Genomic DNA, 144179 nt, shown 5'->3' with positions numbered 1-144179 from the left:
ATTTATTGTGAAAATGTACTGACATGTAAGATGTAAGAGTCCCAGCGAGACTCTTATACATAGTAGATCTTCTCAACCAGTTGAGAGAAGCTGAGCCAGCATCTGACAAGCAGGACTGATGGACACGAACTTCAGTTACTTAGCATTTCAGTCAGCATAGGTTAGATTACTCTGTGTTACAAATAACTCTATATTTTCAGTGACTTAAATTTGAAGATTTATTTCTTATTCACCCTACGCTCTATCATAGTAGGCCAGAAGCTCTATTCCATACCACTGTCATCTTCATTCCAGGCCCCGGGCCAACAAAGCAGGCACCAGCAGGAACATCGCTGGTTGCCATGACAGGAAAAAAGATAAGATGGCAAAGCATCCTGTATTTCAAAGCTTCCACTCGCATCATTGCCCAAAGCAAGTCACATGGTGATTCCTTCAAGTGGGTGGAAAAGTACAACCCACCATTTGTCAGGAAGGAAAGAGAAGAAGAATATTTGTGAACAGCCCTAATGACTACCATAGTTAGAGAGCAAAAACTTCAGAAAGATTTAATTATTTCTTTTCCCAAAGAAAGACTTGCCACGAATTAGCTTGTTGAAAATTGGCACGTTACCGAAGATACGGTTTTCTTTTCTTGATGAAAATAAATTACTAGCAAATAGTCTCGCCCAGCTGTTGCACTCTTTACAAAATTTTCTGTTGCTATGCCCAATGCTGAATTTAACCACCCTAAGTTAATAGCTGTAGTCTTCTTTATTGTAGTCAAGAAGATTGCCTTTTCTTCACCCATGCATCTCTAACCTCTCCCATGTAATGAATGTTTACCTACTTTATATTCTTCTTAATCATGTTTTGAAACCCAAATTTCTGATGGCACCAAAAACATGGAACACTCTATCAGAAACCATGGGTTTGAAACGGCCAATGTTCGTAGGTGCCTTTCCCGCTAAGAGTTCGTTCTCATTTCTTGTGACCCAGAAGTGCAGGAAAACATTGCTTCCTTTCCAATTTTTAATATGCAGGTGTTTCTCGGATCTTTATTCTGTAGGGAGCCTTCCTAAAACTCAGGGAGTGTATCAGTTATCTACTGCTGCATAACAAATTACCCCAACACTTAGTGATGTCAGAGAACAATAACATTCATATTTTTGCAATTTCTTGAGTCCGAAATTCTGGAGCAGCTTAGTTGGCAGTTTGGGCTCTAAGTCTTTCACGAGGCTGCAGTCATCTGAAGACTTGACAGAGGTTGGCAGGTCTGCTTCCAAGACAGCACCAAAGACTCACTTCCAAGTTACTTCCACGACTCTCTCATATGGCTGGAAAGTTGGTGCTGGCTATTAAAAGGAGGCCCCAATTCCTCCCTACATATGGTCTCTCCACAAGGCTCCTCTGAGTAAGTGATCCAAGGGAGGTGAAGAGAGAGGCTGCAATGTTTTTTGTGACTGAAAATCAAAGTCACACACTACCACTTCCACAGTATTCTGTTGCACATACAGGACAGCAGAGAGGATGTTAATACACAGTTGTGCATACCAGGAGGCTAGGATCACTGGAGGCTGTCTTGGAGGCTGGCTACCACAGGAAGTAAGGCAAGCATTCTCTCAATTCACTTGAAGTCCACCCCAAATATAAAAATAAAATTACAAGATAAATGCTGCGAAGGTAAGGATTTTTTTTTTCTGTTTGCTGTGCTTACTCCTTTGGATATTACCTAACACAATATTTTCTCAATAAATGTTTGTGTAATGAACAGATAATAAAAAGTCAGGAAAACGTCTTTTTTAAAAAATGTCTCGGTAAAACACTACAAGCACTATATTTTTTCAGTTTCAAGTAAAGCAGACAAATGCCTTGCATATGTGATCTACAGTGCCTTATCACAATGTCGATACCAAACACTGAGAAAAGAAGACCCATCAAGTCTACTCCAAACGGACTCAAACGCATCAGCTTTTAGAAGCATGATTTCATCAGAGAAGCAATGTAGCCCAGTGAATAGACTCTGGGTCAAAATCAGAAGAGCTCAGATGTTGTCTAGGTTCTGTCACTAATTAGCTTGGTGAACTTGGGCAAATCATTCCACATCTCTGGGCCTCAACCTCCCTACTTATAAGAGCAGAGGTTTGGACTAAATGATATCAAAGGCACTTCTAGCATGAACATTCTGACACTATTTGACCTCAACTTGAATTTCACCATAAACTTAAAACTAGGCCTTTAAGAAGCTATTTCTGATCAAATTTATTGATTAGATAGTTCTTCTATATGCACTAGGTTGGAGGCTAAAATGTGTACATAGGTCTGGGTTGGTTTAAGGTCTGTAGGATGAGTTAAGTATATTTGTATAAAGATTTCAGAAGCCACCTGGGAAAGAATTTACTCTAGTGGAAGTGAGAGTTTGGTTCAAAAACAATGTCTTAAGAATTGGAAGGGAAAGGCAATTTAAAAACAGCCTCACATCTACCTATCAAATTATTTGATTTCCCAGTTCCTGTTTGCTCATGTCCGAGTACCCAAGAGATGGAGCTCGAAATAAAATGGATGCCTTGAAATCCGCAGCAGCTTGACACAGGGAGTTTTTTCATGTGGCACCTAGAACTGAACACAGGACTCCAAGAGCAGTCTAATCACAAAGGAAGTGAATGTAAACATTCCTTTATTTGGGGCACTATGAAGTTAGAATTTTATTATGGGGGGTGCATTATGTCAACTCCTGATTCACAGTGAGTTGGCAATAATCACAACTTCACATTGTGTTGTAGTAACCACATCTTCACCTGGACTTTATATTAAACATCCACTTGTTAGAATCATTCCACTGTTCTTCTCAGCCCAGGTCCGGTTACATCCTGCATTATGTTGCTTATGCATTGGTGGTATTTCAGTTAGATTCCCCAAACTCCTCACTCCTCCTTCCCCTTGGTCTCCTGCTGCAGCTCCCCATGGCCAGAACCAACCATAAGTCACAGGAGTCCACTGGCAGAGTTCACACAAATCAGCCTCTACCGAGAGCAGGGTGGAGGGTGGAGAGTGAATCTGGAGAAACAAGTGCAAGATATCCAGCACAAGTGGTCTTTTTCTGGGTCATCCAAGAAAAGTAGACCATCCAAGGACCATGAATTTCCATTTTGCACAGCCACTAGAAATTTCTCATTTGATATCGATCTGTTAGTCTGAAACAGGCAGTCCATATGATATATCTTAACCAGGAAAGTGCTTAACATACTGTTTTTTCTTAAGTTTGATAGAGATACAATTCACACATCATACAATCCACCCATCTACAGTGTATAAATCAACGGATTTTGACATATTCACAGAATTATGCAACCATCACAACAATCGACTTTAGAACATTTCCATCACCCCAAAGGAAACTCCATATTCATTATCATTCACTCTTCACACCCCCTCAAACATCTCCATCCCCTGGAAACCACTAATCTATGTTCTGTCTCTATGGATTTGCCTATTCTGGGTATTTCATAAAAATAGAATTATACAAAATTTTTTAATGTTTTGCTTCTTTCACCAAGTGTAATATTTTCAAGACTCATCCACGTTGAGCATATATCAGTGCTTCATTTCTTTTTATTGCCAAATGATATTTCACTGTGTGGATAGACCACGTTCTCTTTATCCACTCATCAGTTGATGGACATTTGGGATGTTTGGGACTTTTTGTATAACGCAGCTATGAACATCCATGCACAGTTGTTTTTTTTTTTTTTGTGGACATATATTTTCATTTCTCTTGGTTATATACAAAGAAGTATAATTACTGGGTCATATGGTAACTCTAAACTTTTCAGGAACTGCCAGACTGTTTTCCAAAGTGGCCACACCAGTATTCCTATAAGCAGTATGTGTTTCAATTTCTACACATCTTCACCGACACTTGTTATTTGTCATTTTCATTATAGCCATCCTAGTGTGTGTGAAGTGGTATCTCATTGTAATTTTGAGTTGCATTTCCCTGATTGCTAAAGATGTTGAGTATCTTTCATGTGTTTATTTGTCATTGGTATATCCTCTTTGGCAAAATGTCCATTCAAGTCCTTTGACCATTTAAAAAATTAGGTTATATGTCATTTTATTATTGAATTATAAAAATTCTTTCTATTGTTTAGATGTAAGTCTCTTATTAGATATATATGGTTTGCAAAATTCCTCTCCCATTCTGTGGGTTGTATTTTCCCTTTCTTGATCATGTCTTTTAAAACATAAAGTTTTAAATTTTGATTAGCTCCCATTTACCTATTTTTTTCTTTTGCTGCTTGTGCTTCTGGAGTTACATTCTAGTGCAGTTTTGAAAGCTATTTTTTCCTAGCTTCCTGTTCATGTTTAGAAAAAATCATGTTCTGATTTCCCTTTTCTGCCCCGAATTACTTAGAATAGCAGAAGCTAATATTTGCTAAGCACTTACTATGTGCCAGGCTTTTGCTAAGAGCTCAGACAGCTTGGGTAACCAGCCCAGGGCCTCAGGGCTAATAGAGAGCAACCCAGCCAATCTGGCTGGGGAGTCCGTAACTCTCAACCACTTCACTGTCCTACTGAACGTATCTTCCTCACCTTAATATTTGTTTCATTTTTCCAAGGGAAAAGTGATGTATCTGCTGTTGGTGTTGGACAAGTAACTCAGCCCCTGTTCTTTATTCCTTTCCCTTCCCAGAGGTGAGCTCCCAGCACCACCCTTTCTAGGACTTCCAGAATCTGCAAACTCTCCAACACACACAAATAGTCATCCAAAAAGGCAAAACAACACCCTCGTTCATGACACAGAATACTTAAGGCCCTGATGCCACAACTTCAGTGGCTCCCTGACCCCTATCACACCCTAACTATGCAGAGTCTTCTCTTTGGTTTTGATAGTCTAGGGTTTGACAGCCCCCTTTCCCACCGTCTCCAGTTGCCTATCAAATCTACCTGAAACTTCAGAAACATCTCTCAGACTCAGCTTCCCTCTCCTATTTCATCCTTCTTGCCATTGCTTCTGTTTAGATTCTTATCAACTCTTAGGTGAACTAACTGAACTGTCTTCACAGTGTTTTCTTCAACCTAATTGAACTGAAATGAATTATTTCTTCAGGGGTGTCTTCCCAGTAGATTACGAGATCACTAAAGTCAGAGACCAAAAAGAATTGATTTGCCCAGAACCTAGATTAGAGTCTGCCATCTAAAGGGATTAAATTAGCATTTGTGGAAGGAATACTCAGTGCCGTACTATGCCCAGCATCTACAAATGCTTTCGGGGGAAAAAAGAGCCTTTGTAATAATAAGGATTAAGTGTTACATGACCCAGATATTCCAGGAGCCCTTCCTGTCCTGCTATGTGCATGAACATGGCTAGCACTTGAGGGGTGATCAAGGCAAAGTAGGCATGTTGTCTCTCATTTTAGGGAGTCACCTGCTGGCCTGTAAACATCTCTTCATCTTAATCATGAGAGAGAGTCTGGCCTGTGTCCCTCTTAGACCTGTCTCCACCAGGGCCCACTAAGTGATCAGGAAGTTGCTGTCTTTCTCAAACCCACCCATACCTGTTTCCCTGAGTCCCCCTGAACACTGATGAAGGAGTAATTGAGACAGGGTGGAACCTGGGACCTGGGACCCTTTGCTGCAGTGATTGCACCGGGACAAATGTCTCTCTGAGCAACAAAATACAAAGAAACTACAAGGGACTAAAAATAACTGCATGCACGCCAGTTGGAGCAAACTATGATCAAGATACAAAAAGACCAAAATCCCAGCCGCCACTTCTGAGGAGCCGGGAGCAAAAACAGGGTGTCGGGAACAAAAGCAGGGTACTGTGCATGCCCCCTGCACACAGCATCACCAAAGGGGTGGGGCAAACCCCCTAAGCCACCCTTCTGGCCCGACCCCTGGACACACCCCTACCCTCACCCCATAGAAGGGACCAGCTGCCCCCCACCTTGTGGAGCAGAAAGGAAACTTGTTACTTGTTTTCGCTCCCTCCTGCTATAGCAGGAGCCCTAATAAAGCCTTGCCTGAATTTCTTGTCTGGCCTCATCAATTTCTATTGATTAAGGAGGCCAAGAACCCAGGTCAGAAACATAACCAAAAAAGTTAGGTAAGTATTGCAAAGTCATTCCTAGTAGGAGGACTAGTAGTTATAACCCTACCTGAGCAAGCTGCTCTTTACTAGCATCTGGGGAAAGGTGGAGACGAGCAAACAGGACAAGGACTCACGATTTAGGCCTTGAGGAGCTATCCCAAACGGCTGGTACCTTGCTTTCTAATTTCCTCTCCTCGGGTCTCTGCCGTCCTCCTCTTATATTCTCCCACTAGGTTTCCTAGGTAACAGCCCCATCCTTTTGCCACAGAATGGGGCAGTTTTCTGCCCTATTCTCCACAAGCGGAAGTGGTCCCAAGTGGCTGCCTTCTCTTGTTAAGTGCAAAAATGATTGCCTTGGGCTTCAGCTGGATGCTAATGGAAGATTCCTGTGCCCAGCCTGCAGCTCGCTCTTAAGTGGGAGGAACGTGGGCTGGTTTTGTAGCGGAACACACAGTGTACCTTAAGGGCATTTCACTCTCAGGCAGTGAAGGCTGCCAGGCAGGACAAGTTTCTTCCTAAATTATCTAAAGACAAGTGTCTCCCCATGGTCAGAATTACTCTTCTTCCAAAGACAATGCAGGTCAGTAACAGAGGAGCAAATTATTTTTCAGTGTATTAACATGTTTTTCGCCTGACCGTATTACTAAAATTCTGGCATTGGTGGGATAGTTTTTTTTTTTTTTTTAACATCTTTATTGGAGTATAATTGCTTTACAATGTTGTGTTAGTTTCTGCTGTATAACAAAGTGAAACAGCTATATGTATACATATATCCCCATATCCCCTCCCTCTTGCGTCTCCCTCCCACCCTCCCTATCCCACCCCTCTAGGTGGTCATAAAGCACCGAGCTGACCTCCCTGTGCTATGCAGCGGCTTCCCACTAGCTATCTGTTTCACATTTGGTAGTATATATAAGTCCATGTCACTCTCTCACTTCGTCCCAGCTTACCCTTCCCCCTCCCCGAATCCTCAAGTCCATTCTCTAGTCTATGTCTTTATTCCTGTCCTGCCCCTAGGTTCTTCAGAACCACTGATAAAGTAGTTTTTGTTTCCTTCCTGAATCTATTTCATTAGAAAGGTCCTTCCTTAGTGGAGAATGTTTGTTTGCTTCCTAGGATAGAATTTGTTGATCCCCAAAGCTCTCCCCAGTTGCAGTGGGGGTGGGAAGGATCTCTGCTTATCCTGCCACAGCAGTAAATAGAAACTTAGAAGTTCACGTGTAGAATCAACAAGATAATTGCAAACGGAATGTTTATGGATTCAGGGCCTTGCTCTGTAAAGTGTCCTTGAGAAACTGAAGGCTTCAATTTCAAAGGAAATAGTGAGGTTCTTAACCAACATGTGTCTTTTTGCCTAGGAGCTGGACTCTTAACTCCACCCCCTCCACTTCCAACTCACTATCTGCGAGAGGAAAGAAACCGATCTAAGATTTCTAAAAGAGACTTGGAAATCCGAATGTAATTCAATTAACATCTACTGAATGTCTGCATCTGCACCTGCTCTGTGCAGTACTTGGTGGTGAAGATGCAATTTTGTATCATCCAGGGAGAAATTCCCATGGTTTCTAAAATCTTGCTTTGAGAAATCATGCTAGAACAAAGGTTGACACAAAGAGTATTATTTCTTTTGCAATGTCAACCCAACGGCAAAGGAAGAAAACATTTCCCCAAAATGATTTATCTTAAAAACCCTGAGCCCTACTGGGAATTCTCATAGGCTAGGTCATTGGGGTTCAGAGTTTATGGAAAAGAATTCCAAATTCCTTCTGTTCTTTTCTTCAGTACTGACTTCACTTAACCTTGAGAGTGACAAAGAAACGAATTCAAGGAAAGACAATTTTGAAAGGAAAAAAAGGATTTGAACAATAATTCAATCCTAACCATCCTTTCAACTGGAAATATGAACATATTAGTGGTACCAGAAAAATGTGTTAGAGGCTCAACTGGAAAAAAATGTAACTTTTTCTTAAACTCTTTCAAATGACAGAAATCATTCATGGAAATCCAAAAGGGAGCAATCTTGAGGGTGAAACGCTACTATTTTACTAGTGGGTCTTCAGAAATACCCTAAATTTCCATCCATTCCTGTTCTAAGAAATCATCTCCTTCCATTGGAAAATTCCAGGCTTGGGCAAAAGAGTCTATTTAACTTGCATCATAATGCAAAACACTGTTACACTGTTTGCCAGAGAACTTCCATCACTTACCACACTTATCAGGGTAGCTTTTTTTTTTTTAATGATAATTTCCAAATGATTCTAAATCCTCAGATGCATTTGCCCTTCTACCTTCATTCTAATGTCACCTTCTAAATGAAATTGCATCAGCACACATACAAACAGATGCTTTAGAAGTAAGAGTCATTCTTGATAATTTTCTCTTTTCCATTTACCAAAAATACAAGTTTGGTGGGGGGGAGGGGTTGTTTTTGTTTTGTTGTTGTTGTCATTTTTGGTTTTATATCTCAGGAAAATGGTGTCACCTGCTGCTTATTGATCAAAACATACATCTAGTTGACATCCTTGATTCTCTTTCCCATCTCTGCTATATCCAATCCATCCATTTGTCCCATTGGCTCTGCCATTAAATCATAGTCAAAGTCTTCTCCTCTCTATCTCCATTGGTCCAAGCCACTGATGTCTTGCACAAAGAGTAAGACTCTGGTCTCCTAAAACCTCTTCTCCTTCCACTCTTGTTCCTCTAACATGTTCTCATAGTTGTCAGTTTGATCTTCAAGATCTTAAATTTGATCACGTTACTCCTGAAATCTTCCAATGTCTTCCATCGCACTGAAATAAGTGCCCCACATGATTTGACCTGCTTCCTTGCTCTTATCGTAAACCTTCATCCCTTGCTCACTACTCCCAGCCTCTATAAAATGGTGTGTCTAACCCAAATGTCAAATTTTTTCTCACCTCAGCACCTAGTAACCTGGTTTTCCTGGAACTCTCTTCTCTAGATTCTTTTCATTATTCTTTCTATCCAACAAGTGCTCCATGGACGAGCAACATAAGTATCACTTGAGACCTTATAAAAATGCAGAATTGGGCTTCCCTGGTGGCGCAGTGGTTGAGAGTCTGCCTGCCGATGCAGGGACACGGGTTCGTGCCCCGGGCCGGGAAGATCCCACATGCCGTGGAGCGGCTGGGCCCAGTGAGCCATGGCCGCTGAGCCTGCGCGTCCGGAGCCTGTGCTCCGCAACGGGAGAGGCCACAACAGTGAGAGGCCCGCGTACCGCTAAGGAAAAAAAAAAAAAAATGCAGAATTTCAGGTGCAATACCTCATGACAAAATCATAATCTGAATTTAAACAAGATCCCCAGGTAATTCATATGCAAGTTATAATTTGAGAAGGTCTAGCTTAGATCTCAATTCAATGCCACCTCCTTAGAAAGGTCTTAGACGACCCTCAGTCTAAATGAGCTCCCCAAATCACTCTGTATTACACCATGTATTTGATTTTTCTTGTGGCAATTAACTTTAGATGAAAAATACCTTATTTCTTAACTAATTTCTTTATGTTTTTTCCCCACTAGAGTGTAAGCTCTATGAAGGTGGGGAGTGATACCGTGCTGCACTTTCCTTTACCACAACCCAGTGTCAGTAGATTGGCTTTACTGCACACAGGTGAATGGACCCAAATTTGGTTCCATATCAGGACCATGTTTATATTGTCCACTTCTGTTTACCACCTAGCTTATTTCAAATAGGTATTTGATAGATGAATGAATATTAAAATACATATTTAACCTTAGTGATCAAAGAGATGGTGGAATAGAACAAGGTTTGGATTTCTGTTTATCTGGCTTTTCTGACCTAACTACCAGCCAGAAAAATTATGAGTCAATCAGCTGTTTTGGCATAAATTACTTGCGATACTCTAACTGAATTTAAGGAAGGAAGGAAGGAAGGAAAGAAAGAGAGAAGGCTGGCCTTGAAAGATGACATGGTAATGAATGAAATGGCATTGCAAAGGAACGCATAGGATAGGCTTGCAGAGGTAAGGGAAAGAAGATCACATCTGGCTCCCCAACATGGTATAAATTATGCTAGTTTCTCACTTTCCAGAGCTTGTAAAAGTCTGAGGATTGAAGCTCTATATTTCTTTCTTTCTTTTTTGAATACTTTCTTTTTAATTTTTTTTTTTTTTTTTTTTTTTTTTGCGGTATGTGGGCCTCTCACTTTTGTGGCCTCTCCCGTTGCGGAGCACAGGCTCTGGACGCGCAGGCTCAGCGGCCATGGCTCATGGGCCCAGCCACTCCATGGCATGTGGAATCCTCCCGGACCAGGGCACGAAACCATGTCCCCTACATCGGCAGGTGGACTCTCAACCACTGCGCCACCAGAGAAGCCTAAATTTTTATTTTATATTGGAGCATAGTTGATTTACAATGTTATGTTAGTTTCAGGTGTATAGCAAAGTGATTCAGTTACACATATATAAGTATCTATTCTTTTTCAAATTCTTTTCCCATTTAGGTTATTACAGAATATTGTGAAGCTCTATATTTCTTACTGTTCTGCCTAGAATACGTTACCAATTAGTAGCCATTAAGAAAGGAAAAGTATTTTAACAGCATCTGTGTACTGAAAAACCTCAGTCCTGGTTTCTTCTATACTCCACACTACTGCCATACTCACAACACTTCTGATACCAGACGTGTGAGGTTTGTTTGTTGGCTTTTCCCATACCAATAATTCTGTGACACCAGCTGGGTATCCTACATTTTAACTCAATTCTGACACTATCACCTAGAGATCATATCAGATTCCACAGGTTAAGGGCTCAGTCCCATGAGACCCTACTTCAAATACCAATTGCAAGTTGTAGGTTCCCAGGTTACCCACAACTTCTCTCTGACTTGGCTACAAGTTGGAGGTTCCCATGACCTCCTCCCCCTTGGATTCAATTATTTGCTAGAATAGCCCACAGAACTCAGGGAAATACTTAGTATGTTTACCAGTTATTAAAGATATGATAAAGGATACAGATGAACAGCCAGATGAAGAGATACATAGGACGAGGTCTGGGAGGGTCCTGAGGCATTACCCTCCCTGTAGGTGGCTCCCCGTAGGTGGATGTATTAATCAACCTGGAAGCTCCCCAAACCCCATGCTATTGGGATTTTATGGAGGCTTCCTGAAGCAGATATGGTCAATTAACAACTCCATTTCCACCCCCTATCTATTCACTGGAGAATTGGGGGTGGGGCTGAAAATTCCAAACTTCTAACCATGGCTTGGTCTTTTTGGTGATCAGCCCCCATCCAGGAGCCCACCCAGAGTCATTAGATCAAAAGATGCTCCTAGGGGCTTCCCTGGTGGCGCAGTGGTTGAGAGTCCGCCTGCCGATGCCGGGGACGCGGGTTTGTGCCGCGGTCCGGGAGGATCCCACATGCTGCGGAGCGGCCGGGCCCGTGCGCCATGCCGCTGAGGCCTGCGCGTCCGGAGCCTGTGCTCCGCAGCGGGAGAGGCCACAACAGTGAGAGGGCCCGCGTACCGCAAAAAAAAACAAAAAAGCAAAAAAACCAGATGCTCCTAGTGCTCTTATCACTTAAGAATTGACAAGAGATTTAGGAGACCTGAGCCAGGGACCAGAGGCAGGGACAAATATATATCTTTTCTATTATCTCACAACATCCAATGAAGAAAAATAATCACATGGCAATTTAATGCAATGCCTGATTCTGGATTGGATCCTGGGTCAAAAGAATAAAGAACATTTTGGGGACATTTGGGGAAAGTTTGATTACAAATTGTATATTCATTATTGCTGTTTAACAAATCATTCCGAAATGTGGTGGCTTAAAAGAACAATAATCATTTAGTTTCCCACAGTTTCTTTGCTTAGGAATTTGGGAGTGGCTAGGTTGGGCAGATCTGGCTCAGGGTCTATTATGAGGTCGTACTGAGAGGTTGGCTGGGATTGCCGCCATCTGAGGGTTTAACTTGGGCTTCACGATTCACTTGCAAGGTGATTCACTCAAATGGCTGTTAAGTTAGTGCTGGCAAATTGGCTCCTCTTCATGTGGCTGCTTGGGTATCCCCACTACATGGCAGCTGACATCCCCCAGAGTAAGTAATCCAAGAGACCAAGGTGGAAATTGTAATGCCCCTAGGTTTAGAAATCACAAACCATCACCTCCATCCTGTTGCACTCGATTTGTTACAAGAACCAGCCCTGACTCGAAGTGGGAGGGAACTGCATAAAGGTGTGAATACCTTTATGAGGTGAAGATTGGGTGCCATCTTGGAGGCTGGCTGGTACAGATTTTATATTAGATGACACATTATATTAATTTAAATTTCCTGAATGTGATCCCTGTAATGTCCTTGTTCTTAAGAGAAATGTGCTAAGGTATTTAGGGTGAAATGTCAAAGTGTCAGCAATTCACACTCAAATGGTTGAGCAAAAATAATCACAAACAAAACAACTTAAAACACCATAGATATTTTTTATATTGGTTAACACACATATATTATTATTATTATTATATATTATTAAACTGTTGGTAGCTAGAAATCAGCCAGAGTGGGAGCATTTACATACCACAGAACATAGCAAATACTACAGTCTAGGACTCCTCCTCCCCACATTGCCCAAGAGCCAGTTGTTAAACTTTTATCAGCACATTACTGTGTGTATGTGTATATATATACACACACACACATATTTACACAGCTACACATATATATATATACATATACAGAGACAGAGACAAAGAGAGGGAGGAAGCAAATGAGGCAAACGTTAAAAATTGTGCAGCCTAGATGAAGAATACATGGGTATTCTTATAGTATTCTTGCAACTTTTCTATAGATATGAAATTTTTCCAAATAAAAAGTTGGGGAAAAATTAAAATATAAGCAGGGAAAATATGTAGAGGTGTATCATAGATGAAAAAACACCGGTCATTAGTTGATTTAGTTAAGTTGGATGAGGTGCTTTTAGGGTTTATTATAGTATTCTTTCTACTTTGGCATATCCTTAAAATTTTTCATAACAAAAAAGCACACACAAAACAAATTAATATACAAAGGCAGTTAACCAGAAAGAAACATATTGCTGATATATTGACAAATGTTAAGGACAAAAATGTTCGTTGAAATTTCTTAATTATGCTCAGGTCAAGTGCTACCTGGCATACCTTAGAGACAAGACATATTCAAAGGACAAGTATTTGCAAGGATATCTGAACTTTCAATAACCATACTAGGGATAGGTTGCCTCTAATTTTATAAGGCCTGAACCTTAACACCTAATTCTATTGATTTTCACTGAGAGTCAAACTGAACAAATAAACATCAGGAATTTGTACATAGTAGGCAATTGATACCCGTGCATTGAATGAATTAAGAGAAGAATGGTTCCCTGTCCTGCTCTCTTTTGGGATAGGTAACTCCGTAAACAAATACTAACACTCTCCTGGCCTAAGATAGAACAATGGAGAGCCCAGTTGGAAGGATGTGTATTACAGCTCTTGAAGCAAACTCTCCTTCCCCTGGGGTATGGAGCAAGGAGCAAGGCCTGCTTTATCACGAGACTTGTATAGTCACACCACACTTGATTTAATGCTTTGCTGTTGCCATTCTGAAATTTTTAATCATTTTCTCTTTGAACTTGGATTTTACAAGTCACACTGATGGGACAAGGGAACATGTGTGTGAGCAGAGGAGATAGGTATAATATAAGTGTCTACACTCTCTCTTGCTGTTCCATTTGCATATAACATTCTGGATGCCCCATGAGCACAGAAGTCCCAGAGATTCTGTGATGCAAGGCAAGAACAAGGTAAGGGAGTTCTATCTACTGGAGGGGAGGGAGGGGCAGGGCACTCACAGCCTTGAGAGGCCCTGCTTTGTGAACCAGAACTTGATTTGAATGCGGAAAGAAAGTAATGGTGTTCTAAATCAGGGGTCCTCAACCCCTGGTCCGTGAACTGGTCTGTGGCCTGTTAGGAACCGGGCCGCACAGCAGGAGGTGAGCAGTGGGCGAGCGAAGCTTCATCTGTATTTACAGCTGCTCCCCATCGCTCGCATTACCGCCTGAGCTCTGCCTCCTGTCAGCATTATGGTGAGTTGTATAATTATTTCATTATATATTACAATGTAATAATAATAGAGATAAAGTGCACATTAAATGTAAGGCGCTTGAATCATCCCGAAACCATCCCCCCTCCCTTACCCCCACCCCTGGTCCATGGAAAAATGGTCTTCCATGAAACCAGTCCCTGCTGCCAAAAAGGTTGGGGACTACTTCTCTAAATGTAAATGTTATTTAAACACTGACTGAAGAACCCTAATAGATCCTTTCTTATTCATGTTACTTCCCTGAATTAGCCAACCACTAACACTGAAAATGATGACATAGAAGGAAAAGGCAAGATGGCGACCCACAGTTTCTTTTCCTTTCACGTGTTTGCTTACTCATCAGTAAACCAAACGTATAGAGTGTTGGGAGAATGTGTGTGTATCAACACATGAAGTAAAAACAGTTGAGTTAGTTTTGTCCAGCATTTCCACTGTTTTGGTAAGAACAAAATCTGCATACATGTTTGAGCTATGAAATACAAATTGTATAATTTCACTGTTCTCCATACACATTTAAAGCTCTCATATTTGCATTTAAAATGGACATTGCGCAATATAAAGATGAGTGGTAAAATTTATACTAATAATCTAAAACTTTCATTTTTCTTCACTTAGAATGATACTAAATGGCGAATTAAAAACACCATGAGAAGTTGAAAGAAAGAATGAGGCAGAAAGCATAAACCTTCCTATTTTAAAAATGACTTCTTTTACCTCTAACTTGCTTCTAGCTCCAGTCAGCAAGAGGCCTCTCTAGGGGCTTTTCTGAAAGGGGACAAGTCTTCCTTACCACCCCCAGAAGCATCACAACACATTTTGAATGTACAGGGCTGTGTACTTGCTCCATCTGGTATCATTTCCCTGTGATGTTAAGATTTGCTTATTAACCAAACCTTCTCTGAGTGGAACAGCCACCCAGTGCTTGAGAGGAGATTGTGTTTTGCTTCCTACAGGCTCAAACCAAGGCTTATCCAGACCAGAACAGCCTGGCAACCACGGGTTGGACATGCGGCTTTAAAGTTTAACTTCACACAAACAGTGCGTGCAGTCCAGGGCAAGGTCCAAAAAGATAGGTTCTGACACCCTTCCCTTTTAGTGTCTTGATGGCTTGGGATCATCAAGACCTTTAAGTTTTGGTTTCTGTGGGAGAAGTTTCAGAGGGATAGTGCAGCTCCTCTTGGCCCCATGGCCTGTAGCCAGTTGAGTAAACCAAAATTATCTATTCTAACGGAGCTCTCCAAGCATGAAGCCCTGGGGAGGGAAATACAAGAGGCGGAAGGTACATTTCACATGGAAGGTTCCATGATGGCTGGTGGAGAGCCCTGGGACATGATGTCAGAAGCTCTCTTCTTTTAACTGTGTGACCCTGGGCAAGGCTCTCCTCCGGTCTAGGTCTCAGTTCCCTCATCTTTAAAGTGGGAGAAATGACACTTATCCTGCCTGCTTCATGAGGTTGTTGTGAACAGTAAAATGGGATGATTTTATAGGAAAAGGCTTCTTAACAGTAAAAACATGACCAGAGTTATAAAAGTATTAAAGGTGAAGCGTTCCAGAAAACAGCTTCAAATTAATGTTTTCGGTTACTTAACAAATACTTATTAAGCACCCACCATTCTGGGTTCCATTCTAGGAGATGGAGATACATCAGTGAGCAAACACTTTCCGTGTAGAATTTGTAGTTTTTTATCCAAGGATAATAACTATCTGAGTTGCAATTTTAAATAGGATCATGTGGGCAGATTCTTACAATTATGACCCCTGACGAATCATGCTGTTCCAGGTCCACATCCCCTTGCGATGGACTCTGCTGTTCCCGACTTTCTCATAGGGACCCCAAGCCCTGAGGAGCCTTGAAGCTTCCACTCTTGGCTTTTTTTTTTTTTTTTTGCAGTACGCGGGCCTCTCACTGTTGTGGCCTCTCCCGTTGCAGAGCACAGGCTCCGGACACGCAGGCTCAGCGGCCATGGCTCACGGGCCCAGCCGCTCCGCGGCATGTGGGATCTTCCCGGACCGGGACACGAAACCCGCGTCCCCTGCATCGGCAGGCGACTCTCAACCACTGCGCCACCAGGGAAGCCCCACTCTTGGCTTTTTGAAAACGTTCATGCTATTGTGTGAGGAAGCCTGGACTAGACTGTAAACGACTAAGATACCCCATGAAGAGAGAGACCCTGCCTCCGCAGCACGGAGGCCCGGCCGTGGGGGTGAGGCAATGTACATGCTCTGGTCCCAGTCGAGCTGCCAGATGACTGCAGCTCAGGATGAGCCTAGTGAACCCAGCTGGCCCACAGAATCGAGAGAAATAATAAATCAGTGTTTTTAAGAGGTGGCCAGAGAACACCTCTCTGAGAAGGTGATATGTAAATAAGAAGAGAAGAAGGAAGAAGCTGTTAGGGCCTGAATGTTTGTGTCCTCCCCAAATTCATATGTTGAAGCCCTAGCCCCCATGTGGCTGTATTAGAAGATGGGGCCTCTAAGGAAGTAACTGAGGTTAAAGGAGGTCGTGAGGTTGCACTGAGGAAAGGCCATGTGAGGACATAGCAAGAAGATGGTTGTCTGCAAGCCAGGAAGAGAGTTCTCACCAGAAACCGAATTGGCTAGAACCTTGATGTGCACATCTATCCTCCAGAACCGTGAGAAAATAAATGTCTGTTGTTTAAAGCGACCCAGTCTGTGGTATTTTGTTATGGCAGTCTGAGCTAAGATAGAAGCCATGCAGCTATCTGGGGGAGAGCACGGCTACAGAAGGAACAGCTGGTTCAAAGTCCCTGACGTGCGGGTCCGCTGGAGTGTTGATGCTGGAACACAGGAAATAGGGGCAGAATTGGAGGACACAAGATCAGAGAGGGAAGGCATGCAAATCAGTGGACCGTTTAGAAGTTTTGCCTTTTACTCTAGGTTAAAATGGAAAGTCTGTGCAGTTTTCAGGGGTGGAGTGATATGTTTCCAAAGGACATGCATTTCTGTAATATTTGACTTTTATGTAACGATGAACAGGTTTCACTTTTGTAATCAGAAAAAAAGACATCAGAAGACTTAGAAGACTAAGTGGAAGACTAGAAGACTAACATAATAAGCAACAAGTACAGGCTGTGTCCTTTAATGCCAACATACAGGTACAGAGGAAAGAGGGGAGGGAGAGTGAGGAATAAACGGGTAGGGGGCAGAGATTGCAGCTGATTAAAAGTGCACGTCTTGCTCTGCCACTGCCCTTGGATTCTCTGAGGACCTGTCATGTTCTGTAACTGTCCTCCCACTGTTAATTGTACCCCTGTGGCATTGGTGCCTGGCAAGAGATGGAGGCAAGGACAGAGGATGGGCAAGAAGAGAAAACAAAGCCTGGAGTGAATTTTTCTTGAGAGGAATCAAGGACATCAGATTATCCCAGCACTTAGCATATTGCCCAGCTTATATGGGGTAGAAGCTAGATTGTTTCTTGAAGAAATGAATGAACAGGCCTGAGCAGTCACCCTAAATTATTCTGTACCCCACTCTTCCCATTCTCCCCCTCCCTTCTTTGTTGGTACAACTGAATTCTAAAGGGGATCTTTAAAACAAAGAGTGCGTGTAGTGGGGGGTTGATCTTTGACACACTAAAACAGTATTTAAGTCCTATATACCTCATGACTGTTTCTAGTTTTAAAAATGTAATAAATTGAGCTGAACCTTCACGTGAGGTTGAGATCTCATGGGTTCTCAGATAACCCTTTACATCAAATCGTTTATATCTACGTGTGGATTGGGACTGGCAGCGTTAAAAGTGCAGTGGAATTACCGAATATGAAACAGATAGCTAGTGGGAAGCAGCCACACAGCACAGGGAGATCAGCTCGGTGCTTTGTGACCACCTAGAAGGGTGGGATAGGGAGGGTGGGAGTGAGATGCAAGAAGAAGGGGATATGGGGATATATGTATACATATAGCTGATTCACTTTGTTATACAGCAGAAACTAACACAACGTTGTAAAGCAATTATACTCCAATAAAGATGTTAAAAAATAAAATCTAAAAAATAGATTGGAAAGGTTGTATGAGTTCTGTTATCTTCCAAAAGCTCTACTAACTTTTTTTCTTCTTTGGTTGGCAAAGCAATAGATTGAATAACCAAAAATGCTCAGTGCAAGCCTGGATGGCGAGTCCTTTTTAAATGAGTGTTCTGTTTAAAGTGTAAGTGTGCTTTGCTATAACCAGCAGATGCATTTCCTAAACATTGTGTATAACCCTCTTTTTTCTGAGTTCCAGAGGAGCTAACCCTGATGAACAAAAGGAAAGATTCTTTGTGTTTTTCGAGTGACCACCCCCTTAGCCATCAGGTACTAAAAATCGGGTATACACATATATATTGAAATGAGTTCTTTAAAGGAAGCAATGACCAACTATTTGTGATCAGAGAGATGACTTTCACCCTCTTGAATATATTAGAAAAGGCTGAATACTTTCAGCCCAGTCTTAGGTACAAGTTTTAAGTTAACCATAAAGAATTACAAAATACTGATCAGCTCAGTGAAGGGTAGCAGAATATGCCGTCCCCAAATATGCCACTTTGGCCTAAGGATTATTTTGAGTTAAAGGAAGTTGAGAAGAAGCAGGTACAAGAAAGCTCTCTGCCCATCCCTATTTGCCTAAAAGCAAGACATACACCTGCAAAGGTTTCCTGTCTCTCCTCTCTACCAGCAAAGACAGAAGTTAATCACTGGAGACAACTCTAGACCCTTACCAGCTCAGAGATGGCACCAGAAGATCTACACAACAAACTTGGCTAAAACTAGCCCTTATTTACCATTAGTTTTCCCCATAGATTTGCCTTCCCACAATTTGCCACCCGTAGAAGCTCAAAGTCTTTTTCCTTTGTCTGTCACCTCTCTAAAAATTTACTGTTCTTTTGTTAAAATGCTATATAAGCCCAGGTTCTAACCAGTCCTTTGAGTTACTCATCTCTGGGTGTATGCACGATGCACTTATTAATAAACTTCTGTTTGATTTTTCTCTTGTTAATATCTTTTCTCAGTCTGATTTACAGGGCCCGGCCAATGAACCTAAGATAAGTAGAGGGAAAATAACTTTTTTTCCTTCCCTGTACCAGCAACCAATTCCATATTCCCTGTACAACTAAAATAGTCAACATGCCTTATGAGGACCCAATAAATTAGCCCAAGACAGAGTTCCTTGCGGCTGTTTTTTTTGAAATCTGTCTTCAGGCGTTTGGCCAGATGGGTCATCGGGTATGACCCAAGTTTAGAGAACTACTTAGGAACATTCATAACGGACAAAAGAGGGTTCTTAATAATACGAAGTCTGGTTCCTCTGATTTGCTAAGCAAAACAAACAGATTAATAAATGTATGAAAAGCTGCTTGTGAGATGGTAAGCCCCCAGTGACTTGTCTTTGTTGGCTTTTGAAAGGAGGGAAAGGCACGATTAGTTCCTACTTGGGCAGTATCCATTTCCTGAGCTCTAGAATAATATTACATTAGAAAAGTTTTATTTTCCAGATTTTTTTTTGCTTGTGGACAGATACTCCAAATATTTTAGAAACATTATCAATGAAAACCACTAAACCATGTTAAGTATTCACATGCTTCATGTGTGTTAACTCATTGATTCCACACAAAAAACTAGGCTATGAGGTAAATACTATCATTAACCCCATCTCACAGATAAGGAAGCAAAAGCACACCCATGTTAAGTAACTTGCCTGTGAGACAGTTCCAGTAGATTGAACCCTGGCCACCAGGCTGCAGCTTCTCCGTTCTGGTGACAAAAAGAAGGTACTCGAACTGTTGGCACGAGGCTCTGTTTATACACAGGAAATTAAGCCTGAGGCCAAGAAAATTAATTTAAATTCACACAATTATGAAATTTTAGCAACTAAGAACGCGGTATGAGTATGGTTAACTTACTCCGTAAGCTTCCCCAAAGCAACCGCAACAGCTCTGATTCACTGCAGTTGAGCACGCGTGTTATTTACTATGTCTTTAGCTCTGGCTGGTGGAAGAACTGAGGCTATACTTAGAATGTGTCATTGCGCTAATTTTATTCTGTAAATAATAGAATAACTTTTTACAATATTTTAAAACATCTCCACCTTTTCCCAGGCCCACAGACTTACTGCTCCAGCCGCAGACTTTCTTGGTCACTACTGACTCGAAATTTAGTCCTGGTGCATGACGAGATTCTTTTGCTTGTGTTGGTTGTCTGAGTTGTGTTAGCTCGAAAAAGCTCTACTCACTTTTTACACGGGATCAAAGATATAAAACACACATAAGTGTTTTTCAAATGGCAGGTCATGTTTTGGTGAAAATTTCCTCTGCCAAGCTGAGCTCACTTTAGGTAATATATCAGAACAAATTTAAATGGATAAGGAAGGAAGGAAGGCAAAAAAAAAAAAAAAAAAAAAAATCAAAACACAAATTTGGTGGTGTGTGTGTGTGTGGATTCAGGGGTACCAGCAGTGGGGCGGGGGGGTGTTATTAGTTCCTTAACTATCTTCACTTTTTCTTTCTTCTAATCAGCTTCTTCCACGTAAAACTGGGTTCTTTCTCTCCACAGACCACAAAAATCTGATTCTTGTCCTAGCCCAGATGGTGGAGTACAGTGACCATCAACAGAAGAAGAGATCCAGTAAAAATAAAGGTCAGGATGATGCAGGCCCTAGGTGCCACCTGGGTAGGTAACGGCTTGAGAATCTGTGTCTGAAATGCCAGGCTGGAAAGTCACATCTGCCCAGAGGATCCGGCAACTGTTACCGTGTTTTGGTGTGCCCACCTCTCTGAACCTGCTGAATGTCACTCTCTACCACATTTACTATGCATCACATAGCTGAGACAGCGCTTTCTCATTTCTGAGTAAATGACCATGAGTAAAGACGGTCATGCCTTGAAAATAGTGATGGGAAATAATTCCATTACCTTGGGCGGACTGCCCTTTCACGACTGTCAGGCAACCGAACAGAGGAAACAAGTCGTAACGCTAAGGGCAGACGCTGAGACACATCAAAAACTTTTCCCTAATACTAAAGAGTGGAGGAGAATCCTAGCTTGGGGGAGATTTATGTAACTGAATGTCAACACAGATTTCAAAACCTCTTTTGGAATTGCTGACAGATCTCCGGACATCTGCTGTGTAGTTTGGTGGAAGAACAGAGCTCTGGTTTTAGGCCTGCCTGAGTTTTGTGACTAGTTTCTGCTACTTATGAGGTGGAACCAGAGACAAGTTAGCCTGACTCAGTTTCTTGATCTCTTAAATGGGGATAATGCCTTTCTCTCAGCAGTCTTGTGAGGATTAAATGAGATCATATATGCACATTGTCTGACTTAACAGTGTTCCTGTCACCTGCTAGCTAGGTGATCTTGGGAAGGCTGCCTAACTTCACAGCTTCTTCATCTCTAAAATGGGGATAATTCATACCTCCCAGGTCTGCTGTGACAAGTAAGTCAGGGTAAGTCGTGTTCATCTAGCATTGAATCCAGTCCACTTCCTAATGTCTTCCTCCACCTTCAGAAATGGAAACTTGAAACACATCATCTCCTAAAGAACAGCAGTTACTTAGAATTGGTATGAGGAAGGTGTAGGCCTGACTATGCCTCTGCTACTTCTTAGGCAGAGATGAAAATGCTGTCTTCAACTTTTCCTGCCGACCGTGATGATAAATTAATAGCAAACTGTGTTTAGGCACCGTTCATCTCTAGGGAGCTCTAGGCACGGTGGTGACATAATCTTCACAGCACCCTGAGGAAGAGGAGATGAGTGATTTAATCACCATCTTCAAGAAGACGGAGGGTTATCATCTGGCTGGTGACCAGTTGATTCCACCACAACCAAAGCCAGATAAAGAGTCAGCAGGCCCAAGTTGCAGGGAAGATCTGAGTTAACCCTTCGAGATATGTCTTAAGGAGATTCCTATTCAGGCAGTATTTCATTTCAAAGTACTGAATTATGTGGCTACTATTTATAGCTTTCCAGTGGCAAGTGAAAAGTATCTTTCTTTACAGTATCTACACAGTTTGGCTTAACACCTGGGTGATTCCTTTGGGCAGGTCTTCCCTGGAACTACTCTAGCCAATTTTCAGGGTGGGCTACTTGGCAGTTCCCCAGGGACATTCGGAAAAGGCTCTGAGCAGGTTATCCCATGGTTGAGTGAGCTTCAAGCAGCTAACCCAGACCCAGCCTGAAGGTTAAAAAATGCAACGGGTTTGATTAGCTACCTGAGCTTGTGAAGGGTGTCCATGGGCTGAGCACGAGTGCCTATGTCATTAGAGTAGCTGTAGGACTTTCAAAACCTCAGGACCCCTCGGGGAATGATATATAATTAATTACAATCAGAAGCAGTAGGACTATCACCCTTCTTTCCTGTGGTTGCTATGGTGAACAAATGGTATGGTTGCCAGCAAGAGCGACTGGGGGCATGGAAGCTGCTATAAACCAGAAGCACCAGCAAAACCTCAACCCCTCCCCAACTAGGGTCCAGCAAGAGGCTGATAGGAGAGGCAGAATCCAACGGTGGTAGAAACATTGGTCACCGGCGCTATCCTCTTCCCAGCCCCTGATGATGGCCAGCTGACTCGTTCTCGATAGGTGTGTTATTTTGGATAACGCTTCTCAAATTTTTACACGCCTGTAAATCACCTGGATATCATCTTGTTAACATACAGATTTTGATTCAGTAGGTCTCTAGGTCTGCATGCGTCAGAGCCCTCTATCCACAGAGGCTTAGACAAGACAGATTTTTTTCCTTCTTTATGTAGCCCTGCTCCTTGAAGTTGCAGGGCCCAGGCTTCTTCTGCCCTTTTGCTAGGCCACGCCGGGTTTGTTGTCCTGGTCTGTACAGTCTTCATTGCACCCGTTTCTATATCTGCAGTTTAACCAGCAGGCTTGGGGAAGGGAAGGGCATGCCCATCTCCTTGAGGGCCTGATCGAGAAACTGCACGTTCCTTGTTCCACTTTTTTGGCTAGAATTTAGTCACTTGGCCACATCTAGCTTCAAGTACGGTTGGGAAATATTTTATTTTATACACATTTTATTCTATGCTTGCAGGTGTCCACTGAAAATTCCATGACCACGGAAGGAGAGAATGCATGTTAGGGAAGGCTAACAGTCTCCATCACAGTTGGGGATAAAACTAACGACAGCAGAATGTTACTGAGTACTTACTCTCTGCCAGGCACAGTCCCTTAAATCATTCAATCTTCACAAAAAATGCCATTGGTAGGCATTATTATTATTCCCGTTTACAGATAAAGAAACTGAGGCTTAGAGAGGTTAAGTCGCTTGCTATGGTCGTACAGCTGAGGCCGAGGCAGGATTCGAATCCAGACACTCACTCCAGAGCCTGAAATCTTGGGAGCAAATAAAGAGCTGATTATAGAGACAGCAAGCAGGACAGGGGCAGTTTCTAGCAAAGGGGTCCTGCAGCAGTGGGAGGGTGCTGGGTCACGAGTCAGAGTTCCAAGTAAAAACATCTTACTCATTTCCACGAGCAAGTTGTGGCTTACTTGGGGCAATTTATACATTGTATTTCCAGAGGCAGAAGGATGAAGACAGCACAGCGATTCTTCTTTGGAGTTGGAAGACTTGTGAGTTAAGGGGCTTATTCCCTGATGTGGTGGCATGGGCATGACCGTCTCGAGGGCTTGTGGCCTGCTGGTCTTCTGCCTCCTCCCCTGCAGCAGACACCACTCTGAATAGCTGGTGCACTTGTCCCAGAAGAGCGACAGCTGGCCAGGGCTAGATGGGGCCACTGCTTTGTGTCACAGTCACAAGTTAGAGGACATTTGAAAACTGTTTTTCCAGGCTTTTTTTTCCCCTTCTTTTCATGAAAGGGGCTTTTTGTTAGTACTGCCTTTGTTTAGGGATGATAAAGGGACCATTTATTGGAATGAATTACTGACTCGAGTGCTGCCAGAGGTCTTAGCGAGAGGATAGCCCTCTGGCTTCACTTCAGCAGGTGAATGGAAACAACCAATGGGCGTTGGTCTCAAGGGCATTTTGGAGTTTGCTCCATCAGCAACTTTGAGTATAGTTGCTGGCCGAAGTCGAGTCCAGGGTAGGCAGTCAGAGACAGTACTAGCAATAATATTAATAAAACATAACACCTTTTCCTTTGCATATGAAAAATGTCAAACGATCAGGAGGTCTGTTGTCCAGGACTTACAGAGAATGATCTATTTCTACCCACTACTAAATTTCTAAATCTCCACTACTAAAATAGGGTCCCAGTAACAATCTCAGCTCATCTTTCTGAACCTCTGAAAAAGCCAATCCTCTCTGCAGAGCCAACTGAATGTTGGTGGAAAAAAAGTCAAACAGCTGAAAACAAGCCAGATTCTCTAAGACTCTGTGGAATTCACATAGACATGAAACATTTAAAGATACTTTAAAATAATTTTCTTCAAATGGTGCTCCAGGGACTTTAGAAAAAGATATGAAAATACTAGTAAGCCAAACTTGTACATTTTAACTTGTGTTTCCCCCATGTCTAGAGCGTGCGGTGCCAACATAAATTTGTGAAGACATATGGGTTGACGGTATATTTGGGCCCATAATCTCATCTGCTGTTTTATTGAGACTCCAAGACCCAGTATATTTAACGTCTGCTAGATGAATCAGCATTTCTTAGGAAGCCTCTTTTAAAATATGGCTATTTGCAAACAGTGGCAAGGAATGCGGCATTTAAATCAACTGACCGTGAACTCTTCAGAGTTTAAGGAAATCATTAAGGGCTAATAAAATCAATAGAAGTTTGGGTAAGAGCAAAGATACCGCTTGATATCGTCTGAAGGCATGTTAACACCAATCAGCTAGCTCTAAGTGACTGGACCCCAGGTACTGATAAGGAAACAGGTGCCTAACGGCAGGTGCCAGTGGTCAGGCTGTGGGAAGGTCAGACCGGCTCCTACAGGCCTCTCCTCTGACAAGCAAGGTGAGTTGTGGGTAGGCTGCCACTTGTGCCCTTCAAAAACAACAGGCACTTGTCTTAAGAGAGGAACGCAAGTTTCCCAGTCCATAAAGCAAGGATCGTAAGGTCTGGCCTGTTTATCTTACAAGCAAGACAGTGTGGCATCCTTCTAAAGACACTGTACCAATTTCTGCTGGTGGCATTACTACGCAGGGAGAACAGTGCCCTATGTGGCTGGTGGTAAGGAAATGTCCAGGAGTGTTTACAGGCAGAGTTTCTAAGTGCAAAGCTTCACCGAAGCTCCTCTTTAACCAAATGTGCCCCCTCCCAGCCGTTATTCATGCACAGATTCTGTACACCTTCTGTATTACAACTGTGATCAATCATTTGTATTATTTGCCTAATTGATATGATCTCCCACGCTTTGTTATAAACCTCCATGTAGCCAGGGGCTGTGACTTATTCCAACAGTTAATCCCCAGTTCCTTGAACTTGCAAGGCACAAAGTAGGTACATAATCAATACCAGCGAAATCAATCAGTGAATGCTGAGAGAAATGGAGGATGTGTACCTGGGAGAGAATGTGCTTACACCAAAAATCCGCCTCTGCCCTCCGATTTTCTAAACTTGGGCTTTTATAAGCTAGTCTTCTTTCTACCTCAAGTCTTTTAGGAGGAGAGGGAGTAGCCAGGATGCTGGGGCTGGGGTCAGCTGCTAACTCAGCCACAGTGGCTGCAGCCTTTCCTATTAGCGATACTACTTCTCGAGGTATTTAGAAGCTCTATGGCAAGCAAAGATCACCACCGCTTCCAACAGGCCAGTAGCCCGAGATCAATTTTGGGGAGGAAAAGCAAGAATGTTGAGTCCATCTTTTCACATTCTCTGCAAAATCCTTCAAGCCACGCTAAGGTGTGACAAGAGACTATCCACTGTTTCACTAAATGAGTCCAGTCTTATATGGAGAGGACACTACTTTGTTACCTAGAGTGCCAGACAGTTCTCTTCTCTTGAAACAACACTCCTGTAGAATGGCCTATGAAATACCTGTCAACCAATACCCACACAGGTGGCATGGAATATTTTGATTTTCTGAGATGGGTTTAGCCACTTTGTAAGTTAGATAAAGAAGGAAAAACTATCATCCAAAAAGTATATTCTGCCAGCATTTCCCCGGACATGACCCCTCCTAGCTGCAGACAAACACAGGAAGTACAGCCTGTCACTAAAATGAATAGAGATATAGTCAGTTTTCCAACTCAACAAACTACAAATCCTATTTTTTCCCCCACAACAGTGGAAAGGGCAAGTAATTTAATGATACTTGCTCTGAATTTGTGTTATCTTCCAAATGGTGATATACTGGAAGGATGTCAGTCATCAAGCCATTAAATTTTTATTTTGCCTGTAATTAAATTTATTTAAAAATAACATTTTCTATTTATTGGCAGCTCTATAGTAGTGATAGAAAAATGTATCATATAACCAGAACTCCAGACTATGGAAAAACAGCTATGAGTAAGGAGAGCATTCTTTTATTTTTTCTTGTTATTTATTCTTAGAAAACAAACAAACAAACAAACAAACAAAACTCCCTCGACGCCCTACACACTTTTACTGCATTCCAGGCCTTTCAGAGTGTAAAATCTATAAAATGGGATTCTCAGAAGCGGTAGCACCAGTTAAATATTATAAGAAGTGCTTATTTGAGGTGCTTGAAATTAAAACAAAAAAGAAATCAGTATTTCAGCGAATCTGAATTTACAAGATCGGACCTGATACGCCTTCAGAGGTCTGAGCTAAAGGACTATTGCACCAATTCAGCAAAGTAAATCAAGACACCTCAAAAAAAGGTGGTATAGTAAGAAAATGTCAATTTAATCATTTACTTTAGCAGGCAAGCAATTTGTAAACATTCAGTAGCGGCAGCATCCAAGTTACAAACAATTTAAAAAGAAACCAAGATTAGTGATTATAATTTTTCCTTCCCTTTCCCCAAAAGAAAAAAGAAAAAGATTTGGAAGTGAATGACTTAACACACTATAAACGTTGAACATTCAGTTATGTCTTCTATCAGCCTTCTATGCATCCTCTCTGTTGTATTTTTAAAGGTGTATCTACTCCTAAAATGCATTATCTTGCAATAACTGGTACATGAGCACTTGCCATCTAGGAAGTTGTTCCTGCACACGGATGTGCACATCTGATCTCAGTTTAAATCCCATTTGCAAAGGGAATATTTATGTCTTGATTCAATGCTTCTTTGACTTCGAGTGGCAGGGTGTCAAAAAGGTGATCTTCCACAACAAGCCCGCTCTTCTTGAGCAGGCGACACTGGCCCAGCTGGGCTGGCAGGCGGTCCAAGCAGTTCCCTTTCAGCTCCAGCTGGGTGAGCTGGGAGAGCTGACCGATCTTCTCTGGGAGGGAAGTGATGCAGTTCTGCCCCAGATTCAAAGTCCTCAACTTAATGCATTTAAACAACTGTTTTGGCAGAACGTCCACTTTGTTCCCCGTGATATGCAAATGCTGCAGGTTCTGAAGTAATCCTATTTCTATTGGGATCATGGAAATGTTGTTGTAGCTTACATCTAAGCATCTGAGTTTCTGTAAACTAAACACTGCCACAGGTAGGGATTCGAGCTTGTTGTTAGAGAAATAAAGTGACTCCAAGTTTTTGACGTGGGTGATGGAGGGTGGAATGGTAACGATTTTATTATGCCACAGTTTTAAACAAGTCAGTCGCTTTAAATGCTGGAAACTGATGATTTCTTCAATTGTGCGTATGTTATTTGACTTTAAATCTAGTTCCTGCAAGTTAGAGAGGCTGAAAATAGCATGTGGAATTCTCTCTAGCTCACAGTTCTGGAGCTCGAGCTCGGCGACATTCATCATCTTCTTAAGGCTGTTCAGTACCAGGAGTTTAGTGCCGTCATTATGAACGACTAACCTTGTGAGATGCGGAGCCACATCTGTAATGTTGGAGGGGACTTTGGTCAGATTGCTCTTCACGTGGAGAATCTTAAGGTGCCGCAACTCTCGGAGGGATTCAAGTCCTATCATCTTATTGTTTTCAGAGTTCAAGTTGCCTATCAAGTACAGCTCGCGAAGGTTTTTGAGCAGATACACCCAGGCGGGAATTTCTGCCACGTCGGTGAACTTCACGTGAAGGCATCTCAAGTGATCACGGAGGAAGCTAAAAGCAGTCTGTTCCACTTTTGCAGGGCAGTGGCAGAGGTGAAGCTCTTGGAGGTTAGTCATCTGAGAAATCTTAGCAGGAATTTTAGCTTCTGGGATCAGCTCGAGTTTTAGCACATCCAGGTCTGTGAGGTCGAAGACAGCATCGGGCACACCTGAGAGCATAAACAGATGGAGCTCCTGCTTGTCCTGGGCGTTGCGTGACACGTGCTGCCTCAGTTTTTCAAATGTCCACTCGTGGTTCAAACTGATTTCCCTCAGTTTATTTTCACTGACTTCCGACAAGAACACCCCGAAACGCTTGGAATACAGCTGGTCATACTGGTCTACCATGTGTAGAAGGAACGCAAAATCATTTTTGACATCTGGAATGTCACTGAAACTGCTCTCTTCTCTGACTTTTTCAAAAGAATATTCCTTCAAAGGTATCCTGAATAACCAGAAGAGAGTGTAGAGGCAGATAAAACCATAAACGCAAATAATGGATATGTAACTGATGAGCAGTTTTTTCAGCATGTATGCCATGTTGTGGGTGCACTCAAACACCTCGTAACCCGTCAGGTGCTCAACTTTGGGCTTGCAGACGTGTTCAAAGCTGATCGCATTGACGAAGTTTGCAGTGTAGCAGAGGATAAAGATGAACTTGGCTGTTTTGATAACTGTTTGGACCACGTAGAGTTTATAGATCAAGTCACTGTCTTCCACGTGAGCACGGAACTTCCTCACTTTCTCAAACAGGGCTTTGGCCTGTTCCCCGTCCTTTTTGTCCAGGATGGTCATGCTGGGGACTTCAATCACGGGCTTTTCAGCTGAAAATTTGAAGCCAGTTTTGCTGATCATTGGGGTGCTGGCGCTGGGGCTCCCTTCATCACTGCTGGTAGATACGTGCTTTGGTAGAGTCTGGGCACCTGTTATTCTCTGCTTGTTTTCCTCCGAGTCTTCGCATGCTGTCTCAGACAACGCTTTAGTAGTCCAAGGAGATTCAAAGCACTTTCCTAATATTGAAACGAAATGTTCTACTTTTGAGCATGTTTTGGGATATTTGAACCAAAAGTTGCTACTGACCATGAGAATAATAGTATGTATAAGAGCAAGGTACGGAAAGTACTTAGAATACCACGGAAGGGCCAGGTGGTAACACATCTGATTAATAAATACATATTGCTGAAAATCCAAGTTTGTTTTTCGGCCTGCTGGGTCTTTCTTTGCCTCCTGATTTGGAACCGTGGAATCTGTGTGAGGATATGTGGCTCTGAGAGGTATGTCAGGTGTCACAGCAGATGCGCCAAAGGAAATCTCATTTGTCATCCGCCCATCTTGGTCTTGGTCTGTGGCTGACTCCACCTTCGGGATGTTGGTGGTAACGTCGGCACTTCCTGGTGGTGTGTGTGCCTTTGAATTTACAGGAGATGGCAATACTGGCAAGCAGACCACCTGATCTTTGGTAAGTTGCATGGTTCCTGCAAAGATGGCTACCATCAACATAACGACAGCCAGGTAATCCATAAACACGTCCCACCATGGTTTCAGGATTCGGTAAGTTGGTTGAATGTCATTAAGTGAAGCAACTTCCGCAAGGGTAAACATTCCTAGAAAACAGGCGAACAAAAGACATTATGACACAGATGCAAGTGAAAACATTAAATGAGAAAATGCTTTCTTTTTCTAGTTTCTTCTTCCATTTTCTCCAACCAACCATTCTCCCTTGCATCGTGCTCCTCCTATGCATCGTTTACTCTACCTGGAATACTTCCTCCTCATTCCTTCATGAGGCTATCAGGTTTCTGTTGCCTTTCCCAGGAAGCCCTCCCTGATCCCTAGTCTGGGTGAGGTGTTTCTCTGATGTGCTCCCACAGGACTCTGTACCTCTATCCATCACAGCCCTCATCACACTGGCAGAACCAACTGTTCACTTGTCTGATCCCCCATAAGATAATAAGTTTCATGGGGACAGGGATCATGTCCGTTTTCCTTACTGCTATACAGTCAATGCCTGAAACACAGCTGATGCTCAACCAGTGAAACACTGTACAGGTTCTTGATCATCACCTTTATCACCATCATCATCATCAACATCAAAATTCCTCAAGAACATTTATTCACGGTCTATATATTGTATTAGGCAGACGAGCATTTTATTAAACTTAATTGCCATTACAAGCAACCTGGACCCAAGTAAGAATAAAAACTCGGGGGCTTCCCTGGTGGCGCAGTGGTTGAGAGTCCGCCTGCCGATGCAGGGGACACGGGTTCGTGCCCTGGTCCGGGAGGATCCCACATGCCGCGGAGCGGCTGGGCCCGTGAGCCATGGCCGCTGAGCCTGTGCTCCGCAACGGGAGAGGCCACAACAGTGAGAGGCCCGCGTACCGCAAAAAAAAAAAAAAAGAATAAAAACTCTAAGCCACTCCTCAACATAAAAAGTTAAAGGACCACACAGCAAAGAAACTGTGGGATTCTTGTAACCAGGGACATCTTACAGCTGTCATAGTGTCAACGGTAGTTTTCAAGCACATTGTACTTGGGACAGGTTTTTTTTTTTTTTCGGTACGCGGGCCTCTCACTGTTGTGGTCCCTCCCGTTGCGGAGCACAGGCTCCAGACGCACAGGCTCAGCGTCCATGGCTCACGGGCCCAGCCGCTCCACAGCATGTGGGATCTTCCCGGACCGGGGCACGAACTCGTGTCCCCTGCATTGGCAGGTGGACTCTCAACCACTGCGCCACCAGGGAAGCCCTGGGACAGGTTTTGATTCCAGGAGAGAGAAGAGGAGGCTGATTACTTTCCTAGAGGAGGAAGAAAAGGTAAAAAAGGTGGGAGGCAGAGAACACGGCAGTAGAGTACCATAATGTCACATTGACCCTGAATGGTCACCAGCTCGGCCCAGCACATCCCTTCAAGGGCGATAACACCTGAACAACCAACACCAGCATGCTACGACTCCAGCCTCAGATGGCTTTTCTCTTCCAGCACGCAGTCCACGCTGCCACTCCCCAACAAGCGTTTTGGGGCCCTGCCGTTTCCTCCATCCCATTTCCTTTTTTTTCTTTCTGTTGAACTCTGATGTATTCTTCAAGTCCCAGCTCAAGCACTACCTCTTTCTCAAGCTCCTATCATACTGTCTAAAAATAATCTATTTCCAGTGTTAGTCTCTTCAACTAGCTCTTGAGCTCCTCCTGGGTAGAGACTATGTCTTATTCACCTTTGTATCTACCGTGCCCTATTCTCTCCCCTTAGGAACAGAGAAGGCATTGAGTAATGATGATGATGATGATGATAGCAGCTATCATTTGTCATCTTCCCTCCATATACCAAGCACCGTATCAGGAGCTTTGCATCTGATACAATCCCCTGCTTTTGTACACAGTACATTCCTGAAAATGAATGTATTAAAGTTGAGGTTTGGGGGCTGAGGGAAGGCTTCTATTTCTAAAATGCTACACAATCTTATAATATCCACCAGAACTCCTAAAATCAAAAAGACAGGTAATACCAAGGATGTGAGGATGTGGAGCAGTTAGAACACTTAAACACTGCTGCTGGGAGTGTGAATTCATATAACTGTGTTGGCAAGTTTTTGCTTTAATATCTACCAAAGCTGAATATATGCAAACTCTATTGCCCAGCAATCCCATTGCTAACTATATACCCATGAGAAATACACATACTCATCAAAAGACACGAACAAGAACATTTCCAGCAGCGCTCTTTGAAACAGCCCTAAAATGGAAGCTATCCAAATGCCCATTAGCGCTAGAACGGGAAAATGAAATGTGGTATATTTACAAAGTGGAACATCAGACAGCAACAAGAATGAATGGTCTGGTTACAAGGGCATATTCGGTTCATAAAACGTGATCTGTACACTTGAGGCTATGTGCCTTTTTCGTATGCATGCTTCAACTTCAATATGGAGTTTCAAAAAGAAATGGTAAAAGAAGCTGTAGCAGAAACAGCTGCCCTAGGAATGTGCTGGGACACGAGACTGAGGCTTTGCCTCACCCCTGTCCCAAGGCACCCCCAGGCTGGCTGGGGTCAAAGGCCATGTGAACCCGTAACCTTCTCCGGCAGCCTCCCCTTGCTTGAGAGAAAGGGCCTGCTCTCCCTGGGGTACAATCTGCCACAGAAAAGAGGGTGCAGGGGTATGAATGTACAATGTACAAAAGCTCTGGCTGGTAACAGTTTAACGTATACAGACAGAACACAAGTGGAACACTGCCTGAATTCCATCTAACCTTCACAACATTCCTCTAAGTTGCCAAAGTGTTATTACCTCCCCTTGACAAGTAAAGAAATAGGCTCATAGGAGTTAAGTTGTGGAAGTCAAATAATTAGTGGTGGAGTCTGGATTTAAAACCTCATTTAAGGCCAAACCACCTGTTCTTTCTACCAAATTCTATCATCTCTTTTCTTTACTTCTCATGTTTGGAGTGCTTTACAGTTTGCAAGCTACTTTGCCATAAAATATCTCAATTGATTCTCACAATAACCCAGTGAACTAGGCATTACTATTGCCCAAGGATATGAGGAAACCTGAGGCACAAACATCTTAAATGACCTTCCCGAGCCAATTAAGTGACAGAGCTAACAGAATCTTTCATCTTCAGACCTCTTTCTCTATCACGCTGTCATCCAATGACTGAGCTGTTGGCTAAGGCTTGGCCGTTGAAGGAAAGACCTTCTCACTGTTGTCCTTGGCTTTGAAGAGACAGAGGAGTGAAATTATGTAATCATCACCTTCCCTAAAACAACCTTTTATGACACTGACTCACAATTCAAGAAAACCGCAAGTCAGGCACCATGGAGAAGATAGAAATGGCCCGTCAAGGAGCTCCCAGTCTAATGGGGGATGACAAGCAATAAGTGTGCTATTAATACATGGTAAGAAAATTGCTGACCTGGTTAATGCAAGGTATAGGAGAGGCACAGGACAGGGAAAACTCACATTTGCATTTGGTTAGTGGGAGGATTTCACAAAGATCTGGTTTTTCAGATGAGACTGGAAGGATGGGGACTGCCACGGGGTGGTGGGAATATAATTTTGGCAGAAGAAGTAGCAAGTCAATGACATAGACACATGGGAGAAATTATGTTATAGAAACTACAAATAACTCTAATGTCATTCTATTATTAGTCTAGTATGCCCCTCAATAGGTATCACATTTAATGGGTAAGCCAAGAGATGGAAACCAAGGCATAGATGGTTTAAATGCAGTTATAAGGAAGTGCCTGGGCCATAAGGCAGGAAACCAGTACTTTCCTGCAATGTCAGCCACCGACTAGCTCTTATCTCGAACATAGGACTTCAACTAATGCGTCTGTTCTCCTATTTCACCTATCAAAAACTGGGTGCAGTACTGGGAGTGCTTCAACCACTAACTGAATTAGAGATGCAGTGGCACTTTGAAAATAAAAGTTGCTTTTCATACATTGTGTATGTGTGTGTGTACAAAGGACGTTAAATACACATTCATATAATATAGTGTATTAAGTCTATTATGATCCTCAGGTGACTTTCTAATCTAAAAGTCAAGTCAATGAGAGAGGAGATCGTACCTAGTTATCTTGAGGCTTGATCTCTTTAGTGAGTCAGGACTCAGAATGGTTATAAATGGTTATTAGGGGATTTTTTTTTTAACCTGAGGAAGGCACATTAATAAGTACTAATTGCGTACATGCTCTGGGCTCTCCTTTATATGTCTGTTGCAAAGAACTTAAAGAATTACATTATAAGGAAGTGGATTTCACATTCCAAGACTTCTCCATGGCACATATGAAAATCAGCTTAATATTCCTGTAAGCAAACATTTCTCATGGAAGTTGAGGAAGCTTTTTGTACTAGAACTGAAAGGGGAATGTTATTGGACTTTGGCTGGACAAAGATGAATCAGAAAATAAAAGAATGGAGCTATATTAGTTTATGATATGTGATTCTGTTTCTTATCTTACGGCCAATAATAATGGAATAAACCAATAACCAATTGGTTCAGAACAACCCTGAACCTGTGAATATACTATAAAACACTGAATCGTACACCTCAAATGGGTGAATTGTATGGTATATGAACTATATCCCGGTAAAACTATTAAAATTTAGGAGCTAGACCTCAATCTTTGTTAATTTTATTGTCTAAACAGACTCTCAACTGAAATAGGAAACTGAAAGTAGATAGGATTATAGCCTAATTGTAGATACTCATGCTAGACTATGTATATTCTAAGTTCAAACATGTTTTTAGATGGCTGCTATGTTATGATTGAACTGAACTGGTTCTGGAGAAAAATATTTAGCATTTTACTTATCCTCTCTAAGCATCCATGCCTCACCTATAAAATCTTGATATCAACACCTCTCAGGGTCATGTGGGTCATGTATTGGAAATACCAGTTCAGGGTCTGACACAAAGTTAAGCCCCCAAAGATGTTTGCTGAATCTGAATGCAGAAAAAGCATCATTAAGGTGAAAGCAAGCCCATCTTAATCAGTCTTTAACTGAAAATGGCTGGGCCAATTTCTTGAATTTTGAACTAGCATGTAACACTATGTTCACAGAATTCATTCTGTAATAAATGATTGACAAAACTTTGCATTCAATTTCATTTATTCAAAAACATTTCAATTAAAATTTCTTATATTAGGAGGTGGCATATTATACTAGAAAGAGCACAACTTTGATGCCAAAGAGACCAGGACTCAAATCTTGCCCTTTCTTTCCTGTTTATTAGCAGTATAAACGTGGTAGTGTTTGCTGGAAAACTTACACTAATGAGATTATTATTAGCACACAGAGAAAGTCTAGCATTAAAACAGAAAAATATGATCACCATTAAAACTTAAAAATCTCGTCCCATCTGCACTAGGTCTTCGTACCCCTATTAAAAGGAAGAAAGTCAAATGGCTTTGAAACGTCATTTAATGAAAAGGGTTTAACGTAAGAAGCAGCAAATAGCTTGACTAATCAGTCTAATACATACACTTCCCACCTAGGTACGAGTTCCCTACCCGATCAAATACCAACTTTCATTTTCTTTTTACAGTGTTCTGTGAAAAGACAATCGGCCTTCTTGGTCAAACTGGGAAAATGGGAGAATACCCAAGAGACTGGTGAGGATCAAGTTCTCAAATCTTACACAGAAATAAGTAAAAGGAAAACAAATTAAAGTTCATAAAGAGGTAATAAGCTACACACTCACTACGAATAACCCTTCCTCAACACCCAGCATACACGAGCGCATGGATACACACACACCATACCCAATTCAGGTACCTAAAATTCATATGGTTAAAGAAAATGAATGCTTCACATATAGAATGAGAAGGAATGATTCAGTCTTTTTCCAACAGAGCTCTGTATTACTGGTATTATATAAGTGTTAACAGTTATGGATTACAATTATACAAGATACTCTATAGTTGATATAATTCTGTATACAAATGAAACAATTAGTGTTACTCCCTCTTAAAGATTATGATAAGAAATTATACTTTTAAAAGTAGTTTTCTTCTAACACTACTTTGGTTTAGATACCTCAAAAATAACTGAAAAAGATATTTAAAGAAAAAAATTCCAGAGTTTTCAGGAAACTTCTTATATAAACTCTATCAAAATCAGATTCCACACTGGGCAAAACCCATCCATTTAATGCCTGAAAGTAGAGGACTATAAAAATTTCAGAACTTGTTAACTATAAAAAGAACTTTATACAAAGTATACTTTAGTACCTATTGGAGGTTTTTCTCTAGAGTACTGCTATTCACAGAGAAAATTTACTTCAAAGCTCAAAGCTGAGAAATGTAACTCTAAATACACTTTAGTAGACCTAAGGCAAACTATCTTAGGAAATATAACAAATGAGTTAACACACTGTTGTGAACTTTTTTGCTTTTTCTTGTAGCTTTTGATTTTAAAAGTCAAGTCCCATGTTTGAGAGCTAGAAATGAGATATTATTCAAGGAACAATACGGAAAAGCCTCTAAATCAATGGCTTCCACATTTTGTTCCACACAACATCAGAGTCTCTTCTACAAATTATCACTAGCGTTCCCCTTAACCACAAACTCTGGCCAACAGAATTTCAGAAATGCTTCAGGACCTACAGGACTCTCTTAATATACCCTCTACTAGAAACTTCATTTTATTCAACAAATATTTATGGAGTATACTCTGTGTGCTGGATACAGATCCTAGAGATAAAAAGGGGAATAATAATAATAAAGTAGCTGTCCTGACTGAGAAAGCAGCCTGGAGTAAATACAAACAGAAAAAAGAGATAATAGGCAAATGGTTGACTAGCCCCTAAAAAGAGAGCCAGCAGCTAACGGATCTTAATAAGGGATCCAGAAAAAGCCATCCCAAGATCAGAACTAAGTGTCTGGTCAAACCTTTATAATCATAATTTCACCCAGTTTACTAGGCAGCCAGTGGGATTTCTAAGGGGAGCTTTATTTGCATTTCTGCTGCTTCTTTCCATCTATAAGATAGAAACTTAGACCCAAAATGACCATTTTCCTTTTAAGGTCACTCACCTTCAATCTTGCTTCTCTAGAGTATGTCCGGCACGTGCCTGAAACTGGGCTAAGGGAAGTGAACTAGGATGGAGCTCCCTGAAACCCTAGCAGCTTTCCATGGTTCTGGGAAGTCTGCCACATTCTCTTCCAGCTGTCTTTGGGACAGAATGCCCCTCTGATGACAAACCCATGGATATCTGCTCTGGATATGGACAGCTGGGAGCCCAGCGTTCCTTATTCCTGGTTTGGTAAAGACTGCTAGAAAGCATGTGGGTACCTTGACCCAGTGCTCTACTTACTAACTCTCAAAACACTTCTTGAAGTTAGGAAAAGATACTCAGACATTGATACAGTGTACCTTGGATAGGTAGCTTATTTAGTTAAAAAAAGCTACTTCGCAGTTTATTAGGGACCTTAGCCATCAGTACGAAAAACGTATGCAGAGTTAGACAATGGTTGCTCATGACCCTTCTGAACTGGGAGCTCCATCAGTCTGGCTAGTTCCCTTTCTCCCTCCACCTGGGTTTGAATCCCTAACCTAAAGGGAGGAGAGTTTCTTCCATCTGCATGTCCCCAGGGCATGGCACAGGACAGGCACTTAATAAAGGTCTGTAACTGAATGAATCACGCAGCCCTGTAACAGCATTCTAGGAGAGGGCTCAGAAGGCACTGAACCTGGGAGCCAAATGCTGCCACTATTAATTACAGCGACATGTAAGGTCACTATTAATTATGCCAAAGTCAAAATGACCAGTTCTGACAGGCGTTCTTCAATGTCCAGATGGGCGGTAGTACACAATTCTTTGGAACAGGTTATTCTGAAGGTAACTCATTCATAGACCATCTGCATGCAGTTTGGCTCATAATTAAACATTTTACAGGAAAACAAAAAGACACAGGTAAATTTGTCTTTAAAACCTTCAAAACCTTGACCAGGACAGAAGACTGAGATCTGATTTCTGATGGACAGCAGGTGACAAGCCAGTGTGAACTCTAGGGCAGAGGCAAATGAGCACCAATTAAACACACAGCCAGGTGATGCAGAAGGCCAGAGAGGAAGGAGCGCCAGAGAGGCAAACTCTTCATTATATGAGATAATGAAGCTGCCAGAGCCTCAGGCCTTCCTTCTCCTTGTCCGCCGGGGAGTTTGCTGCCCTTCCCCCTGGGCAATGGATGCGGAAGTTCTGATTGTATCTAACTGTGCACACACACAGTTTACTAGAGTCGATAAACACTTAAATCAGAAAACCGTGTCAAAGTGTTGAGCAAGTGCCCAGAACGGTAAGTGCTTAATAAGATTAGCCACTGTTATTATTCACTGTGTTCAGTAAGCTGTTTTATAGAAAGAACCCTATACAAATACATCTTTACTACTAGCTGTGAAAAGAAGTTTGTCTTTCATGATTACTGATATGAAGAGCCGTGGAATCCAGATGTTCTCCACTTAGCTTTGGCTTTCAAGAAATCTGGCTAAATTTTATATATGTATTATAAACATTAACTCTTAGCCTGAGTCTTCTTTTTTTTTTTTTTTTTTTTTTTTTGCGGTATGTGGGCCTCTCACTGTTGTGGTCTCTCCCGTTGCAGAGTACAGGCTCTGGACGCGCAGGCTCAGCGGCCATGGCTCACGGGCCCAGCCGCTACGCGGCATGTGGGATCTTCCCGGACTGGGGCGTGAACCCGTGTCCCCTGCATCGGCAGACAGACTCTCAACCACTGCGCCACCAGGGAAGCCCTTGAGTCTTCATTTAATTATTCACTTACTCATCCCTTCACCCATGAAATATATACTGTATACTGAAGTACTAACATGAGGCACATTCCTGGAGAAAACTTGGTGAGCAAATTCAGGCGTATTTCCTTTCTCACAGAGAGAAATGTTCCTGTAACTGGATATAGAAAATGGTCAACTGAGAAGAGCTACCAAGAAGAGGAACAGGCAGAGGCAGATTTGCTGTGCAGTGAAAACTCAAGCTTCAGGACACCTTCCTTCCACAGGCCCCTTTCAAGGCCCTGCACCTACTTTTATGTCTCTAACTTGGTGTTCTTTTTCTTAAAGAGGGCTCTTCCCCCAATTTCAGATTCCAGAAAAGCCAGACCTTCCCTGCTTGCCTGGGATTATGAAGGCGGATAACACGGGACTTTCCGCCAGTAAGACTGAGGAGGAAATCAGGACTGACGTGAGGGGTGAAGAAAGAGTGCACGATGGGCTGGACCAGAACGTCCAAAGGCCGTGTGGAGAGAGAGGGAGAGCAGACAATACTGAGGAACTGAAAGAAGGTCAGTGGCCTGGAGCTTGGGGAGTGAGAAGAACGGGTGGTAGGAGATGAGGCCGTGTGAGCGTTTCTGATGGCATCAACCTAAGGGCAGTGGGAAGCCACTGATGTGTTTTTAGTGGAGGGAGGAGGTGGGTTAAGTCAGATTTGTGTCTCTGAAAAGATTACTGCAGGCCTCGTGTACAGGTCAGTGAGGGAAGATGTGAGATGAAGAAGGCAGCTACTGCACTGCTCTGGGCAAAGGACGGAGGGAAAGACTAGGCTGTGACTGATGGAGAACTAAGTGAGTAAGACGGGTGGATTTGTGAGCTAACAGGCCAAAGAAATAACAGCAGGACTCAACAGATTGGATGGGGAGGATGAAGGAGAGAAAGGTGTCAAGGTTGACTCCCAGATGTCTTTTAATTCTCTACTTACTGTTCCATACCCTTCTTCTTTTACATCCATTTACATGGTTTTATTGTAACTGAATCTTTTCTCATAAGCCCTTCAAATCCTTTTTTTCCCCTCATACATCTTCCAGAATCCTTTATTATTTTCTTTTTCTTCAAGTCCTTTTAAAAAGTAGGTAGGTTATATATAATAAATGAAAAGAAATATAAGCCCTCACATACTTGGCCATGAAATCTATAAGCTTAGATAGTTTGAAAAACATTACTTTAGTGTTATCAACATACAGATGATTGACAGCTATCTTTTTGTAATACTTCTGGGGTGAAGCACAATTTTAAAACCCCAAATAGTCTGCATTCATCTATATTTGGAGAACACATACATATGATGTATTTCACTGAACATTATGTGCCACATAATCAAAAGGGAGCCAGCATATAATACCGTAAGAATCCTACCTGTGATCAAAGCCTGTGATTATTCATGCTGATAAAATCTGGTTTCTGGGATAAACTACACAGAACAGTTAAAAAAAACAAAAATAAAAACCCTTTATTATATCTTTTAAGGGAGACGGGAAGGCAGCATAGTTTCATTCTTCACTGTGCTTTCTTTAGGTCAATATTAAGATGAGTTTACATTTTATAAGTAAACAATAGCCAAACAGTAGGGTAGCAATAAAGGTGGAGCAAAGGTATAAGGGGTAATAGTATGAGAACAAAACTAAATATTTTAAACGTGTACAAAGATAATCAGGAAATGGTGTAATTTATGCGCAAATAATCTAGAGTCTTTTTCTGAGCTAGTAATTTAAAACGGAATTCAATTCTTAACAAGTTGGTAGCATAATGGATAAGAACGTGGCTTAAGGAGACAGCCTGCCTGAGATTTCATCCCATCTCCACCTCTTACCAATTCAACTGTAAAACAGGAACACAATGTCTCACATCACTTGCTGTGTAAACTTGGGCCTTTGTTTTCCTTATCAGTGAAGTGGGGATAAAATACCACTGTGACCAGATACCAAATCACCCAGTATAACGTTAAGCACATAGTAGGATGCTCCCACACTAAATACTTGCCAAAATTGGCCCTAGATGTCCAAAAAATTGGGGAAGGTGGGAGACCTTGAGGAAAACCCAGGATTGAAATGTGGTGGCAACAGGGAGGAAAAAGGACCATGAAGGCTTTGAGGGTGAAAAAAAAATAATGAAGAAAAGAGAGAAAAGAAAATCAAGAAAACTAAGATAAGGAGGAGCTGACTTCAAGAGAATAAAGGTGTAAATCAAATACCGCAGAGATAAAGGACAATCAAAACTCTTAAAAATCATGAATGACCTTTGATAACATAATCTCTATTATAGTGTAATTCATTATCAACATTAGAAACCATCTTAGAGTTGACTAAAAATGACCCCAAAGGGTTAGCCTTTTAGAGGAATGCAAACAAGGCCTTATTTTAGAATTAGTCATGATAAATTGGTAAACTTGGTGGAATATCACTTTTGTTCTATTTCAAAGGAGTGTTTATTCATATTCAATTTGCTTAATCTTGTTTCTAAGGACTTAGCATCTATATGTGAAAATTACAAATGATCTTTAGAAAAGCAGGTCTGATAGGACGCTTAACCGGAAGACTTTCACTAGCTAAGATGTGCATGGAATTCATGCTCTTCTCCTTTCCCCCAAATTATAACAAACTAACGGAGCTGTAACAGAGAGCCACGGTCATGTGTTATAATTTATAACATTTGCCCCATTTATAAATAATCAGTGACACTATAAAATGGAATCACAATTGAGCAGTCCAGAGTTTGTAAAAAATCCCTAAACCTTTTGAATTGGGAAGGTACATAATTTCTTTACATAATCACTTTAATTATAAAAATACATAATTTCTAACTTAGTATGCTGTAAGTTATCTCAGATGAGTTGCTTCTTTGAAGATTACATGAAGATCTTTGACTCTGGAGATTTGGGGATATTTACTTTCTGCTAAAGCATGGCATCTATTTAACTCTGAAAAAACGGCCCAAGGTAACATTTCTGAAAAACTGTGTTACACGCTTGAGTGCCAATGGTGCCAATGTATTTATTTAAGTATCTACTATTCTAATTGTAGAGATCATTAATGGCACTTCCCAGCCCAGTTCATGTCGTGGCCCACAGAGAAAAGGACATTTTCACATGCTTTTGGGTAAACTTAACAGGGTGAACACAGTCAGGCCCAAGGCTTTCAGCTGATGAATGAACTAATATTTCAGCCATCTGGTACTCATTCCTAGAACACTCACTGGGAATTCCAGACTAAAGTATCAGATATTGGATGTAAACTAAGGTCTAAATCTTCTAAGTGACAGAATTTATCCTTCTGAGGTATGATCATTTTTGGAGCAATTAAATCTCATCTTCCTTTCTTTCTCATGAGAGCCAAAACAGTAAAAACAAATCATTATAACCAAGAAACAACTGGCTCATTTGTGTAAATTTTACATGCAACACACGAGAACTATAAACATACTGCCTCCTGTCTTGATGGACCAGTCTCACTAGGTAGAGGCTGCCAATGTTAAGACTGAGAGTGGCTGTTCAATCATTCATCGATTCATTCTCAAACACTATACATTGTGTTAGGTATTAGGGATTTGTAGTTGAAGATAACTTATCTTGCCCATCAGAGACTTCAGAAAACCTTTGTTGTCATGAAGCCATCAAGTTCATACCATTTACAGTTTCAACAAATATTTGCTTTAGGTGATGTGATAGTTGTTGAGAATATACATAATGTAACAAGATAGATACAGTCCTTGTGTTCCCACATCTTAAAGATCTGCCCATGCCTACCTTAGGTATTCTTGAAAAGATGAAGCATGAACCACTACACCATCCTGCCCAGAATTATTTAGGGTAAACAGCCCTAAAAACGACATCAAAGTATCTGACTGTCAAGAAAACTGTGATAGCTGAGACCAGGTATATGCAACATGAGTAGACATATAATTCACCTTCTGAACTGGAAAACTCTTGATAGTGACAAATGCTAAACAAGGTGAGATGCCAGGCTATGGTATAACTGGGACTCTCCCAGGAAAACCAGGAGTTGTTGTCACCCTAAGTATGGGCCACATGGGCTGGAAATATCTGATGCCGTTATGTAAGGCATGTATGAACAAGTCTAGATCTTTTTTAGACAAATAATCTGTAGATACATCCTAACGTTGCTATTTGACACTATAGTCAATTCAAAGTAGTTGATGTCTCATGTCTATACTACTTTACGAATGGAGACTGACCTTTTATCACGGTAGCATGTTACATATCACAACTACTTTCTAGTAAGAAATGTAGAATTGAAAAAAAAAGGAAAAGAAATAGACACAAACCATCTAAACAGAATTTCTTACACTTTTCCCCAATAGGATATTGTAGAAAATGATAATATTTGTACTGTACAAAGTGGAAAAGTGCTGAAGCTGCTCCCAGATGGAGTGCTCTGCACTGGGGGCTAAGAGGATTTGTATTTCAGCAAACAGGTACTTACGCTGTTACCTGTGTGCCAAGCCACACCAGCTGAGAAACTGATCCAATATGCAACACACTGATAGGTGACGTTTGCTTACACATCTGAGAGTGAAGAATACAAGGTGGCAGGATGAATGCTAACACCACTGAGAAAGAATCTGTCAACATTACCTTTCAGAAAATGTTCTGAAGACGGTGATAAAATGCTACCAAAAGTTGTACTAAATGAGAAAATATAAATGGCGAGTGCAGAGGGAAATTCCACGCTATGAGCATTATTCTGTATATATGCTCATGTTTCAGGTGCCACCAATTTTTACCACAGATGCATTAGTTGAGGATAAGAGCTACAAACTGCCCTTTTTGTTCATATATTCTTTTTTTTTTTTTTTTTTTTTTTTTTATGCGTTACGCGGGCCTCTCACCGCTGTGGCCTCTCCCGTTGCGGAGGACAGGCTCCGGACGCGCAGGCTCAGCGGCCATGGCTCACGGGCCCAGCCGCTCCGCGGCATGTGGGATCCTCCCAGACCGGGGCACGAACCCGCGTCCCCTGCATCGGCAGGCGGACTCTCAACCACTGCGCCACCAGGGAAGCCCCTGTTCATATATTCTTAACCTTGAAAAACATTTTTTTTTTTTTTGGAAGGGGAAGGAAAAACAGTAGAAGGTGTTGAATGAATCCTGTAACTTACATATTGCGACTGCCGAAACCTTCCAGAGAAGGTCCAGATGAGTTTTTCAAAAAGATCACTCATTTTCTGCCAGTTTGACTTCTTAATCAACATAGTTCTTGCTTTCTGTGATAAAGACAACTAAGTATCTTCCAGAAACCATTCTCCCTTTCTACTTTTCAGTAACAGACACTCAGTTTAGCTGGGTGCACTGCGGCCAACTAGAGATAACGTTTCGGAGCCTCGTTTGCAACCAGCGATGGCCATGTGATGAAGCTGGACAAACAGGCTGTGAGAAGAAGTGACTGTTCACTTCCTGGTAACCTCCACATAGACAAGGCTACTGGACTTGGCCTTCCTTTTCCCCTTTTCCTGCTGGCTTGACAATATAGAGAAGCAGGCGCAAGCTCAGAGACCATGTGCTCATGGCAGAGCTGTCCTGCCAGCCCTTGACTGCTCACACCTGGGCTGTTATATGAGAAGGAAATATCTATCTTATTTAAGCCATTCTACTAGAGGTCTCTGACAGAGCGATTTAGCAGGTGCCACAATTAATACATTTCAAATTACTAAAAAATGCCTCTCAAACAAAAGCATCTAGAAATAGAAAGGTTTGGATAGACTCACTCGTGAGTACTCCTTTGTGGTTTCCCAGAACGCAAAAGGGTGGGGGATTCTGCAGGAGTAGGACTCAGGGAATGTGCAACCTTCTCAGATCCAAATCAGAAAGAGACAATAAGGAACCCCTGAAGGGTCTGAACAAAGCGAGTAATGAAATCAGCATTCCAGTTTAGAAAGAATTCTATCCAGAGTATGCAAGGGGGACCAGAGGGAGGAAAGACTGGAGGAAGGGAAATGAAAAAGTTTTACTAGTCAAGATGATTTCCAGGTAAATGCAATTTTTCACCATCAAGAACTAGAATTGGTATAATAAGTTTAAGTAGAGATGTCTAGTAGTCAGCAGACCCGCATCTCAGGACTACTGAGAAGGACCTGGGATGGAATTACATTTTATGACTGATCAGTATATGGAGGGTGAGACCACCCTAGGAGAGTCCATATAGAGAAAAGGTCAAAGAACCCTGGAGATGACTAACATTTAGGGCACAGGTAGAAGAAAAGGATTCAGCAAAGATGAGGGAGAAGAAAGGGTCAGAGAAGGAAGAAGAGAACTCTGTCCCGGAAACCAAAGGAGGCAAACACTTCAAGAAGAGACTGGAAGGCAGTAGCACTTATCACAAGCTAGTCAAGGAAGTTAAGGAGTAAAGAAAGTGACTGCTGGGTCTGGCAGCTGAGAGTCCCCTGAGAATTTGGCCCAAGCTCTCTCCGGGAAGAAGTCAGGCCCACCGTGGGCAAGCAGTAAGTGGGAAAGGGAACATTCGCTTCTCTTGGCTGGGGAGGAAAACAAAAGGCTGGGAAAACAGCTAGAAGAGGAGGCAGGTTTGATGGAAGGGTCTATTTTTTAGGATGAAAAGGAGCAGGGAGTTAGAAGTTAAAAATAACAGAGTGAGAAAGTACAGAGATGTTTTCATATGTCTGTTTCTCATTTCGAGCATAAAGTTAAACCATACACGGTAAACACATTTCTACTGGGAGCTCTCACCCAAGTAGGTATGCTGTTATGACTACATAAAGGTATCAGGATTAAAGGATTCGTAATTCTATGGAAATTCTTAAACAGAGTTTGGATATATATTGTTTGCTTTTCCCTTCAGCGAGCCGGTAAACATTAACCTTGCTAACCACCATATTATTTAGCCGGTCGTAATACTTTAAAAGGTCCTTTTCAGGGAAAGTCTAAAGGAAAAAAAAAAAGTGCCTTACAAAAATCATTCCAAAACTCATGTAACTTTGAAAAGAAAACACAGCCCATGGACATATGACTGAGTAGCTCTGTATACGTTCAAGGATTCCAAACAGTGTCAGGCTTTCTCACCCACTGAAACTCCCTTTGAAGGTCAAGCATTGAAAGAACTCAAGTCAGATTACACTGAAAGGAAGAAGGTGGGAAAAGAAATATTTACTATTCCCTAAGGAGAGTGTCAGTGACCTAAAGCAGCTTCATTTTCTCCTCCTTTCCCTGGCCGCAGTATGCGGGGGGAAAAGACGAGGTGGGGAGACCATCTTTGGGTGGCAGCCTCAGGCTGCATCTCACCATGCAACACTGAGACTTCTGCAAACATACAGGAGGAGACAAGAACACCATCCCTACTGAGTGACCAAACACTCATACACTCAAGCTCATTAAATTGTCACATCCTCCCTGAGCAGTAGTATTACTGTTCTAATTTTACTGAGAGAAAAACTGAGGTTTAGAAAGTTTGAGTTTGACCAAGAACATGCTGCTAAAATACTGTCAACCAGGATTCAAACCCAGATCTGATTGCCCCTACCAAGCCCATAACTGCCCCCTTCAGCTTATTTTAAATTCGAGATTAGCTCAAATTAAATTAAATCCCACCCCCCACCAATTCACAAGTTATTAGAAGGAACTCTTAAGCGAAGGAGACAAAACCGTGGTGTTCAAAGGCTGCCTCACGACACAAGGAGCAAAGTCTGAAATGTGAAATTACAATTTACAGCCCGAGTGCCACTTAATAAGAGTATTACCTAATGTCTTTATCATCACCTCAGTTTTTAAAAGCACTTGCATGGATTCCAACTAATCTGATCCTTACAAACTACTGAGAGACAAAGAAATAGTGTCAACTTCATTTTTTTGGCCAAAAAAACCATTGCAACAAGGAAACGGCATAGCTGAGATTAGAACTGGAGATTTCCACAGCACCAAGTATACTAGAATGGGCCTCTAATAAGTGTTAGAGTCTCACAATTTTACTTATCTTCAGGAGATGTTAACAAAGTCAGACCAAATATCCAGTGTAAGCTTGTCTTTAAGTCATGAAGATTTCCTTTTTATTCTGAATTCATTTAACATAAACTGTAACAGTAATTATAAAAGTGTAAAGAAGTCATTTGGCCAGCCAGTTCCTAAATGCAACATGTACTAATTACCCATTGTGAACAGAGTACTGCCATAGCTATGATTTCAGGACTGTTAAAGGAGGGGGCCAAGGGCTTAAATTAGAGGTAATATTCTTACTCAGTAAGGGGACTGGCTATATTTCCTACATTCTTAAAATTCTACTTTGCTGAATAAATTTCCTTTAGTGCTTCTGAAATGATGTCCCACTGGCACTCCTATACACATTCTCTTTCTCTTAAATTAGGCAATAAAAAAATTGACATTAGAGAAAATATTTCTACCTATTACTTTTAGTTATGGAGTCATTGGTTACACAATCAAATCCACCAAGTTTCAGCCTGGTAACCTATACCTAATGGCGACTTTCCATGAACTATGGCATGCGAGGAGGTAGTGTGTTTCTCAAATGACTCAGGTCTTTATTCACTAATAATATAACAACAAGCAGAAGAAAAACCAGACCTGAATTGCACAAGCATGATAGTAATACCACTGATATAAATTACAGGCCTCCTCTAAATGACTGTCACCAATCTCGCACAGAGGCTCCTGCCCAGTAAAATCTGCGTTAATTGGTTTTCTTTCTGTTGTTGAAAAACAGACAGTGAGCCAGCTCAGGCAGCATCATGGGAATTTCAGGCGCGCGCGCGCGCACACACACACACACACACACACACACACACACACACACACACACACACCCCCTTTAAAGCCCAAGTGAGTACATCTAGTTTTTAAGGAAATACTAACAAGGAACAGGTTGAGGGTATTTTCCACTGGTTTAAAAATAAAGCATCCTACCCGTTAAAAACAATAAATCTCAGAATTATAGAAACAGGAAGCAGCAGCTGGATTTATCATCCTTCATTTCCTGAGAGTGGTAGTAAGGAACTCCCCCTTGAGACTAAAGCAATGGCGGGGTTAGCCTCCTTCTGCTGGACCCACACGGTCCCCATGCTGCGGCTGCTTGCTCCAGGGCTGGCTGGCCACTTCAAAATCGCCTTGCTCACTGTATCTTATAAAGCTTTCTGTGCCCAGGCCCTACATTTTGAGAAGACAAAAAATGTGACTGGAACGTAAACACACATAGATAACTACCCTGATCCTAGAAGAGCCTAGCTCTCATCTCTCCTAGGCTCGCTCCCGGAGGCTTTGGGGGGACGCCACCACACTCTGAGTGGCTCTGAGCCTTGGGCCAGGGGCTATGTTGGAAAGAGCAACACAGTGGCTGGGTTCGGGCTTCCTCCAGCCACTTGTGATTGTAGCTGAAAGGACTTAGTCTCTCTCAGCCTCATTCTCTCATGTGTGAAATGGCAATGAGACTCCACCCACTTCACAGGGGTGGGATGAACAGTAAAGGAGACTATGAGTGTGAAAATACTTTGTAAATCACACAATAACAGACTAGAGGAACAGCGATATACATCCTTGCAGGAGGGGTTCTACCAGTTCGAAAGCTTTCACAAATATTATGGTTTCGTTTCATCCTCAAAATGATACATGGAGATAAAGGCGGCAGTGGAAGCGTCCTCATCAACACTATCATTGTTGTTTTAAAAATGAGCTAGTCTAGGGAAACACAATACGAAAACTGTGTCCTAGCTCCGTAAGCGAGCATCCAAATCATCTGAAAACATTTCTGGCAGCACATGAGTGGTAAGTACTAGACGAGGAGTCACGAAAGCCGTTCACACATTTCAGGTCGGCTACTCTGGGCAAGTCCCTTAACCTCTCCAGGCAACATGATTCATCCATTTGTCACCAGACTAGTGGGAGACAAAAACAAATTAGACCTGGTTCCAGCAATTGAAGAACCCACTTGGAGGCAAGGGTGGGGGATGGAAAGAAGTGACATATAAACAGATTAACTACAAAACAGTATTTACTTAAAATATAGAGTATGAACAAAGTGCCTCGGGAATCAAAAAGCAGGAAATGACTAACTTTGTCTGGGGGACTCATGGAAGAATTCCTCTCATTTGTAAACTGGGAAAAGAAGGAAATCAGACGACATATTTATCAATGTCCCTCTTGTGGCTAAAACTCTGAGAAAACTAGGCTTAGAGAGATTGTAAGTAACATTAATACACAGCACAACTCCTCTTATACATCCGCTCAGAGCCCACACATCAGTGAAAATAATTTAGGTGGCTTAAGTGCTCAATAACTGTATTCTAGAAAATCCTGAAAAATAAGATTTTTCAGAATATTACCCAAACACAAATCATACTTATAAGTCTGTGGAAGCTTCTGGGAGCTGCGTCTATAGTTAGCCCTATGTGTAGTAATTAGGAAACTAGATCCTAGAGCCAGACTGCCTGGGTTAAACTCTTGACTTTACTAGTTATTAGCTGTGCTACTGGGTAAGTTACTTGATTTCAGTTTGCTTCAGTTTTCTCATTGATGAAATGGAAGTGGTGGTAGGAGCAGCATGCTGGGAGGAGAAGGAAAAGGGAGAATAAAAATAATGATGATGGTGATGATGATGGTAATGGTGATGGTGATGATGGTGATGATGATGGTGGTGAGATGGTGATGATGATGGTGATGGGTGGTGATGGTGATGGTGGTGATGATGATGGTGGTGATGATGATGGTGATGACATTGATGATGGCAATGAAAACAGTGATGATGTCACCAGCCTCCTCACTGTTGTGAAGATTATATGAGCTAATACACACAAGTACTTAGAACAGTACTTGGCACAAAATAAGGGCTACTTGAGTTAGCTGCTATTGTGATTTGCCAAAGTGTATTAATTAGCATTTTTGAATTGCTCCTCTAAAAATACTCTCTTAAGCCTGAAAGTTTCCAATTTGATTTCAATCCACAATTTTCATATTTTTAGAACTGTATGGAAAATTCAATGAATCAATGATGAAATGTAGGTTGTCTGCTTCAGAAACACACTTAAGCAGAATTCTGGAGAATGCAACATACTAAGTATGATTCTGAATGATATTTTGGAAATTACAGAAAAGCAGAAATAAAGGAGGAGGGAAGCCCATATTTCTACAAAATTTCCTGGTGGCGCAGTGGTTGAGAGTCCGCCTGCTGATGCAGGGGACACGGGTTCGTGCCCCAGTCCGGGAAGATCCCACATGCCGCGGAGCGGCTGGGCCCGTGAGCCATGGCCCCTGAGCCTGCGTGTCTGGAGCCTGTGTTCCGCAACGGGAGAGGCCACAACAGTGAGAGGCCCGCGTACCGCAAAAAAAAAAAAAAAAAAAAAAAAAATCTCAGCAATCAAGGTAATATTAAGGATGCAACCTTAGCCACACACTGAAAAATATAAGCATTTAAATAACAAAGTTATTTTTTTCTCATTGAATTCCCGTAGAATTTTAGGAAATTATTTGGGTTGTTAACAGCATTTTAGAATTATTATATAGTAACTGTCAGGTGAAATGGATTTTATCCAGGTAAAATTAAACTTCTGTAAATCAAACTGGATGTTTTCACTGGCAGCATCAGCAACACTCACCAAACCAAAAGATTCTGCCTTTAATATTTAATATATTAAACATCATTCACCCATTGGCTCTCAACCAACATCAATACTTACTGACTCTTGAGGCTTGTGGTTTTTATCTTAGTCAATAATGCTTGGGTTCAGGCCTTAAAATTAATCATTAAAACTGGCTGCTGCAAAAAATGTTCACCAGAACCCCAAAAGAATAAAGGGAGGCAGTATATTTATCATGTCCTTACGATGTTCTGAAAAGCATAGGATAGTTTTTCTCTATACAAAACAGGTTTGCTCTGTTATAACATATTCGCAGGACACGAAGCAAAGTAATCCAAACTATACTTTACTGAGATTTAAGTATGTGTCACGCACACTGGGGGAGGGGTTGTACAAAAACTATTTCATTTAATTAATACAACTCCTTGAGGCAAATTATTTCCCTAATTTTACAGGTTAAAAAAAAAGCTGAGAAATGTTAGGTAACATCATCCTCATAAAGTTCATGAAGCCACAGAGTTAAAAACTGACAGACCAGGAGGCAAAACTAAACACAAACACACTGTTTCGCAGGTTGTCCAGGTAATCATTTTAGAGAAATATAAGGAAGGAAGGCATTCAAATGATTCCAGATGAGGGTATTAGATTAGTCTATTTAATTCTACTAATCAGGAATGCAAGTGATATGAAAAATAAACTTATAAGTGCTTTCTGGACATATGGTCAAAAATTTAGAAATAAAACTTTACAGAAACAGAAATTTTAGGCACCCCAAAAGTCAAAAGGCCACCCTCTCTCATCTAACGAATCCTTATAATCCTAGAATTAATTAAAAACAAAAAGTATAGGGCTTCCCTGGTGGCACAGTGGTTGAGAATCCGCCTGCCGATGCAGGGGACATGAGTTCGTGCCCCGGTCCGGGAAGATCCTACATGCCGCGGAGTGGCTAGGCCATTGAGCCATGGCCACTAAGCCTGCGCATCCACAGGCAACGCAACGGGAGAGGCCACAACAGTGAGAGGCCCGTGTACCGCAAAAAACCCCGAAAAAACAAAAAAAAAAAACCCCAAAAAGTATAGTGATATTTTAATAATTTTATAGAAGTGGTTATTTTTAAGATAGGATTCAACATTCAAATAATTTGTGCCATTTATTAAGTTTCTGGTATATCTGGCGCAATGATTTATAGCTCCAAGATTACCTGGGGGCCATGAACTATTCCAATTAGCAAGTTTCCAGACTGCCCTTTTACTGTTTTTGTAATAAAGTATTAAAACAATGCAGCTAGTCCATGTACCAGGAGAGCTGTTACTTTAGTCTCATACAGTTAATCAACCCTTTTAAGACAGCTTTACAATGAATGTGACTAAAAACAACAGGTTGTTCCAGGAGAAATTATACTCAAAGTCGATCCCATTTTCCCCAAACAGCTATTTCTTTGGGTACCTCAAATTCTATTTCTAGAAGAAATAGTAAAGTTCCAGTGGAACTCTTGTCTGACATTGACTAGCTATTGTATCCTAGCAATGGCAATTAAAATCTCTAGGTCTCCAGGTCCTTATCGGTAAAATGAAAGACTGCGTTATATTGTCCTTATTCTAAGATTCAGTTCACACTTAAAATCCAAACTCAATTACATCCTTCAACGAAAGCCATTTGCCTCCCACCCAATACGCCAAGGCTGAGTAAGCTACTCAGAGTAGCTGAGTCCCCATGCTACCTTATTTGCTGTCGTTTGGGTAGTCATTAGGATATCATTATTTGTTTACCCAACAGACTGCAAGTTATTCCAGAGGAGAGACTGTGTCTTATTGATCTTTCTATATCGGTCATTTAACAGTTAGATCCTAATTGCCTGGTATACAAAAGATATGTAGCAAATGTTCTTAAAATAAATTCTTTGAACCACCCTATCAAGTTGTCATTGGGTACTTTGTTTACACCTAGACCACATCCTGAAGATAGACCAAAGTTCCCTCCCGTAAAGCATCTGCAGTTTAGAAACAGGGCAATCGCGTGTGATGATGAATAATAATACTAGTGCATTTTAAGTCATAAGTTTGAGCTCTACAGGAAAAAACATTCTCTTGAAGTTTAAGATGTCTAAGATCTTTGATGCTTTAACATTTTGTGACCGTTTTGCAGGGCTTTGCCATTTTTCCTCTTCCATGTTAGGGGTATGAATCTGTATTATGCTTAATGATTCAACTCTTTGGGGGAAAAAGGAATCTCAAAAGGGGAAAGACTGGGCTTTCCTGGTGGCGCAGTGGTTGAGAGTCCGCCTGCCGATGCAGGGGACACGGGTTCGTGCCCCGGTCCGGGAAGATCCCACATGCTATGGAGCGGCTGGGCCCCTGAGCCATGGCCGCTGAGCCTGCGCGTCCGGAGCCTGCGCTCCGCAGTGGGAGAGACCACAACAGTGAGAGGCCCGGGTACCGCAAAAGAAAAAAAAGGGGGGGGGGGGAAGACTGATTCAGAGGTGGAAAAGCCTAAAATACTTGAAGATAAGCAAAAGAAAAAAGTTTAGGAGAGGTTAATAAAATTTTTTTCACGGGGTGGTGTAAGTTAAGAGTGAGGCTACATCAGGCCAGGGCAGGGAAAAGAAAAGAAGTAAAGATAATGTATTTTTTGGCTTGAGAGTGTTTAGCTTCCAAGTTCCCAGACAAAATTTCACGTAGTACTTGTCTGTTCTTTGGTATTTATTTTTCTTGTTCATGCACATCCTGGACGATTAGGACAAATGGGAGTGAAGGCTGCTGGCACTTGTGCATAAAGGCTCAGTGGAAGACAGGAAGTCCAGCACCTGAATGGTGGCCAAGAAGCCCCTCGGGACCCTTTGTGTTCTGAATGTGACCAATCACAGTAGCCTCTCTGCATGAGTAAATGCTGACAGGTTTATACGGAGGGGCTGGAGTTACCTATTCTTTTGTGTTTCTTCTAAAGCAACACCTGAATCAAGATGAGCTGGAGCGCATATTATAAATTCAGATTCCTTCTGCTCCACCTGGACCTACCCTTTCTACAGGAGCCCCCACTGATCTGCAAAAGAGTCCTTGGCAGGCTGGAATGCAATGAGCAGTAAAGCCAACCAGTGAAGCTGCGGAGCCCTTGCCAGCCAGGCTGAGCCGAGATGACTCAGCAGGTTACAGCCGTGACCCTTGCTTTCTGGAGTCATTATTCTGGTTCTTATCCAGTGGCTACTACAAATGCGCACGCATGGATTGGTCTTACTCCAGAGCCCATCTGAGAACATCACGGAGTGGCTACCACAGCTGGGTGCAATCCACGGGCAGGTTTTTCCGCAGAAAGCCAGCCCCAGGTCCTGGTTGACAGCGGGGTTTGGCTGAGGACACCAACAAAAAAATCCTGGTCTACCTTAAATTCTGTAAAACTCTGTTCTTTAAAAAGGGCACAGGGGCTTCCCTGGTGGCGCAGTGGTTGAGAGTCTGCCTGCCGATGCAGGAGACACGGGTTCGTGCCCCGGTCCGGGAAGATCCCACATGCTGCGGAGCGGCTGGGCCCGTGAGCCATGCCTGCTGAGCCTGCGCCCGCGTACCACCAAAAAAAAAAAAAAAAAAAAAAAGGGCACAGAAGTTGGGGAAAGCAGAAAAGAACAGCTGGGTGTGATTGTGGGGTTCTGTTCAATTCAGTACTTCAATTTCAAAACTAGGACATTAATCATGGTAATGATAATTAATAATAATAATGAATTCCCTTCAGTGATGATAGTGACTTCTTTTTTCTGCCCTTCAGCAGCTGCAATGCACTTGCTTCTGTTTGAGCCCAGTGTCACCATGCAATATATACTCTGCATCCTGCTTCTATTTAGGGTAAAATTCACCTTTGGGTTAAGTTATATACACCACCAGATGTTTGGAAGGCAGTACTGTTTGTCACTTTATGAAGAGGAACTGCTCCTCTCATCATTTTTTAGTCAAATAAGGATTAATTTTTTTAAAGCCTCAAGTGGCACTTGAAAGAAGTCTCAGATGTTGGAAGGGGGCCAGTTAAAACGCCAGGGAAAAGTGTGGCAGCCACATAAAAGGTGCTCCTAAGGCTTCCCTGGTGGCGCAGTGGTTGAGAGTCCGCCTGCCGATGCAGGGGACACGGGTTCGTGCCCCGGTCTGGGAAGATCCCACATGCCGCGGAGCGGCTGGGCCCGTGAGCCATGGCCGCTGAGCCTGCGCGTCCGGAGCCTGTGCTCCGCAACGGGAGAGGCCACAGCAGTGAGAGGCCCGCGTACCGCAAAAAAAGAAAAATTGTGCTCCAACTCCACATTTAAAGCTTTAGCAAGAGCAGTGAAGAAAGGCAAAGCAGAGCGATCTCGGGTTCAGTCACAGCTGGACAGATGCCCTACCTCCCTTTCTTACTGAGTGTCCCTGGAGAGAGGGGCCAGGCCCAATCTACCTTTGAATACCCCACTGCAGGTGTTATGAGAAGACTTTTATTTACTTTTCTCCACCTATCACCTGCAGAGAATTTCCCTCGATAACAGACCTGGCCTCTCTCTCCACCTCCTTCCTCTCTTTGGGATCTGCCTGCCTGCAAAAATGGTGAATGCTGGACTTTTCTCCTACTGGGGAGTAGGAGGTTTTCCCTGCTGGTTGCCAACTTCTGTTGTCCTGCCGTGCCAGGGAAAGAGTGGGTAAATCTAATTCAAGGATGAAATTTCAGAAGGCCTGCTTGGCTGCAGACCCAAAGCCACATTCTCCCAAAAGCATTTTCAGTAATAAAGATGGTATTTTGCTGTCCATCCGCCTGACTCCTTTATCTCTCTCAACTGCTTTTGAATTCAAGCTTGGAGGAGGGGTTATCTATGGGCCTCCTCAAATCTCAAGAGTGGGTGGATCTCCTTGTCTTGTATATCTTACAGTTCTTAGCAACTATTTATTGAAGCTATACGCGCAAAAAAATGCGGTAAGAAGGAAACTAAATAATCTGTTTGGTCTTGTTTGTTCGTGGTCTTATTTGTTCGTGGGTCTTATCTGTTCGGGGTACGTGACCATACCCCATCCTACCAAATGCTGGGGAGGGTAGTCTAAAACATGATATCCAATTTCTGTGTGAATTCTTAGAGGGAAACAATTCATCTAAAATACATTCAAAAGGGAAACAATCACACCCAAAATATTACTGATGGCTTAGCACATGGAAATAGGTTTCTGACCTATGAGAAGCGTTAACCACCTGGAAAGTTTTTTCCAAATGTTTTGCAAGCCAAATGACACAGGTGAAAACTTAACCCTTAGGATGATTTCTTTGCATATGCTGCAACAAACCTGAAGGGCACCGTGAAACGTCTTCACAAGTTCTTCCCCATTTTTACAGCCAGATTATTTCACATTATCAATCTTTTATAAAAGGTTATTTAAAACCTCCAAAATGAAGTGTTTCCATGTAAAAGTTCATGTAGCTAGCATTTGCCTGCATTTGAAAAAGCCAGCCATGGGTAGGAAACATTAACAGCAAGGATACTGAACAGCTAACAGACTTTAACATGTGTCATCATTTTAATTCATCCTGAGGCTACCCTGTGAATAAGTGTTATTATCAACCTCAAATAGGGGAAAACCGTTCAAGAGGTTCAACTCCTTGCCCAAGATTACTCGGCCAATTAACAGTGGTGGCACTAGGACTCAAACCTAGGTCTTGTGATGAAACAATGTAAGTGCTTTCCACGCAGTCTTGATTAGAACTGGGATGGGGGCGCTGCAGGAGTGGTAAACTGAGATCCAGGTAGAGCTCGCCAGCAAAAACACAAAAGTAACCTGGAGCAGACAGAAGAGCAAGCTACCTTACCAAGTTCAGATTCCCCTTTTGTATCCCTGCAGAGTCCTTTTAAGGAAGAAAAGTGAGTGAATTCATTTCTTTTTATTTCCTTCCTTCCTTCCTTCCCCTGGGCCGAACCCACAAAGACACAGTCCAGGAACCAGCCCCGGGGGCAGCTGACATCTCTAAAAACAGTTTCACATCTGGTAAACTATACTGCTCCATTAACTCCAAAGAGAAGCTGAAGGTCCAACTTTCCTGAATTTCCAAGTGGTCAGATGGTCCTTTATAGCCACAATGCACAGCTGAGGCTGGGGACCCCTGAAGGAGCCCAGCTAAGGGTGAAAGGCCTTTGGCTTTCATGGGAGTATGGGGGTACAAGGTAGAGAGATCTTTCCAAAGTGCTCAGAAAGATACCTCTACTACCAAGTTTTCATCCCACCTCCTCACTTTAATTCTTTAGACTCTGCCTTCTCTGGTTTGTCCCTGGAGTAACAGCAAGTCTTGAGTCCTGAGGAGGGGGAAGTTGGGTGGTCTCAGGCTAAATTGGGAATTCCATAATGATCATTTTTCTTAGGGGTGAAAACAATGAATAATCGGATGCCCCAAACCACTAGAACCATTAAATAAAGTGACAAGTGGGTGTTAGATACCAGAATTATCAGGAGTATCTTAAAAGTACACGTACTTACGTTTTGGAAGAAATCAATTCAAAGCTAAATATAAAGTTTCTGGGCTCAACTCAAGGCATCAAATTAGTCTTAAGAACTCCATTCAAGGGAAGTAAAATAAACGACACCTTTTCATGAAGCACAGGTATAACCACACTTAGGAACATCAGCAAACACTCCCCAAAATCAATGTGATAAAGAAGCAGAGGAAATAATGTTTAACTTTCCGAAGAAAACCCTCCTTCTGAAAACAAACCAATGAGCAATGCCAGAATCCTGAAAAGACACATCTCAATGTACGTAACTGTGCTTGCTTGTTCAGTGAGAGAGGTAAGACACCTAACACCACCCTTTTTGGCTAACGATGCCATTTCTCTCACCGGTGAGAACAGTGTCACCCAAGTGGAAATTACGCTTGGCAATGTGATACTGTGTACCTCACTGAAAAGGCGTCCATATCAAACGACTGTTATTTTGATCAATTACTGAGTGAAAAAAAAAGCGATGAGGAGAACCAAAAAGACGGATAAAAGATATCATCTAATATATTTAAGAGGAAGCGCTTTCTGGCATTTCCCCTTGTTTAACAATTCAAACAACTTGCCCCTTGATGGAAAGAAACTCAGAATGAGTTCTTCCTACTCTGTCCGCCCTGTCCCAAGCCCAGCACACCGCCCAGTTCCTCTTCCTCTGAACACAGTACAATGTAATGGTTTAGAGCAGGGGCTCGGGAATCACACTGCTAGAGTAAGAATCCTGGCCCTGCCATCAGCTATATGGCCCTTCAGGTGCGTTACTTAACATCCCTTCCTTTCCACATCAGTAAGACAGAAAAGAATAGCACTCATCTCAGAGGCTGTGATGAGGATTTAATGAATCCACACATGTGCTGCGTTGAGCACAGTGCCTGGCACACAATCACTCAATACATTTAACTCGATAATGACAGTAACGATGACATGGGCCTTAACCAGACTGTGGTGAAAATGAGGGACTGGGGACCACTCAGGGCCTATGCAAAAGCCAAATGTTCCCCTAAGCAACCACACAGAGTCTACCAGGAAAAAGACCTATCATTCTGTGGGCCCAGGGGACTCAGCTTGGCTATTCTTCTCAGTGGCTATAGCAGTTTATCTGAAGGGACAGGTCCAAAGGACCAAAGCCAGGGCAGAAGAGATATGGAGGGACAGAGACAGAGAGCCTGAGTCTGGGAGAAACTAGTTTGGGGCAGTTCTGAGAATGGGTAGCAACCAACAGTCCACAATCACGGGATTCAGAATTTAGAAATAAAGTTAACAGGCCATTCAGATGGGCATATTCTGTTATTATGAAAACTCTCCACCACTTTTCCTTCAAGGACCCTCTGGCAGGGAGTACCTTCCAAAAACTGCTCTGCCTCTGAATTTCTGTAGCACTCCTTCAAATATTTATGTGCACTTGTGGCATTTAATTATTCTGGAGAATAACTTAACGTCTCGATTTGATGGAAAACTTTGGAGGAGGGCATGAGTCTGTCTTATAGTTAGATGTCTCTTCTCCTGGCCTATCTCTGTCCCAGAGCCTAACACCCACCATGGAAATGTTTAACAAGAAAGTACATAACAAAATGGAAGACTCTGAGTAAGCCAGGGCTATAGAAATACATGCCACTGTACTAAAATAAGCACATGTGGCTAGTATAGAGAAGAGGGCACAGAGCAAAGGAACGCGCTTGCCCCTACCTTTATGAGGCTTTAGTGAAAAGGCTGAGTCCAAGAAGTTTAGAGGTAGAAGATGAAGCCTTCAGCAATCCTAAGTACTGAATAGATTTAATTTAATTTAATTTAATTTTATTATTATTATTATTTTTTGCGGTACGCGGGCCTCTCACTGCTGTGGCCTCTCCCGTCACGGAGCACAGGCTCCAGACGGAGCAGGCCCAGCGGCCATGGCCCATGGGCCCAGCCGCTCCGCGGCACGTGGGATCCCCCCGGACGGGAGCACGAACCCGCGTCCCCCGCATCGGCAGGCTGACTCTCAATCACTGCACCACCAGGGAAGCCCTGAATAGATTTTAGTGTTTCTCTAAACAGAAATTAAATTAAAATAACAAACCGTAAAATAAGACTAAGGAAGTCCAGCAAAAGTCTGTGGGGTTTTTTTTTCACGATTGTTTTGATATTTTTTAAAGCAGTGAATATCAAATTCTCTTGAAACCATTTTCTCATGGTGACTTTGCATTGCAGGTGCCCTAAACACACGCTTAGTCTATCTGGAAATCTAGTCCTACTTGGGCACCGAAGGATTCCCTCTAGGTACGGAGAGGCTGGCATGAAAGAATGGAGCCAGGCAGGGGCAGGTAGGTGGAGAGGGGAGACTGAAGGAGGCAAAGGCGAGGAGCAAAGATGGGGCGAGCTGGAGACCAGGCAGTGACAGAGTAAGGTTAGGGTCTTTGATTCCTGCCAGCTTAAACCTAGAGAGAACTTCAGAGATGATCTAAACCCAGCCTTCTCCTTTTACAGGGGAGAAACTATAACCCATGGATGGTGACTCACTCAAGGCCACAACTGCTGGTTTGAGGCCAGGACTGAAATCTGGGTCTTGTGGTACCTGCGGAGAGCTCTTTCTACTCAGCACACCTCTGCTTTACACTCCCAGGGCATGGGGGATCAGGGCTCAGACAAACAGCTCAGAACTCAGGCAGCCATGAAAAAGCCCTTGCAGTCTCTCCTACCTCAGCACCATGTGTTGACAGAGTCAACAGAAGAGGCAGGAGAGATTAGGCCCCTGGTTACCACATGGCTTTTGATGAAGCCATTTGGCCTTCTAATAGGATTCACCGGACTAGAAATGTAGGGGGACAGTCTGTTTCTCAGCCAGAAGGAAGTCTGGCTGGATCAGGCTCAGGCTTGACAATTCATGGCATGAAAGCCTACAGCACAAGAAGTATGCACCCCTTACATTCCCTGCCCCCCTCCTGCCTCCATGGGCTGTGGTACATAAAAGGAAATCACCACTGGGCAGCTGGCTTTCTTGATTTCTTGACTCTGAAGAGAGCACAATTGTGGAGAATATACAGGGTGAGGATAAGACACATAACTAACTGTGACAACTACTTTAAGGACAGTCTTGAAGGGACGCCGCTGCAGTTTTGCTGACAGTAATATCAGGGCGGACACAGGAAATTACCGTGAGGCTCAAGAGAAGCTCCTGCGCAGTGTTCTGCGTGGTTCGCGGACCATCTCTGGTCCCCAATTCAGACCTCGTGAGCTATAAAGGCTTTCTTTATAAAAGAAAGTCCTCTGCGGGAGACTTTCTGTAAATACCACTATGCTTCAATGCCTACCTTGAGCGTTAAACATATACTACACCTGACCTGGACAAAGTGTGTTCTTTTTTTTTTTTTTTTTTTTTTTGCGGTAGGCGGGCCTCTCACTGTTGTGGCCCCTCCCGTTGCGGAGCACAGGCTCAGGACGCGCAGGCCCAGCGGCCATGGCTCACGGGCCCAGCAGCTCCGCGGCATGTGGGATCCTCCCAGACTGGGGCACGAACCCACGTCCCCTGCATCGGCAGGCGAACTCTCAACCACTGCGCCACCAGGGAAGCCCCAAAGTGTTCTTTTTAATCATGGGGTTTTGGTGATGTACATAAATCACTCAACCTCATTCCTGTTCCATACCCTAAATGCCTACACAAAATCAGGCAAATGAAGAGGAAAACAGGTGATGACCATTTTAACCTGTATCTCTTGCCTTTCTTCCTTTGAATCCTCTCCAATGCACCCTACTCAATAACAAGTCACTTCTCCCAAGGGAAAGGAAGCCAGCACTGAATGAAACACCTATCAACATTAGCATCACAACTTCCCTTTTCTGTGTTCTCACCTACAAGCCTTTGCTCACTCTGTTCCCTTTCTCCAATTCACCTTGTTAACCTCCACTCTGTCCTCCGTTAGCACCTGTGGGAGGCCTTTCCTGAAATCCCTATATCAATAACCCAGTCCTTCTAACCCTTCCTTGATACTCCTAGAGTATCCTGTGCATTTCTGCCCCTCCACACTCAAATTTAACTGTCACCTGGTTTTAAGCCTATCTCCTTCACTAAGTTAGAAGGTTTCTCCGGGGCAGGAATCAAAACTTACTCACATCGGTTTCCCCAGGGACTAGTACAGCACCTGGCACACAGCAGGAGTGCAACAAATAATAAGTTGTAAGGCATGATCACACACATTTTTTTTTTTTTTTTTTTTTGCGGTACGCGGGCCTCTCACTGTTGTGGCCTCTCCCGTTGCGCAGCACAGGCTCCGGATGCACAGGTTCAGCGGCCATGGCTCACGGGCCCAGCCGCTCCACGGCATGTGGGATCCTCCCGGACCGGGGCACGAACCCGTGTCCCCTGCATCGGCAGGCGGACTCTCAACCACTGCGCCACCAGGGAAGCCCCACACACATTTTTTAAGTGGATTCTTAAAGGGACATTTAGGCAGGAACTATCACTCTCATTTTACAGACAATGAGGCTCAGAGAGGTTTTAAGCCTCCCCAAGGCCACTCGTTTTTGATACCGTCTGCCTCCCAGGCTAGATTTTCACTTGACCACATTATAATCAGTTAACAAGCTCCATATAGGAGATAAAACAGAAAGCACTGATGTTCTGATGTGGGCATATACGTAGTGACCTGCACGATAGGTCACAAAAAGTTTCAAATATGGGTAAAATCACTGTTCTGAAAGCAGGACCCCCAATCAGATTTGGAGATAGAGTTTACGTTAATTCTTTTCTCAAGGGCCTTTCCATACTAAAGCTCTGCAGAAATGTCTGGTGGACGCGACATTAGATACAAACAAAGGTTCCGCTGGTTAAAAGGTCATGAAACAAACTGTCTCTGGTTGAACTGCCAACACTGCCTTGGATGTCTTGAAAGAGCTAGACGTGGGACAGCGGCAGCTGTGGCCAAACTAGAAGCGACTGGGATGTGGCTGATTCACCGTTAGGGCGCAGAGAAGCAACAACAGGCAGGATGGGCTTGGTTTGGGTCTTTGACCCTTCACGACCCTCTCAGCTCTTGAGGAAAGAGCTCTCCACTGAGGAAAGCAGCTTTCGGCACTGCTGCCTCTAATAGGTATCTGATGCTGGGCCCTACCCCAGAGGTGCTGACTTAGCTGGCCCTAGGGTGTGGCCCTCATATCTGCATCTGGAGTGTTTAAACCTCCCTTGCAATTCTAGCATGCAGCCAAAGTTACGGTGACAGGCACAAGTGGAGCATCTTCTGGGTCCTTCCATTGCCATGTATCCATCACTTAAAACACTTAAGTGAACAGCTGCTCAGTACTCTGGGGGTAGTGAAACCACTTTTAAGTTACTTAAAATGAACTTTTCTAGAGATGGAAGCAGGACTTTCCTCTTACTATATCCTTGACTGAAAGATTTTCTAGCCTCTTCTACTCAGGCAGTTCCAATGACAGGAGGAAACTTGCTACCTTTAAAGGCAGTTTGGAATTGTATACTAGAATATGTGAACGTTATAGTTTATATAACTATAAACTATATCTCAGTAAAGCTGTTTTGCGTGTGTGTGTGTGTTTAGGGCACTTTATTTTATTTTGGGAACGAACAGTGCTTGTTACAAGAAAGTGCTTTTGGATTAACCTGGGAAATTAACCTTGCTTTATGGTACAATATATAACTACTGGCGCCACTCAGATTTAGTCTGACTCCTCTTCCACTTGACTTCGGATTCAGAGACAACAGTGTTCGAATTCATTTACTAGTTAAGTGACCCACAGCAAATGATCTCTCTCTAAGCTTCAATTTCCTGAACTACAGGAAGTGGGAGTATTTCCTTTGTGGGACTGGTGAGGATCAGAAAGCATCTAATGTCTGGATCACTGTAAGATGCTCAATGAAGAATTATTTCCTTCCCTTCCCAATAAAAGTAGGTGCAGGTCTTCCCCTAAAGTTCTCCTTTTTTAAGCTGAACATCCATGAAGTTTAGCAATCCACAGATACTTAGTGATTCCTCATCAGGGTGTGGTTTTTCCATCCTTCACCCTCCCAGCTCTCCTCCGCTGAACTCTTTAAGATTTTGACAATGTTTGCAGTGGCCTCGCTTCCACAGCACCAGTGGATTCTGGTACAGTGTATGTGGTATACCGTCAACTGCTTACTGGCTCCTGTTGAATGTTTTACAAGTTTTAGGAGCCCAAGATTTTCCCTCCCAATTAACAACTGCCTGTGGGCACTAAACCATATACAGAGGTTCAGTCACATTTCAGAGGCAATGAGTCATCTTTATTTAGCTCCTCAAGGGTAAGTATGAGAATTAGGTGGGAATTCCTTCTGTTATCCGCTGTGCCATCGGAGAGGTGGCCTCCTTTTATTACACCAGAACAGTGCCGTTCCTTTGCTGTAAGCCTCCAGGACCAGGCTCATACCATGCTGCTCCCTACTCCGTCTCTGATCTCTGTCACATTTGCCCCACCCTGTTTTAAATCTGTGATTCTGGCTGGGCAGCATAAAACTGCAGAAATCAAAGAGATCTGGCTAAGGCAGACAGGTTCCAATCATGGCGTTCTCTCTCAGACAAGCTATGTGGCCTTGGGCATGCCATTTAATTCTCTGAATATCAGCACCCTCCTCTGTGAAGACGGGAACACAGTGCCTTTCTGCAGGGGTTATGAAAATTACATGATATGTTAACAATACAATGCACAGCCCACTGCCTAGTATATAACAGATACCCAAAAAGTTGAAGAGTAATTATTATCATCACCGCCGTGGTATGGCAATTCCCCGTTCTTAGACTGGACTCTGCCCTGAGTGCTGATCTATTTGGTGAGGGTCCTGACCTCTCTGCTTAGTTCCTGTCCTCTCTTGGCCTCCAGGAGAGGTAAAACCTGATCCTCATACAGGAGCTTCCCCCACCCCTGCCCTTCCTCACAGCCTCTCTCTCTCCAAGCCCCAGTGTGTGGACTTCCTATCAGCACCTGCATAAAGCAAGCAGGGAACCAGGAGACCTGGATTTTAGGTCCTGCTTGGCCACTGGCCATGTGACCTTGAGCTAGCCACACAGACCTTTTAGATCTCTGTTTCCCCTTCCAATGATGGCATTAGACAATATGATCTAAGATTACATAGTTCAAACCTGTTCACATCAAAGTAAAAGATGGAAACTAAAGATAAGTGAAAGAGAGAATGAAGAGATACATCTTTACATAAAAGTTTCAAATCAACATACATGCTACATAGAAGATACATGTACTATATAAAAAATTTCTATATAATACACATATTTATATACAGTTTTCTGAGCTTGCTCAGGGCTAGCTCAAGTTGCCTTTGAAATTTAAGCAGATATTTGGTGTAAAATTACCTAGCTGTGAATTTTTCTAAGCTGTTTGCTTGTAACGATAGCTTGAAGAAAACATACACGTCTGTCGAGTGGGTGAAGACAAAGAATTTAAAACTCTTGTCAAATAAGAGAAAATAAATGTAAATGCCATCTAACAGACTTCATTGTTTATTCTATGAATACAGTAGGCTCATCTTTTTGGAGTAGTAATGTAAAAGCTCTACATGTGCTCACAGCGTATTTATTTTTAGGTATATGTAATAATTTGGTTTCTCAAACATTTTTACTGTATTATCACACATGCAGTTATTAATTAACCAGCATGCCTATCTGTTCTCAGACAAGCTGGTGTAGGAATCAGTTAACGCTGTTCCCTGAAACACCAGCCTGCGTGCTCACTGAGGACGGGTGGGCAGCGGGGAGGACACATTCGGGTCCTGGGCTGACAGTGAAAGAACATGAGCCTGTAGCATGGAATATAGCTGCTGCTTTTGTCAACTGCATGGTTCTTTCTGAGCTTGGCAGAACCTTCCCTAACATGTAACCCAGAGCTTCCTCGGCTATAATATAATACACGGAACACCTGGTATTCTGGGGAAAGGTAAGAGACAAATATTTAAGTGGTTACTTGTGATTGCCTTTATGAAGATACACTTAAGTCACTCACATCCAAATAATGATTAAGTCCAAATTATTTTTCTATAATTTAGCTTACTTAATATTGTACCGATGATGTACACGAACTTTTTGTTCCTGGTTTACCCTGTTCCTCAATTCACTTTCGGCCCATTTATGCCACCATCCTTAATTATACGAACTACCTCTGAACCCCAAAGAATATGACTCTGTTCAATTTGCTGAAAGCATTTAACTTACATCTCTCTAAATTTCTATATAAAAGAATGTTCAAGATAAGGGAACATCTGAGTTTCCTATGTTCTGAAAGTTAACACTCAGAGATAAACAAGACTCAGACATTTTCTACTGCACGCTCTACTCATCTTCTAAGCATTTCCCTTCATACTCTTGTGCCATCGGTGCCGAGAATGCTACACAGTTGGCTCCCTCTGAGACAAAGAGCAGAAAAGTGAGAGATATCATGGAGATATGGAGCTCTCTGCTCCCAGAATATACTGCTCCGATGAGAGTTATGGGGGAAGGTTTAGCACATTTTAATCTTAAGCCCATTTGGAAAGAATCCATCAAAAACTCAAAACGCCAATTATCTGCAAATACCAAAACACAACACTCCAAACTAAGAAAGGACTCCAGAGATACATCCAACAAAATTCTTATTTTCCATTATGCTCTACTGAAAAGACTTAAGAGGACAACTTATATCATCTGATTTACACCACGTCTGCAATCATCAAAAGATCTTCAGTCTAAAAACCAAGTGCATGTTTCCAGGCAGTATTTTACACTAGATATTAATGTATCCAAAACAGTAACTCATTACAGTACAATGGGTTTTCTATTTAGGAAATACCATTTTATCTACCCTAGGGAGAAATGAACACTTGGAAAGTAGGAGCATTTTTACCAACTCGAGCATCCATAATTTCCAACATTTTGTTGTGTTTTTGTTTTCAGATGATACTTTGTTCCTGGGGAAATGTGCAAATTCTCTTCTTGCAATTCTAACTTTTTTTGTAGCTATCTGAGCAAACAAGGTCAAATTTTAAGTATAAAATTACACGATTTCGGGCTTCCCTGGTGGCGCAGTGGTTGAGAGTCTGCCTGCCGATGCAGGGGACACGGGTTCATGCCCCGGTCCGGGAGGATCCCACATGCCGCGAAGCGGCTGGGCCCGTGAGCCATGGCCGCTGAGCCTGCGTGTCCGGAGCCTGTGCTCCACAACTGGAGAGGCCACAACAGTGAGAGACCCACGTACCACAAAAAAAAAAAAATTACACGATTTCTAGAAAAAGAAAGCAGTAAATGTACCTGTCAAGTAACTGGAAATTATAACCTTGTTCTAGCTTATTGACTGCCCTTCTGTTCTCTGAGTACGCCAAAGAGTCACACATGCCTCAGGACCTTTGTGCTTGCTCTTCCCTCTGAAGGACTGTTCCTCCTCCAGATGTTCTCATGGCTCCTTTCTTCTTATCATTTAGACCCTAGCTCAACTATCAGTTCTTCACTGAGGACTTTCCTGATTAGTTCCCATTTTACTTTACCATCTTCATAGATTTTATAGCTATTAGAAGTATGTTCTTGTTTACGTTTTTGTTTGCTCTTTTATCCATAAACCAGGAACTCATATTTTGTTCACACTACAGTCCTACAGTTAGAACAGTGTCTGTCATACAGTAGATGTTCAATAAGTATATGTTTAATGAATAAGTGAAAGAAAAAAATTAGATGTCACTGAAAGGTTATAAAGAACATGTAATTTTAAATCAGCTTTGTCTCATCAAACCTTACCTTTTTGTGCTGTAGTAAGGAACACCAAAGACAGTCTACCTTATTTTCAGAAAAGTCTTCCATTGCACCTAAAGAGTGGGGTATCTCTGTGTAACTGGTCCTACCATATCTGTCATCAATCATTTGGAAGGAGAAAAGTGCTTAGGCTGCACAAAGCTGAAAAGATAGCAAATGCGGTAGAGAACAGAATTAGGTATCAGAAAGATCTCCATGGTTGAAAAGACAGGCTAAACAAACAAGATGATATTTAATAGGGATCAGCCCAAAGCCTTCAACTTCATTTAAAAATTCAAGAGTAGAGTGATGGAGTTCAGGACACCTGGCTTAATGGCAGCAGCACTCATAAAAAAAGGTCCAGTTTTCAATCATTGACTGTGAGCTTCATACGGGGCAACAACACGGCTTGGCTAACAAAGAGCCACTACAAGCATGTGAAACAGAACAATGTAGCATGGCTAGGGAGGATGAACCAGGGTTATAAAGGCCCTAAAACCAAGTTATTTCATTCAAATTTCTGAGCACCTATGATGTGACTGGCATTACACACAGAACTGGGGATGCAGGGATAAGAGACCAAAGGTCTAGTGTGGGAGAGAAAAAGCCCAGAATTAGCACAGAGGGTCGGAAGGATGACGGCAGAGGAGCAAATTGTTAAGTTACAGGAACAAAGAGAGCTATTCCGTCCACACAGACAGGCTGGAGAAGGTTCTGCAGAAAAGACAGCACTTGCGGACAAACTGTCTAATTCAGAGGGTATTTTGAAAAAGTGAAATCAAGAGCTTAGCACAGCACCAGCCACATAGCAGTCACAACAACAATGCTAGGCACGACAACTAACCCTACATAATAACCGTTGCAGGCGAGAATCACTGGCAGATACTAAAGTATGCAAAAGTATCATGAGAAACAGGATATCTGCATGGTCTCAAAGTATCTAAAAGATGCTTATTACACAAAGGGGAAAGTAGTAACTTTATAGTGGAGAAACCTGGTAGACACCACCCTTACTAAGAGATCAAAGTTAACATCCCGGGCTTCCCTGGTGGCGCAGTGGTTGAGAGTCCGCCTGCCGATGCAGGGGACACGGGTTCGTGCCCCGGTCCGGGAGGATCCCACATGCCGCAAAGCAGCTGGGCCCGTGAGCCACGGCCGCTGAGCCTGCGCGTCCGGAGCCTGTGCTCCGCAACGGGAGAGGCCACAACAGTGAGAGGTCAGCGTGCTGCAAAAAAAAAGTTAACATCCCCAGTGATGAGACATATCAGCATCACGTGCCCCCTGGTATGACGTGGACTGGGAAGAACATACCCCTTTTGTGATATTCTAGCCAACAATGCATAACGCCAATCCAATCATGAGAAAATAGCTGAAAACCCAACTGAAGGACTGCGTACAAAATAACTAGCCAATACGCTTGAAAAGTGTCAAGGTCATGAAAGAAAAACTGAGAATCACAGAATGGGGGTGAGGAGTGCCATGTGGGGTCTGGTGTTAGATCCTGAAACAGAAAAAGAAAATTAATAGAAAAACGGGCAACATTCAAATAAGCTCTGCAGGTTAATTGTACTGTATGAGTGTTAATTTCCTGGCTTCTACAATTGTTCAGTGTTCTGTAAGACATTGTTATTAGGGGAAGCTGGGTACAGGGTATTTGAGAACTTCCTGTATTACTTTTGCGACTTTTGCTTAAGTCTAAAAGTATTTCAAAATAAAATGTTAAGAAAAAGTGGATTTACCTGAGCCAGGAGCCAGAGATTCTGCCAGGAGATTAAAGGAGTGAGGAGAGGCTGCCTCAGACCTGAATTTTGAATATTGGGACTCCTAGGCCAAACTACGTCACAGGAAGATTCAACAGGATGATAGAGTGTACACAGAGCCTGGGGCTAGAAATAACAAAAAGTTGGCTCTGACCAGGAAAGTGTAGTGAGAACCACTCTGGATTAAGGTGGTATGTGAGGAAGAGTTGACTCAGCTCCAACATAAAGAACATCAATCAACACACGGTTTGCAATGGGGAGGCCCCAAGGCTCCTGGGGTGTGGCGTTCAAGAACTCTTGCAATGCTTTTGCAGTCCTGGTACCTTTCTCTTTCACTGAGTAAACCTTTTATTTTAAAATAGTTTTAGATTTACAGAAAAGTTGCGAGGCTATTAACAAGAGTTAAAATATACCTCACGCTTGGTTTCCCCTATTATTAATATCTTACATTAGTATTTCATTTGTCACAACTAATGAACCAACATCAGTATGTTATGATTCATTAAAGGTTATGATTTTTGCAGATTTCCTGCTTTTTATGTAATGTCCTTTTTCTGTTCCAGGATACCACATTACATAGTCCTGTCTCCTTAGCCTCCTCTTGGTTGTACCTGTTGCTTAGACTTTCCTCGTTTCTGATGACCTTGACAGTTTTGAGGAGTACTGGTCAGGGATTTGTAGAATATCCCTCAATTGGGATTTGTCTCGCCTTTTTCTCATAATTAGACTGGAATTATGGGTTTGGGGGAGGAACATCCCAGAGGTAAAGTGCCATCTTCATCATGTCATATCAAGGAGAAATACTACCATGACTTGTCACTGTGTTGTCATCAACTGTGACCAGCTGGCTGAGGTGCTATTTGTCAGTTCTCCCCCATTTCCATACTGTACTATTTGGTGGAAATCACTATGTAAACCCCACACTTGGGGAGTGGCAACTATGATCCACCTCCTTGAGGGTGAAGTACCTGCATAAATCATCTGTATATTTTCTGCACAGATTTCTCTGTTCTCCCTCATTTATTTATTTATTCAATCATTTACTTATATCAGCATGGACTCATGAGTATTTATTTATAATTTGGGTTATAATTCATTACTAGTTTATTTTGTTGCTCAAATTGTTTTAGCTTTTACCACTGGAGCTGTTTCAGTTAACTCCTGTGCACCTTTGACAAACTTCCATCATTGTGGGGTTTTGTAAGCAACTCCCTCACTTTCCAGCACAATAAAATGCTCCAGGTTCATTTTGTTGACTCCCTGCCCCAGCCCTAGAATCAGCCATTCTACAAGGGGTTCTGGCTCCTTTTATTAGAGACAGATATTAGAAACCAAGATCTGGGTGCTAGGTGTGCTCATTGCTACTGGAGTGTCGTTGCTTCCAAGCCCTCCCAGCTGGCAAACGTGTGTTTACTAACCCATGTATACATACTTATCTATAAATATTACCATATATATATATATTTATATGTGTGTTTAGCTTAATAATCTATTATGTGAATCCATACTGATGTCTCTAACTGTAATCCGTTTCCACATGGATCATTCCTTCCCCTGCTTATCTGTCACCTCCCATTCCACAGTGAAAACCTGGCTCCTACTACCCACTATCCACTTACTAATTTAATTCCAGTATACATAGAGTGGTTTCAGATTCATTAACCTGTACCCTCATCCTCATAGGAAATGTTCTTCAACTAGAGTTGATAAAGTGCTTACGAGCAGCTCCTTTGCCTTCTGTCTTACTGTCTCCGCTCATTTCCAAAGTGATGTAGGTCAGTACCCTTTCCATCTACTCCCTTCAGAGACCTCATTTCATACATTTGTAACACAGCCGGATTGTTCTGTCATAGTCCAAATTCCATCCTGAGACCCTCCCCCCTTAAATGGCACATATCCCTTGGGTTTCTTCTTTCTGTCTCCTCCTGAGGCATCAGGCCATTATCTCAGGGTATGGTCAGTCCACTCATCTCTAAGAATTCTCTCTCCCTCTTCACTTATGGCTCCTAATCTGTCATTAGCCAAAAAACTAAATAGATGAGTTTTATTAGCATTAGAAATAATGTAAGCATAAGCCGGTAACGAATGAGAGCCTGAGATGTTCATCTATGCCAATCTATGGGGAAGCCTCGAATGCCGGTGCACAGGGCTCTCTGTCCTATCCCTGTCCTGACCCACATTTTAAATCAGAAAAAGTTTTGATTGCACAAAACTGAAGAGGATAGCAAATGGGACAGAAAAAGAACTAGCAATAAAAACATACCAACAGTCTGAAAGGCCAAAACAAAATAGGTTAGATTTAGCAGGGATCAAGTTAAATAATTTAATTCAAAAAATTCAAGAGCACGGATCAGGGTAAGAGAACTGGCTTAACAGCTACTGCATCTATGAGAAAGACTTCAATGTTTTCATAGATAGGGGGCTGAATATGAGCAAAGATGAGACTTGGCCACAAACATTACTAGAACAAACATTACCAGAAGGACAATAATCAGGACAGGGGAGGGGATGGTCCCACTAATCTTTGCACTTGTCAGATCACATCTGCCACTCTGTGTCCTGTCAAACTGACACAACTATTAGGTGAACCAGGGCTGCAAAGGGTCTGGAAAAACTAACCCAATAGGCACTTAGTGAGTACCATGATTCATTCAAGGTGTTATAAAAATGTGCTAGTATCCAAGGGTGATAACAATGAAAATAACCAGATTATCATATCCCAAGCATTGCCCTAAGCACTTTTTCTATATTAAGTAATTTACCCAGATGACTTACTTTGCTTCTTGGTAACTTGTCCAGGTATCTGAGGCTTCCAGATTTCTGCCCACATGAACAATCTCCATATTCAACAGGTTGTGTTTAACCCCTTATTCTCTCATAGTTTACTCCACATGTTTCCCCTCATTTTTCTTTAAAAAAATTTAAATAATTAAACACCAAATTGGTACACACCTGTCATTATGTGGCATAACCTTTTGAAAGTGACTTTTTGATTATAAAGCTAATAATACTCAACAAAGAGAAACTGGAGGATACAGACACAGAGAGAGGGAAGTAAAAGAAATGAAACACATCAGATAATTTTCTGACCATTGTATACGTCTGTGGTGTTCCCCTCCACTTTCTGCTATGAATACATGTGTGGTTTTCATTTTACACTGAAGTTATCATACCACATATGCATATTTGTATTTGACCTGGTCAACCTGATAAAGCATTTTCCCCTTTTACTAAATGAGCTGTGTGACTGTCAATTTATGGGCTGTGAATATACCATATGTTCTGAGATAAAAACCAAGGAAAATGTTTCCTCCTCTGCTTCATTTTAAATCACTTATTACCAAGTGATTGCTTTAAGGTTTCTAAAAAGATGTCCTTGTCCTTGTAAATGAATGTCGCCTCTTAATTGTGACTGTGATTTAAGGAGCACTTATCTTACTGGATAAGGAGAAATTTTACTGAGTGAGCTAAACTACGAGAGCTACCAGATCCTTCCCCCACTATTTACACCCGTAAGAAGAAACTTGGACAAAAAAGAAAATCCTAACTGTGGCTTCTATCTCTTAGGCAGTTACAAATTACTACCTGATCTGCACCTCTTGAGAAGGGTGCTTCCTGTCTTAAGGCATCTCCCTCACTCTTCACAGATTAAATGAATTGGCAAAAAGAGAAAACATCTTTGGATACTTAAGTTCCTATCACCTGCACGGATGAGGCACTAGACTCCAGAAGAAGATGGGAAAAAAGAATTTCAAAGATCAATGAAATTCATCATGGATGAGGTGTGACGTGGGACAGATTCTCCCAGTAATATCCCTCTCAGCCTCTCCTTACAGAGATAAAGGCAGTGAGGTAAAGTATCTCAACGAATCAGAATAATTTCAATTGTGAAGACTAAACAAAACAGCATTTGTCTCTATGTCCAAGAAACATCTGGTTATGCCTAAAGAAAAATGATGGAAAGCAACCTGGGGAGTGACCTTACATGCTTCTTTGCCTGTTCTGCCTCCATAGCCTGTGGTCAGAAGCTATGGTTTGAGTTGCTGAGAGTCCCGGCAGAGACAGACACCCTGCACACAAGGTCTTCACTGATGCTTAAGCAGGATGTGTTTATTCCACCTAAGAAAAGGGTTAAAGAGAGACAGTAAATACCAGCAATAGCAAGATAAGGATTCTCTGAGGAGCGTAGAAAAATGTTTCTTAGTGCACACAAACCAGAAACTTAGTGCCTTTTTGCCGTTTCCAAATCCCCTAACGCAAAAACACCTTCCTCTGCAGTTTAATACTCTTGTACTATCCTTACTAGGATGTAGTGATGCCATTAGGAAGGCCCTGTATCCCAACACTGTCGGAAAATTAATTATCAAGGCAGAAATAAAACGGAAAGCTGAGGGATGTGTGTTAAGACATGAAATTCCTCACCATGTTTTAGATGAAAGATGTGTTTCTGGGCCCTCACGTGTCTTTCATGACGAATGACACACGTATACACACAGGCATGTTTTAAAATATAGACAATGCCGTATGCAGCTTTTTAGGCAGGAGCCACGGCCCGAGCCAAGGCACAGCGGTAGGTCTGAGTTCACTGTGTGTCTAAGGTTAAACTGGCTGGCGTGACTGCAGCAAAGAATTCATGCTGCATGGTCATACAGAATAACGACAAATGTTAAGGTTTAGCTAGATTTCTGAGGACACTGAACTCCAAACAGAGTTTGGTTTTATTTCGTAGGCGACAGAGAGACAAGACAGTACAGATTCGCAGTTAACATGCAACTGAGCTTTAGAAAGCATAGTCACACCATGATACATGAGGTACATGGTGAGGACATCATGGCTGGGGGTGGGGGAGACTGAGAGGCACTAGAGATTGGCTGGGAGGCTGTTGCCATCATTTAGCTGGAGAGGAGGTCAAGCAAGGTATCAACAGGACCGAGGCAGAAAGAGCACATGGCATGTCTCGAAAGGAGAAACGCAGGTGGGAACTGTTGACAGTCTGAATAGAGAGAACAAAGGTGAGGGACATTCAGTGACGCCAAGCTCTAACAGTATATGAGCTAAACAAGCGATCTTTGGTATTAATTATCAGTCTCCGCACCTCTCTGGTTCCGGCTGTGTCTACAAATTTTTATAAAGCTAATTTCTTTCCACTGTCATACCAACTCTGAGAGGAATTATCATTCTGGTTTACCATGAGAAGCTGGGATTTAGCGACATTCAGTAGTTTGGGATTTGAACCCATGTTTGTCTAACTCCATGGCTCTTATATCCATAGTATTGCTTCCCCTGTCAAGGCCTGATAAAAAAAAAACAGAAGCAGCCTGCTCTTCACCATAAATTCTTACCTAAATTCACACAGTCCCTTATATACCCAATACCTATCCTCGTTTTCTTTAGTTTACAGTAGAACATCATGTGTATGATTTCTGACATTTGGATGTGAATATACATGGCACTCGGGAGCTCTAATGTGCTGAACAGATGTTCGGTATTATTTTTATTATTATGTGGGCGTTTTCCTTCAGTGACTCATGTCAGGAAATAGAAATGGTTCCATTACACAGAGTCTACCTTGTCTACGGCCCACTCTAAAGATGAACTTATTAAGGCTTACTATGAGATCACTTTCCTTTATAGCAAGATATATAGAACAGACAAGAGTCTGTGTTCACGCGTTTGGGATTCTTGCAGAAAGGCCCGCCTGCAATTTTAGGTACACACTGTAGCACGACCAGCTGCTGTACAGACAGCATGCTCCACTTTCTTCAACAATGACAAGGGGAAAATGGCTAGGATGAACACACTCTAAACTAGCTGGTGTGTTTTCCTAAAAACTTTACCTACAAAGTAGTAGTAATAATGAGTAAGCAAGCAATGGATCAAAGCAGCCACACTCCACCAGGCCCGGGTGCCCTTCCTGAACCTGATGCTGGCAGAGCGTGGCTGGCTGGGCTTTCAGAGAGCATCCAGGTTTTCTAAATTCCCTTACGTCTCCACTGACAGATTCACAGACTGCTAGTGCTGAACAGGATCCGAAGGGCTATTTGACAAAGGAGGTAATTAAGGCCCCAAGAGATGAATGCTCAGCGTTCCTCATTTTCTGCCCAATCGTCAGTATTCCAATTGCACCACTGGTGCAACAAGTTAGGTGCTGTAGAACATACAAGGGGTGGGGGGGCGGGGGGGGGGAGTAGCGTGAGCTCTTCTGGTTTTCCTCTCCTGTCCCCCTGCGCAGCTGAAACCCCACGGTGAGCCATTTTAACAGTGGCCTCAAAGGCCCAGAATCCGCAGCCCCGGCCAGCTCCTCCAGGAGCACCTCTCTCCAGCAGGGGCTTTGCTGAGGGTGTCCTGCACCTGCGCTGACTAGGTCCCCAAAGGGCATGCTCTTCATCTCACTATCTCAGAGTGACCCTGCACCTCAGAAAACCTTCCCCTTCTCCTACTGGTCCTTTTCCCCTAAACTTCAGTCATGCTTGGGTCTCCCCACCTCCCCATTAAAAAAAATAAAACTCATATCTCAGTGAAACTAGGAAAAAAAACTCTATTTTGATCCTGTAACCCCTCCAATCTACCCATGACACTGCCATCAAAGGTAATTTCTGAAGGTACCCTCTGGAACAACCCTCTGAAGAACTCTGCTGCTTACCAGCCGAAGTCTAAACTCACCTGACTGGCGGTCGAAGCCCCTCCCTTTCTCACGTCTCCACATTTTCCCACATGCCCCGTGCTCATCGCCAAACAGAACTCCCTGTGGTTTCCTGGGCTTAATGAGTGGCTCAGGCCATTTCTGGTGCTTGGAATGTCTCGGGCCACCTCCTCTCCTCATGCAGAACTGCCACCTATTGTCTCAGGCCTGGTGCAAATGTCACTTTTTTCTGAAAGAACTGCTATTATGGTAACAAGTTAATTTCTGTCTTGCAACACACACTTGGTTGTTCATTAATTCAACCAACATTTATTCGGCACTTGGGCACCAGGTACTCTGCTGGGAATACAAAGACACCTGGAGTCTGAGATACAAAGGATCAAGTAGGGAAAAATTTAAATAGCGGTATAGGCTTCTGGAAGTAGGATACTGTGGCTTCTCTTCTGAGTAGACTGTACACTGCCTGAGGGCAGGGGCTGAGCCCTTTTCTTCAGCATCTTCCCCATCACTGAGTGCCATGTGTGGACGCACAGAACTCTCGAGCCACCTCAATTACAGAATAAACGTAAATGTATTGGTATTTGTCTCCTTACCCTTGAGCAGACTGACATTCATTTTTTTACATTCCCAACAGCCAGCCCAGTGTCTGGCATCAGCAGTCACTCAGTAAGTCGAGGGATAGATGAATGAAAGGAAAGAAGGAAGCAAGAAGCAAACCACCATGACAGCAAGGATGTCTGCCTTGCTGACCTTTGTGTCCCTGGGGCTCAGTACCCAGTCTGGCACATCAAGGGAACATAACAAACGCTGAGCAGATAACCACAGCCACCGTCCTTGAAGGACTTGTCTTTCAACCAACTGTCAGGTTTCTAGTCTCTCCCAGCGCACAGCCGGAGGAAATGCTGTGGGCAGGCTTAGGACGGGAAACAAAAGTCCTGTTTCCAACTCCGATGGGAGTGAGGCCTTAGCCTCGCTTCACCCTCCTGGCAGAACTTAAGTACCCGACCCTCGCGAGACATCACTCCACCATCCAGGCAAGGCGTGGACTGAGACTCCTGAACAGCTCATAGAAAGGCTTAAAGTGACCAAGGCCAATGCCATCATTTAGCTCACGGGCCAGGGGTACCCTCTGATTGGCCTTGCTGCTCTGGGCAAGGCTCATTGGGCCAATGACCACTTTGCTCAGTTATCAATTTGGAAATGAAAAGCAGAAGCTAAAAATAAAGTTCAGTGAAAACTGTTCAAGGTTAATGGGATGGAAACCACAAAGAATTCAGGCTTGAGGGCAAGGCCCCTGGCTCTGGGAGATAGCACACAATCAGCAGGAGGCCGGTGGCCCTCGGTAACCTCGCCTGGCCCCTTCTCAGAACTGCTCGAGTGCCGGGGGCCTGCGGCACACAACCTGGTACTCCATTTGTCTTCACCCCACGTGCCTTCAAATTCTTTCTTGAATAAGGTGAGGTATAGATGCAGTTTTGTGTATATCAATTTTATCTCCCCGACAGGAATACCCTCAAGGGAAAAAATGGTGGTCTGGAGATCTAAATACAAGTTGTCACTGTGTTCGGTTAACAACACCACAAGTAGTAGTAAGCATTTATAAACTGGGAGATTGCATAGCAAAATCCCGACTATTTCTTTTTAACTGAAAGGTCTAGCAGCCTGGGATCCACACACCCGGGGCAATAACAACTAGAGCTGAACTGCCCCCTTTCAGAAGGACCACGTGCCTGCCCTTTCCCACAGTCACCACCCCACTCCTTATTTTTTGATATTTTTACCTGCCTGGCCTTGTGAATACCTGAGCTTGGAAACCACATTTATTGAGTCAACCCAAGCTTAGCCCTGAGCACCATCCCTGACTACACTCTTTCCCTCACTCCCCACATCGAATCAATCAGAAAGTTCTACTTCTCTTTTAAACGTTTCTGAAACTCTGAATTTTCCAAATGATTCCCTCTGATATTCACCCTAATCATCTGTTAATCCCGCTGGGACTAAATTCCATGGACCCTCTACTTTTTCACTGTCACTCAGCCCCTCATGTCCTCTCTCCACACGCCTACTACTATTATAAACCCTTCCTTCCTTCCTCACTTCCACCTCTGCTCCCCTCACCCCTCTCTTTCTTCATCCTGCTCATCTGACAAACCACAGCTCTTGTTATAAATCTTAATCTCGGCTCATTCTGCACCTGTAGCCGGGCTGCTGAATGTGGCTGGAGAAAAACATACTCATGGAGACCAACATGATCTATTTTAAATTCATGACCACTGTTCTCAGGTGGGTCCTTAGGTTAGCCTTGGCAATCCTACTATATTTCCCTAGTCTATCACTCTTCCCCTGTCCTAGATGACTATTCCAAACACTGCCTTCTCTTTAGAAATCTCCTCCCCACTCGCAGCTACAAAACCACGCACTTTGTATCTCACCAAGAAAACGGAAGTGACAGAAGACTTTCCACACACTCCCACTTCCACTTGCCTCAAACTTCCTGCATTTAGGCCCACACTCTCTGTCCTTCTGTTTCTGTGGAGGAACTATCTACCCCTATTTACAGCAACTCCTACATCTGCATCCTAGATGCCACCTTCTCTAATTTCCAAACCGTCATTCCTAAAGCAGCTGTCTCTTCCTCTCCTTCGTCACCCAACTTCCCCTTGCCACTGGGTCCTACCTGTCAGCAAGCTGCACGCTAGGATTTGCCCACCTTTAAAAAAAACCCTCCTTTGGGACTTCCCTGGTGGTCCAGTGGTTAAGAATCGGTCTTGCAGTGCAGGGGATGCCAGTTCGATCCCTGGTCGGGGAACTGAGATCCCACATGCTGCAGGACAACTAAGCCCGTGCCACAACTCATGAGGCTGGGTACTCTAGAGCCCACGCACCGCAACTAAGACCTGATACAGCAAATAAACAAATAAACATTAAGAAACAAACAAAACAAAAAAACCCTCCTTCACTCCACATCCTTCTCTGGGTTCTGTTTTACTCCTCTGCTCCCCTTTGTAGGAAAACTCCCCAAAAGAGATGTCTACACTCATTCCTACTCTCTGTAAAACCCATCTCATCAGGCTTTTATGCCCCTTCCACTCCACCAGAATCACCAGGCCAGCTCCCCGGCCCTGTGAGCTGGTCCTCACGCACCAAGCATTCTTCTGCCTTGAAGCCTCGGCCTAGGTTGGCCTTCTGCTTGGCTCACTCCTGCCCCAGCTGTAGCCACACGGCTCCTGGCATCACTCCCTCCAGGCTTCCCTGACCCCCGCCCTCTCACACACACATCTTGACACTGCTTAGCCCTCTTCCTGGGTTTTATTTTTCTCCATAGCCCTTACTGCCCCATGACATATTCTAAATTTGTTCAGCTGTTACCCATCTCTCTCCCCTCTCACTGACTGGCTTTCTCATTATTAAGTTCTGAATATGACTGTGTGTGCAGGCTTTTCTTCTCTACGACCTGGGGATATTCTGAGATCACAGAACACTCCTTGGGTGGTGCAGAGCCTGGTAATTCAAAGTACATAACGTGCCCTCTTTAGCAGTCTCCTTTCCGCAGGGAAACATGTCTGCAACTCTCGGACGGGTGCCTGGGAAGGCTGCTAGGAAGCACCTGACGTGTGTCATCCCAACACGGTGAACAGCTATAACTCACTGCAAGTCTTCAGACATCCTGATGGGATGGGTTACACGTACACTCGCCACTTACATACACATAAAAGTATGTATTGAGCGTAAAACTTGATTCGATCAGATGCTTGTCAACAATGTTTTCAAGATTATTTCATAATCCTTCAGAGGCTAAAGTTACTTGGCATACAACTTTTATAGGCATAAAATTGCTTTTGTCCAAATCACTCAAAGCTGTGGTCAGTGTAATATATTCAAAGTAATGTTTGGTTAAAAAGATGCCATCATTTCTTCATCAATTGTCCAGGGAGGGGATAAGTAAAATGAGTACATATTGTACTTAGAAAAACTATCCCATCAAATGGTTCCGCTGTTATTTTTAACATTAGAAAGACAAGAAGAGCCATTTTGGAAATCTCACCAAAGGAAATATGCCAAAACCTAGGAAAAACTGTAGGTACATGATAATCAGCATTACAGATGATAGCATTTTGCACTGCCAACAACCTGATTTTCCAACCATAGTGATATACAGTCATACAACAGCGATGGCTCTATATTAATATGAAAAAAGGTATCTCAAATGCTCTATATACCACAACTTTACTTCTTTAGAAACACTGAAAGGAAAGACATGGAGATGTTAAGAGTGATTGTGTGAAGGTATTTTTTTTCTTTTCTCTAAGTTCCCCAAATTTATCATTTTGCTTTTTAAATGTTACTAAATTTTAAAATTAAGAAAATATAGACAATTTCGACACACATGCATTAACATAGAAAAGCTCGATGGCACATGTCATTTTGTGAACTACTGGGTCTTGAGACTTGAGTCCACATCCTGTTCCAAGTCCCCGCTCATTCCTAACTTCCTCGTTAAATAGTTTCAGACAATCTTCTCTACTTGATAGTGCTGTTTTAATTTCTAAGTAGTTTAGATTTCTATAAATGTTCAGCTTAAAATTATACAACAGAAAATATACACAGAAGGTAAGAGACACCTTAAAATGTTACCTCTTTCAACAGACAGAATTATATACAAATACCTATCAATATCACTTTTTAATGAAATAGCTATTTCCTTTATTGCCCATCATGTTTTTAATTATTAAGGAATGATACACTCATTTTATAAATGCAAAGACTGAGAGACAAAGTGAGCAGTTATTGTCTCACTAAAAATTCCACAGTATATCTAGGATTTTATACAAGTTGCAATAATTTTGTCAAACTAACATAAATTCAACCATTTATGCAACAAATATTTAGATGTCTCAAATGTAAGGTGCCTAGTGTGCTATAGAAATGTATAAATATACAGTTCTAGTCCTCAAGGAGCTTATGGTCTGGAAATAATGATACGCACACCTGTCAACATCACTAGGTGACTAAAATTGGGATATAACTCCATCTTATTTACCCATGTGTTCTTAACACCTGGCAAACTGTGTCACCATTATCAGGTGCTCGATAAATGTTGGCTGAATAGACGACTGAATGAAAAATGTCAAAAGAGATTATAAAGAGCAATAAAGGAAGAAGAAACCCACTTGGACCAGCAGGACTTGGGATAGAAATGGAGGCAGAAATGAGAAGAGGCCTATGATAGGCAGGTGAGAAGGTGAGATTTAACGTTGGAAGAACTGGAGCCAGTAGTAAGAACCTGCTTTTCATTCTGTGGGACATGGAATGCCACTGAGTATCTTCAAACAGGGAAGTAACGTGATATATGTTATACTTGAAAAAATTAATCTGATCTTTTACATTTTGGATAGCAAGTGTGGAACTTGGTTCAGAGGCTATCACAATAGTCCATGCAAGGAGAAATAAGGTACTAAACCCAGGAGGCTGAGGAGGATAGAAAGGAAATAGATTTAGCGTAAGTGGCTAACTGGGCAAGAGCTGCTGCTTTAAATACCGTTTTCTATTTAGATTCAACTGATATTGAGTTCTTCCTATACACATATGACACCTAGACTGGCACTGTCACATACTCAAGGGGCAGTACTTTCGCCCCTCATGTTACGGATGAAGAGACTAAGTCTCCACAGGACACTCAGCAAGTAAGTGGTAGGAAAAACAAATCAAACCCAGGTCTCTTAACTACAGTGTTCTTCCTGGTTTATGACAAATGTTCAACCTAATGAGATTTCTGTGTATTACAATCTGGAAGTGGAATCTACAGCTCGTCACTCCAATGCCAGTATCATTTGCAGGGAACGCTTTGCCTCTGACGGTCCTAGACGTGACTCTGGAGAGTCATTTCATCTGGATTAGATAATGTGACCCAATATACCTTTCCCATTTCTTATCCAGTTCCCTGTCCCCACACACCCCACATTCAGCTACTCAACATCTCCTCCTTCACACATCCTGAATAAATTCTCTCCTTACCCCTAAGCAACTTCCTCACCTGTAGAATGAGGGTAACAGTACCAAACCACATAGAGACATGCAAAGCATATAGAATAATGTCTCACATATAGCAGATACCAAATAAATGTTAATGAATTACACCTGCCTTCTCCAAACTTATTTGTCTTTTAAAGTTCAGCCTACCTCAACTCCCCTGGATTGCTCCAGGAAGAGTTAATGGCTCCCTCTTCAGTTTTTGTGATTTAAAGATTTTTCATAGTCTCATTTATGAAATTTATGTCCTGGCTGAAGTACACATGCCTATTTCTCCAATTAGAATGCAAAGGTGGTGCTTCATTTATATTTCTGTCCTCGATGAGGCTAGTGTAGTGTGATGCGTATAGTCAGTCCCAAATAAATAGCTGCTGAATTCACTCCTGCATACTCTCATTAGTCAATCACTCATTAATTTTAAAATAAATTTGCAGGGAAGATGATTACACAACACACATAATTAGAACAAATATATCTATTAGTGCCGCATTCAGTTAGTCTCATTCACCTATGACTTAGGAAAAGAAATAATTCCTTGAACATAACACTATAAATGAAGTAACATCATGGGTTTAATGAAGAAATCTGTTTTTGTTATAATATCTTCGAAGCATACAACATCACAGCATATACCATCTCATCCAGTTTCCTATCCATGTCCACATCCTAACAGAATCATCTAGAGTGAGCATGTCCAAGGTCTGTTAATGGCAAGACTGCCGGCCAGCTCTAGTGCTTAACAAATGTTTCCTTATATTGCGCTTAAGTCAGTCTTCTTATAACTTCTACTCACTAATTCTAGCTCTGCAATTTATATTAATGAGGTCTCTACCCTAAGGAAATCTATAATTGGAACCACAGTATTCTTGATTGCAAGCTGCATCCTCTCTCTACAGTTCAAACAAAAGGAGAGGAAAAACTATTGAATTCATAGCAGGAGAAAAGTTTTTATTGCTTATTTTCTTTCAGCCGAAGTGCTGAGAATGGGTGTCAATAAGCTGGAGATCAATGCACTAAAGAGCAGTAGACAAAGTCTAGCAGGTAAATGATGTGGTCAAGTACAGAGCAGTGAGGTACACAGAAGTGCACGTAAAAGCAGGGCCTGCTGTCAGACAGCCGTGCTTATTGGACAACCTAACACCTCATGGGCTACATCCCATCAGACTTCGATACTTCCACATCTACCCACCCTGCGATGACCACAGTTTCAGGCCGTACATGGTTTCAAACTAGAGGATATTAATAGTTGAGCATTTTCTCATTCTTTCTGCTCTATGTCCGACGAGCCCATGAAAACTCTCAGCAGGTTCAATGCATCTCAGATACATTCAAACACAACCTAGAATTTGAAAATAAAAAACAAACAGAATACCATGGCCTAAAGGATGGGATCACTACTTGCATAACGAAACAGCCCCTGCCATCTGGGCATAGCTTTCTTCTTATATTATTTGCTTATCGAGGGGTGTTGCAACATGGTCTCACAGATCAAAAAGGCAGCCTTGGAGAGCAACCGTTGAAGCACATAAAATCTGCTGAACACTCTGTTGTTCCATCCTTGGAGAACAGATCTAAGGACTAAAAAGGATTGTTACATCATTACTGTCTCATAAAATCTAAAAGTAGATTTTCAAGAGGCCACATTCATTGGCTTCTGAGAAGTTTTACAAAGTGATATTGTTTAGTCATGGCAAGTATATAGCACTGGATTATAAGTAGATAATACTGAAGATGAGAAAGGTAACAAATGATCACGCAATTTAAAAACCTACAGCGCAACACATATACATGGAATCTAAAAAAAAATGGTTCTGATGAACCTAGGGGCAGGACAGGAATAAAGACGCAGATGTAGAGAATGGACTTGAGGACACGGGGAGGGGGAAGGGTAAGCTGGGACGAAGTGAGAGAGTGGCATGGACATACATACACTACCGAACATAAAACAGATAGCTAGTGGGAAGCAGCTGCATAGCACAGGGAGATCAGCTCGGTGCCTTGTGACCACCTAGAGGGGTGGGACAGGGAGGGTGGGAGGAAGACGCAAGAGGGAGGGGATATGAGGATATACGTATAGCTGATTCACTTTGTTATACAGCAGAAACTAACACAACACTGTAAAGCAACTATACTCTAATAAAGATGTTAAAGAAAACCCATAGCACTATCATTCTGAATACTTTTCTCACTTTTGGATTTCTGCTACTGTTATCATTTACACAAACGCAATTCCCACCTCCCAGTGTGTTCCTGACAGCCCTGCACACGCTTCTATAAAAGGGAAGATATCAAGCTTACTCATGTTAGCAGACTCTGACATGTCTCAAGATAAAATGGAACCATACTTCCTTTCAACTATTACTAGGATTTCTTCAGCTTAGGAACAAGCACCAACACTATGAAACGTCCTGCTTCTAATTAAATATACCCAGTTTACTGGTGAAGAAATTCTGCAAAATAATGTGGCCATCTATCAGTGTTTGCAGTGACCATCAGTAAAACTCAGACAATACCATGTCACATATGTCACATGCTCGGTCACATGCTGGACCCACCTGGGTTAATTGTAGTGAAAACTACATGGAAGGCTATGAAGTATAGCTAGTCTCCAAGTTTAGAACAGACTACACTAGCCATATTAGTGTACACTAGTCATGTTATCCTGGAACTCAAAATCCACTTTCCTTAGAAGAAAAAAATAAAAGGAGAGGGGGTAAATAATAAGAATTACTTTCCTAGACTAAGCTATAAAAAATTTATGAAATAATGGTAAGAGCAGTAAACACTTATAATGTTTTTACTAGATACAAGGCACTGTTTAAGCACTTCACAACAATCTTATAAGGTAGGTACTATCACTCTCCATTTACAAATGATGAAACTGAGGCAGAGAGAAGCTAAGTAACTTGACCAAGGTCAAAAAGCTGCTCAGTGGTGGCGGGGAATCCTAACACAGGTAATCCTAACACAGGTAACACTTACAAATCACAATGGGATAAAATGAACAGTTCTTCTAAAATGCAGTCGTTCTGCACGTTCCTTTCTCCAGGGTCCCTCTTGCCAGGGGCCTGAAGTAAACACTTGTCAGTATCTAAGACATCCCACAGCCAACTCCAGTCTGAAACCTTTGCACTGGTCCTGCACAACCTGTTACAGTAGCCATTAGCCAAACATGGCTACTTAAATTTTTGAAATTAAATTAAAACTAAATAAAATGAAAATTTCCGTTACTCGATCACAAGACCCCACTCTTCAAGTTCCAGTGGCGACCCGACTGGAGAGCTGATAAAATATTTCTATCTTTCTAGGAAGTTCTACTGGATATCTGGCTGCCTGACAAACTTTTTCCATAAAGAGCCAAACAGTAAATATTTTAGGTCTTGCAGGCTGTATGGTCTTTGTAGCAATTACTCAACTCCACCAGTGTAGTGAAAAGCAGTCATAGACAAAACGTAAACAAATAAACATGGCTATGTTTCCAAAAAGTAGGCAGCTGTCCCACGGGCCACAGTTTACCAACCCTCATTCTAGGTGACTAGAGTTTCCACGTATATTTTTCCCCCTAGTTTTGGATCTGCAACTTCTCTTCCTTAACCAGTGGAAAAGGGAACTGTAGCAGGATTATAGACTCTCCCTGTGCTCTCTGTGCAGAGAAACACGTGCCACGTAACTCTCTCATTTCATCTCTTTCCCCTCACAAGGTGCAAGTGCACATACGCCAACCTAAAAGTTCTTAAGAAGTTGAAAATCAGATGGAGGGGCCCCATCCGCAAAGGTTGACTTAGTAGGTTTAAGGTGGAGCCCAGACACCGGCATGTTAAATGAGCCTCCACGGTTGTTTTAATCCTGGCGGTCTGTGGACCACAGTATGAAAAACACTGCTAGCCTTTCAAACACTAGGTGGGAGGAGGGAATGAAGAGTTAGCTGGTAAATTCCCCTCTAGTAGGTGTAATCCCAAACCACACAGAGAAAGCTATCACTTAACCTCAGCAGTTCCCAGAAATGTCCAAGAGTCACTGGAGCAGATTAGAGGGCAAAGGAGGCCTCAAATGGCTCCAGCAGGAAAGAGCTCAGGGCAGAAGGAGGCCTAGGGAAGACAGGTATCTGCCTGGCTTGGAAGGCAGGGGACAAAGAAGCTTTTCAAAAGGACCTCAGGAGCCGACATGCTCCATCACGCTCCCAGCCGGTGGAGATCCACCCTGTCTGGTGTTCCTGGAGCCCAGAGGCAACGCAAGGACTCTTCAAGAGCCTATCTTTCTTTATCTTTCCTTCCTTTATAAATGGATTCATTCACTATTAGCTGCGACCATGCACAATTTCCTCAACATCTTGGTGCCTCAGTTTCCTCACAAAATGAAACAAAGCGTACAAAGGGTTCTTGTGAAAATCAAATGAATTAACATTTGCAAAGCAATCAGAACACTGCTTGGCACAGAGTAAGTGCTTTGTAAGTGCTTGCGAAAGAAAGTAAAATGCCATTTAACATTTAATAATCACTTCCTATGTGTCAGGTATAGTGTCAGATGTAAAGATACAAAAATAAAGGGCACCTCAGAGGAGACGCACGTGAAAACGCTGTCTGATGCCATGTTTATACGGCACACAGTGCTGTGCGCACTTAAAAGATAAAGTTCTACAGCTCTGCCGCACTGCTGTACGTACACGTCATATACTGCACTGTGCGCCTTGGTTAAGACGGCACATTCACGTTACGTGTTTTTTACCACTCTAGTAAAAACATCACAAATGAATATTGAGAGGATGTGAGGAGACAGGGGAAAGGAAGTTGACTGTGGTAGTTTGGGACTGGGCAGAAGCAGGAGGGATGTAACGGAAGACCCAATTTCTAGGTGGAAGACTGGATTCCATGCACTGGGGACGGAGCCCAGACACGCACCAAGGAGTTGGGCCAGTGATTTGAGATGGTGTTTATCGTGCATTATTAAACCTCCAGCGACTGTGAAAAAAAACCACCAAACCACCCCCAAAAAATGAAAAACAATTTAATATCATTTATCGTGACATATGATATATATATACAAAACGATAGTTAATAATACACTATTGCATGTTTGAAACTTGCTGAGAAAATATCTTAAAAGGTCTCATCATAAGAAAGAAGACTGTAACTATGCGTGGTGATGTTAACTAGACTTGAGGTGATCATTTTGAATATATACAAATATTGAATCATTATGTTTCATACCTGAAACTAATATAATGTTATATGTCAACTATATCTCAATATAAAAAATATTATCAATCAGAAAATCGGAGGCCTCCCATTTTTCTTCTAGGACAAAACGATTTCAGAAATACTCTTTAGTAATGGCTTTCACTGCAGATTTATGTGGTTGGAATGTTTTGTGATACATGATAGTATCTTCCTAGAAATGAGAATTTGTCATCTTCCTGAAAAATAAAAATCTTATTACTATTCTAACCAACCAACCATAACAACAAAAACCTAAATGTCAAGAGTGTGTCTGGTGGCCCAGAAGGCCCCAGGCCACCTGCCCACCTGCCTGCACCTCCTCTGAACTGTGTCCTCTCTCTGCCTCATAGTTCACTCGGCTCAACCAGGGTGCCCTTCTCCAACCACACAGCTGCTATGTGGCATCTACGTCTGTGTTTCCTCTAAGCAGAATGTTCCTGATGTCCCACCCTCCAGGTCTCTGCTCAAGTGTCACCTAATCAGAAAGGCCCTCCGTGACCACGAACACCACCTTCTCCCGTTACTCTGTTTTCTTATCATGCCTGATTTCTCTTATTAGCACTTATTACAGGAGAGCTAATAGATTTCCATAGAATGTCTACTTATTAGTCCCATTTACTCTATGGTCTCTGGGAGGATCCGGACTTTGTTATACTCACTACTTTTCTCCAGCTCCCAAAACAGTGTGTGGTGTTCAGCAAACGATCAGAAACTCTTTATGATGTGAAATAATAAGAATATGAAGAACACTTAATGGACCCTATTATATTACGTTATTTTTGTAAAAGCCAGGTGGTCAAACGTTTTGAAGCCTCTCACTTTTAATCACAAGCATATTTTAAAACTTATAATCTAGTAAACTCCCCCCACATTAAACAAATCAAATAGCAATATCTAACTGTCAAAAGGACATTTGAATTTTGAATCAAATCCAAAAGATTCTACCTGGTTACTTAACATATAAAGTAACTGGTTTATAGCTTCATTTAGGTATTTTGTTTAACTTCATAATGATCTGATGGGATAAAGATGGGATAGATATTTCCCCCACTTAATAATGGGAAAATAGCCAAGAGAAGTTGCCTTGTTACACACACCCAGATCAGCAACAGAGCTGGAAACAGACACCTTTTCCTTCTCAGACTCTCCTGAGTCATTAGGACCAAATGATTCAAATTCCGCTTATGAGATAACCCTATCATGGAAACTACTGAAATGACAGTCATGGCAAAGTCTCAGTAGAACCAAGAATTAAATGGATATGTGAATAAATACCCTCATTAACCAATTCAACCCGCCTCCTCTTCTACCAACCTCTGAACATCTTCAGCCTATTTCTTAAGGCATTATCCTTACGTTTATCTATGAACATCATAGATACTCTAAATGCCACCTTTTGGCTATAAGTCATGTTAAACATCTACATTCAGATTACTGCATACTTCGTCACTACTAGACCATACTGACATCCCACTGACATACATCCCATGTCAGTACATACTGAATGGAGAGGAGGCCGGGTCTGCAAACGAATGGTAAAACGCAGATATATGGCCCCAGTCCTGAGCAAGGATGTTTTTCCAGGTGATCAAGTCATTGCAGTATAACACCAACCCTCATTACTCTTGACCTGAGGCACATCCAAGTACAACACCTCTTCTCAATAAACAACAGCAAAAAAAGAGTTTTGTACTTCTGAAGGAACAATGAAGGAAAACAGATTTATCACTTAGGGGGCAGATGGTCCAATTCCATCTTGTTACAGATGAGAAAACTGAGACCCAAATAAGTTAAAAGATTTGTCTAAAGCCGTACAGCTAGTTTTTGAAAGAGCCACAGCTAGAACCCTAGCCTCCTGCCTCCCAGTCCAGAGTTCTACATTACAAGCTTGATAATCCACACAAATTGGACTTTTTCCTCCCAGTTTTTCCCTTTAATGATCTTTTAGGTTTTGAGCAGAGGAAAATTAGTCATGAAACAAAGTGCCCCCAGACTGTTTGATCATTAAGTGCCCCATAAATATTTGAGTGAACTGAACCAAATCTGGATATGACTTATCCCCACAAGATGCAGAATGTTTAATACTTAAGGCCATCCCAATTGTGATTTCTGGTTTCCATAGTGATAAATAACATTTACTGCTACATGTGGCCTGGCTTACATCTATGAACAAGCATTTCCTGATGAATGGCAACTCCCACAAGATATAATTTCCCAGATATTTTAGACAGCTGATGAAGGAAAAACATTCCCCATAGAAAAGATTAATAACTGATTGGGTCATTCAGCATTGAAAGGCGCTCTAAGTTTGCTATGATACAGCTGATACTCTGCCCTTATAAATTGGTTTTAGGAACATAAGGGTAAACATTTGGGCTTTATTGGCAAACTTAACAGAGAGGATTATAAAGAACCACACCATAAATTTGATTCAATAGTTTTCAATCCTACACAACAACAAAGATGTATTTCTATTTTAAGTCTTCAATCATGAGTTTCAGTCTTACAGAGGACCATGTGACACTCCCGTTCTACTATAGCCAGCATATTTGGAACATAACAATGCTGTTAGTCCATTCTGGATATGAACATGGGGTGATGCACAAATGAAAAGCCATGGAAAGAAGCCATGCGCTTCAATAACCACCTAGTCCTTCACTGCCTTCAGCTGCCTTTTATGAGGGGTAGTTCTGTAAGAACCAAGCTTATCAAAAATGTTCCAGGTGTTAGGTCATTAAAAATACAAGATGAAAATAAAAAGGGTATATATGTAATTATACTTCCAGAAATATTTTTCTTCTCCTAGCATCATCTTCCCAGAAGGCTGTAATATAGAAACCGATTTTAATTTCTTATTTTTCAACTTTGTGTTGACAGCTTTGAGGGGTTGTTGAGTTAGAGGGAAGGGGTCAAATATTTTTCAAAGAGGACAGCAGGTTTAATTAGTATTTTGATGTTCCCTGGGTCTCTATGATCTCTCCCCTGTGCGATTACAGTAGCCTGTACACACTGTTTCTAAGAACATTTCAACAAAATTACCTTTGGTGAGAACAAGACAACTGTTCACAGTATGGACAGAATAAGTAAATCTTCTGCACTGGAAGCCTCATTTTAATATGGCTTAAAAAACCATCTTTATTCATCTCAGGTCACAAACTATTCCCACCTAATATTCCCAAGATTCTATCCCAATTTCAACCCTACACTAATCCTCTCCCAACCTCTGGAAATTAAATACAGATACTGTTCAGTTTCTCCAAAGGACAGCACAGAGGTCCTTCAACATCAATTGGATATATTTCTCACAATATGGCCATCCTTACGGAAATTCTCTTGGAAATGTGGAATGAAGAAACCAAAGCTGGGAAAAGGAGAACAGACTGCTAGGGTGTTTGGTACAGAATACGATTGGGTTGATCCACGTCTTGCCTCTTCTGTAACAAACAACTGAACAAAGTTCTGGTCACTACAGTAGAAGGACCCCCATAAAGAATAGAGAAAGGTGACTAACTGCCTCTGGGCAGTTTCAGACTTCATGTCTTGGCAATGAGTGATTTGGCCTGGAAGGGATATGCAACATCTCTGAAAGCAGCTAACAGAATGCTCTCTATGTTCTGCTTCCAGATAATAAGCCGTCCATCGTGCACTCTGGGCAACTCCATTCAACCAGTCCTTACCATGAAAGTACCATATAGTTAGCACCATACTGGTTGCTGTCAGTGGTAACTTACATTTCAACTAGCGTAACCTGTCGCAAAAGAACTTTCATTTAAATTGAAGACAATATAGTCTCAGGAAAGTGATTAAGTACAGACCTAAGCCATATTCTAACTTATAAAATATAAATTTTAAATTCGACAAGAGATTGCCAGGTACTAAGGAAGAGACCACTCAAGGAACTGAGCTAGGTAAACAGAGGTATAATGGCCCCAAAGACAGAAGAAGGTAAAAGCTACAGATGCCCAAAAGCAAAACTGGAGAAATATGAGATAGCATCTGAAAGCAATAAGCAAATATATATATATATATATATATATATATCTCATACTACTTTTCAGCAGAGCTTTACTTCAGAAAAGAGCCACTGAAGTTATCGAAATAAATCTGTCCACCATCCATACCAAACCACAGGTAACCAGATATCATGGGTCATCAACATGTTCCAACTGCAAATCACCAGAAAGTTTTAAAATGAAGTTAACTGACAGAAATCATTAACTCTCAAGATGATAAAGTATCTTGTTAGTATTCCTGTAAGTAGCAGAAAGAAATGAGTGTTAATGAAAAACTGGAACTCCAGTGCTATCAGAGACCTAAAGATAATTATGTCCTATGTAAATTAATATAAATGCAGAGTCTAAGAACTCTAAGCTTTGAATTCTATTCATATATATTTTAAGTCTAAGCGTAAACATATTTTTTAGGAGTAGTTTAAGAGGATCTCTCCTGAATATCTTAGCCCCCAAAGACTGTTAGGTACAGGCACTTAGAAGAAAAGTGTGTGTGTTTTTAATTAATCATTAATGAGGCTCTAAATACCAATTTAACCTTAGGTAATCATCTACTCACTTTCTTTAACAAAGTACAAAATAGAAACTTTGTTACATTGTATCACCCATGAAACTGTGACATTTAACCCTAGATATACATAAGATAATTTGACTCTGTAAACATAAAACAGTTGCAGGAGAAGACTGAAGATATTCATCATACTAAATGCTTGGGGTCTGTACCTTCTGCAGGAGCAAAAAAAAAAAAAAACCTTTTCTTCACTAGCATTTTATCTGTAAACAGCTTACATAACTTTGCAACCTTGAGGCACTAAACACGGGAAGCAACTTCATCATCTATCACTACAATGCAATGTTACTAAATATCTCATCTCAGAAACATTTTGAAGTAGAATTATTAAAGTTCAATTTTATGAATTGAAGGTACGAGTCTAAATTTAATTGTTCCAAGAATAACACACCGTGACTACCCCTGGTTCACTCAAAACTGATCTAACTGAACAAATATTCATAAGGCTGAATTGGGAGGGGTACCTAGTTCCACCCTGTCACTGCTCCCTACAGGGTCTGTTTCCCTTAAACTAAAGCTTTATCTTGAGGAATCCTGTAGCTAAGGAAGGGATGGATGTTGGGACCTACAACTGGGAAAACACCTGCATTATAAGATCGAATTCCGTTGGGGAGGAGCAGAGTCTAAAATGTCTCTCACCAGCTCAGTAAAAAAAAATTCTGTTTCTTGAGTTTCCCTTCTAAATCCTACTTAAAAAAATTTTTCAAAAACATAGGAAAACTTTAGTAAAAGCACTAACAGTTAACTAAATGCTTTTCTTGCCTTAAACGACTATGTGATACCAGGAGAAATGTTAATGTTCATCAATTTTCTAGAAAAACGAAAAGGCAGGCAAACACAATCGAACTTCTTTTATCTTCTAATTAAGTTGACTAAAGTACCCAAGATCAAGAGAACCCCAAAGGTTCTCAGACCATCAAGAGTGGGGCCTTGAACCTAAGTCTACCACTGGCTTTGATATTCCTCACCTCATCTCTCACCCAGTCCTACAACTCTGCATCAATACGGCACCTTGCCCATGTATTCTAAGCTAGAATTCTTGAAGCATCTTCAAGTCCTCTATCTCTCAACTCTTGCATCCCCAAGGTTACTAAGTCCTAATGGTTTCACCTTAGAAATCTTTCACATTGGTCCTCTCTTCCCCACTGCCAAATCTAAGCTTTAATCCAAACTCCCTACCACCCATCTCCACCTACTCCAGACTATAATCCACAATGCCACCAGTTACATTTCTTTAGAAAAGAAAAAGAACATCTAATCATTACCCTCCCAGGTTAAAATCCCCTGTCGGTTCTAGGATCAAGTCCAAACTTCCTAAGTGCACTCAAAACTGCAATACCTGCTTCAGGTGCAGCCATGGCCACACCCCCTGCGAGGTTCCTGCCACACTCAACTGCACCTGCAGTGAGCAGGCCAGGGGAGGGATGACAAAATCTCCGTCCAAATAAAATGGCATCAATATGTACATAAAATTCGCATTCTACATCTTCCCAATTCCTGTTGCAAAGACTCAGTGGGACGAGGAAGACTTTTCTGTACGGAGTTCAGTGGTTGAGAGCATTGGCTAGAAGCCTAGAATCCTCTTGGCCTGTCTCTTTAGAGCTGGTGTGATACTGAGCAAGTTCCTTAATGATGCTGAGCCTAAATTTCTTTCTCTATAATATGGAAATAAGAGTAGGACAGACCTCATTCAAGTATTTTGTCGATTAAATGGCACAATGACATTATGTGGTTTTAGCACAGCGCCTGGCATATCCCGGACACTCAACAATTAGCTCTTTATTACTGCAAGAACTGATTTGCCTTATGTAAGGGGGGAAATAAGGTGAGATATATTGACATAAATAAACCTCACTGGCATCACTGAATTCATAAATGCCTTTCATGTGTGTGTGGTGGTAGTCATGGGAGATATTAGGCACATATTTTTGAAGGAATCTGTGCAATCTGAGGAGGTCTGGTAGCATTTATGAATTGTATCTACAGATGCTTTACTTCACAGCCCCATTTTATATAATGTAAAGCTTCTAATTCTCATATCTTATGATTCTAAACTCTTGGTTTGTCTGCTACACTCAAGGATACAACTTCTCCAAAACAAATAATAAGTAATTTGTGATAAACACCAAACAAGATACTGGGGAATATAAAGATGGCTACTGTATTTTCCCACCATTTGAAGGCCATTCTTTGGCTTGGTTGTGTTGGTAGCTTAGCACTTTGAAAGGGAATCTCTTACACTTGGGCCCATTTTCCACCTTTTCTTCCTTCCTTTGCTTATTATGGACAAGGACTCCAGATGTAGGTCCCTGAAAATGTGAGGGCTCAACTCCTTCTACTTAAATTCTGACCTGCCAATAGTCAGCCCACAATGAGGGCAGTTATTTTCTCTCAATCTTCCAATCCCCAAAAGTGTACTTCCTTCTTAAATTGTAACCCCAGGAGTCTAGGAAAACTTTAAGAAAAAAAATTGGTTTAACTAAATGTCTTCACATGAAAAGATGTTCTACATCATTCATCATAGGAGAAATGCAAATAAAGATCACAATGAGATACCACTTCACACCAACTAAGATGGCTATAATCAAAAAGACAGAAAATAATAAGTGTTGGCCAGAATGTGGAGAACTTGAATCTTCATATGTTGCTGATGGAAATGTAAAATGGTGCAGCCACTTTGGAAAACAGTTGGGCAGTTCCTCAAAATGTTAAATATAGAATTACCATATGACCCATCAATTCTGCTCCTAGGTATACACCAAGAAAAATGAAAACGTATGTCCACACATAAACTTGTACACAAATATTCATAACATTATATACAACAGCCCCAAAGTGGAAAACAATGCAAATGTCGATCAACAAATGAGAATGGATAAATAAAATGAAGTATATCTAGTTTCAGTTTTGCAAGATGAAAAAGTTCTGGGTATCTGTTTCACAACAATGTGAGTATAACACTACTGAACAATACACTTAAAATCTGTTGGCATTATCTATTCAATGGAATATTTGGCAAAAAAAAAGAAATGAAATACTGACACATTACAACGTGGCTGACCTTTAAAACATTATGCTTAGTGAAAGAAGCCAGTCATGAAGGACCTCATATTATATGACACTATTTAAATGTCCAGAAGACGCAAATCTACAGAGACAGAAAGTAGACTGGTAGTTGCCAGGGGCTAGGGGGACTGGGGAGAATGGGAATCACTTGTAATGGATACAGGGTTTCTTTGGGGGTGATGAACTATTCTAAAATTGATTGTGGTGATGGTTTGCTCAACTCTGTGAATGTACTTACCACCACTGAACAGTACGCTTTCATTGGGCCAAATGTATGTATATGAATGTTATCTCAGTAAAGCTATTAAAATTATACATGCGAAAAAAGTAAGTGACTTCTAGGTCCTTAGGCTAAAGCCATGATGTAATAAAACGGCTACAACTTTGGGGTCTACATCAGCAAAATTTGCACCAATTTTTCCTTTTAATGTTAAGTGTAAGGATCTGATATATTTGAAATCCTCATTGCCTTCCCTACCCTCTGCTATGTTCTTACTATACTCTCTCCTCAACAGGTGCTCCATGCTCCTGAGGGATAGGGCTTCAGAGTTACCTAGGGAACCACAAATAGGCAGAAAGAGACTCCAACAGAGAGCCTCTAAGGCCTTAGAGAGACCAGAAAACAAGGCTTCTCCATCCTCTCACCAAAAAGGGGCTTGGTAAGATGCAGGGACAGGCTAGCCGGCTAGAGAGAGGTAGAGAACCAAGGGAATGACCCACATAAACCAGAACATCTCCACAAACACAATGATCTGGCTATGGTTTGTACATGGTCTGCTGTGAACGCTATAAGCAAATATTCTCAAATGGGGGTCTCTAGAGACCCACAGATACACTCAAGAATCTGTGACTTCTCCAAATTAATCTTTCAGTCCTGTGTTTTCATTTCAGGGTTCATCTGAAAGAAACTGATATAACTTCACACTGGATCATCTGAACCAACCCTTTACCAACACAGTGCCCAGGTATGCATTTATGATTACAGCGGCACTGGGTGATCCTTATCAGCAACGCTTACAGAGTGCGGGCTGGCACACACATGACAATGATAAAGGTCAATTTAAGACACTTACTTATTGATCATCGAGTAAGACTTTGATTGCATGACACCATGGAATGACAGGCAGTGGAGTACTATACTATATTAACTGCTACAGGCTAGTAAGGAAAGGACAGAGGCAGACTGGTCACAACTGATGACATCATACCAAATTAAGGTCAAAAGACATTAAGGCATTCATAATAATGTCTTCACAATGGCATGAAGGTATTATAACAAAGGTTTTGTTTTAGTGGTTCAAAAATTTACAAAGAGGAGGCAATGACAAGAAAAGGAGTTATGTTCAAAACAATGTAAATGAGTCAATTTCTACTATCTACTGACTTCCTCCAGCAGTCTGACACTTGGCTGTATGCTGAAACTGTGAAAATTTTCCACATCTGTAAGAACTAATATTCACAAACATTATATTCCTGTTTCTGATTCTAGCAATCATTGAATTAGATGTATGTTTGATGCTGATTTCAGTAACTCTGGAATGCTAGCCTTATCTTTTGAATGTACAAGACACTGACTGTACTAGCAAGGAAACTGGAAATCATTAAAATCATTAAAATTGTAATTCAAGGACTGCTCACTGGCACAGCTGCTATCTGATGGTCCTGAGATGACAGCAAGCAAGGCCTTCAAGTCCATAATGTGCTTCTGAATAACACATTTATTGCCAACAGGTATTTTTTGCACTACTATTATCAAAATCAAAAGACTCTTATGCATTAAGTATATATTAGGACCCAAGGCAACAACTTTATAGTAATTTAAAAAAATCGACATAGGTGATTCAGTCTCAGCAAAAAATGCATTCATCAAGTTTAATTTAAATTTTAATGGTTTAAAATATTGTTTGCATTTATTGGTGATTTTTAAAATGTTTTAATAGTGGTATAAAAGCTATAAGCATAAGAAGTATATATTTTACTTCATGTTTGTACATATTTAGTACAATTAAGCTAAGCTAATTTAAGCCAACGGAAGGAGTTGGCTGAAATGCATGTGTGGGCTGTTTGACAAACGCTACTATAAGTAATAATATGGGGGTGATGTGGAACATGTTCATTCATTCAAAAAACATTCAAGGTCCTACTGGGTGCTAGGTACTAGGATACAGTGTGGAACAAGACAGACATGTCTATGCCTTCAGGGGGCTTAGAATCTATTAGAAAAGGCACACGAATGTAACAAGTGAAATGCCAGAGAGGTAGAAGGTACTACAGAAACAAATGGCAAGGGGACTTCATTTAGTTCAGGGGGTAGAAAGGACTCCCTGAAGGATATAACATTTAAGTTAAGAAAAAAGGGAAGAAATAGGAGTTAGCTAGACAAAAGTGAAGCAGCAGAGGGGGAAAGAGCGTTCTTGACATCAGACACACCCTTAAGGCTTGTCGTCATGAAAGCACAGCAGATTGGAGGAACAGAAAGAAATTCTGTGAGGCTGCAAGGGGAGTGTGAGTCTGGAGTATGCTGTGGGGTGAGGCAGGGCAATAGCTGTAGATTCCAGATAGAGGCAGGGACTTCCTCTTGCAAGGTCTTGAAGACTCCTCCTGGGGTCTGGCTTTTAACTCCTTAGGCAGGAGTTCTGCACTGCCGCAGCACACTGGAGAGTTTTAAGACATAATGGATAAAATGTAAGAATTTAAGTTTAAGATAGAATTGAGAAAACTTGGCAATTCACTGCAGGTTGGAGTTAAATGAGAAGGCTATATCATGGAAACTCGCCAAGTGGGAATGGTGGATGGTGTCTTTCACCAGAAGGAGGAAGAACTGCAAATCCTTGTAAGCTGAGGACCACCTGCATTCAAAGGCTGCTTTGTACAAGCTGTTTGAAAAAGTATTTTTGCTTTTCTTGCAATTTCATACCTCTGCATCTATTATGAATAGTTTAACAAAATACTACGGACTTGCATAATCACTCACACCCAGAGGCGGCAATATTCAAAACAAGCCTGTGTTCTTTTTGGAAAGTCTTGGTTCAAAGACAAAAATCTGAGAACAGACACATCTTTTGATCCTTACTATTGACAAGGTGCTTCAATGTAAACCCAAGCACTACTTAAGACCTTTCTTTGATGGGACAATAGGCAACATAGGTACTTAGGTTTAGGAGGCTCCCACTCTGCACCTAATGCCTTAGAAACATGGATTTAAGTATCAACAGAACTGGGAATTCAAGCTCAAGTGACCAGTGCACCTGGCAGAATTTAACCCAGCATTAAACCTCTCCATGCAAATTCACAATCTGCTAAGAACAAACAACTCTGGGAAAAGTTTTCCCATAACCCACACCCTCATGAACATTTTTAATATTTCAAAAATGCTTAGAAACCGGAACAAAGCAGTTTAAAAATCTCCAAGGGTCAGAGCAACTAGAGTTAGCTTAAGAATGCATTATACATGAAAGACACCAAGGCTCTATCAACAGGGCATCTTCTTCACACCAAAGCACAAGAAAACAAAGGAAGAACTAAACTAACACAGACCACAGAAAATATCACATGAAAGGAAATTCATGTCTGGCATAGCCTACAAGAGAAAAATCTCAAATAAACAGGCTTGGCTTCTGTGGGCTCCCTGAAAGCAAGGAGTAGAAAGAGGAGAATCATTTTTATTATGAAAGTGAGAGACAGACCTTTATTAATGTGCCACTTTATTAGGATTACTAAGGAAGCAAATAGAAGCAGAGGGTCTTGGGCCACTCTCCCCTGCCTGTCTCCATACAACTTGGCCCATTATCCATTCACGGCACTGCACAATCTACCTTCTGGGTCTGCCTCTACTTCTTTCCCCAGGGGCCGCAGATGGGAAGACTACCGACATGGGTGATCATTTATTTAATCAACACTCATGTCATTCTTATTATGTGTCAGGCACTATTCTAATGCCTCACAAATAAAAACCCACTTAATCCTAACTACTGCACGAGGCAGGCACTATGACTATTCTTGTTTTATGCACAGGGAACTGAGGCATGGAAATTTTGGCTATAAAATTTACCCAAAGTCAAACAGTGCTAGCAAGTGATACAGCTGAGATTTGAACCCACATTTTTTTTTTTTTTTTTTGCAGTACGCGGGCCTCTCACTGTTGTGGCCTCTCCCGTTGCGGAGCACAGGCTCCGGACGCGCAGGCTCAGCGGCCATGACTCACGGGCCCAGACGCTCCGCGGCATGTAGGATCTTCCCCGACCGGGGCGCGAACCCGTGTCCCCCGCATCGGCAGACGGACTCTCAACCACTGCGCCACCAGGGAAGCCCTGAGCCCACTTTTATTCATCAGAGCTATAAAGGTATTTTAATTTTCTCCATTATTTCTTATATTTTTCATACTTTCTTACAATGAGGATTTACTACTTCTATAATAATGAAAAACTAAAAGACCACTTTTACTTTGAAATACCAAACCAAAAATAAATAAATAAATAAAAACAAGGCCTCGAATGCCTCACGTATGATATCATACCTCATTTGTTGGTGGCCAAGAGGCTAGGCCAGATGATCCTCTTTGGATCATTTGCCATGAGATCTTCAATTCTACGCCCTGTTCCCCGTTACACAGGCAGTAAGGGGAGCAGAAAATGTAGACGAGGCAGAGATGATGAACATATGGTCCGAAAAACTATCCTGGCATCTAGTTCTAGCTTACAAATTGTAGAATCTGGAACAAATGCTGAAGCCCTGTAAGCTTCAGTTTTCTGATCTGACACCTGCGTATAGATAATTATATCTGTCTCCTCGAGTTAACTCATGTAAACTACTTAAAAACATAAATGTGCCTGGCACAGAGTAAGAGATCATAAAACGGTCAAACACAGGAAAACTAAACTGTCTAAATATTTGCCTATGTAGATTATTCCTGGGCCAGAGCAATCCAATAAACCAAAGATTTCATAAAATCATCGAACATGAACAAAAGAAAGAATCTGAGTAAGAACACAGGAAGTTTCGCATCACTGCATTACTCAGCAACCAGGGCTAACAGAGTAGAAACCATCTTTGAGCCACAGGGAAATGACTCCAGGCCCAGAGGCAGCAGTCATGGTACTGCAGTGGAAGGTAAGAAAATAGCTACGGTGGTAGGGGCCACATCTCCCTGCCACATCTCCTTTTTTAAATACAAAGAGTTATGTTTCAAGGAACAAGAAACTTCATGCCTCTGATTCTCCATTTCACTATTTATAAAAGAAAATCATTGAATTGTGTGGCCCCAAAGATGCCTTCCAGCTCTAATAACCTGTACTTCTTTAATGGTATAACCAGATCCTCTTAGTCAAGGTGTACTAATGAGTTTCCATCACATTTCTAAGGGCTATCACTCCTTAGAAATCAAGCAAGTGGGGCTTCAAATAGCATGTAGTAAATAAATTTTTTTATGTTGCCCCCTTAGTACCCACAGCAATTCCCTAAAGTTATGTTAAGCGCTCCTGTTAAAAAGAATGCTTCTGGGGCTTCCCTGGTGGTGCAGCGGTTGGGAGTCCGCCTGCCGATGCAGGGGACGCGGGTTCGTGCCCCGGTCCGGGAAGATCCCACATGCCGCGGAGCGGCTGGGCCCGTGAGCCATGGCCGCTGAGCCTGCGCGTCCGGAGCCTGTGCTCTGATATTCTTCTTCTCTCTCAGATATAATATTCACAATTAGGAGCCCGACCCCAAAACAGAGACTTAAATAGAGGAAAAATTAAATGCTACCAACACAGATTTTTACTTTCATAACCTGTTGTATAAAAATTTTTTTCTCTATCCATATCCAACTCCATTTAGTGCTTTCATGACCACCAACTGTGAAGCTGAAAGTGCCATAGTAAAAGCACATAGGAAAGCCAACGCAGCAATGTATCTTGGCTTTTTTAAGGTCTTCGGTGCTGTTCCTCGTGCCAAGTCCAAAGGACACAGAGGATCACCAGCTGTTCATCGATTTGCCCAGGAATCAGACACTGATGGTAAAGCTACCGAAGGAGCTCAGGGCATCCCTAGGCCGTAGGGCACAGGCAGAGAACCGGAGAGAAAATAAAGACTGTAAAAGAATGAATGTGAGGGCAGAAGAAGAACAGAAAAGGGGCAGAGAGTGAAAAGCTACAGAATCAGAAAGAATAACTACACCAAGTGCTTTAGATCTATTGATCTAAATTCACATGATAAGCCTCACATCATTTTATCCTCATTTTAAGGATGAGCAAACTGAGGCTTAGAGAATCTAGATTACTTTCCTAGGGTTGCACAGCCAATACACAGCAGAGTTGGTACTTGAACAAAGTTTTTTCCAGCACAAAGCTTGTGACTGAATATGTACTTTGTGACCTCAGAGGGCATCTCTGGGCCTGCTCCCGTGGGAGGTTTCAGGTTTCTCTACACCCTTGGTCAAGCATGGACAGCCTCTGTGCCCTCGGTGCTGGGACCTGGACAGTGCCAGGCAGTTGAGCCCAGCTCTGCCTGGCTTTAAAGATCTGTTCCCCATATTAAGCTGAAGTCTGTCTCCCAGCAACTTCCACCTGCCTTTATCCCAGGAGATCATCACATCTGCAGCAAATGACGTTTCCTGTCAAAGCCCCTATGGATAACAACTAAACGGAGGAACGGAAAATGTTAGAAAGTTTTCAAGGAAAATATCCTATAAAATTTTTTTTTTTTTTTTGCGGTACGCGGGCCTCTCACTGTTGTGGCCTCTCCCGTTGCGGAGCACAGGCTCCGGACGCGCAGGCTCAGCGGCCATGGCTCACGGGTCCAGCCACTCTGCGGCATGTGGGATCTTCCCGGACCGGGGCACGAACCCGCGTCCCCTGCATCGGCAGGCGGACTCTCAACCACTGCGCCACCAGGGAAGCCCAAAATTTTTTTTTAAATCTCAAAAAATCCTCGAAATTTTCTTTTTTTAAAAATAGCACTTGTAAGGTAAGGGTAACAAGCTTTGGAATTACTAAACTTAACTACAGAGAAGGTTGAGCATGGGCTTGTCTTTGGTTAGTTATTTCACAGAGGACAATGTACATCTATTTCTATTAAGAAAGAAATCAGTTGCCTTAAGTTTTAGCATAAAGTATTTACTTTAAAATATGATTAGTTTGAAAGAGATCAGAGTGCAGAGGTTATTTCTTCTAGAAAAGCTGAAAATGTACACTCCCTTAATCTTGGAATGGTTCAGATAAAAGCCTGCCTTAGGGCTTCCCTAGTGGCACAGTGGTTGAGAGTCCGCCTGCCGATGCAGGAGACACGGGTTCGTGCTCCGGTCCGGGAGGATCCCACATGCCGCGGAGCGGCTGGGCCCGTGAGCCATGGCTGCTGGGCCTGCGCGGCCGGAGCCTGTGCTCCACAGCGGGAGAGGCCACAGCGGTGAGAGGCCCGCGTACCGCAAAAAAAAAAAAAAAGCCTGCCTTAAGTAGATTTGTAAGCTTTCTTTCCCAGCTCTGATGAAAGCTTACGTAGGAATGAACAGCTCATCTAATGTGTGACCTACTACTTAAACTTACTGCTTGGCTTTTAGGTTCCATCCACAAAGTGGGAATACTACTTGGTAAAGTGTATTTTAAAACTGCTGTAAAAATGTTGCTTTTCGGTCTAAGTGTTACTGCCTCCTGAAACATAAGAATTACTCATCTAGAACTAAACACTAAAAAAAAGGGCAGGGAACTTTATTTTAGCAAATACATAAAATACTTCATATATTATGTTTTATTCATTATATGTATTTATAAAATGCGTATCAATTTGGCAATTACATAAGGATTATTTTAACGCTCAGTATTTTTATAGGTTACTGCCAAAATCATTTCTGCAATTTTTAAATTTTCACTTCACTGTTTACAACCACTTCCTGAAAGCATAAAATTGGAGTTGGCCTCTTTGTCAATGCACTGTTCTAATATCTAGATCTCATACTGGGTCTTTGTGGCAGGACCATACTTCTTTCAAAGAGCAAATGATTAAGGAAACACATAGAGGAATCATCATGAAATAAAAGGATGAAAAGGTAGCTCAAAATTAGTGCCTCTTGACTTTTTCCTAAGAGTAGTTATTAAAGCATACGGTTTACATTTATAAAAGCAAAGATGACCTATTATACTATCAGCTCTTTTGGGGTGAAAGCTCAGGGCTGCAGATAATCCTCCTTCCCTGTATTTAAATAATGAGAGGATTATTTCTTTCCTCCATTCACAATTCTCACCCCCAGACCATTTCTCACTTAAGTAATTTTCACAGCTGTACCTGAGGAACAAAAAGGCAGAGAGCATGTTACAATGTAGACTTTCACAAGTTAAAACCAGAGTAAAAGGACCAGCAGCAGCAGGTCAAAGGCACCAAGCCAACAGAGATAATGCTTAAATAAATGCGCTAACGTAGTAACAAGCCCTGGACTTTTCATCATTGTTTCTCCACTAATATCTCCATGTATCAAGTCTCTCATTCAGAAATGAGTTTAAAAAAACAGTCAGACTACTAACCTTACTCCCCACATCTACTGAACAGTCTACTAATATGGTTTATACTGCAAATATAAAAATTCAATACCTTTTCCAACTTATCTTAGTAAGCATCCCAGAGACTTGATTTCTGACTTCTCTATTTCTTGTAAAATATCTAACATCAGAATATTATAAAGAAAGCTTGTTAAATTTTACTTATAATTCCTTAAATAGCAATATTTATATTTTTGCATTCCCTTCAAAATTTGTATCTATTTTAACATAGTTGCAATAATAAATGTATTGTGAATGAATTCTTTTTTACACTTATTTAATAACTTTTCTAATTTTTTTGTACATATCAAAATGTATAATTCTATTGGCTTTAAACAGAATATGACTGCTACTTGGTTTCTAACCTTAAATAAAATTTCCTGACACATATAATAAGATACATTAAAATGGAGAACTATATAGGTTTTCACTTGGAAGCAGAGAAAAAAGAGTTTGCTTTTTTTAGACTCTCTTCTTTCAGAAGACACAAAAAGCTTCACTTGTCTTTTGTTTACTTGAATGCAGCAGTTAGGCAGCAAAAGATAATAGTCCCAATTATACAGGCTAACAAACTGCAGTATTTACAAAATTTATGACTTTCTTGAAAACACCTGGCAGGTGACTTGGTACTAAAAACCATTTTTTAAAAAAATCTACATTTCATCTGTTTGCACGGAGCCATGCAACTTTCCTAAACCTTAATTGGGTTTGGTTTACATGCACAAGTAAATTCAGAGGATATAATTAACAATGCAAGAACAGGAGTGATGATTTTCTCTAAAACTTCACAAGGGGGACTGAATTCCCCCAAATCCAGACGGAACAACAGCCTCACACTAGTTACAATATCTTCACCTATTACCATAGGTACCAGCCCTAAACACTCCCCTCCCCACCCTGCCCAAAAAGAGAATGGGTTTCATACCAGCAAACCATAAGAACTATTACAAGTTTTACATGGAAAGCTATACTTTAAACTAGTTTTCGAGTGTTCTTATTCTGCTTATTATTTTTTGAAAGACGGTTAAGAGGCATAGAGACATTCCATGTAGAGGACAACTTAATTATGCAGAAATAGAGGGTTTTGGTTTACTCTGTATTAGATGGAAAACTTTTTTATGTCAAACCACAGGGTGAATTGATGCTAAGTCATTCAGAAGGTTCATTCTCATTGTACAGGCACAGATGGAAGAGGACAAGAACTGACAATCTTCCCAGGGCAAGGTGAGAAGCAGCGAAGCCCCTTCCTATTTCCTACCTGTGGAGTGCTGGTGTGGTGGGACAATGTGCTTACCTCAAGCTAGAAGCAGAGAAAGGGTATAAATTTCAGAACCATGGGAGATTTTCAGCTTGTTCTGCTCTGATTTGCCTTTTCCTTTTCTTCAAAATGAAAAGAGCCTCGTTGTTTCTGATTATAAAAGCAATACTTGTGTGTTATTTTAAAAAATCAGGTAATACATAAAACTATAAAAAAAGAAAGTAAAAATCATCTACAATCCTAACACTCAGACATAACTACTCTTAATGTCTTGGTATATATCCAAGACATTAAGAGTAGTTCCAAATTTTTTTCTATGCATACACACACAGATGTTTTGTTTTTATTGTTGTTGCTGTTTAAGAAAGTGAGAGATCAATTGTGACCTCCAGGGCCAGGACTAAAAAATTCTGTAAAGGAAATAAATGCTAAAAGAGGAGACAAAATAGAACCATATAAAATGTGCACTTAAAACCACAGAAGGCAGAAAAAGAAGGGGAAAAAAGAAACAAAGAACAAATGCAACAAATAGAAAACAGCTGGACAAACATTGTAGATATTAATCCAACTATATCAATAATCACATGTGAATCATTTAAATACACCAATTGAAAGACACAGATTGTCAGAGAAGATTTAAAAAAGACCCCGTATTTGTTATCTACAAGAGACCCACTGTAAATATAAAAGACTTAGGTTAAAAATAAAGAGACTGAGAAAGAAAATGAGATCATGTGCTGTCTACTACTTTGAGATGTTTTTCTATCTTTTCTTGAAAGACAAAGAAAAAAAACTAGTCTATTGAGAAAGTCTGTAAAGTTCTCAATGTAAACATAATTTCCCCAATACATATAAACACTGTTAAACATTTCAAAATGTTGACCTATGTTATATTTAAGAAATATCAAATTGTATATTCTTTGAGCCTACAAATTAATGACAGATGAATAACACATATTTTCTCCCTAATCTTTCTGATAGCTCAGAAGCAAAAATCTGGCAACCATAACACAACTGATTTCCTTTCTTTAAAATGGGCTGCCACTCCTCGTTTCTGGAAGTAGAGAAATATTAACAAATGTCTCTATTCCTGTCTGGGAATTCATATACTATTATTATTATGATTATCATAGCAGATTCCTTCTTCAATGTAGTTCCATGGTCAGCATGAGCTGCTAAACTTTTCTTACTAGCCAAGCTATGAAATAATTCACTAACCTAGCAAGTTCAAGTTTAGACGCTATATGGATATATAGAAACTCAGTTGGTTTTTCTCCATTCTAAGTTTAATGCTGAAGGACACTTTCCATGGTTGCATGTCTAACATGCCCATACTGATCAAACACATCTTGGAAACAGACTCTCCTAGACATATTTAGGTTACACAATTTCACATGTGTCAAAGGTATGTTTCTAAATTGTATATACACATCCTGGTTCCTTGTGTTTCCAAAAAAAAAAGTATTAGACTTGATTTTCTGAGGTTAGAAAGAAAGACTGCAAATTTCCCATTGTGTGATGATGCTGGAATCTTTGATCTCTACTACTCTGAGTTCACAGTCAGGCTACTTAGTTTATTTTGAGAAAGCAAATCCTTCCTGTTGTTTCTCAGGAAATGGAAGAACACATTTATAGACTACGTTTTATTTTTGTGTTTAAATGGTTTCAATTTTTTAAGTATGTCTCACTTTGAAGAATATTTAGTTATGTGGAGATATTAACACTTTCTGAAAGAAATTAGAGCAGGGGGGTGGAGAGAATATTCTCAGACTTAAGCTAACTAAAAAGGCGAATTTTCAAAAAATGTCTCACACGAACTGTCACACCCTGTTTCTTCCTGTGAAGAATCTTCCAAGCATTAAGTTGTGCAATAGCTTAATGAAGACAAAAGGAAATGCCCGAGATTCTCTCAAATATGTAACAGCATAGAGGAATATTAAAGGTTTAATTTTAAAAAGAGTGTCCTATCACCTGCTTAGGCATGTTAAGTCACTACAGTAATCTCTGAGTCACTCACCTGATCTGGATTCACCCTTTAATGCTAGGGTCACACACCCTCCTGGGCTTTAAGATGCCATCCCTGCTCTTAACAGGAGACAGAAACAGTTAATGGCTTTGAAGAATAAACTTTCCAGGGGAAGAACATAGCTAACTGAGAAGAGTGATGAAATGCTTCAAACTGTTTCTGATTTCTCTACGGGCAAAGAAAAGCAAGGTGTAATGAAGGAGATGGGAAGGAGAAAGGACATTTACGTTAAGATGCTACAAATAATGCTTAACCTTCTTCAACTGCTGAATTCTCTCCCACATGGCACACTTTTAACTAAGAGGGAAAAATAAACCCAGTGAAAATAAAATGCAGTCGTATAGGGAAAGAAACAATGTAGATGATGAACGCAAAGACTATGACCATCCTTACGAAATGATGTCTCAGGGAGCCGTGGCACACAGTAAACCCACCCTGTCTGCCCCTTGCCAAACTCCCATTATAGCCCCATGCTCTGTTCCCCCTTTCCTGACTTGCTACCTCTCTCCCATTGCCAGGTGCAGCCCAGTGGCAGAGACCTGGACACGGTCACCTGATGGCTGTCCTAGTCTCACATTGTCAATACTCACTGGCGTCAGAGCTGTTATCAGGACTCATGAATGATAAATGACAGGAATCTAACTACTCTTATTCTTTTGTCCATTCATTTTTGTCCAATGATATACAAGTCTCACAGAAGTCCTAAGAGGTACAAGAGACTTGGGGGACGTGAAGACTAACTTCCTCCAGTGAAAGATGAGGAAACTGAGGCTCAGAGAGATTAGCTGACTTCCCTAAACTCATTCTCTGTTACTGGAAGAACTAAGACTAGAACACAGGTTCCCTAAGTTCAATTTTTGTTCCCTCTATCTTATTTCCCTCCACACCCTGCCCCGGACCCAACATCCTGAAGCTTCCTTAAATCACCATCTAAACTTAACATTTCAGGCAAGGGCTGTGTGTTTTAGTTTAAAAGGTCATTCATGGGCAGAGCTGGAACTCCCGGCTCGGGGTCTCTTCCCTCTGCTGTCATGGAACTGCCCCGGAGCCCGAGGGGAGGGCGGCCGCACTGAGACAGCCGGCTCTGGAGGGGCCCCGGCGGCCAAAGCCGCGACAGTCGTGCGGACGGTGGGTCGGAATCATTGTACCGGAGAAAGGGAAATCTCTCCCAGCAGCCTCAGAAGCAGCAGATTAAAGCTCCACAATCAACCTGATGTACCCTGCATCTGTGGAATACATGAATAGACAACAAATCATTCCAAATTGAGGAGGTGGATTTTGAGAGCAAGAGTTATGATTTTTTTCCCCTTTTCCTCTTTTTGTGAGTGTGTATGTGTATGTTTCTGTGTGAGATTTTCTCTGTATAGGTTTGCTTCCACCATTTGTCATAGGGTTCTATCTGTCCTGGTTTTCATGCTTTGTTAAAAAAAAATTTTTTTTTCTTAATAATTTTTTTATTTTAATAACTTTATTTTCTTTTATCTTCTCTCTTTCTTTCCTTCCTTCCTTCCTACCTTCCTTTCTTCCTGTCTTTCTTTCTTTCTTTCTACTTTTTCTCCCTTTTATTCTGAGCCGTGTGGATGGAAGGCTCTTGGTGATCCAGCCAGGAGTCAGTGCTGTGCCTCTGAGGTGGAAGAGCCAAGTTCAGGACACTGGTGAACAAGAGACCTCCCAGCTCCACATAACACTAAACAACGAAAATCTCCCAGAGATCTCCCTCTCAACACCAGCACCCAGCTTCATTCAACGACCAGGAAGCTACAGTGCTGGACACCCTATTCCGAACAACTAGCAAGACAGGAACACAACCCCACCCATTAGCAGAGAGGCTGCCTAAAGTCATAGTAAGTCCACAGACACCCCAAAACACATCACCACACGTGGACCTGCCCACCAGAAAGACAAGATCCAGCCTCACCACCAGAACACAGGCACTAGTCCCCTCCACCAGGAAGCCTACACAACCCACTGAAACAACTTTAGCCACTGGGGACAGACACCAAAAACAACGGGAACTACGAACCTGCAGCCTGCAAAAAGGAGACCCCAAACACAGTAATATAAGCAAAATGAGAAGACAGAAAAACACACAGCAGATGAAGGAGCAAGATAAAAACCCACCAGACCTAACAAATGAAGAGGAAATAGGCAGTCTACCTGAAAAAGAATTCAGAACACTGATAGTAAAGATGATCCAAAATCTTGGAAATAGAATAGACAAAATGCAAGAAACATTTAACAAGGACCTAGAAGAACTAAAGAGGAAACAAGCAATGATGAACAACACAATAAATGAAATGAAAAATACTCTAGAAGGGATCAATAGCAGAATAACTGAGGCAGAAGAACGGATAACTGACCTGGAAGATAAAATAGTGGAAATAACTACTGCAGAGCAGAATAAAGAAAAAAGAATGAAAAGAATTGAGGACAGTCTCAGAGACCTCTGGGACAACATTAAACACACCAACATTCGAATTATAGGAGTTCCAGAAGAAGAAGAGAAAAAGAAAGGGACTGAGAAAATATTTGAAGAGATTATAGTTGAAAACTTCCCTAATATGGGAAAGGAAATAGTTAATCAAGTCCAGGAAGCACAGAGAGTCCCATACAGGATAAATCGAAGGAGAAATACACCAAGACACATATTAATCAAACTGTCAAAAATTAAATACAAAGAAAACATATTAAAAGCATCAAGGGAAAAACAGCAAATAACACACAAGGGAATTCCCATAAGGTTACCAGCTGATCTTTCAGCAGAAACTCTGCAAGCCAGAAGGGAGTGGCAGGACATATTAAAGTGATGAAGGAGAAAAACTTGCAACCAAAATTACTCTACCCAGCAAGAATCTCATTCAGATTTGATGGAGAAATTAAAACCATTACCGACAAGCAAAAGCTGAGAGAGTACAGCACCACCAAACCAGCTTTACAACAAATGCTAAAGGAACTTCTCTAGGCAAGAAACACAAGAGAAGGAAAAGACCTACAATAACAAACCCAAAACAATTAAGAAAATGGGAATAGGAATATACATATAGATAATTACCTTAAATGTAAATGGATTAAATGCTCCCACCAAAAGACACAGATTGGCTGAATGGATACAAAAACAAGACCCATATATATGCTGTCTACAAGAGACCCACTTCAACCTAGAGACACATAAAAACTGAAAGTAAGGGGACGGAAAAAGATACTCCATGCAAATGGAAGCCAAAAGAAAGCTGGAGTAGCAATTCTCAGATCAGACAAAATAGACTTTAAAATAAAGACTATTAGAAGAGACAAAGAAGGACACTACATAATGATCAACGGATCAATCCAAGAAGAAAATATAACAATTGTAAATATTTATGCACCCAACATAGGAGAACCTCAATACATAAGGCAAACACTAACAGCCATAAAAGGGGAAATCAACAGTAACACATTCATAGTAGGGGACTTTAACACCCCACTTTCACCAATGGACAGATCATCCAAAATGAAGATAAATAAGGAAACAGAAGCTTTAAATGATACATTAAACATGATGGACTTGATATTTATAGGACATTCCATCCAAAAACAACAGAATACACATTTTTCTCAAGTGCTCATGGAACATTCTCCAGGATAGATCATATCTTGGGTCACAAATCAAGCCTTGGTAAATTTAAGGAAATTGAAATTGTATCAAGTATCTTTTCCGACCACAACACTATGAGACTAGATATCAATTACAGGAAAAGATCTGTAAAATACAAACACATGGAGGCTAAACAATACACTACTTAATAACGAAGTGATCACTGAAGAAATCAAAGAGGAAATTAAAAAATACCTAGAAACAAATGACAATGGAGACACGACGACCCAAAACCTATGGGATGCAGCAAAAGCAGTTCTAAGAGGGAAGTTTATAGCAATACAATCCTACCTTAAGAAACAGGAAACATCTCGAATAAACAACCTAACCTTGCACCTAAAGCAATTAGAGAAATAAGAACAAAAAAAACCCACAGTTAGCAGAAGGAAATAAATCATAAAAATCAGAAATAATAAATGAAAAAGAAATGAAGGAAACGATAGCAACGATCAATAAAACTAAAAGCTGGTTCTTTGAGAAGATAAACAAAATTGATAAACCATTAGCCAGACTCATCAAGAAAAAAAGGGAGAAGACTCAAATCAATATAATAGAAATGAAAAAGGAGAAGTAACAACTGACACTGCAGAAATACAAAAGATCATGAGAGATTACTACAAGCAACTCTATGCCAATAAAATGGACAACCTGGAAGAAATGGACAAATTCTTAGAAATGCACAACCTGCCAAGACTGAACCAGGAAGAAAGAGAAAATATGAACAGACCAATCACAAGCACTGAAATTGAAACTGTGATCAAAAATCTTCCAACAAACAAAAGCCCAGGACCAGATGGCTTCACAGGAGAATTCTATCAAACATTTAGAGAAGAGCAAACACCTATCCTTCCCAAACTCTTCCAAAATATAGTAGAGGGAGGAACACTCCCAAAATCATTCTACAAGGCCACCATCACCCTGATATCAAAACCAGACAAGGATGTCACAAAGAAAGAAAACTACAGCCCAATATCACTGATGAACATAGATACAAAAATCCTCAACAAAATACTAGCAAACAGAATCCAACAGCACATTAAGAGGATCATACACCATGATCAAGTGGGGTTTATTCCAGGAATGCAAGCATTCTTCAATATACGCAAATCAATCAATGTGATACAACATATTAACAAAGTGAAGGAGAAGAACCATATGGTTACCTCAATAGATGCAGAGAAAGCTTTCGACAAAATTCATGATTTATGATAAAAACCCTGCAGAAAGTAGGCATAGAGGGAACTTTCCTCAACATAATAAATGCCATATGTGACGAACCCACAGCCAACATCATCCTCAATGGTGAAAAACTGAAAGCATTTCCACTAAGATCAGGAACAAGACAAGGCTGCCCACTCTCACCACTCTTATTCAACATAGTTTTGGAAGCTTTAGCCACAGCAATTAGAGAAGAAAAGGAAATAAAGGTAATCCAAATTGGAAAACAAGAAGTAAAGCTGTCACTGTTTGCAGATGACATGATACTATACATAGAGAATCCTAAAGATGCTACCAGAAAACTACTAGAGCTAATCAATGAATTTGGTAAAGTAGCAGGATACAAAATTAATGCACAGACATCCCTGGCATTCCTATACACTAATGATGAAAAATCTGAAAGTGAAATCGAGAAAACACTCCCATTTACCATTGCAACAAAAAGAATAAAAAATATCTAGGAATAAACCTACCTAAGGAGACAAAAGACCTGTATGCAGAAAATTGTAAGACACTGATGAAAGAAATTAAAGATGATACAAATAGATGGAGAGATATACCATGTTCTTGGATTGGAAGAATCAACATTGTGAAAATGACTCTACTACCCACAGCAATCTACAGATTCAATGCAATCCCTATCAAACTACCACTGGCATTTTTCACAGAACTAGAACAAAAAATTTCACAATTTGTATGGAAACACAAAAGACCCCGAATAGCCAAAGCAATCTTGAGAACGAAAAACGGAGCTGGAGGAATCAGGCTCCCTGACTTCAGACTATACTACAAAGCTACAGTAATCAAGACAGTATGGTACTGGCACAAAAACAGAAAGATAGATCAATGGAACAGGATAGAAAGCCCAGAGATAAACACACACATATGGTCACCTTATCTTTGATAAAGAGGCAGGAGTGTACAGTGGAGAAAGAACAGCCTCTTCAATAAGTGGTGCTGGGAAAACTGGACAGGTACATGTAAAAGTATGAGATTAGATCACTCCCTAACACCATACACAAAAATAAACTTCAAATGGATTAAAGACCTAAATGTAAGGCGAGAAACTATCAAACTCTTAGAGGAAAACATAGGCAGAACACTCTATGACATAAATCACAGCAAGATCTTCTTTGACCCACCTCCTAGAGAAATGGAAATAAAAACAAAAATAAACAAATGGGACCTAATGAAACTTCAAAGCTTTTGCACAGCAAAGGAAACCATAAACAAGACCAAAGGACAACCCTCAGAATGGGAGAAAAATTTGCAAATGAAGCAACTGACAAAGGATTAATTTCCAAAGTTTATAGGCAGCTCATGCAGCTCGATAACAAAAAACCAAACAACCCAATCCAAAAATGGGCAGAAGACCTTAACAGACATTTCTCCAAAGAAGATATACAGTCTGCCAACAAACACATGAAAGAATGCTCAACATCATTAATCATTAGAGAAATGCAAATCAAAACTACAACGAGATATCATCTCACACCAGTCAGAATGGCCATCATCAAAAGATAGAAACGATAAATGGTGGAGAGGGTGTGGAGAAAAGGGAACACTCTTGCACTGCTGGTGGGAATGTGAACTGGTACAGCCACTATGGAGAACAGTATGGAGGTTCCTTAAAAAACTACAAATTGAACTACCATATGACCCAGCAATCCCAGTACTGGGCATATACCCTGAGAAAACCATCATTCAAAAAGAGTCATGTACTGAAATGTTCATTGCAGCTCTATTTACAATAGCCTGGAGATGGAAACAACCTAAGTGTCCATCATCGGAAGAATGGATAAAGAAGATGTGGCACATATATACAATGGAATATTACTCAGCCATAAAAAGAAATGAAACTGAGCTATTTGTAATGAGGTGTATGGACTTAGAGTCTGTCATAGAGAGTGAAGTAAGTCAGAAAGAGAAAGACAAATACCGTATGCTAACACATATATATGGAATTTAAGGGGAAAAAAATGTCCTGAAGAACCTAGGGGTAAGACGGGAATAAAGACACAGACCTACCAGAAAATGGACTTGAGGATATGGGGAGGGGGAAGGGTAAGCTGTGACAAAGGGAGAGAGTGGCATGGACATATATACACTACCAAACAAAAATAGATAGCTAGTGGGAAGCAGCCACATAGCACAGGGAGATCAGCTCGGTGCTTTGTGACCACCTAGAGGGGTGGGATAGGGAGGGTGGGAGTCGCAAGAGGGAAGAGATATGGGAACATATGTATAACTGATTCACTTTGTTATAAAGCAGAAACTAACACACCATCGTAAAGTAATTATACTCCAATAAAGATGTAAAAAAAAAAAAAAAAAAGGTCATTCATAGTATTCATCTTCCTCTATCAACCAGAAAAACAGACAAACAAAAGAAACACCACCACCAGCATCTAATCCTCACTGACAAAACCCAGCTGGGCCCTCAATGATACAGGACTATTACTTGTCCTAAATCAGTGAGCTCCTTTACCCAAGTTAACTGTGAACTCACTTTCGACTGTCTTCTCAGGGTCCCCTCGCTCTCAGCAGAATTCAGTTGCTCCTACCTCACGGAGAAAACCCAAGCCATCAGGAAGGAACCTTCTCAACTTCCTTGCAGCCTCCACTTGCGTACTTATCCAGAGTCGCAAGTGTCTTTCCCACCTCCTCTCCTGTCTCAAAGGAATGAACGTCCCTATTCCCTCCCGAGACAAGCCTGCACTCCAGACTCTGGCCACCCTATCTTTTCTGAAACCTTACTCCCTTAGTTATTCTCTCTTCTACCTTCAGTCACTTCCTCTCCACTACTTTCAACTAAAATATAAGCTCTAGTTACCATGATACACAAAAAATATTCCTCCATGGACAAATGTGTACACACACACACACACACACACACTCAGTCCACTCAGTGCCCCTGCTTCTCAACTCCTATTCTATTCATCCATGACAACCTAGATTTAGACTTCAGAACTCTCTACCAACTAAATACCTAATCACCAAATTCATCTCCCGTTTTTAATCTTTACCTGAACTTCCTGTGGCCTTGGACACACCTGACAGTTTTCCCTATGTAACACCTGGGCGATTTGGCAAGTTGCTTACCTGAGCTTTAGATAGTTTATCTGTAAAGGACAGTAACAATAATTATTTCAGGGGGTAATGTAAAAATTCTCTGACATAATATACGGAAACAACACCCAAAACCCTGGTGCTTAATATTATCATCTGTATTTGTGGATTTCCCTGGTCCTCTTTCTCTCTCCCCTCCTTCTGTCTGTCGTCGTCGGTCCTTGGGCCATCCCTGGGAATTTCAACTATCTGCATGGCTGGAACCACCAGTTCCAGTCCCTCCACAATACACGTCTCCAACCCTGACTTCTCTCCTGGGGTCTGGGTCTCTCAAGATCAGCTGAGTGCCCACAGGCACCCCAACTTTACTTCAAACTGAACTCACTATTGTCTCTCCAAACTTGCTCCTCTGCTGTCTTCCATCCCGATGAATGACACCCTCAGACAGTGAATCTTCCCAACGAGAAACATCAAGAGTCACCTTTCTTCTTCTTCTTCCCTCTTACTCCCCTCCCACTTTCCACCAAATCAGCAAACAATTCTTTCTCCTAAGTGATTCTCAAATCCATCCTCTCCTCTCCTTTCCCGCCATCATCACCTTAGGTCTGGTCCTCATTATGTCTACCTCGATTATTTCAACAGCCACTGGGCTTCTCCCTGCTTTCTTTTCACATACCTTAAGACAGTGACTTAAGCATTTATTTCACCTTTGATGATTCTGCAATGCTGCCAGGAAAAAGTCGACACTTCCAGAAATAGCAATGTACGACCCTAGACAAGACTGGACCAAGAATCTGAACCAAGATGCACCTCCTGCTCTCCTCGCTTCTGCACCACGACCCCTCTGCTCCAGTCCCACATACTTGGTGCTCCTTACCGGGCTCTGAACCTGGGCTGTTTCTTCTTCCTTTTTTTTTTTTTTTTTCCCCGTTCAGCCTGATAAATAATCCTATCCCTCCAATATTTAGCACTAAAATCACCTCCGGCGTGAATTCTTTCCTCACAAACAAGAAAGAACAAAGCACTCCCTCCTTTGTGCCCCACTCTCTATTATTATTTATTACAAGGTATTGCTGTAAAGTGTTCAGTTAATGATTTGTGTGTCTATCTTCTAAGGTCAGGCACTGTGTCATACTCACATTGTATTTTCAGAATTTAGCACAATGACTGGTGTACAGCAGATAGGAGGAGGAGAGATAAGGGAACTAAGATTTAATAGTTTGGAACTCAGCAAATGTTTTTTGAATGAATGAAGTAGTATAGCTGTCAATTACATTAGAATAATTGAAGAAGAGAGGAGCTGGTAAGACAGGTGGACCTGACAGCTGGTGAGATGATCACAGAGGAACCTGAATGAGAAATGGAAAATGTCCACACTGATGAAGTCCTCTCCTGAGGATGTGAGGTCGGTCAGGTCAGAGGCTGGGGCTGTTGTCATTAAATGCAGGTGAATAGCTCCTATTTAAAGCACAATAGGAGAACAATTCCAACAGTCCAAGGACATTGGTCTTATAAGCAGGTTTTGGACTCTAGAACATTCTACATTATCATTTCATCAGACTTTATGCAAGCTTAGTACCTTTCAGTAGGTGGACTGCGTCCCTTTACTATATCCATAAAGCACCTTAAGAACGGCAGACAAAAAAGACATGTAAATGCCTGCTTATCAAATAAAGCAACCTAGCATTTGGTGTGACATACAATGGAGACCGGAGGGAGAGAACGATACCCCCGAGCTGGGAACAGAGTGAAGCAAAGTAAAACTTGGAGAAAACCCGAGCTGAAACTGGCAGTGTTTTCCCAATAATAAACAAACATCTATAATTAACAGGCTTTCAAGAGTATTCAGTCATATATTACGGCATCACACCTCATAAAACATTCATTCAAAAGCCATATCAGGAATGCATGTCCCAGCTCTATGAGCACGCGCAGATCACTGAAGAAGAGAGGACTCTGAAGTGAAACACCCACTGCCCTACCTAGATGACCAAGCATGAAGGGGAGCCGTGATTGCTTAAAAAAAAGAAATAATAACAAAATCGAGAAGAAAGTGGAATGTCAGGAATGTTAGGGTTACGTTAAATTATGCTACTAAATAAATAATATTCCTGAAGGAGTAAACACATTTCTTGAAAATACATTTGCAGATGTAAAAGGCTAGAGGTGGCACCAAAAATCTGTGGAGAAAGAGTGGATTATTTGGTAAATAGTGTTGAAGAAACTGGCTCACAAGATGAACAGTTTTTAAAAAATAAAAATGAATTTACACCTCGTATCTTAAACTTCGAATCGTTTGAAAACCCAAGAGTAAACCTATAAAGCTAAGAAAGTGAAGAGAGACTATAATATGAGCCTAGAACAGGGAAGCGTTTCTTAAATGACTCAAAATGCACAGACCACAATAATGTTAAAAACTGGTGGGTTCAACTACATTAAAATTAAAGATTTTGTTGTTGTTGTTACTCAAAGGCACCACACACAAACTTATCAGACAAGTGACATACTGGGAGAAAGTATCCACCATATCCACAGCTAACGAGGCATTAACTTCTAGAATATACAAGGAACTCCACGAGAATTCTTTCAAGGAACTTTTTACAAGAAAAGGGGAAGAGACCCAATTCACAGAAACGGGCAATTAAGTACGTGAAGAGACGCTCAACCTCACTTATAAATCAAAACAAGGCAAAATTCAACCATGAGCCACAATGAACATCTAATGGATAGCAAAAATCAGGAAATTTGTTAATAAGAAAAGAAATCATCGTGTAGAATTGGTGGAGATATAAAACTGACAACAATCTGAGCAGTTCCTCGTAAAATCAGTATGCTATGTCCTAAGATCCAGCAGTATTGCTTGTGGACGATACTGCCTCAAGAAACTCTTACCAACAGATTCAATACACTCATGACTGTAAGTATACGTTCCTTGGGGGGCGAAAGAGCATACATACTGCCTGGAAGCCAAAAACACTTATAAAAATGTTGACCCTTTCATGTCACTATTCCTGAAGTCGGCATGTTCTGTATGATTTTAACTGAACCTCTGCTGAAAACGTAGGTAAGACTAAACAAAATGTTCTCATTCCTCTTCACAGGTGAGGTTAAGGACAGAGAAAGAAGCAGATGTGATGACAGAAATGTTTTAGCCTGGGGACGGACAAACGTGGATCCGAGGCCAGGCCTCAGCTTGTCCATGTGACCTGGATAAACTACAATCTCCACTTGCCTCAGTTTCTTTACCTATACAAGCGGGATATTACCCACGCTGCACAACACCGGGAAGATTACAGATAATCCAAATAAAGCATTCAATAAATAGAAAGTGATTTTTTTTTTTTTTTAACCAGAAAAAAGAGCATCATGCACTAACCCTAACAGAGTTTGGTGCCCTGCCTAATCTGCCTTCAGCAGAACACCAAAACCTCAGCAACGGGCATGGAAATCGGAGAGACAGATTCAATGTGAACCTATATGCCAGCTTTTCCCACTACAGAACAGGGTAAATAATCTCTCTCCTTCTATACACTTATTGAAAACTGTAAAAGTTAAGATTGGGAGGGCTCTTTTAGCTTCTGCGAAATGAATATAAGGCTGCAGATGGTGGCAGTTATGACAGTGGTGACCCTGGGACTGGTGTCGGAGTCCTGACTCGACAAACATAATAAGGAAGCACCGTAGGCAGAATGTCGGGAGAATGCTCTTAGAAGAACTCCAGTTATCCGTGACTGAGTAACTACAGGACCTCAAAGCTGACCATGAAAACAATTAACCCAGAAACAAGATCAGATCCAAAGTTAGGACTTTACACATTACCTATTTAATGTACAACGAAGACGAAAAATTCCACTTGGGAATCTTTATAACCTGACGGCTAACATAACGTACATCACCATTTCTGCATCTGCAGCCTGGAGCAGTTGTTTTACTTCAGTCCTGAGTCCCAACCTGTGGACTTCAGGATCCTGGCAGAAGTCAGTAGACTGAACCCCTGTCCCACTCATACATGTACTACTATTTTACAAATACGGGAAAATGCTGTGGTGATTCTTTATAATATATATCCAGTTAAGTAATATTAAAGAGTGACTTTGTCACTAAATATTACCAATCATCAGAAATGAGAAGTAAAACTCTGAACAAGTCAAAATCTTTGAAATCCTTTAGTAGTAAATAAAAGTTTCCTGATTTTTGTAAGGGTTGAGAACCACTGCTTTAAAGTTCACAATTTCCAATTGAAGATAGTTTTTATTTTATAATAGACATGAAGGAAAAGAGAGAGGGTTTTGAAAAATGAAAATCCTAATGCACATTTATCTCCATTCCTAGTCCTCTCTTGGCCATAAACTTTTCCTTGGCATTTAACATCAAAGCTAGCTACCCTTTCATTCTTAGTTCACAAGCCATTGCAACTGTTTAAAACAGACAGAAGTGGCAGTGCATTGTGTATTAAGAAAATATGCATATATCATTCCATTCCTTACTTATAAAAGAAAAGATCACTCAGGGGCTTCCCTGGTGGCGCAGTGGTTGAGAGTCCGCCTGCCGATACAGGGGACACGGGTTCGTGCCCCCGTCTGGGAAGATCCCACATGCCGCGGAGCGGCTGGGCCCGTGAGCCATGGCCGCTGAGCCTGCGCGTCCAGAGCCTGTGCTCCGCAACGGGAGAGGCCACAACAGTGAGAGGCCCGTGTACCGCAAAAAAAAAAAAAAAAAAAAAAAAAAAATCACTCAGTTTATCTCCCTTTCCTCTCCCTCCCTCTCCCCCACCTTCTCCCCCCCTTCTCCTGATGCTTTGACACAATTCTACAAAGGGGAAGTTATAGATCACTACAGATACTTCAATTGTTGAAGACAAAATAAATATTTTATCCAGCATATCCCACTGAAAATATACTCTAAATTTTAATTTATATTCTTCTCGGTGTAACAAAATTCCTAGCTAAAGAGAGCCTCAACATTAAATGTTGCAAAAATAAGAAAAATAAACTTATTTCCATCTGGGGAGTATTATAAAAATATTTAATATATAAAGTATATATGCATTTGCCCATGTCTTTTATAATATAAGCTTTTCAGTAAGTTATCCTGAACTGGGGTGGGGAAGTTGGGGGGCTATGTACAGTGGTCATACATTATGTAGGGTAGTGGAGTATGAAGAGAGCTATATACATCATTTATTAATTTTTTAATTTATTATTTCTTTTCTGGAATGTAAACTATGTCCTAGGGGTAAACCAGAAATGTTGTTTTTTACTCTAAGAAGTTAAAATATGCTACTCTGACCTTTCAAAAAGATACTGTTCACTAAGACCTGACATAAAATATCTGCAAATTAAAATATGCCATTAGAATGTTGGCAGCAGAAAACAAATCACAATGATGCAAACACAGCTAAATCTAGTCACTAACACAGAGGAAGTGTAAATTTCAAACATGGAAAAAACAACAACAACAATAAAACCCCCTAAGCTCTGGGTAGAGAGGAATGGGAAAAGACCTGGAGATTTAGGTGAAGTTAATCTCCAGTCAGTGTAGAAAAGCAAAAGACCATCTGAATCAGCGTTGCCATCTCTTCCTTAAGCGGCCACTTTCCAGATTACAAGAGAGCCAAGCACTATAAAGCAGATGACTCTTGTTCTAGTCCCAGCATGTCCAATTACTAGTATGACCACTGACAGGTCACATTTTATCAGCCTCAGTTTCCTCGCTCCATCAAATAGAATAAATGAATCCTATTTCAGACTGTTAAACAGAGTAATAAATTATACAGGAGATATAGAAAATGCGCAATGAGGATCTAAAGGCCATTTATTATGATTCCTGGGTTATTATTATTATTATTAGTATCAAATTCCACTAGGGTGGGAATAAATCCTGTTCCTAAATAGGGGACAAGTTTGGGAGGTCACAAAGGCTGTTCTATTTTATCTTGAAACAGAATGACAGATGCTGAGGAAAGTCCTCAGGTGAATTAATGAATCAGAGAGCCAGGAGTATACCTGGGTATAAAAATAGAGGCAAAATACTATGGTTGTACAGGTCTTTCAAGAGTTTCTCTTAATGACTTGTTTTCACTTTTAATCTCATGATGTATTTGGCAAGAAGAGGCATAAACACAGGCTTCTCACAATTAAATTCAAACTTAAGAAGTCCACATCTATCTAGAAAAAGATAAAATTAATTGCTCAGCGCTCATAGTGTATCTTGGCTACTTAATGCTAACACAATTATGCCAATTACTGATAATATCACAATGCTCAAAGCACCTGCATTTTAAAAGAGATTAAAGTTCTGAAGGCTACTGGAATAATGGGATCTTATAATTTAAATTACCTCCATGCTGCTAGTAAGAAAAAGAAAGGGAGGGAGGGGAAAGTACAAATGTACCAGGCTGAGTAACTACAAAAGATTTTCCTCTCAAAGCAAAATTAATTATGTAGTAAATAATATTTCACTACAAAAAATATCAGCATTAGAGTGGTATAGTCGGCATAGGACATCACAAATTTAAATTCTACAACCAACCCTGCTTCCCGAGAAAGCTTGACCACCCAGTAAGGTGAAGGGGCTAAGTGCACATAGTACTGTGATTTTGCACTTTCCCTCCCTGCTACAGAAAGAGGCTCTTCTTTGCAGAATCTCACTTTCCTCCCCTCTAGTCATTTGCATGGATCCCTTCTTCCAAAAGAAAGAGAAAGAAGATACTACTGGCTTTAACTTCATTCAAACATTCAAACTGCCTCTCACCTCCTCTCAACCATCACACCTCCTTTAGTGTCCCTCCATAAGACTGGAGTTCAACCAGGTAGACAAATAAAGGTGGGGAAACAAAACGGAAAAGTCCGTCTGATTTAGTCCGCAGAGGAGCTGCCAGGGAAATGAAGAAGCAAAAACTCTGCACATAAAACCAACCTTTCCTCTAGCATTTTGTTCTCCACCTATGCACTTCTGAGATGGAGTAAGACAAGCAATGTGAAACTGTAACCTACCCAGTGAATTTGAGAAAAGTCGTTCTCAATTTTACTCTGAGGAAAAATGGCATTTAATGAATAAAGATGTCAGGCTTCTACCTTTAAAAGTACCTCTGTCTCAGCAAGAGAGGCTGGCTAAGAATCCACAACTGGAATTAACAAGCCAGACATCAGACTAAACATCTCAGAACTAGCTTCCCCTCATTCTCGGTCACTACCTTTCCAGTGTGTGTCTGCATCACGAACTCCCTCAGTTCCTGACAGCCTGGCTCTTCCAAAATGGAAAGCAAAGAGCCTGGACTCCTCTGTCTCACCGGCTGAGGAGCTGGTGAGATTTCTCAGCCCGGACACCAAGCCTCTTGCTCCCCTTTCCACCTTACAAATCACCCTCAACTCATCCTCCTTCTCCCCCAGGTCCCCACCCCTCCCATTCACATTACTCTTAATAACACCCAAGCCACCCATTTCTGTAGATAACCCCTGGCCTGGAGAACAAAGTGAAGAACAAAGAGCCGCTGCTTCAGGCGGCAGGAGAAGGAGAGGCGAGGGTGGAGAGGGCAGCTGAGGACTGGGAAGCCTTCCGGGCACAAGCAGCCCAGCCTGGAAAGCTCCTGCCTAGGGTGGGTGAGGAAGCGGGGCAGGTCCCGTGGGCGCCGCGTGCTGCCACGCGCCTTATCGCCGGGGTCCAACGCACCCGGGTAGCAGAGCCACAGAGTTTGGAGAGATCTTCCTGGACAGAAAGCAGCCAGGGGGGCGCAACCTAGAAAAGGCACGGCGAGTGAGGCTGCAGCGCGGGAGCTGCAGATCCGCTGAATGACTGACTGAGTGACAGCCCAGCGCCCGGCCCGCGGGCTCGCAACCCAGCCCCGCACCTGGACCAGGCGGCCACCCTGCTCCCTCAGGGCGCTCTCCTCTCCGGGGACTGGCTTCCGGCGGGCTCCGCGAGCTGGAACCGGCGCGACTTCACTCTTCCATCCTGGGACCCGGCGGCACGTTACAGACAGCCCTGCACTTCCTGTTTGAAACACACAGGGGAGAGAAAGACCGAGAGAGATCCGAGTGCCGGCCAAGCGGAGGGAGGGACTCAGGCCGGCGAGGAGGGCGGACGAGGGGGCTGCGGGTTGCATAACCACCGCCGCCCGCCTCGCACTGTCCGCGGCACCCAGCGCTCTCCCGGAGGGCGACCCGCCACCCCGGCGGCCCGCGAGGTGGCTGCCCGCGGCCCGGCCTCCCGCTGCCGGCGGCCTCGCCTGCGGCGCACTGGCAGCCCTTCCGTTTCCAGCCCCCCGCCTGGGTTTCCCCCTCCCCGCGCGGACCTAAGTCAACTACAAGCTGTCCGCCTGCCTCAGTGTTCCTCCTTTCCTCTCCTCTCCGCCCCCGGGGGAAAAAAAAAAAAAATCGGCCGGAGGGGAAGGTATAAAGACAAGCTGAGCCTTTCCAGGGGAGAGGAAGCTGGATTTACGCACAATTTTAAACTTAGCCACATCCCAGTATATCCACTACAGCTCAGCTGCCGAAAGAGCTTCTGGATGGGAAATTACTTCTCTTGCGCCTGGCTGACTCAAAAGGGAGAGCGTTCATGCAGCAGCCACGAACTGCCAAAAAAAGTAAAAGATAAAAAAGTATTCCGGGCTCCTAGGCTAGCTGTCTACTGGGATCCTTACCGGCACAGTGCTCTAATATTTACATAAACCAATTCCACACAAAAGATCATCATATAGTGCATTCTTCCAGAAAACAATTAAGTATTTCTCTGGGTGTATGAATCACAGAGCAGTTCCAAAGTTCTGCGTTTGTCCATTCTGTCACCCTCTGACTTGGGTGAACTTCGGGGTAGTGTTTAAAAGATAGTAAACAGGTGGTTTAAGAATCTGCCATAGGCAGAGTGTACCAGCTCTAGGAGTCCGCTTATGCGTTCAGTGCCCAGTTTCTGGGCTTCCAGGTGTGGACAGATTCACCGGTACCCTGCGTGCCCTTGCACACGAATCTATCAGGTTGCAAGGCACCTACAGCACTGTCTCTGATAAAACAGCTCATTTTATCATCAAGGTGATAGCTTAAATAAAAGTTATTCCTGTTTCAAAACTCAACATGGAGAACAGAATATAAAGGATGATTATTCTACATAAAAACTTAAATTTTGACTGAAAGAAAGAAACTGATGGACATTAAGCCCCTGCTAAGCGTTAGCATCTCATTTTAATCTCCCTCTAGTCTTAATATTTCCCAACAGATCTGCAAAAGTCCTATTCTCATATTCCCAATTGAGGAAGCAGGGTCAGAGAAGTTAAGTAACTGTCCTGATGTCTTAGCTAGAAAGTGGTCAAATGGAGAATTGAATAAGAGTTCTTTCCTAAGTGTAAAATCTGGGCCATTTCCTCTAAGCTCTGCTTATTCTCAAAACAATAGTGAATTCTCAGAGAAAAATCAAGCCCATCGACCATCTGTGATCCATTCCTTCATCTCCAAATGAGCCTGCAATTCCATGCTATCACTCTGTTGAACTAGCTAGGCTCCTTACCCACCTGAATAATATGTACCTTGATTACTTGAGCAGAGGACACCGTGCTCTTTCCCATTATCTACCACTGGCTCTGTCCACCTTTTCAGAATTACTCGGTGGCAAAAGTTCAAAAGGTTCTAGGATAGCCACTCATATGCCAAGGTACAAAGTCTATCCAGTTCAGAACCTAATCTGCTGACTAATATTTGTTCCCTGAATTCTCTTCCAACTGGGCCCTTTTAAGAAGGCAAACAAACAAACAAAAACCACACCACACAAAACAAAACATGCATGGACTCCACTCTTAGTGAAACTTGAAATTCTCTCACTTTCCATTTCCTTCTGCTTTGGCACTTAGTTCACACTCACCTGTCAACAGCATGCTGCCATTAGCCTCCTGACAAGCCAAGAAACAGAGCATGTATTAAGAGGTGATTAAGAATCTTGGCAATGAGACCCCAGACACTTGAGCGGAGAGTGAGGGAGAAAGTGAGTGCTTTTGTCTTGTCTCCTGATGAGCTATGTCTCACTCGCCCGTCCCCACCACCTCACTCAGCAGCGCAGACTCTGGAGCTGTAGGGCGTGCAGGTGAAGGGCAAGGACAGTTCAAGTGTGCCGGTAAGGGCTGGGCAGGGGCAGATGCACTCCCGTCCTTCAGGTTCGCACAGTGGCATGCGGGCTTATTACTAAAAACCTCCTGAGGGATCTTAGCATGCTTTTAGGGTCCAGGTCTGCCTCTGCTGCCATCATTTTCCTTCTCTCAGTCCCTTGCTTACCCTGGACCTGTCCACTCTTCATTTCTTTTCACAAACCTAATGCTTCTTCCCAAAGCACTGCCATTGCTTTCCCACAAAGTACCTGGTGGGAGGGAGGGAGGAAGGAGGGCACTGAACTCAAAACTTCTCTCAATTCTCTCTCATTAAAAAAAAAAAAAGTCAATAATTACCATGTTTTGGATACAATTCTATTTTAAAATACCTTTTGGTATCCCTGCCTTCATTTCTGTTACTCATAAATCCAAGAGCCTAAAAGGAAAAGCTCTAAAGAAAAATGAAATTCTTGAGACAAAGCAAAGGAAACATGCTTAAATTAAGCTGTCTGGATCCCAAGGTTCATAGTTTGGATAATACAACATCCTAAGATTGCATCCATTCCTGACAAGTATATATCCCAACAATCACAAGACCAAAGCATCATATCGTACTTTCTCATAGCTCAGCTATTCTCCTGCCCCTTCTGTATTTCATGGAAAGTGTTTCTTCCTTGCCACCATTAGGCAGAAAAAAATATTAAAATAACCACCTCATAAAAAGAGAAAAAAATGCTCCCAGGTAGGCACAAATGACTCCACAAAAAATAAAACTGATTTTGGAAGAATACTGGAGGTTAATTTTGCAAGTCTCCACTCCCTAAGTACCACAGTCCGTGGACCAAGACGGCAAAGTGTGAAAGCCATTTTAGAGGCTCCAAATTAAGTGACAAAAGATAGCTTTCCTGAGGACTAATGGGTGTGGAGGAAGAGATGATAAACTCAGATCCCAAAAACGATGCTCTTTATCTTTCTTCATCTTAAAAGAGAAAGACCTTACTTTGGTGATTAAAAATGTCTGCCACACGATTTCTCTGTGTGAGGAATCTTGGCCATTATGACAGCTGGATTCTCTGCAAACAAAAAAAGAAAAATGACAACAAGCCATCTGGTTACCTAAGAGACTGTCTCTCTGTAATAGCAGCCTTCACAGCGGCATCCCTGTCTCTGTCTTCACTTCCAGGGTAGCACATGCAACAGGCTTTTCTGTGAAGGAGGTCTCTGGCACTCACCCTCATCTCCCGGCCTCTGCAAAACCTGGGCCGTGGCTTTCAAGGAAAATGTCTTCAGAGCCAACTGGCTGGCTTGATTGGCATTTACCCACGGATGGTTATTAGCCATTTTCAAGGAGCCAGAGTGTCATTTCCCATGGCAAAAATGTAGCAAGGGGATGCAAATCACCTTTTTAAAAAAGTCTGCCTGCAAGATGGTTTAGGCTCCCTCCTAGGCACAAGAGCCTCCTGGTTTCAAGTAAGTTGAGAAGGAAAGCACTACTCAGAACACCTGCAGCATTACTTGGAAGACCCAGCTACACGTCAGAAACACAGGCGTGGGTGGCTACAGGCGTAAGCTGGTATGTCCCTGAGCTCACTGCTTCAAAGCACACACATCTTGAGCAGAATGAGTAACATTTACATAGGACCCACACATGCCCTGCCTCACTGGATTCTCAGAACTGCCTTTGCAAGGAGGTCTCATTACCACTGTGCTAGAAGTGGAGCTCATAGGTGTTTTTCTCAAAGCAGTAGGTAATGGAGCTAAAATTCACCCTGGGTCTGTTCTTCCCCTGAATTGAGAAGAAATGAGTAGGTGCATTTTGGCTGTGGATTTATTATTCTGTGCTACACATCTTTTGCTCATAAGAATCTCTCTCAACTATATCACATGATTTCATCAACTTCCCAAGTTGTTTGAAAGAGTAAACTATAAACATGTATTTTCCAATGGGCCAACTGATTCTTAGCAATATGTCAATATAAATTAGGTTAGGTTGCAGCTGAAAAGTATTTAATAAAATAATAAATAAGACAGATCCACAGGTCGATCAAACTGTGATGGACGAAATCTTTTTTTTTTTTTTTTTTTTGGTCTGAGTTGGGTCTTTGTTGCTGCACGCGGGCTTTTCTCTAGTTGCAGTGAGCAGAGTCTCTAGTTGCAGTGAGCAGAGGCTACTCTTCCTTGTGGTGCGCGGGCTTCTCACTGCCGTGGCTTCTCTTGTTGTGGAGCATGGGCTCTAGGGCGCGTGGGCTTCAGCAGTTGTGGCGCCACGGCTCAGTTGTGGCTCGCGGGCTCTAGAGCACAGGCTCAGTACTTGTGGCACATGGACTCACAGTAGCTCCACGGTGTGTGGGATCTTCCTGGACCAGGGCTCGAACCCGTGTCCCTTGCATTGGCAGGCAGATTCTTAACCACTGCACCACCAGGGAAATCCCAATGGACAAAATCTTAATACATTTTTTCCAAGTTTCCCTTCTCATTCTTCAGTTAGTATGCAAATATACATGTAAAGTGAGCCATGATGGCTGATGTACTGTGATTCAGTGAACATAAATATGAAAGATTAGCAGGAAACCATATAGGCTTGACTAAATGCAAATACTTGTACATAAGTTAAGAGTATTCAAACTGTTCCTGGCACAGACTGCTAACATGAACAGCCTTGGGTTATTTACTGACTGTTGATCATGATGTGTATGGTGTAGACTAAACACTGTCCTGTAAGACATTTTTCTTTGGAAGGCGTGTTTTGTCTATTCATTGTCTGTAGTGGGTATTTCTGCCTCCTTATTAAAAAAAATTTTTTTTAATTCTCTGGGCATCCGTTTAAAAATAATACATTAAAAACCCAACAACTTAAAATGATTTAACAGGTCCAATAAATATAATGTTTATTACTAAGAAAATAATGTTCTTAAAAAGATTTTTTAAATATATAAATATCTACAATTACACACTGGGAAGTAGCAATATAAGAGTTGATAGGGAATAAGTCATATTGTCGACTGAGTATATCAATTCTCAACCACCTATTATAATGGAGTCTTCAAGAAGAAAAGCAATTTACAAATAATTTAAGGTGGCAAAGCTGGACAGTTTGATCTTCATCTCCTTTCCTTTGCCTGCAGTGGAGTGACTAAGGCAAATAGCATGAAAGAGAAACAAAGTGCCTGGAAAACCCAGACACGTTATTATAAACTTTTGAAAGATTATTCATCAATTTTTAAACTAAACCTAGCTAAACAAATTCCAACCACTTTACATGTATTGACTCAATTATTCTGGACAACTCTATGAAGCAAGAACTACCATTACTTCCATATTACAGACTAGGAAACAGACAAGAGCTACTAAGTAATTTGCCTAAAGTAATACTACTAGCAAATACCAGAACTTGGGCAGCCAGGCTGGCCACAGAATCTACTTTTCACCAACACATTTTACTTCCAATGGGGTACCATTGGCTTGGGCTTGCTTTCTCCAGCATGAAAGTTCACGGGGAATAGTCCCATGCTAAGGCAGAAGGAGAGAAGTGAAAGGGTCAGGGGTTTTCCTTTCTACAGCAAGAATGTAACCACTGGTTGTACACGGTCAGGGATGCAGGGCCTGCTACATGTTGCTGAATAAATGAATATTTAAAAGAAAGGAAAAGATATCTGCCGAACAGCCAAATCAGGAAGAAGGGCTGCTTCCTTACCTTGACCAGAATCCTGGATTGCAAGGCTCCAGGATTGCCCGCCTCCAGCACAACTGAATTAGCAAGGGAAGGGAAGGCACTGAACTCCACGTGCTTTGATTTTGACGAAGCATTTGATAGTGCCCCATACAATCAGGATGGCCAAATCAACTGAAACGTATGTGGCTACAAGAACCACACAGGAGTTAAGCAGGCTGGAGAGAAAAACACTGGATACATCTACCAGTGTGATGAAGAAAAGAACCACAAGGAACAGTATTCAACCTGTATTCAAGTAACTTAGAAATTATTCACACTGTTATAATCAAATTTGCACATAACGTTCATCTGGGAGGGGTGAAAAGGGCAAACGAGGGCAAGCCAACTGACTTAGTTAAATTAACAAGAGAGGTGAGGAAAAACAGGAAGTTTGGTTTCATTTCCGTTCTCCCTTTAATTTTCAGGGAGGGGCTGAGGATGCCCATTGGGTAGTAACCGCCTCTAGACCTGAAATGCCAAGACTGAACTAAAGGTAAAGTCAGCAATAGCAAACTGGATATGTTTAAGATTTTAGGACCTTCGGTCTGAACTTCAAAAAGCATGATCCTATTATTCCACGCACCATCAGTAAAGTTCCACGGGAAATAGTATTCCTTTCAGCAAGAAGACTTTGTTAGCAAAACTCAAAGAAATGAAGGGGCTCAAAGGCTGAATTTAGAGGTCAGATGAAAAAGTCAGTGGTGTATGTATAATCTGGCCCCACGACAAATATGCTGCTCAGGCAGAAGGTCACGAGAATGGTTTGTAAACATACGGCAGGATAAAGCACAGCGGAGAAGGAAAAGAGAAGAGAGCAAAAACTTGGACTAACATTTTTTTAAGCATAAATTATAATTTCTAATTTTTTTTTAATGTTGAGAAATTGCTTCTCCCTCGGTAGAACTGTTTGCTCTCCCAGCAAAATTTATACTTTAAAAGTCAGTCGTTGATTTAGAACTCAAGAAATGGAAGCAGGAAGGGTCTGCAACATTTGGAAAAAAAAAAAAAAAAATGGCCTAACTTCACGCTAGGTCCCAGGAAATGTACAAGTGAGCATCATATCATTCAACTCCTAAGAGACTGAAGAGCTGAACCATCTGTAGCCACCATGCCCCAGGCAGCGGACTCCACAGCTGATGAGAGATTGTCGAGGACAAGAAGGAAATGCTGCATGTTCCATTTCCTTCGAAATAAACAAAAAAAGCGGGTGGGGCAGGGTAGGGGACTTAGCACAAAGGCATAAAGTTTAGAGCCATAGTGCATTCTATTGTAGGCATGAATGGGAAAATTTATGTGAAAACGATGATGCTCTGAGATTGTTTAATATCTATACGGAATAATAAGCAAACGATGAAACCTAAATAGACAGATCTTCCCCCAGGTTTGATTCCTGGCCGCCTCCTATGGTTTATACAAATCATCCACACAATGGCAAACTCACAATTAGCCTCAGAATGCCTACAGGCCCTACTCCCTTATCTGACTGCACCCAGAATCACCTGCAGGCTTTTAAACAGAATGTCCGGGGCAGGGGGTGGGTGGGTGCTGCTGGTGGGCATGGGGTGTTCCCAGAATCTGTATGTTTAAGGACTCCCAGGTGACCCTATGCTGCAGTCTGGTTGGGGAACCTTTGCGGCACACATTCTACTCCTTTCTAGACACTGCCACCAGAATCAGTCACATCAGAGACTAGAGTAAATGATTCCCCTTCTCAAGAACGTTTAATGGAATAACCTTCAAAGGCAATGGAATGAAGTCTCAATTCCTTAGCAGGACACTCAAGACCCTCTGTGATCTGTCCCGAACTACTTTTCCGCCCTCCTTCCCTCCCACATCCCTCACTCTGTCACAGCACCATTCCCCGAACACATCACACGCTTCTTTTATGTCTTTGGCACTTGCTGCCCCAATGTTCCCTCAGCACTGCTCAAGTTATTTTTCCCTGTGAAACCTTCTCTGATCTTTCCAATCAAAATCAGTCTCTCCTTCCTCTCAACAAATGTTCAAAAAAATTAGCTCATGCAGGAATTACAGCATATACTGCGTGCTGAGCTGAATTACACCAAACTGCATACGTGGTGGTCTCCCCCTGAAAGCAGGGGCATGTAACACACTCATTTTTCATAATGTGAATGAGAGACAGAACTAGGTTCAAAGTTTAGCTCTTCCGGTTACTTACTAGCACTGTAACCCTTGGTAGGTTATTTAAATACTATGAGCCTCAATTTTATAATCTTTGAAATGGGACACACAAAAAATGATACCTACCTTCATGACTAATTTGAGGATAAAACAGGAAAAGTGGCCCAATGCGGACCACCTAAAATGCACCAAAATGACAGCTGTTGTAAATATCGTTTATCAATTTTTGTTTCCTATCCTACCAGAATGCATTGCAGACATAGGAAGAGTTCCAAAAGTATTTGCCTCCACTCAAAAACAAACAAACAAAAGCATTTACTTTCAAAGTAATAAGCAGTGATTTCTTAAAGCCCTTTCTCCTTGCCCAATTTTGTTCTGTTATGAAGGGCATTTCATAATATTTCTATTGAGAAGTCATCTCTTAATCCCCTTTCTTTCCTTCAAAAATCAATGTACAAAATTCTAACGAACAAGCCCTGTCTGTCCCTCCTCCTCCAGCTTGGCTTTCTGCTTTGAACTACAGTAACTGCACTGCCCAGAGAATTGCCCGCTTCACCCTCACAACAAACGGCACTTTGTAGGCAAACTGGAGGCGAGCCCAAAGCAGGAGGGGGCACCAAGGAAAAGGAGTTTGGGCCAGAAACTGAGTGGACACCCACATTATCATCCACACTGTACCACAGGTAAGGAGAGAACAGGAAAGGAAAGAAGCTCAGACCAATGCAAACCTTCCCACCAATTCCCAAGCATCCAGCTCACCACTCACCCAACGGGAAAGACTCCCGAGGCTCACAGAGCGCACGCTGGTCCCCAGCTGCCTAAAACACACGGCCATTGTTGTCAATAAAATATCGTCCTATGTAATAGCTTCTTATCCTCACCAAATCAATCCTATTGCCGTTATCACCCCACCCCCTCCACCAATTACAGGGGATGAAACCCAAGTCGAGAAGTCCAAGGCCACACAGTCAGTAGCGATCAGAAGAGTGCCAGGACTAAACTCAAGTCATCTAAGCTCCAAGTCCTTGGCCCTTCCCACTGTCTTTTATGAAGTGTGAAAAGCAATTTTTAAAACCTTCTCAGAAGCTCACCAAATCCACTAGTTGTAAAGTTAAGAGTTTCTGTCCTCTTAAAAACAAATCTGGTGCCAAGAGTGAGGGCTGTCACAGCAAGGAGGCCCCCCACCTGCAGCCCTTAGAATGATCAGTCCGGTATCTTAGGACAGTGTTCCAGGAAGACCCTTTAGTTTCTGTTCCTAGATGGAAACTGTCTCCTGACAATTCTGTTTGTTCATGTGGTTTGGGGAGGAGGTATTAGGGAAGGAGTATAATTTTCTTTTTTTTAAAAATCAAACCCTGATCCTGAGTTTAAAGCTGAGGTGATATGGAAAGCAAAAGAAGTTTGTAAAGCCTATTTGCAATCCTTGTCGTGAGAAGAGTACAAGAGGCCATAACGCAGTCCTCAAAAGCACAGATTCTGAAGCCATGACTGCCTGGGTTCCAATCACAGCTCTGTCGCTTCCAGCTCTGTGGCCTTGAGTCCCCTGGCTGCTCACAGAGATGGGGAAGTGCAGCCAGACAGGGCAACTAGGCCTTGTTGTTCTCTGCTACAAATGGGCTGTTGTGAGGAACACATGACCTAATACATATAAAGTGCTCCAAGCAGTGCCAGGCACGTGTAAGTACTACGCAAGTGTTTCCTATTATTATTTCCAGAATAGATTACTCTCTACAATTGTGTTCTTTTTCAAGTGTATTTTAGAAGGTTGAAGAAGACTTCTTGCACAATTTGTTAATCCATAATGCCCCAAACCAGCACGATTATTTACAAATTTCACTTCCTGATAGGATCTTCCAGGATTTCCATCTGTGAACTAGAGTCCCGGGAAGAACAAACAGTGGAATTCGAAGAATCTTCCTCCTTCCCAGCAACAGTGCAAGTAAATCTGTACCCATTCTCTCCATACTACAAAGGGGCTTCCATGCTGAGAAACTAAATAAAACAAAACGAAGAACTTATAGCATTGAACTAACTAACATAGGGGAACATCTGTAAAATTTGCTTTATATTCTGAAAACAACCAAAGCGTTAAAAATTTAAAGTTATACCAGCTGAGAAAGACATGGTTCAAGGTCACAGAAGGACGGCAATCCTAAGGACTGGGATAAAACCTGCTGATGAATCAAAAGGATTATTTCCCAGAAAATGCTGGAATTCCAAGAACAATGTGCTATCCTTGGGATGATTAAGAGAAAAATGGTTTTAGAAATCCCCTCTCAGGCTAAAAGTCTAGACTCAGCTAGTAACAGAGCTGCTGGAGTATCACCTCTCCTCTCCTTCGGAGAGGGCATCTGTACTACAACAGATTAGACTTAAACAATGGAAGGATTTTCCCCAGGACAGCAGATAAAACTAAAGACAGGAGCACTAGAAGGAAGGGTCACAACACAGGTCTGGGGTCATGGCCTGCCCGGGGGCACCCAGCCAGGAAGAGGGGCTAAAACTCAGCCTGCACTGACCTCCAATCAGCGTGCCTGGCGGGGCAGGTGCAGCCCTGCGGCCACTGACTTCACACGAAGGGACCATGGGGGCTACACCAGTGGCACTGAGCACACCAGCCCCCCGCAAGCCAAACAAGCTGGAGTCCAGAGCCATCCGGGAGCGGCGGGGCTATCGCCGCTCAGACAATGCCGTGGTTTACGGGGTGGGGGAAGAGTGCTTGTCTGTACCGTGGAAACGTTTTCAGCTTTCCTGGTTTACTTTGTGACGCTAGCTGTCCTGTCGTCGCCTCTTCCTTTCCTCACTCTATATCCTCCTGACCTAAATCCTTTCTTTTCCTTTTCACTCCAACTCTCCTTTTGAAGAAGCCACCACACAAGTTAACGTGTACACTAGGAACGGCAAAACAACAGCCCTCTGCCCAACCAGAGCTTCTGCGCTATTTCTGAATATTTATCAGATCACAATGTTCCCTTCTCATGTAAGGACTCCTCTTTTATCTCCCTCTCCTCCCCATAACCCCCAAATCAGTGTTAAGATATAACGGAGTATTCCTCTTCGCCTGTCTTCTGGGGTGGACGATCCTTCTTGCCCTCCAAGCGGCTCTGACCCTTTGTTCTCTGCCACGGGGCCCACCTGCCCCCCCCCCTCCACCCCGTATCTTCTCCTACCTGCTGCATTCCCATACTCCGGGTACTTCTCTGAGTCTGTCACTCCTCAGGCAGGACAACCCCTTCAAATGTAACCACTCTGGATGTAACAAACCAAATTTAAAGGGCAGAAATGGTTACCATTACAAGTATGGGGATTTTGGTTTGGTTTGTTCTGCTTTCTGTATATGTGTGTTGTGTGTGTTGTGTGTGTTTTGTGTGTGTGTGTGTGTGTGTGTGTGTGTGTGGTACATAAAACGATGACATCAAGTTTTGCTTTGTTTCAACTTTTTAAAAGTGTATTATGCTTTTATTTAACTCATATGCTTCCATTTACCTGGCCGCTAAAGGGCTATCTATCTCTAAGGGCCTAAGCTCACAGGCTGTATCCAGCCCACAAAGCTATTTTGTTTGGTCTGCAGGAAGTTCTTTTTAAAACGTCGTGTTAGCCAATCTTTTAAAATCAGGAGATTTTTAAGTAATCCAGATTTCTGGCTTACACTGAAAAAATCAGAAGATCTGTCAAGACTGGCCCACATTCCCATATGGCAACAGTTGGCTGCTGAACAGATCTGCTCAACAGGCCCCTTTTAGACAGGACCTGCAGTTGCTGGTTCAGCCCAGGTTCACCCCCCACTCCCTCCTGATCACCCTACCCTGAGGTTGAGTACCAGCTGTCATAAATTATCCCATGTGAGGCCCGCTTCGGGCAGTGTTTGGGATATGCCTGAGACCACAGCTAGCATCTAACTCTCTCTGGTTAGAGCACAAATTACAGATGTAATTATAAAGTTTCTGCTTCGTACAGAATTTTCCAGGTACAAATAATTCATAAAGAAAAGAACTTAGAACTAAACAAAAAGGAAAATGTCCCATAATAGAGAAATACTAGAAAAGAACTAAGTTAAAAGAGAAAGCCTCTGGGTGTGTGTGCATGCGTACGTGCGTGCGTGTGTGTAGGAAGGGGATTCATCTGTGCAAGCTGTGTAACACTGCAGACCATTTCCCAGTTTGTACTTGGTTATTGGCTAAATGTTAATATGAACAATAGAACCATTAAAGTAGAAACTCTAACAGAGTGAATTCGCTCCACTGAAATAATTGTATTTGAGCATAATCAATCTATAAATAAGACAGACTACATATCACATAGATATATGGATATTTCTTGATTCATCATCATTAACTCAGAGGATATGGGTAATGATTACTTGTCTTTAACTGCATATATTTGTGATAGCATTTATTCAGCAAACATTTGGACAAAACACCTTAACAAATATTAGCTACATCTTTATATATTTATGTACAGTAGTGTTGTAGGGTCGGATCTAATTAGGAGGAGGGCACTCAGTGCGTGCTATTACAAGTGGCATTCTATCACCAATATTGATGATAAAAGAGAACAGGGCTAGAGAAAGCACCAAAAGAAGTGATTTTACATTACCCTCTCAATTCTAGAATCAACTTTCACTCAAGTGGTTTTACCGACAGGTTGATGTTTTCTAAAACCACTGTGCGCTGATGAGAACTCTGGCCTGGAAGCCTGCAGAGCTGGGTGCCCCTATAGCTCTCCTCAGCTGTGTACCCACGCTTCAGATCTGGTCCATAAATGAGGAGCATGAACTAGACAAGCTGTAAGGTCTCTTTACACATCAAAATTGGATTCTCTTTCTTTAAAAGAAATATTAATAATATTATAAAATGAATACAAAGAAATCTAAGATAAACGAGAGGAGTGCAGTACATTAAGAGAATGAGTTTTGAAATAAACAAAACTAGCTTCAAATTCCACCTCCACCACTTCTTTGTGATTTTTTTTTTTTTTTTTTTGCAAATCACATAACCTCTCAAGCCTCAGTTACCTCATCTCTAAAGTGGGAATAAGTCCACCTTCCACTCAGGATTGTTTTGCAGATTAAATGAGAATGCATGTAAATTCCAGGGCATAGGTCTGGACAATCAGTAAATGCCTAAGAAATGATTATTGTTATTAGCTATGGGTATTCCATAAATCGCTCAATTACTTCTTGACCAGTTAAGTTTTAAAAAAAAAACTAGTTATATCTGATAATAAACTAATTTTAAAAGCTTATTTCAGTAGGGTGCCATTGCAAGAATCATGGGGGTCATTTTCCAAAGACTTTTAGTATTCAAATATTTCTTAGAACTGGCTTGGGAACAAGAGAATTTGACAGATGGCACTTCATTCCCAGTGTGATGGGCATGAATCTGTCCCGTCTCCACTGAGTGAGCTCTGCAGAGGCAGCTTCCTGGTGGCTGACGCCCTTCAGAGAGAACGGCTGCCTTGCACTTCCTTCCTTCTCCCTGCTTTGTAGAATTCATTGCAGTATTGGTGATCTTTTGATGCTGAGATTTAGCAATGGGATTTATGGGTTGCTGGGGAAGTGAAACCTTCTCTGGCAAAGCTCCTATTACCAGCAAGCAGAGAAGGAAAGTAAAAGGTTTTTTAAGGAATTAAATGTTCATGGGATTTCCCTGGTGGTGCGGTGGTTAAGAATCCGCTTGCCAATGCAGGGGACACGGGTTTGAGTCCTGGTCCAGGAAGATCGCACATGCTGTGGAGCAACTAAGCCAGTGCGCCACAACTACTGGGCCTGCGCTCTAGAGCCCGCGAGCCACAACTACTGAGCCTGCGTGCCACAACTACTGAAGCCAGCGCGCCTAGAGGCCATGCTCCGCAACAGGAGAAGCCACCGCAATGAGAAGCCCGCACGCCACAACGAAGACCCAACACAGCCAAAAATAAATAAATTAATTAATTAATTTTTAAAAAATGTTCATAATAGAACCTAACATCCATATGTGTGATCCTTCCCCAATAGCAGGTGTCAAGAGGAGGACATGGACATCCTGAACACCTCAGGGAAGTAGTAATTCCCAGACTTTTGATTGGTACCACAGACTAGTAAAATTTCAAAAGAAGCCTGTTATAAAACTACCAGGTTTTAGGTGACCAAGAAATGATACCAAAAGCAAACCATCACCATCCTTCTATAAAAGGAAAAAAAAATTAACCCCTCAAAATAAGTGATCCCCAAGATTAAAAAAAAGATCCTTTAAATTGAACAAACGTAATGCTAAAATTAAACACGAAAAGCCTGCTGCACTGTCTTTATTCTTATTTTTCCATAGGCTGATGTAACTGTCACTATGGATCCACTCTGGAAACAACTGCTCAAGAGCAGACTGCAGGTTGAGCCCCTCAGGCCATCCAATCCAGGACACAGCATCTCACGGAGGCACCAAGGGCCACACAGTGGACATCTGCTGTCTTGGTCATCATCTTCCAAGGACACAGATGTATCCTTAAAGCTCCTCGTCTTAACTACCAATTGTGGGCCTGTCAGCCACAAATGTTTCAAAACTTTCTGAAGGTTTCTCCAGTCAATACCAGCCTTTCTGTACAACTATGCAAGATGGTGGTTCTCAGTCTTGGCTGCACACCAGAATCACTTGGGAGTGAAGAGGGCTCTTTTCAAAATGAAACTCCGCTCCCAGAGACTCTGACTCAATAGGTATGGGGAAAGGTCTGCGCTCATGTAACTTGAAAACCTTCCCCAGGCTGATTGTGATGCCAGCCAGGGCTAAGAAAAACTGGTACCCTATTTTTTTTGCATTTATCCTGAATTTATATCTTATAAAGCTTTAAGGAATGCACCTCTTCATGCATTCCTTCAGGTGTCAAATACCAATGCAGGGCCTGCCATGTGTGGGGCACTAGGAAATCAGTGGAGCTCAAGACAGATACATCCCTGCCTTCACCACACTGACAGAGTACTGGAGCAGGCAGACAAGGAAGCAGGCGATTGAAACAGCACATTCAGGTTTACTAGGATTAGGGAAACAATCCAGGTTTCCTTTGTCCCTAATCTAGTGGTTTCATGGGCTTCAGAGACATCTCCTCCCAGCTATCTTCTTCCAGATACTAGAAACTCTAATGTTTACATCAGAAAAGCAGATGGGCGAGGCTCTGTCCTCATGGAGCTTCCATTCTGGCAGGACTGTCTACCCTTTCTAGGTACCGTTACGTTGCTCACTCCAGCTCTGGTGTCTTGCCTAAAGTCAGGTGCCCATGCTTTGAACAAAGCACAGTAGAAACTCAATTAAGACTGTGTTTTCTGTTTTATTGCCAAAATCTTTTGATGAAGCTTAGTATTTCCTGTCCTTTTTAATCTGCAACAACAAGCTGGGACAACACTGTGCAAGTATTTTCAAAGCCCTTTCCTGGATTTTCCCACCAAAACATCATCCTATGACAGCTCCATAATTCCCTCCTTAATACCTGACTTCACATTTGCCCACCAAGAAACTCACCTGCAAATCTTCTGATGACTAACATATCCTAGCACAGTTTCCCTGGAGTAAATCCCCATTGGTTAGCTATTTCATAATTCAGAAGAGCTTACTGTCATCTGTAAACCTAGAAATTCCACTGGGTACTCCTTCTTTTGGATCAATTATGTAAGTAAGACCTAAGGGACCCCACTGTTTACACACCTCCAAGCAGAGATGTCTTTAGCCTTAGATTTAATCTGTGGTCTTTAAGGTAGGTGGATTCTAATGCCTGCTCTGTCACTACATCAGCTCCACAGGCCTCAATTTCCTCATCTATCTAATTCAAACATTGATCACTCCCATCTGTAAAATTCTCTCCTCCTACTCAAAAATGATACACTGAATCCTCAATCCCAAGGTGACTTCAACTTTGATACAGCCTTTGAAAGTGTAAAAGGACAGTCTCCAAGGGTTTTCAAATATTTCCCCCCTCAAGAAATCTCATAAATTCACAAAAATCCCTTCTTCTCATAGGAATATCCTTCATCTCCAGAGAATACAGACAGGTTTCCCACGTGGGCTAGCACAGAAGTGAGAGCAAGCAGGCTGTACCATCTGGACAGGCAACACACCTGCAACGAATTGGGGCACAATGGACATTCATAACAAAGAGGTTACACATTTTGGCTATGAGATCTGGAATTTTGTTCTAGCACTCTCTACACTGTTGGATGGCAACCACCTGAATCAAGTAATTTATTTAAATCTAGTTTGCTGGATAGATCTAGAACATTTGGAGAACTTGGCACTAAGTTACCTAGGACTTCTGACCTGTCCACTTCAAAAGACATCCAAGAATGGTAATTTCCTAATGTCTTCTCAGTGAAGACACGTGAAATCTGATAAGTGCGATATTATACCACCCACAAGCTAAAGCTTAGTACTGGGAGAAAGGCCTATCTCTAATCCCCAACACCCCCCACCTTCCCCAAATGTAAAGCTCTCACTAATGAAGTATTTCAGGCACACTAGCAAAAAAAAAAGAAGAAGAAAAAAAAACACTTAGCCTGAGTGGGAACAAACTTCATCCACGGTTTTTGCCAATACCAGTTATTACCCAGTTTACCTCTTCAAAAATTTCAAAAGCAACCCGGATTTGGCAAGCTTCAGATTTGCACAGAACATTAGCAATGCTCTTCCAGATGTCTAAACAGAATTACAAAGACCCCAGAGGAGTACCGATTTCAGAAGCTTGCAACAGCCTGAAATAATTTCGAAAGGGCACCTCAGGTGCAAACATTAGCAAGAGCCTAACTCAGTGTAGCTTGGCCACGAACACAAATTTCTCAGACGCCCCTAAACTTGGGGCTAATCAACCCCCGGAATTCACCTCCATCACCCAGCACGCCAGGCTCTCAAACAGGACCAGCAGTGCCAAACAAAGTACTGGGTTTCATGAAGTATTAACATAAGTGACTACAAAGCTTTTGACAAAGTCGTCCTCCACTCCTCTCTCATGTGATTACAAGGCAGAACTAAGATTTTAAAATCCCAAAAGGCCTGAAGACTGGACCAAAATAAATAGGATAGAACTGAACAGGGACAAAAACAAACCAAAAACACGTCCATTCAACTTCACACACACACACACACACACACACACACAAATCTGCGTGATGAATACAGGATGCAGCAGCTCATACAACAAATATCTGGGAGTTCTGACTGTCCAGAATCCTGTACATGAGTCTGTGATGGGCAGTTTTGTAAGCTTAAGCTGCAGAAAGTAGATGCTTGTGCCTTGGTCTCAGGAAATAGCTGTCCTACGGTACTCTTTGTGAAGCAGATCAGGTCTCAGTTACCATATTCAGTTCCAGTTCGCCATAACTTTCCATGAGAGATGTGGACAAACTGAGAAGACAGAAACCATGTCCCATGCAGGACTGTGAAAAGAATTGGGACTATTCTGCTTTGAGAAAAGTTAATCAGCTGGAGGGCCAGGAGGGGAACGTCATTCTGTCTTTGCCCGTTCGATGGGCTGTCCTGGGGAAGTGGGTAGTTCCAGAGGAAAAGAATCAACAGAACAAAGTTTCGGGGAGGCAGTCTTCAGCTCAAATAATCATCATACACACAGTCCAAAGATATGATGACATGTCTTCATAAGTACAGAGGTCCCTGTTCCTGGTGGTGTTTAAACAGAGGCTGCCTCACAAGTATAAGAAATTACTAAAGTAAAGAAGTTGGACCAAGACTTCTCTAAAATACCAATTTCAATTCTGTGACTCTCCACTTACCCAATATTATACTGCCCTGCTAGCTCATCTGCCACGATCTCTCAAAAATGCCTTTTTCTCTGATTAGAATTTGCCCAGATCCTAACCACTTCTGGCCTGAGCATAGCACAAGTCTCCTAGATTGGCTTCCCAACCTCAACATCCTTCCTCACATGTCAAAACCACCTCTTTCGAGGCCTATTCTGAGATGTAACTTCACTTCACAGCGGCCTTTACCTTCCCTGTCTAGGCAGGGTTCCTCAACCATGGCACTACTGACGTTTCAGAAGGGATAATTCTTTCTCATGGGGGATACCCTGCACATTGCAGGATGTTTAGCAGGCTCCATGGCCTCTACTCACTAGATGTCAGTAGCACCTGCCTCCTAGCTAGGACAAGCAAAAATAAAACCGTGCCCAGATATTCCCAAATGTCTGCTGGGAGGCAAAGTCACCCCCTGTGGAGACCCACTCTTGAGGCAAATGATTAACACCACTGACTTGTGGTTCAAGTTTTCCACTAACTAGATCCCCTCTACCTCCCTTCATGTTCTCTGCTCCAGCCAGGCAAACCTATTTTTGACCCATGACACACCTCAACGCTTCCCCTAATACGTGCTCCTTCCCTCTTCCCCAACACACACAGCACTGGCTGGCTGTTTGGCTGGCTCCAAACACCCTTTCCTCTCCGTATTCCTTGGCCTCCTAGACAAATGCAATCCCTTGCTTCTGGTGGTGTCCTCACGTGGGCGGTCTTACTTGCCCTCTGTTCGTATGTACAAGAATCCTCTTCTTCCTGGTTAAGGCATCACAGCACCCGCTCTGGTTCTCTGCTTCTTGCTGGTACTTAATAAATATTGGCTGGCATTTCTCAGAATGTCAACATCAGCTCCAATGATACATGAAAAATATGTGAAATCCCATACCAACTGCCATTTCAAGTACATATGTAACCATGAGCACAGTTTTGACAAAACTTTGACTTTTTCATAGCTAGTGCCAATTTACCTACAGTACTGAGACTGAACCAAGTCCGATTTCCAAAGACAGCTACCGAAATAATTCAGCTATTGGGACCTTACAAACACAGCACACTTTAAAAAAAAATTAATCAAAAAAGATCTGCTCACTATAAAAATTAAGAAAAAAAAGGTCAAGCTTTGACCAAGTTTTTTAAATTCTGTAAACCTTGGCAGAAAGAAAAGGATACAAATATGGCTCAATACTTTAACTGTTGCATCATACACCATTCCACATGGTCATGAAGAGACTGGAGGGCTGGGTCATGTAAGGACAGTTTCCTCTCCAACCTTGTAATGTGTTAGGTTTTAATCAACAAAGTACACACTCACACACCCTCAATAAAAATGAGGCAAATCTAAGATAATCAAATATATAAATAAACCATGCCGATTTAAGATTCTGGATTGCTTTTTCCCCAGCTCTATGGATTACCTAATCATTTCATGGGAGGCTCCCTTACTAACCTATAGAGACCAACAACTTCGCCGGAACCCTAGTTTACCTAATTTTCATCTCAGGATCTTTCCTATCTTGTTCTCGTATTTTAACAGGGTTTTAGTCACTAGATGTAGAATACAGGAAAAGAGACAACTCTCACCATGTCCTCGCTGATGGGAGATGTCTGGTCAGTATTAATGGGCTGTAAAAATAAATGCTGCCTGAAGACCCCATTTACTGGGAATGGTGCAGGGTTCTTCCCACAGGTCTGTACCATGCAGAGGCCCCAGCAGCTCTGGCAGGGAAGGTCTGAATCACTGTCATTCTTGGCACTTGGAAGCGCCCTTCGGTTGTTTATGAAGTAAACAGCCCTAACCAGTACTGCAGACGGGAATTCCCTGCCTGCCCAGACTCTTCCAACGTCTGGCACAGAACACATAATAGGTGCTCAATAAATGCAGCCTGTCTAGAATTTTATTATCAAAGCTGCTAAGGAAAGTTTCCATAAGTCAGCTCTCTCTTTACTCCTGAATCTCTCAAAATACGTCCTCAAAGCTTTCCTTGCCCAACACGAAATATTTTTTTCAAAGTCAAGGAGAAGGAAAGGAGGAAATCTGCAAAACAGAAAGAGCCACATAGGAGTCCAAGTGGCTCAAGTTGGGCCCCACAGTCGGCTAAGGACTCCCCGATACCCATTCCCCATCCCCTGCGCCTCCTGAGTGCTCCCACACTCTCACCTTTGCACTATTTCTTTTCTGGAACCTTACGTCCCCACCTTCTGCCACATACACCCCCAACTGCGTATCCAAATGGGGCCGCATACCCCTCCTCTCCCTCTCCAGCAGGAACCTACCTCTCCTCCCCTCGACCTGCGGCAGCTCTTCTTTACCGTGGCTGGCTTTGTAAGAAACCAAAAAAACTCATCTCTTTATCCATAAGGGATACCCCAAATGAAGGGGGAGAGAAAGAGGAAGGCCCCTATCAACCCTCCAGTAAGCGGAGGTGATGATTTCCTGAGCAACCACTCCCCAAGCCTCCTCCTTTCCAAGCCACTGAACGGGATTTGAGCAGAAGTCCGGCTCCCAAGTGCCCACGCTTCCAAACAAGCTAGAAGCGGATTATACCGGTACCCAACCCGGAGATGGCCCGGGGCGGGCTGGGTGCACCTGCGGGCCCCCGGCTCCCTCCCTCTCGCGCTGAGGGCGGGGCGAGCCCTCACTTCCCAGCCCAGCCCACCCGGCGCGGGAAGGAGGCGGAGGGGAAGCGTTTCTGGAGAAGTTGAAGGGCTCACCTTCTGGGCAGTGGGCCAGCGAGGCCAGACACCAAACACCCACCTCCGGGAAGAATCAGTGGAGCCGTAACCGGGTCTCCCCGCCCTTCCGATGGGGCGGAGGGAGGCGAGAGAAGGGAGCGCGCGTGGGGGGAGCCGAAGGGAGGCGGTCGCAGGCACTGTGCTCTCGCGGGGCCCACTCGGCTACCGCGGCGCCCGCCGCTCAAACTGCCGAAAGCAGAACGATCTTCGGGCCCCAGCGGGCCGAGGCGGGCGCCCGGCCCGGCCCCGCCCGCCTCCCCCGTCCCCGGGCTCCTGGCCCCCCGGCAGCGAGGTCCCAGCCGCAGCCTCCTCTCGGGCCGCGGCGCCGCGGGGCAGGTCGCCGGCGCCGGGGTGGCGCGCGTCGGCTCCGGCACTGCTCCCACCGGCGCAGCCCCCAGCCCCTGCCCCGGAGAGGCGCGCACCAACCTTGGGGGGCAGCTTGGCCGCCTAGCCCGGCTTAGGCGGAGGCGGGAGGTGGCGGCATCACCTGCGGCGTGCGGTGGCTGCTCCCGGACGTGCCGGGGCGGCGGAGGCGCGCGGCGCCCAGGACCCTGCTTTCGCGGCCCCGCCCGCGGCTGCCACTTCGAAGCGCGGCGGAGGAGCCGGGGCACCACGGGCGGCGGCAGCGGCGGCGACGAGAGCAGCAGCACATGACTCTGTAGCGGGGGGAATTAAACAAAGCGTAACATGGACTCCGGGCCCGTGCAGGCGCTGCAGCTCCGGGACCAACCGCAGCCAGCGAGCGCCGCGACTGGCTCGGCCGCAGCCAATGGGGCGGGCTCGGGCCTCCATGTGATGGCGAGCTCTCTCCCCCGCCGGCTCTCCCGCGTCTGCCGGAGGTCGGGGCGCTTCCGCCGCCGGGCGTGCTGTCCGGAGGGGCGGCGTGGCGAGTTCGGTGGCCCGGGGTCTGACGCTGGCGGCGGGAGGCTGCTGGACTGGGCGCAGGTGCAGCCGGCGGGGAGGGGCAGCCGCCGTAGCTCGCAGTCGCCCCATCGCTCAGCTGTGAAACGCCCCCCTGGACAGGGCGCGGGGCCCGGCGGCCAGTGTCGCCAGGCGGGCGCGAGGCCACCTCGGGAACCTTCATCCCCCCGGGGCTATCCTGTCAACTCAAGCTCTGATAGTAAGACGGGGGTGGGGTGGGGGATGCGGTGAAATGGTGGGGGGAAATTTGAGTAAAAGTCGTTTCGGCGGCTTCCAACCCTACGGAGAACGCGCTTTCCTAGGATTTGGGGCACACACAACTTTATCTTGGCACGAATAGCGTCCCACCCTCATTTGTTCAGTGTCTGCTATTAAACATACAACGAGAGAGTCAGTTCTTGTTTTATTGAGTCTACTCTCCCCCCCCCCATTCTTTTATGCCAGAAATGTCTTGTATCTGAAGCAGGCAGACGAAAGGTGGTCCTCCGCTAAGAAGTGTTTCCCAACATGATAGTTTTCCCTCCTGTTTTTGTGGTAAGATCAAAGAATATTTGCAGTCTTTTTCGTGGGTGGGGAAACGTAGGGGTCAAGAAATAACGTCAGGAGGGATGTTTGGAGTTGTTGGTTTTTAACATGACAAATGGTTCCAGCCCAGTACTTCAATATCTCCTTTCATCTGAATCCACCCGTTTCTGTGAACAATGGGAAATCGCATCTCTCTTCTCCCAAGATCTCTCCATGTCAGTGAATGTTCAGTCAGCATTTACTAAGCATCTAAATGCTGCTCATAAGCATGCTGCACAAAATGTTACAGGTACTCAGGAAAGTGTGAGTTCAGATTTAATGAGGCAGTAAAGAGAGTGGTTTTCTAGGGTTTCAGGAAAGACTTCAGAGAGAAGGGGGTAGAACTGACCCTTGGAGAGTGAGCACTTGTTCCTCAGGCACTGGAAGTAAAGTAGAGCAGCACTGAGGAGGAGTATGAACAGAGGTCCGGAACACACTCAAGGCACAGTCCTAGACTACTCACAAGATGACACTAGATTTCCAGCCCTTTTGACATCTTGCTTTCTCACTTTCCCTGCCCTGTCCCTTGTGCCAGCAGCCTCTCCTATTCCACACACCCAGCCAAGGAGGTGTGTAGGCAGGAGCTGTGGCAGGTGATCTAATTACAGTACCAGATTCGCTGATCTGGGAGGTTAGAGCTGTTTTCAAACTGTTAAAGTCTAGTGGTGTGATGTTTGGATTGAAAACATCTCACTACTATAATTAATTTGGAATGTTTTGCTGTTAGTAAAAACACAGTTCTGTGTTTCGATCTCCCCTGAGTTTTAAACTATGATTCTAGATTTGAGAGAAATGTGATTTCAGGAGTGGGATAACTTGAGAAAAGAAAAAAGTAATACTCAGAAAACAGTCAAATGTAGAGAAAGAGGTACATATTCTTATAAATGAATGCAAATTGGGCAAATCCCTTTGGAGGGCAATTTAGCAATTTGGGATGAAATTAATATGTGAGGTTCTTTTGACCAGGCAATTCAACATCTAGGAATTTATACTTTGGACATATGTGTGCAAAAATTATGTATT

At 42.2% G+C, this 144179-nt stretch overlaps 1 protein-coding gene across 7 annotated transcripts; it reads right to left on the bottom strand.

Moving 5' to 3' along the window:
- Positions 1-26584: 26584 nt before the first annotated feature.
- LRRC8D (leucine rich repeat containing 8 VRAC subunit D) lies at positions 26585-142393 on the bottom strand. 7 transcript variants are annotated; one of them, XM_032610485.1, is made up of 3 exons: positions 141651-141766; positions 121105-121247; positions 26585-29835 (listed from the first exon to the last, which is right to left on the bottom strand). In XM_032610485.1, exon 3 carries the CDS (start codon positions 29831-29833, stop codon positions 27266-27268), a length of 2568 nt encoding a protein of 855 aa, XP_032466376.1. In that variant the 5' UTR covers positions 29834-29835; positions 121105-121247; positions 141651-141766; the 3' UTR covers positions 26585-27265. The 7 variants fall into 7 exon arrangements, with proteins under 7 accessions (XP_032466376.1, XP_032466366.1, XP_032466387.1 ...); XM_032610475.1 differs by lacking the exon at positions 141651-141766 and adding an exon at positions 141213-141481; XM_032610456.1 differs by lacking the exon at positions 141651-141766 and adding an exon at positions 142098-142393 and having other exon boundaries at positions 26906-29835.
- Between the last annotated feature and the right edge of the window lie 1786 nt (positions 142394-144179).

Source organism: Phocoena sinus, chromosome 1 (genome assembly GCF_008692025.1).
Source record: "Phocoena sinus isolate mPhoSin1 chromosome 1, mPhoSin1.pri, whole genome shotgun sequence".
Lineage (NCBI taxonomy): Eukaryota > Metazoa > Chordata > Mammalia > Artiodactyla > Phocoenidae > Phocoena > Phocoena sinus.
The sequence above is the reverse complement of the archived record's forward strand: the minus strand, read 5'-3'. Positions and strand labels throughout refer to the sequence as shown.

What these genes read in the sequence shown, in the direction of transcription:
- LRRC8D (XM_032610456.1), bottom strand. Translation starts at nt 29,833, where the DNA reads ATGTTTACCCTTGCGGAAGTTGCTTCACTTAATGACATTCAACCAACT.